General features: G+C 44.2%; 4 protein-coding genes and 1 non-coding gene across 5 annotated transcripts in view; 3 read left to right on the forward strand and 2 right to left on the reverse strand.

Moving 5' to 3' along the window:
• The first annotated feature begins 2,804 nt into the window (after positions 1 to 2,804).
• Ptpra (protein tyrosine phosphatase receptor type A) lies at positions 2,805 to 115,585 on the forward strand. The gene is made up of 21 exons (XM_051144629.1): positions 2,805 to 3,095; positions 62,624 to 62,702; positions 63,170 to 63,511; positions 73,954 to 74,038; positions 75,186 to 75,259; positions 76,019 to 76,155; positions 89,404 to 89,494; positions 92,818 to 92,894; positions 94,625 to 94,661; positions 98,626 to 98,723; positions 100,220 to 100,339; positions 101,156 to 101,322; positions 102,001 to 102,136; positions 103,056 to 103,205; positions 104,929 to 105,022; positions 105,317 to 105,393; positions 105,848 to 105,982; positions 110,214 to 110,339; positions 110,419 to 110,570; positions 113,720 to 113,855; positions 114,939 to 115,585. Exons 2-21 carry the CDS (start codon positions 62,630 to 62,632, stop codon positions 115,011 to 115,013), a joined length of 2,382 nt encoding a protein of 793 aa, XP_051000586.1. The 5' UTR covers positions 2,805 to 3,095; positions 62,624 to 62,629; the 3' UTR covers positions 115,014 to 115,585.
• Positions 115,586 to 126,563: 10,978 nt separating this feature from the next.
• Mrps26 (mitochondrial ribosomal protein S26) lies at positions 126,564 to 127,887 on the forward strand. The gene is made up of 4 exons (XM_051144630.1): positions 126,564 to 126,778; positions 126,869 to 127,015; positions 127,105 to 127,228; positions 127,748 to 127,887. Exons 1-4 carry the CDS (start codon positions 126,567 to 126,569, stop codon positions 127,865 to 127,867), a joined length of 603 nt encoding a protein of 200 aa, XP_051000587.1. The 5' UTR covers positions 126,564 to 126,566; the 3' UTR covers positions 127,868 to 127,887.
• A 2,709-nt stretch (positions 127,888 to 130,596) lies between these two features.
• On the reverse strand, positions 130,597 to 130,726 carry LOC127188703 (small nucleolar RNA SNORA17). Its single transcript, XR_007830562.1, has one exon. It is a non-coding gene; the product is annotated as a small nucleolar RNA SNORA17 (small nucleolar RNA).
• Positions 130,727 to 136,705: 5,979 nt separating this feature from the next.
• Oxt (oxytocin/neurophysin I prepropeptide) lies at positions 136,706 to 137,498 on the forward strand. Its single transcript, XM_051145058.1, has 3 exons — positions 136,706 to 136,853; positions 137,066 to 137,267; positions 137,352 to 137,498. The coding sequence occupies exons 1-3, from the start codon at positions 136,734 to 136,736 to the stop codon at positions 137,405 to 137,407; spliced, it is 378 nt and encodes a 125-aa protein (XP_051001015.1). The 5' UTR covers positions 136,706 to 136,733; the 3' UTR covers positions 137,408 to 137,498.
• A 4,269-nt stretch (positions 137,499 to 141,767) lies between these two features.
• The window catches only part of Avp (arginine vasopressin), a 2,028-nt gene continuing 938 nt past the window's right edge, over positions 141,768 to 142,857 (reverse strand). Inside the window, exons 2-3 of the mRNA XM_051145059.1 lie at positions 142,257 to 142,458; positions 141,768 to 141,994 (exon numbers count right to left, since the gene is read on the reverse strand). Of these exons, the coding sequence (XP_051001016.1) occupies positions 141,822 to 141,994; positions 142,257 to 142,458 (375 nt within the window). The 3' untranslated portion in view covers positions 141,768 to 141,821. The remainder of the gene's footprint in view (positions 141,995 to 142,256; positions 142,459 to 142,857) is intronic.

Here is a 142,857-nt window from a genome sequence, read left to right on the forward strand (position 1 = left end):
ACAGCAATACCCCCACTATCCTGGTGCTTCTGGTATTCCTGTCTTTCTTAGGGTTTCTATTGCTGTGATGAGACACCATGACCAAGGCAACCTGGGGAGGAAAGGGTTTCTTTGGTTTATTCTTCAACAGCACTGTTCATCACTGAAGGAAGTCAGGACAGGAACTCAAACAGGTCAGGAACCTGGAGGCAGAAGTTGATGCAGAGGCCGTAAGGGGTGCTGCTTACTGACTTGCTCCTCATGGCTTGTTCAGCCTGCTTGCTTACAGAACTCAGGACCACTGGCCCAGACATGACACCACCAACAATGGGCTGTGCTCTCTACTCTAACTAATTTTAAAAATGCCCTAAAACTAGATCTTAATGAGGCATTTTTCTCAATGGAGGATTCCCTCCTTTCAGATGACTCTAGGTTATGTCAGTTGACATGAAACTAGCCAGTACAGAAACTGAGAGTTATTTGCAGCTGTTTTTCTTTCAGGCAAAATATATACAGTGAAGTGCACAGATCTTTTTTCTTCTGTTTTTAGGGTTTTTTTTTTCCTTAGAAAAAAAATTTTCATAGTTCTCCCTCCCCCCATTTCTTCCATACTTCTAGATTAAGTTACTGATGGTAACTCTGGAGTCTATGAGGGGGGACAGAGAGCCTGCCTTGTCTGTGTTGGTTACAAAACTTCAGCCAATGACCCTCAGGAGCTGAACAGTGGTCCTGAAGGCACTTGGTTTTCATTTGTTTCAATTTATGTATTTCCTCTTAGCCCTTTAGTAAACATTCTTATTTTGTTTGTTATCCATGTACACCCCAGAATGTAAGCTCCTGAGGGCTGCCATCTCTGACCTGCTCTCTTGCCACGCCCAGTGTCTGACCTGCATTGGGAATACTTGAGAGAACAACTCGTTGTTTCCTTTCCTAGACACAGAAAGGTGGGCTGCAGCGGTGGGGGGGACGGGGAAGTGACTTGACTCATAGGGAGACAGAGCGCCCCCGCTATTGCTATCCTTCAGCCCTGCTATTCCAGTTCTACAGGTAAGCGGGGGTGGGAGCTGAGGGGGGTCCCCACTTATCCTTCTCTTGGTCCCTCCCCCCTTCTCCCAAGACCGCTCTTGATAGTGCTAATTGGGTAGGGAGCTCTGAAAAGGACTAGGAGTCAAGCAGGACAAGAGCTGGGCGGGTTTCACCAGGGAGGCAGTTAAGAAGAAGTCTATTCTGTAGTTGTCTACACCGAGCCTTCTTTCCCAGGGCCTCTAGGGTGGGTCACTTAAGAACTTTCCTCTGGAATTCTGTGTCACACCTGCACAAATACCACACTGCTCAAATATTATATAGAGAAAATAAATTTCCAGGTTTTTGTTTTTGTGTTTTTTTTTGAGAACGGGTTACTTTGCCAAGCTGCATGTACCTGGAAGGTTCCAGGAAGAGTCAGGTAGGCTCAGGTCATCCAGCACATGACAGGCCTGAAAGCCCAGGGCTCTGACTCCACACCTGACTGCAAATTTTCCCTAGTGTGCTCAAACCTGGCAGCGCCCTTCACTTGGTCTCATGGACAACCACTTATTCTATTTAATTACATTACCAAATATTAGTATAGAAAATCATTTTATGGAGCTGGACGCCATGGCTCACACCTGTAATCCCAGCACCTGGGGAGGCAGAGGCAGGGGGATCTCTATGGATTCCGGGCCAGTCTGGTCTACAAAGTGAGTCCAGGATAGCCAAGGTTACACAAAGAAACTGTCTCGAAAAACCAAATTAAGAAAGAGAAAGAAAATCACAGGCTTCTTGAACTTGTAACAGTCGTCACTGGCTGGAGTCTGACATTTAGGAGACTGGATAGTGCTCTTGGGTAGGTTGTCTCTGGGGTGGACCTGCCGAGGAAGGGCGAGAGGGGCAAATCTTACTGAAGGAGGGGTTTTTACTACCCAGTGGGAGGAAGGCCCATTTCAAAGCACACTCCCAGGCCCCGGCTCTGGTCAGTACCCACTTATTCCACAAATATAGAAGGATGGTTTACATAGAATTCTAACCTGTCGTCCCAGGTCTTGCAGCATCCAAAGTGCTCCAACTGGGGACTGCTACCTCCCGAAGCACCGGCATATGGTTTAGGAGCACTAGGCAAGGGACCGCAGCCCAGACGTCTGAGAACAGAGTCCGCCGCGCCCTTGGTCTCACAGGGCTTTCAATCTTCCCCCTTCATCTCCCCGCCCGCTGCAGAGCACCACGTGCCGTGCTTTCCACCCAGCTGAAGAGAGTCAGGCCCAGCATGCACATCTGGAAAGCAAGAGAGATTTCCCTGGGGTTCGGGTGGGGATGACGTGGGCTGGTTTATTTAAGATGACACCCACCCGTTCTAGGAACTAGGCAAACTCTTTGCAATTACATCCTTTGTCCTTTAAGTACCTTGCAGCAGGAGATGTGTGGGGATGGCGCGCGGGGGGCGGGGGGGGGCGCAGTGAGGTCTGGGGAGAGATTACGGATGAGGATCTCATTTGGAGGATGGAGCGATGGCTTTCGAGTGCCTGGGCTCTACTGGTGTGGCTTGCTCCTGGTGTCAGTCTCCTCATCTGTAAACTAGGAAGAAAGCCCATGCCCAGGGGCGTAGGACTGTGGCTAGGTGGAAGATGTTAGGTGCCAAGGGAAGACGGGGAGTGAGCGTCTTGTCGTGTTACCCGGAGACCCCCCTGGTCGCCCGGGGAACTCCGAGGCGCAGCCCCGGCGCAGGGGTGGGGCCCGCGGAGGCGGAGACGCCCGCCTGGCGTCAGCGAACCAGCGCCCGTCTCTCAACGGCCAATGACGAAGCGCCTTACAGCCCAGGCCGCGTAGGGAGCGAGGCTGCGGCGAGTGAGGCGCTGACAGGGATTCGCGGGGCCATCTAGCACAGACCCCCTGGACCACGCCGCCATCGCTTCTTCCCGCCCAGTCCCTCTCTCTGCCGCTTCTCCTCGCCATGGAGGCGAGGCCGCCGCCGCCGCCGCGGGGCTTCGAGCAGCGGACCGGGCGGCGGCCCTGAGGGGAGCGGCGGGCCGAGACGCCGCCGCGGTGCTGAGGCGGAGCTGCCGTGCGCGTCCCCCCCGCGGTCCCGCCCAACGCCGGGCTAGGTAAGCGTTCGCGCCTGCCGCCGTCGGGTGGGCTCGGGAAGGTGGGGTGGCCCTGCCGCGCGTGGGAGCGGTCCCGGGATCCCGTCCTGGAGGAGCGCCTCTGGCTTGTGCATCCTGGCACGGGGGACAGGGGGAGGGGGTCCCGGAAATGTGCGGGGCACGGACTGGCTGGAACTTTGCGGACGTCCTCCTCCAGCCGGGCCATAGTTCATTCTGAAAGGTGGTGGTGGTGGTGGGGGGGGGGAACAAGCCAAAAAACAAAAAACTTTTGAGCAGCGAGAACGGTATTTGTTCAGGTCCATTTAATGGGAGGAGATAGGTGGCTCACGCAGTGATCATTTTTCGCCCCCTCAAAAACCTTTCCTGGTCCTACTCCTAGGCCCCTCTCAGCCTCCCATTCCCAACTGTTGTGTATGCTTAACCAGAAAAATACGGACTCAAAATTCTTACCCAAATTCAAAACGAGCCACTCGGGAAAGCACATCTCTTCTGTTTACTTTCAGTAAATCTTAAAAATTGCCACTTGGAAGGGGGAGGGGGCTAACACCTAATTGTATTTCGTAAAAATAAAAACCACAGAGGCAGCGATGATCCTGGTATATTAAGGCTTTTGTTGTTGTCAGTGGTATTTGTAAGACAAGGGAGAAGAAAAAAAGAAATATTCCAAGACAGAGCAATGCTGGCTGAAGCCCTTGGCCAGCATAGGGGATCCCTGTTGAAAAGCAGTCTGATGCCGCCCCATATGCCATCACTTGTTATCTGCTAACTATTGAGGCATCCAGAAAACCAAAAGATGGTGGATGGGGATAGATTGTGATAGGACGAACAAACATCTTTCTGCCTGGATACTCTCTTCAAAAACGTAGATCTGATGCTGTTATTGTGCACTTAAAACAAACAAACAAACAAACAAACAAACCCTCACTTTCCTTCCCTCATGAGATGAATGAAACCCCCGAATGCCTTATCATTTCCTGCAAGGACAGGCTTGCCTAAACTTAGTCTTTTATGGTTACCTTGATCCCTTCATTCTTCTTCCCCACGGCTTCAGGGTTAGCCATTCCGAGCTGCTAGCCTGACCCTCCATATTAACTCTTCGAGAAGCTTCTTGAGGAGGGGCTATGTCTTAGTTAAGTTCTCCCTATTAGAAGTCGTCTTAGTTATCTTGTAGGTCCTTAACTACTTCCCTGACAGCCTGCTTGGAGTGTAGGGCTAGGGCTTTCTTTTTCTGATTCCCTGTCTCTCCAAGTCTGGCACACCCAGCCCGCATAAGTAGTCACCAGGGAGAAGCTGGCAGACTTTATATCCCACTTGCTTCTAGTCTGCCCAGCTGTCCTTGGAAGGCCAAAAACTCCTCAGTGGTTTTCAGCTCTACCCCAAGTGACCTCACCTGTTCACTCTAAGGCATGGTTGGATCCAGGAGACTTCACTGGGTACCTTTTAGCCACGGATATATTGTGCGGGTGAATACAGAACCACAAAAGCAAACCTCTTCATATGCTTGACAGGTAAAGTGCTCAGGATTCAAACTGAAAGTGAGAAAGTCATATTCTTATGTTTGAGACGATTACAGACCAGTGCAGGACAGACGGATATAAACAGTTACATCATAGGTGTTACTAGAATAATAATAATTGGTGCTTTCTATTTGCCTGTGACAGGCTATATTATAAATGCCTTGCGTGGATTATCTCGTTTAATCTTTTCAGTAATTCTAAGGGCTCATTCCTACACTGCAGGACTAGGAAGTTGAGTGAGTAGACAGATGAGGAAATAGTCAGAATCTGAATTCTGACAGTCTGTTTCCAGAGCCTCTCTGCCTGGGTAGTCTGGGAAGGCTTTCCTGGGAAGGGATCTTCAGATCATGAGGCGACATCAGTGGGGGGGGGGGGGGGGGTTGGGGAGTGTAATGGGTAGGGGTGGAAGGTGGCGGTGGGAGAACAGGCTGCCTTGGAGGAGGAGAACTCTAAGGGAGCTGGGAAGAGGTATAGCTGGACTGGCGGTTCGGTTCGGACCAGAGTGAAGGCTTCTGTTGTTGTGTTAGGGTTTTGACAATGTAGAGGAGGCATTGAAGGAATCAGGGACTTGGAAGGGTCATTTGGGGGCGTTATGGGGCAGTGTGCTTATTGATAGCTGTGTAGTTTAGGAGCCAGTGGGCCAGACTCACAGGAGGAGGATCACATTCTCTTAGACTCAGGATAAATGCTCCTCTTAAGAGAGTCTTACTCAGTTTAGGAAAAGCCAGTTAAAACATTGGAGAGGAAAATTCTAGCAGCCAAAAAGGATATGTAGAGAAAGAAAGTCTTCCTATTATCTCCAAACCACTTCCAGGGATGGCTGAAGTTTCTAGAATCCATAAACCCTCCTCCTTTATAAACATGTATTCACTCCTCCCTCTGTGGCTATACCAGTCACACTTTACTCTTTTTAAATTAGCAAGTGTTTAGGAAATCATTCCATATTAGCATAAAGTATTGTTTACTCTTTGTGTTGACACTTCTTTTTTTTAAATTTCAATTTAAAAATGTATGTGTGTGGTTGTTTTGCCTATGTATGTTTGTGTACAACTTGTGTGCCAAGTGCCCTTGGAGGCCAGAAAAGTTGTTGGATCCTATAGAACTGGAGTTATAGACCACTGTGAGCTGCCATGTGAGTGCAGAGAATTGAACCCAGGTCTTCTGGAAGAACAACCATTTCTTACTTTTTTTTTTTCTCACAGCTGTAAAATAAGCTGTTTTATCTAAACACAGGACTGTTAACATGTATTTGTAACTAGTCTTTATGTTAAACTTTGTTTCTAGGTTTTTCTCTTATAAGAATGCAGTGAGCATCCCTCATTATATGTTCATATGTACAGTTATCTGAACAATGCATTTTAAGAAAAGGAACTACTGGATCAAAAGACCTGTGTGTATTTTTATTTTTAGATACACCAACAAGTTGCCACTCCTTTGAGGCTGTGCCTGTTTATTCTCTCCCCTGAAGTGTGGCTCAATAAATTTAAGTCAGAATATCTAGCAGAATCGTCTGTAAGGGTTTTCCAACACTCCTATGCCTGTTCCTCTGCAACCCTGAACTCCAGCCTAGTTCAGAAGAAGTCATGTGATTTGCGCAGGAAGGTCAGAAGTGGATTATGGTGGTTTACTTTTTGCAGTTCTGGCATTTGTATTTGTCCAGTACCGTTCCTGGAGGACCTCAGTGTCAGTTTGTAAACATTGTTGCATTATTTTTGCTATCTTCATGTGAAGAAATGAGATGCAGGCTTGAGTTTTAAGCAGGAAGCTGGCCAAATATAGAATCTTGTCTTTTTCCTTCTAGTGCAGGAACTAGTAAGTGTTCCAAATTCCAAAACGGAAGAAAAAATTTTTGCTTTGGTCCCGGGTGCAAAAATAGCAGTAGTGTAACACAGACTTATTAAAGCTCAGCAGGAAACTGACTGCCCAGAATTAAGGTTTATTTTAATATATTCTCCATGGAAAAGAGAATCCACTAAGTAAAACTGTATTTACTCAAAATTCACATCAGTTTGCATCTGACATTGTACTGACATTGATGTTATCTGTTAGCACACGTAGAATACGATTTCTGAAATTTTAATATCATAAAATGATATTTACTCATTTCTGTATCTTGTTTAAAATGTAGTGTTCCATGTAATATGTGAAGGCTGTTTTATTCTTTTCCTTTTTTCTTTGTATGGTTACTTTTGGATGATTTTATTGGACACTTACCCCTCAACAGGGCTTACTGAGTCCGGAGATTAATTTAGTGCTGAAGTTGAGCTGATTTGCAGTAGTGTCACTGTTTCTTGGCATTCTATTAGCACTATCAAAGACAAATCCTAGTCCTTACTTTATTTCTTAAAAACATATAGGTGTAGGAGCTAGAGAGATGGCTCACTGGTTAAAAGCACTGAGTGCTCTCGCAGAAGACCAGAGTTTGTTTTTAGCACCCACATCGGTTGGCTCATAACTTCCTATATATATTGCCAGCTCCAGGTGCTCAGACGCCTCTGCCCTGCAAGGGCAGCTGCACTGGTGTCCACACATACAATTTAAGAAATAAAAATGAAACATTAAGAAAAAGGAACCTAGTAGTCATTAAGAGTAAGTACTGCTCTTGCAGAGAACTGGAGTTTGGTTATCAGTGTCTACATCTGGCAGCTCTCAGCTGCCTGGAACTCTAGCTCTAGGGGATCGGATGTCTTCTGGCTTTGTAGGTTAAACAATCACATGCACACAGTATTTTTTTTTATTTATTACTAAATAAGCTCAAGGTGGATGGCTCCTCAGAAATGACACATTAGGGTGTCCTCTAGCCTCCACACACAGGCAAAGAGGTAGTTTTGTACTTCCACACATACTTGTACACAAAGAAGAGGCTCCGTTCCTTGTCCCCCTTGTGGGCAAACAAGTCAGGTTATCATTCACTTGTTATCTTGTGGTAGTTGTTGATGATTTGTGTATTAGTCAGAATTCTCTAGAGGAACAGAACTCACAGAATGAATGTGTGTAAGCACATGCACTTAGGGGACTTGTTAGAATGGCTTACAGGCCGCGGTCCAGCTAGTCCAGCAATGGCTGTCTACCAACAGAAGGTCCAAGAGTCCAGTAATTGTTCAGTCCATGAGGCTGGATGTTTTATCTTGGCTTCAGTATTGCCAGAACTCCAAAGAAGTCAGGCTCCAATGCCAGCGAAGGAATGGACTTGCCAGCGAGAGTGAGGGCAACAGGCAGAGAGTGAGCGCCTCCTTCTTTCATGTCTTTTATACAGGCTGCCAGCAGAAGGTGTGGCTCAGGTTACAGGTGGTTCTGCCCACCTCAAATGATTTAATTAAGAGAAAGTTCCTCACTCATGTACTCAGCCACTTGCATTTTGGTCAATTCCAGATGTAGTGAAGTTAACAACTAAGAATAGCCATCAAAACTTCCGTGTGTGTGTGTGTGTGTGTGTGTGTGTGTGTGTGTGTGTGTGTGTGTTCATGTCCATGTGTGTGCGCACCAATTTTTGCTAGGCTTGGTAATACATACCTATAATCCCCATACACCTCAGAGGCTGAGAAAAGAGGATTAGATGAGGCTAGCCTAGGCTACATGATGAGATCCTTATTTTAAAAACAAACAGCCAGCTTTTTGCTGCCTAAAAAAGTATTAGATAAATAATCTGTGACTGATCTCTTCAAGATTTTAAGATGTTATTTTTTATTATTGTATGTGTATATGTATGCATGGCTGCTCTCTGTACAGTGTGACCACGCAGGTGCCCGAGGAGGCCACAAGAATCCATTAGATCCTCTAGTCCAGTGGTTCTGAACCTTCCTAATACTTCAGCCCTGTAATACAGTCCCTCATGTTGTAGTGACCCCTAGCCATAAAATTATTTCATTGCTACTTCATAACTGTAATTTTGTTACTGTTATGAATTGTAATGTAAATATTTGATATGCAGGATGTTTGATATGTTACCCCAAAGGGGTTGAGACGCACAGGTTGAGAGCTGCTAGTCTAGACTAGAGTTACAAAGAGTAGCGAGCAGCCTGATGTGCTTGGAATTGAACTTGGGTTCCCTGAAAGAGCATAAAATGCTCTTACCTATAGAACCATCTCTCCAGCCGCAAAGGTCTCATTCTTGATAATGAATGAGAAAGTAACTGCTTTTTAAGTTATTTTATTTTTAAATTATGCATCTGTGTGTATAGGTATGTACACATGAATGCCGGTGCCCACATAAGCCAGAAAATCACAGTGGGTCCCCTGGAGCTGGGGTTACAGGCAGTTGTGAACCATCTGATGTAGGTGGGAGAAACCAAACTCAGGTTCTCTGAAAGGACAGAATAGTCTCTAAACCTCTGAGCTATTTCTCCAGCCACGAGAGTAATGGCTTCTTTTTTCTTAGAAAGACAGCCAAGACTACACAGAGAAAACCTTGTCTCAAAAAACCAAAGGGAGGTGGGGGGAGGCTCGATTGTCTTTCTGTGTGTTTATGGCTATTAGTATATGACACTTGAAAAAAGTCTCTTCAGATTTTTTAATTTTTAAAACATGGTTTCTTTTATTATTGAGTTCTTTATGCATTCTTGATCTGTTCTCTTATTAGGTATATGATTTGCAGGTACCCTTTCCTGCTTGTGAAGGGTTTATGCATATAATTTATCAGCTATATAGATCTAGCAGCAGAGGTGCTAAGCAGATGCTTAATTCTGTTCAGTTTGCCGAGGGGCTGCGGAGCTGCTCTCTGGAACCATTACAGCATATGACAGCCCAGCAGCTGTCTGAGAGTGTCTGTTTCTCCGCTCCCTTGTCTACACTCACTGTCTTCACTCTTCGGTCATTTTAGGGGGACTAAAGTAGTTTTGTGGTTTGATTTACAGACTTAGATTGTCATTGTGATTTTGTTCCATCTTTTTAAAAAAATCCTCAATTTTACACGTAAAGGAACTTGCAAACAGGGTTTTATAATCTTAAATCTGTTAAATGTTAAATCTGTTTCTGTAAAATAAAGTTTCTGTGTGATGATCTAATGAGATAAAGGACCTGTGCATTAATCATCAATAATGTTAAAACCATTTAACAAACTTCAGATAAATCACACCAGCTCCAAAACTGGCATAACTAAACCCTTACGTCTCTGTGCAACAGGACAGGAAGAGCATGGCACCATTCATGAATATTCCTGTTTCCTGCTCCACAAATTAAATAAGAACTACGACTCAAGGTGTAACAGTTTTAGGATGTTCTTAATTATGTTGTGAGAAGTGCTGTAGAGCAAAGTGAGCTCATTGACATCAGATGCATGTCAGGAGAAAAGGAGAGAGTGTCTGCATGCGGAAAAGAGTAGACACCAGCTAAGTGTGATGTGCAGACCTTATCTGTACCCACACCATTATAAAACGGCGTTTTTGAGGCCATTGGGAATCACTTGAGTAGCCCTCATATGTTAGATGATTTTTAGTGGATTATAGTCTTTTTACATATGATGATAGTATTGGCATACTTAAAATGACTATTTCTGTCTTAGAGATAAGAGCTGAAGTACTTGAGGATGAAGTAATATGTCTGGAAGTTGCTTTAAAATATTCCGTGTATCTGGAGGGTTATAGATGAGAAAAGATTTGCCATATATTGGTAATTATTAAAGATGAATAATAGGCATGAAAAGATTTGTCTTGTGTGTTTGCTCCTGTAGGTACATATGTATGTACACACATCTGTGTAGGCTGGAGATCAACTTGGGTGTTGTTCCTCAGGTGTTAGACACTTTAAAAATTTTACATTTACTTATTTTGTGTGTGTGCACTCCTGGGCCATGGCATGTGGTTGGAGGTGAGAGCACAGCTTATGGGATTTGGGTTTTTCCTTCCATTATGTGAGTTGTGAGAAGGCAACTCAGATTGTCAGGCTTGGCAGCAAGCACTTTTACCTAATGCTCTATCTCACCATGCCTTGTCTTGTTATTTTTTAAAAAGATTTTTATTTTATTTTGGGGATTGCATGTATGTACAACCGTATGCAGATGTGTGTGGAGAGAGTTCATGTGTGCAGGGGTATATTCATGTTGAGTAGAGGCCAAAAGAGGGCATTGGCTCCCTCTGGAACTAGAGTCATAGGTGGTTGTGAGCCAGCTGACATGGGTACTGAATTTGGATCCTCTGCAAGAGGACTATGTAGTCTTAACCGCTAAGCCATCTCTCCACACCCCCAACACACACACACCTTGGGATTTTTAAAAAAATGGTTTTTGGAGACATAGTCTTTCACTTGGCTTGACCTCACTGTGTAGTCCAGTCTGGCTGGCCAGTGAAGCCCAGGGATTTTCCTGTCTGTATCTCCTATCACTGAGATCATAAGTGCCCCCACCCCCCACAAGCCTACCTTCTAGGTAGTCTCTGGAAACCAAACTGAGGTCCTCATGCTTGCCTGGCAGGTGCTGTCAGATCGTAGTCCAAGTGACATCTTCTAACTAGTTGTTAAGAGTAAATGCATCAGAGAAGATGGACATTTGCTAGACCAATTAATTAGTTTATTTTTGTGGTTCTGGGCTTCTGTTACTTTTTAGGGCAGGGAGGATATGAGATGGAGTTTAGGTGTGTAGCCCAAGCTAGTCTTGATTTCCCCACTTCAGTCTTCTGAGTGCTTGGATTGCATGTATGAAATTCCTTACCTATTTGTGTGTGGGGAGAGGGTATGTGTGTTGCTTGCTGTGTGTGTGTGTGTGTGTTCAGAAGTCAACATTGGGTGTCTTCTGCACTCTATACCATTTTTAATGGTCTCCCACTGAACCTGGTGTTCACAGATTGAACTAGGCTAGCCAGCCAGTGAGCTCCAAGGATCCACCTGTCTCTGCCTCCTCAGTGCTGGAATTGCAGACGTGTGCCACTAAGCCTGGCTTTTGACATGGGCACTGGGGACCCAAAAATCAGGTCTTATACTTATGTGTTCTGTGGCAAGCACTTGACCCACTGTGCCATTTCCTCAGCCCCATATCCAGCTTTTAATTTAAAGCAGAGTGTTTGTGCTACTGAATGGTGGGGATGTCACATCACAGAGCTTCTTCCTTTTAGAGCCGTGTTCACCCGTCAAAACCAAGTGTTGACTTAAAAGTAGACTTTTGCATTGCTTTGTTGTGGAACACTAGAATGAGCTTTACAAGGATGGCAGTGCAGTTTAGCAGTAGAGTACCTGTCTCCATGCACAAGGTCTTGGGTTCAGTGCCAACAAGGAAAGGAGAGAAAAAGGGAAGGTAGTTTTTCACCCATAATGATGAAAAATAGTTAATTTCATGGATCACAGAATTATTTAAACTTTATTTTTATGTGTTGCTATTGTGAGCGTGTTTGTATGATGTATCTGTGAAGAGAAGTACACATGCCACAGCACATGTCAAACAACTTCGTGGAATAGACTTCTTCCTTTACCTGGGTTCTGGGATTGAACTCAGGTCAGGCTTGCATAGCAAACACTTTACAGACTGTAGGCTCACATGAAACATAGGTTTAAATTTTTTTTAATTTTTATGTTGATGGGTGTTTTGCCTGCATATATGCCTCTGCACCCCTTGTATGCCTGGTGCCTGCAGAGGCCAGAAGGGGGTGTCAGATCCCAGTGCATCAGATTCCCCCAGAACTGGTGATTACATTTGGACCTGGTTTAGTGTGAAGCCATGGCGATGCAATTGGGACACATGGGTAAATATGGCTAAGTAGGAAAAGTGGTAATAGTTCCAGTTTTGGGGACCAGGCACAGTGGTACACGCCCGTCATCTCAGCACTCTGGAAACAGAGGCAGGCAGATCTCTGTGATTTTTGAGAACAGCCTGGTCTACAAAGCAAGTTCCAGGACAGCCAGGTCTACACAAAGAAACTCTGTCTTGAAATACCAGAATAAGCCAGGCTGTGGTGGCCCATGCCTTTAATTCTAGCACTTGGGGGGCAGAGGCAGGATAACTGCGAGTTCGACGCCAGCGTGGTCTACAGAGTGAGTCCAGGACAGCCAAGGCTACACAGAAATAAATAAATAATAAAACAGTTCCATGTTTGGGTCTTTGAAAGAGGGTTATTGGCAAGTGGAACTTCTGTGTAAAGGAAGAAGTTGAAATCCAGCTGTTGGGAATTGTGCATGTGGTTTCCAAATATGAACTGATTAACTGATAAATCAGTAAAGAGAATGGCACTTAAGTACTGTTGCTAGAGTGATGGGGATGTGTGAGAGACCGGATCTTCTCACCTTGATGTTTCTGTTTCCCTTGTTCTTATGGTATCTCCAGTGATGCGCATCCTTCTCCACTTGGCAAGGAGGGAGACCTGTCAGTAGCTTGATGCCTGTGCCTGTGCCGGTGCCTGTGCCTGTGCCTATCCTTGTGCCTGTGCCTGTGCCATGGCTGCTCACCAGTGCTCCCTCCTGGCTGGGCCTTCTCATTTTGTAATAGAACATTCAAACAATATAGCACATGGCTTTGGAACTGTTTTTAACTATTTTCTTGCATTTAAAAATGATATACATGCTTAAGTAATTGATAGTTGTATATGTTAAAATATTGAGAAAATCGTAGTAAAAGGTAATTCTCTCACCCCCCCCCCCACCAGCCTCCAATTTCCCCTTTACAAAAGCATCCTTAGGAGTTTGGGGAGAAAGTTCAGTCAGTAAAGTGCTTGTTGGGCAAGCATCAGGACCTCTGTTCAATTCTCCTGAATACAAGTGAAAAAGCCAAGCCTGGTGGCACCAGTAACCCTGGCACCAGGGAAGCAAGGACAGGTGGGACCCTGCTGTCCTACAGCTCTTGTTTATCATCATCCATAGTTTCCAGAGGTTCTGCTTTGAGGGAGCGCCTGTGGAACAAGCAGTGGCTAGAGCAGCCAGTTCTGTGTGTGGATTGGATGCTGGGGAGGGCTTTTGTGAACAGAAGGGCTGTAAATTAACTTAGTAAAGTGGCAATAAAACCCACGTTTTTTAAGGCTTGTTTAATTGTAGTTGTAAACAGTAACTTTGTATAGAAGTGGGAAAACTTATTCCTTTTCTGTATTTTGTCTTTCTTCACTTTTTTTTCCTTCTGCTTTTCAGAGAGCATTTCTCTGTGTATCCTTGGTTGTCCTGGACTTACTTTGTAGACCAGGCTGGCCTTGAACTCACAGAGATCCATCTGTCTCTGCCTCCCCGAGTGCTGGGATTACAGGCGTGTACCACTGTGCCTGACTCTTCACTCTTTAAAAAAAATAAAATGTTAAAATTTCACAGGTGAAATTCTTCCAGCCCCTTAGTGACCAAACTGAACTTCCCAAGCTGTTTAAAATGCCTTCATTTATTTATACATTCAAGTCCAGCAAGCACAGCCAGTCCCGCCTGGTTGGAGTGTAACACCTTCCCACAGTCTGTCTCCTAACAGTTGAGCAATCTGGAGCTCTAAGGGGTTAAACCTGCAAAAGCAGCAGAGCGGGTTCTGTCAGCCCAGTGCTTTTCATTGGCAGATCTGAACCATCAACACTTAGAACCACCTAAAGTTAGAAGGATCATTACTTTTTTATTACTCATAGTCTCCCTGGGTCTGAATGTCACTCAACTTTAGGGGACAGTTTTACCATCTCTATTGGACGGGAAAGGCCAACCATGATTACAGCAGTACAGTAGTAGGGCCTATGGTTGGGAGGAGAGAGAGGCTGGATGCTCTGTTTCTAGGGTACTTTGACTCTCAGGTTGGCTCTGTGTATGTATAGAGTCTCGAATGTAGCGCCTCCAGTGGTTGTTCTGTGTGCTTCATAATCACAGAAACTGCCTTTTTTTTTTTTACCTTCCTGGTTTTAACAAAGGAAAATGTAGAAAAGTCCAGGGAGGGAAGAAAGGGAAAGGAACTGGGTAAGTTAGTAAATTATAGTGTTTAAATCCTGAACAGATTTCCCCTTCATGGCGCACTGTCCTATTTATCTTTACCTCTCTGGTCTCTTCACTTCCCTCAGGCTGTCATCTGCCAGTGTTTGCCTGGTTTTCTTTGTCCGCTCTTGGACTTACCTAAGTTCATCATCAGCCTTGTGTCTTACCATACGCATTCTTGGAAGGACTTGAGTGTGTCTTTGGTTTCATGTTTCTTGTGAATTAGGGAGAAAATGTATCCTTAGATCAGATCTGGTTGATAAGCAGCAACCTGCTTGTTTTCCCATTGAGATGCTTCCCAGACACCTGCATCAGACTCAGGACAGACCTGTTCTCGAATCTTTGTCCTGGTGAGTGGAACAACAACCCAGCAGCTACACCAGTTAAATGCTGTTACTCAGATCACTAGCAATAGGTTATGGTTTTGTCTCTCAAATTTGCCTGCTTTGGACCATTTCTCATGTCCCTATGTCCCTCACAGAAGTCCCCACCTAGATAAGACTTACACCATCTCTAATCATTATTCCTTCCTTCCTTGTTCCAAGTTCTTGGATGCATACTACCTGAAAAGATCTTCCTGGCTTCCTGATCTAATCGTAGTACTTCATGGCTTAAGTCTCTTTAATAGAGCAAGGTTCTTAAATTCAGCTATTATTATTATTTTTTTTATTACTGTTATTATCATTAACAACAGTTTTAGTGAGGTATTCTAGTTAGTTTCTGTTGCTTTGATAAAACATTCTGGCCAAAAGAACCCTGGAGAGGAAAGGCCTTGCTTAGCTTACATGTTCCCAGTATAGTTCATCACCAAGGGAAGCCAGGAACAGAGCTGGAGGCCGGAACTGAAGCAGAGGCCATGGCGGAGTGCTCCTTACTAACTGGCTTTCCATGGCTTGGCCACCTGCCAAGGAGTAGCACTGTCCAGTGGCTGGGCTCTTCCACATGAGTCATCAATCAAGAAAATGTCTCACAGACCTGCCCACAGGCCAGTCTGATGGAGGCAGTTTCTCAGTCGAGGTTTCCATTTTGCCAGGAAAAAAGGGAATAAGCCTTTTTTTATTTGTGACTCCAGTTAAATGTGTACAATTTGATGAAGTTTGGCATAGGAAACTGTGAGGCCATCACCACAGTGATTGTAAAAGACATGTTCATCACCTGCAGAATTTTTCTCGTGTGACTTTTATTTTTGTAATAAGAACACATAACACGGGCTCTGCCTACCTAATTTGTAAGCATATCATACAGTATTGCTGATGCAGGGTTATGCTGTACAGTGGCTCTCTGCAGTCAGTGGAAGATGACAGTCCCCGAGCAGAGAAGCATTTCATTCACTCTCTGTATAGCCAGTTATCTCATACAGCCCTTTTAGCATTCTACAGAATCACGGCAAGACTGAAAAGGTTGACTCTAAACGTCTGAGCTGGGTCTTGAACTCATGTCTGCCCAACCCCAGGGTTATATTTGTTCTACAGGACCAGGCCTTCTACAGATGGGCTGAATGGTAGCCCCTGAAAAGAAATTTATGTGGAAAAGGCATCCTCCCTGCAGATACAGTGTTAAGATGGAATTATTTTGAATTATTTTGGTGAGTCTAATTCAAGTACTCTTATAAGAGACATCCAGTACACATATGTATGTGAAGAAGGAAGCAATATTAGAGTGTATCAACTTTCTTGTTTGTTCGCGTTTTTTGTTGTTGTTGTTGTTGTTGTGTTGTTTTTGTTTTTTGAGACAGGGTTTCTCTGTGTAGCCTTGGCTGTCCTAGGCTTGCTTTGTAGGCCAGACTGGCCTTGAACTCACAGTGATCCGCCTGCCTCTGCCTCCCTGAGTACTGGGATTGAAGGCATGTGCTACCATGCCCGACTCAACATTTATATTTTAAAAATAGATAGTCTTCCTGTGTAGCCCAGACTGTCTTCAGACCCTGTCCTCTTGCCTTTACCTCTCAAGTGCTAGGATTATAGACACAAACCACTAAACTCAGCTTCAAACAGTATTTCTTCAGTGCTGCAAGTCTGGTGACAGTATTGGTTCTGTGTCTCTGTTTCTTTTAAGATTTGTATCTGATGAGTGTTTTGCTTGCCTGGGTCTATGTGTACCACATGGGTGCCTGGTTCCCACAGAGGTGAGCAGAGGGCATTGCATCCCTTAGAACTGGAGTTACAGTGGCTTGTGAGCTACAGTGGTGCTTCAGAGAACTTGGGGAGCAACCAGTGCTCTTAACTGCTGAGCCAGCTCTCTAGTCCTCTATGATTTTTCTGTCAGGTTGCTTAATCAAATCATGTGGTAGTCCGTATGCTTGTATGATAATCCACATAACATATAATGTAAATGTTGGCCTCAGAAGGAACTTTGTGGTCTACAGTTTGGTGATGCTCTTACTGAAGCATGCTTTGCATTACTTGCACATTGAACTCCACGGCAGCAGAACTGAGCTCACATACTATTTGCTGAGCCCGGGTAGCTTCACCTAGCATCTCATTCTGCCTTCTGTTACTCACTTTAGTTACAAAGGACTAAAACTTTCTGTATAAAAAGTATTATTTATGGTTGGGTAATTCAAGGGCTACCTGGCTACGCAGTAAGTTCAAGGCTAACCTGGTCAAGTTATAGTAAGATCTTGCTTAAAAGCAAAGGGTAAAGAGAGCTGGAGCTGTCCCTCAGTTGAGAGCACTTGTCTAGCATGCTCAGGATTGAGTCTCTACCAGAAGAAAGAAAAGTACTTGAAGGAATCTTGTGTCATCAGATTAGATTTAAATCATAACTGCTGTCCAATAGTGCTTGAAAACTTCTACTTTCTGAATTTAATGTTTTTATTTTTGAGGTAGGATCTTGCTGTATTAGTAGGGTGGCCTCAGACTTGAACATTCCTATCTTGGCCTTCTGAGAGCTGGGATGATAGGCAGCTGCCACCTAAGCTCACTTCTCTGTTTTCTTTCTTTTTATATTTGTTTATTTTATCTTGTGTGTTTGATGTGTTTGGCCTACACATATGTGTATGTACCATGTGCATGCCTGGAGCCCACGAAGGTCAGAAAATGTCACCAGATCCTCTGGAACTGTAGTTACAGGTGGTTGTGAGTCACCATATAGGTGCTGGAAACGAAACCCAGGTCCTTCGGAAGAGCTGTAACCACTCTTACTTGCCAAGCTATCTCTCCGGATTCCTAACCTGACTTTTTATGACTCCTATTGACAACATTCTGTTAGTTTCTTTCCTTCATATACTAAATTACTCTCTTGAGGACAAAGGTATGAATCTTAATTGTTTTAAAGGCTTCCCCCCCCCCCCTTTATCTCAACTCTAATATGATACCTAGTAAGTAAGAGTGAGTGGTTAATCAACAGAACCATCTTGACTTCACTCCCACTTTGGGCACTGTAAGATAAGTGAACTAGAACTCATTTCTTTTCTCAGTTAAGATCTCTCTCAGTAGTCCAGGCTGGCCTAGCACTCATGATCTTTGCTGCCTCAGCCTCCCCAGGGCTAGGATTTCATATGTGTGCCACTGCCTAGCTTGAACTCGTACTCCTAAAGGAAACAGCGTGATCTAATAAACATGTGACTTCCTGGCCAGTCCAACAGGACAACTCTTGTGAAAAAGATAACTCTAGAAAAGCTTTAAAATTGTGTTTAAAGAAAGGTAGATACTAGATACTAACTTGCTACTGAAGCAGATTTTTTATTTTAAAGTTGTTCATTGTAATAAAAGATTAATAAGTTACTAAAAGATAGTAACTTAGAAATGCTTTGGGGTTTCAGTCCCTGATCCTCTGGCTCCGTTGCTGGGGACCTTTGGTGAAGTATAATAGTGTGGCAGAGGGGCCTTACCTCACTGCAGCCAGGAGGCACAGAGTGACAGGGACAGATACTCAGGACAGTGAGAGCTTATCTGCACCAGTGTTTGCTCTTCTGTCCTGTGTTGCAGCTGGAGCCCTGGGTATCAGATGGCTCCACACACCTCTGTGGTGAGCTTTTTCCTGCGGGTGCTACCGTGGCAGTGATCTTGGAAACGCTCTCATAGCCACACCTAAAACTGCTTCACTGACTCCGGGCAGCTCTCTGTCCATTCAAATTGATAATCAAGGCAAACTGTATCCCTCTCATACTGCACTGGTCTCTTGATTATATCATATACAGCAAAAACAAAACTAGAAAACCTCTCTACCTCTTTTACCTGTGGCTTAGGGATACTGTTAAACACTTGCTTGTCATGTTTCTTCAGTCTCTTTCAAAGAGGAGTGGTTCATCAGACTTCTTTTTAGTAATTTGACATTTTTTAAAGATTTATTTTTATTTTGTGTGTATGAATGTTCTGCCTGCATGTATACCTGGTACCCTCCAAAGTCAGAAAAGGGTGTCAGATCTCCTGGAATGGGGGCTGTGGACAGCTGTTAGCCGTCATGCAGGTGCTGGGAAGAGCACACAAATGCTCACAACCACTAAGCCATCTTTCCACCCTCTGACCCCCCACCCCCACCCAAACACATACAAACTTAAAGAGATATGCCTGCCTGTGCTTCCCAAGTGCTGCAGTTAACAGCCTCCACCATCACCTGGCTGACTTTTTTTTTTAAGTAGTCTAATTATTTTGCAGAATGTTCCTCCATCTGAGTTAGTTTGATGTCTTCTCACCAGTAGATTTGAGAATTTACTTTATTTTTGGTTGTGTGTATATGCTCTTGCATGTTTGATTGCAGATGCTCATGGAGTCCAGAGAGGTTGGATTTCCTGGAGCTGGAGTTAACAGGCATTTGTGAAAATCGCATTCAGGTCCTCTGCAAGAGCCGTTCTGCGCCATCTCTGTCTTCTCAGAAGTACATTTAGAGTATACATCTCTGGCAGAATACCACAGACATTTTGTGCTTGCCAGTGTGTTTTGTCAGGAGGCATAGCTCATTTGTGCCATTACAGGTTATCTTCAGTTCCATCACACGATCAAGATATTGTCTGACAAACTTTGAAAAGTTAGCTGAAAGGTATTTTTGTGCTTATTAATAAGTAAATGATACTTATTTTGTGGGAGTGACACTTTGAGGTTATGTAAATTGCCTATTTAAAATTCTGACCAACAAACTTTAGTAGCCATTGAAGATTTGTGACTGAATCCATTATTACTACAGTGGTAGCCAGATGGCAAATTAAAAAACAAATTCATCATTCATCTGACATTTTCTACAAGAAAAAGCTTTCACTTTGTCTTTTAAATTTGTAAAATTACCCAACATGGTTTCCTATTTTATTTTATTCCTTTTTAAACTTACTTTGATGATCAAGTTGTCCCAGATTTAGCCAGCTGTAACCGTTTCAGCTTGTTTCCTTTTTTTCATGTGTTCATTAATTTTTCCTTTAGGCATAACATGATTTTTCGTTTTCGTCTTGTCCTTTATCAACCCCCCCCCCCCCCAAGGAACTCTAGTTCTTTTTAAGAGAATGTAGTTAGGCATCAGGTCTGATCACTACATGTGCTTCTTGCAAATAGGATGTGATTCCCCCTTATACCTTGAGCACTGAACTACAATTTGTTGTAGAGACAAGGCTCTTTGATTCTGTAGCCTAGGTTGACTTAGAACTCATAGCAATCTCCTGCCTCAGCCTCCTAACATATAGGGGTGACTGAGTAACAGCGCAGGTCAACACCATTAAAAGCTTATTATTCCATGGTTTTCCAGAAGTAGGATGTACACCATGCTGCTGTGCAAGACCAAATGAAAAACCACTAGGATGGTCATAAGGCATGAAGCCAGAGACAGACATGAGTGGAAATCATTTTCCTACAGTGGTGAGAAGATGTTAGGTCTGTGTATGGGCTGTTATCATTTGACTTGTGCACGCCCTCAAAAACAAGGATGGTAAGAATGGAAATAATTTTGCCTCTAATTTTGGCATCTGCTTGAAGGTACCAAATAATTACAGGATATTAAGATTATTATACATGTCTGAATATACATGTGCATATAAATAAACACAAACACCTGAAAGCCATTTTCCACAAAAATACCTCTAATTCCTTTCTAACCGATAGAATTGGTTTTTTTATTGCTTCTCTTTTTCAACATTAACAAATATGTCTCTCATTCTTTTCATTACACCCCCATACAGATATCAATCTTCTGTCTGTGAAGGCCATCTCATTGGCCCCACCCCACAGAATACCTCTTCAAGTTTGATAAGTTGTTCTAACATCATACAGTCTTTACTTTGCACAGCTCCTAAATGCAACATTTCTATTACCATTATTTAATTAAATAGCATTGGTTCCAGTCTACTGAAATAAATGATCTGTGGAGAATGGAAATGCAGCTTAGTTTATAGAATACTTGCCTCACATGCACAAAGCCCTAGGTTTATTTCCCAGATGCACATAAAATGAGGCTTATGCACATTTTTGTAATCCCAGCCCTGGGACTGTGGGATTGAAGCAGGAGATCAGGAGTTCAAGGTCATCTCAACTTCATAGGGAATTTAAGGCCAACGTGGCCTACAGGAGATCCTGTCTCAAAACTGAGAACAAAATATAACTTGTGATCAGAAACAACTCAAAACTTTTACAACTTGTCTGATGCTATAGAGGCTGGCTAATGTGTCCCTGAACACTATAGTTTGCACCTTTCTCAGCTAAACGTTATATAGCTCTGCAGTCATCCTGTCAGTTCCTCTTGGAATGCTTGGTGGGTAGCAGAAAGCGGGATGTACGGATTTGTACTTTTAGTTCTTTAGAACAGAGGGGCTGCCCCAGCAGTAGTGGTTCAGGGAAGGAGGTGGTGTGAATCCTGCTTTAAGAAAACCTAGGATGAGGCTGTACATCTATCTATCTATCTATCTATCTATCTATCTATATCTATCTATCTATATCTATCTATCTATCTATCTATCTATCTATCTATCTATATATATATATATGTGAAGCACTTGGGGTGTGGTGGCTGCACCTGTAACCCTGTCAGTGTCCTTCTCTGTTGCTGTGATAAAACCATACCAAAGCAGCTTAGAGAGGGGCGTTTAAATTTACGGAGTAGAGTCCACCATCTGGGGAAGTCAGGGCAGGAGCTTAAATAGGAACTTGGAGGCTGGAGCTGAAGCAGAGGCCATGGAGGAGTGCTACTTCCTGACTGGCTCCTGATGAGTTGCTCAGCCTGCCTCTCGTGTTATCTAGGCCCATCTGCAGAAGAGTGGGATAGGCCCTCCACTGTCAAGTCACCTGTCAAGAAACTGCCCCACATACATGTTCACACCCATCTAACAGCAATAATCTCTCAGGTGAGGTCCTCTCTTCTCAGGTGTCTCTATAAAGTTGACAAAACTAATGAGCACAAATCTCTAGGAAAGATTTGGGGTTTGGAATGTATCAAGGCAAAAGCACAGCTCTTGTTTCAAAGGGGAGAAGAGAAAAAAAAATCCCTCTGGAACAGAGATTTAGGTTGCCCCAGATTCAATGTTTTAACATAGAAGCAGATGATCACATTTTTATAGTAACAGAACAAAGGGAAGTCTCAAGTCAAGGTACTTTTCACACACATTGGTAGAAACATAAAGTGAATGCTGATGGCACAGAGGAATCTCTGTTGTAGGCTTAGATGCTATTTGAAAGCATTCTGAGGGCTTTGGCTGGCAGAACTAGGGTTTTATTAAATTAACACATTCTAAAGGTTTGTTTGTTTTATCTGTTAGGATATTAGGTACAACTTTATTTGTGACCCAAGGGGCACAAGGAATAGCTACTTTGTAAACTAACAGTAGCCCAAGATAAATTGCAATTAGGCTCTCTGCCTCCAACCTTTCGTCTTGTCCATCACTGAAGTTCTTATAAGTCAGCCAGTCTTCGCAGACGCAGCTTCTGTCTTAGCTTGCTTTCTGTTGCTTTCCTAGCTTGATCTAGTGATCAGGACTATGACAAAGGCAATTTGGGGAGGAAAGGGTTTCTTTGGCTTACAGGTTACAGTCCATCATGAAGAGAAGGCAAGGCAGAACTCCAGGTAGGAATCTGGAGGCAGGAACTGAAGCAGAGACCATAGAGGATTCTACTTATTAAAAAATATATTAGTGCCATAGATGGACAGACAGACGGCAGCACGTCAGGGGCTCGCCAATGCCATGTGATAGTACATACTTTCAGGCTGTCTGGTTCCTGGCAGGCAGGTGGGAAAGAAGGAGTCTGTTAGACTGGGGCCTGTAAGCAGAATCAATTTAGGGTGGGGAGAGCAAGAAATTAGAGAAATCAAGAAAAGCTTTTCAAAATGGCACGGACCCAGCCACATTCCAAACTTACGTTTCTGTTAGGTAAGTGAAGGGCAGGTGGGGGCAAATGTCACCATTTTATTTGCCTTAGTGTCCCCTGTGAGTGCCAGACCTGAAACCTTTCACCTACACTTGAGATGTAGAAACAGGAGGATCATGAGTTCAAGGTTACCTTGGTTATATAAGGAGCTCAAGGCCAGCCTGAACTACAGGAAACCCTGTCTTAATGAAGAAGAGGAAGAGGAGGAGGAGGAAGAGGAGGAGAGCTTGTGAGATGAATGCAGTATTATGTTAGGAAATATAGGTATTTTGGTGAGCATATTGAATGTCTCATAACTTGGGAAAATCTCCCATTTTGGCGTTTCCAATATTTAACACCTGAGACACTAGGTCCTTCCAGAATATCCAAGGGTATGTGTAATTCAGGTGTTAGTAGCATGCAAGTTGTACAGGAAAGGTACTTAAAAAAAAAAAAAAACTAATAAATGGGACCTCCTGAGGCTGAGAAGCTTCTGTAAGGCAGGAGACACTGTCAACAAAACAAAGCGACAGCCTACAGACTGGGAAAAGATCTTCACCAACCCTACATCTGACAAAGGTCTAATATCCGAAATATATAAAGAACTCAAGAAATTAAGCACCACCAAACCAAGTAATCCAATTGAGAAATGGGGCTCAGAATTAAACAGAGAATTCTCAACAGAGGAATATCGAATGGCTGAGAAACACTTAAAGAAATGTTCAACACCTTTAGTCATCAGAGAAATGCAAATCAAAACAACTCTGAGATTCCATCTTACACCCATCAGAATGGCTAAGATCAAAAATTCAAGCGACACCACATACTGGCGAGGATGTGGAGAAAGAGGAACACTCCTTCATTGCTGGTGGGAATGCAGGCTAGTACAGCTACTTTGGAAATCTGTCTGGCACTATCTCAGAAAACTGGGAATAGGGCTTCCTCAAGACCCAGCTATTCCACTCCTTGGAATATACCCAGAAGATGCTCCAGCATACAACAGGGACATATGTTCAACCATGTTCATAGCGGCCTTATTCATAATAGCCAGAATATGGAAACAGCCTAAGTGTCCCTCAGTAGAAGAATGGATAAAGAAACTGTGGTACATTTACACTCTGGAAATACTACTCAGCTATTAAAAACAAGGAATTCCCAAAATTTATGGACAAATGGATTGAACTAGAACTGATCATAATGAGTGAGCTAACCCAGAAGCAGAGAGACTCAAATGGTATATACTCACTTATAACTGGACACTAGCCCAAGGGACATGTCCCATGAAAGTCTTCACTTACCAGGAAAGTGGGATAGAAGAGAACATCCTATTGGGACTCTAGGTGAGAGAAATATAGGAGATGGGGAAATAGAAGGATCCAGAAGGTCCTAGAAACCTACAAGAACAACACTATCATGGGCAGATCTGGGCCCAGGGGTTCTACTCAAACTATGGCACCAGCCAAGGACAATACATGCAGTAAACATCGAACCCCTACCCAGATCTAGCCAAGGGACAGGACATTCTCCACAGTTGGGTGGAGAGTGGAGACTGACTTTCACACGAACTCTGGTGCCCCATATTTGGCCATGTCCCCTGGATGGGGAGGCCCGATGGTACTCAGAGGAAGGATAGCAGACTATCAAGAAGAGACTTGATAACTTAGCATCATATTCACAGGGAGGAGGGCCCCCTCAATCACAGTCATAGGGAAGGGGGATGGGGTGAAAGCGGGATGGGGGAGGAATGAGAGGATGCACGGGATGGGATAGCAATTGAGATATAATATGAATGATTTTATTTTTCAATAAAAAAGAAAAAACTAGTAAACATTTTCCTCATTTAGATTTAGATATGATTCATAAAGTCTGTATTAGTACATCTTATATCACTGTTCTTTTAAAGATTGAAAACAAAATCATAACCCCCCCCCCAGTGAATCTAATTTGAATTTTTCCACTCAGCTTCACACAGCTTTCTCGAGATAAGACATTGTCTATGATTGTTGTGTGCAATAGGCACATTAGACCAGCTTGAAGTATTCTAAACCAGTCCCTCCCTCTGTAACCGCCGCCCCCCCCCCACCATCTCCTATCCCTTTCTTAATTGAGGGAAGCAAAAAGCTGGTTTCCAAGGATACGCATTCTCTTATGCTGGTTTCAGATTGTTGTAGTCATGGAAACTAGGCTAGTAAACTCGTTTTTGGCAGCTGCTGGCATTGGCCTGATCTTTTCTTTAAAACGCATTACAATCACAGTTTAAAACAATACATTTGGGGAAGGTTACTACCATATGATTCTATGTCATCCTAGAAGTGGGTTAGGGATGTTGCTGAGTTGGTTTAAGTGAGTCAGTTAAATAGTAACAAATGGCTAAATGAAACCTCACAGATTTAACTAAAGGTAATATACACAGAGGGACCTACATAGAAGAAATTAGTATTTAGTCTTTTTATTTGTTGTGTTTTTATTTGTGTGTGCACATGTGTGTGTGCTTTTTTTTTTCCATGTATAGGGTGTGTGTGTGTTATATTTGTGGAGGGGGTATGTGTGTAGGCTGGAGGTTGATACAGACATTTCCTTGATTGCTTTTCCACTTTATCCTTGAAGCAGGGTCTCAATCACACCCAGAGCTTGCACATACAGCCGTTCTCCTCCTCTTACCTGGGTAGAATCGGTTACCATGTCCATCTAGAGCTTATGGCAGCAGGTTGTCTGGTAGGAACTGTTCCAGATAGCCCTGACTGCATTAGGTAGTCCAAGGCTGTTTGACAGTTATTTTGCTCAAGGCAGCCAGTAGCTGCCAGTTAGGGAGTCAAGCTGCTCCATTTTCCTTCATCTTTGCTTATTGAAGAAAAAATGAGTATCAGGAATGGTTATAATAAGAAGTTAATGAACTTATTATTAACATTAATAGTGTTTTTAGCAGTGCTTAACACTGCCCCATGCCCTAGAGACAGATGAGGTCTTGTGTCTGTCTCGCCCTTATGTAACATCTTTTCCATAATAGGTGGTACTTGTGATATGATGGGATTTTATTACATGACTATGTTACATCTTCTCACATTAAAGGAATTTTATAAGCATAATGAAGTTATTAGTCAGTTTGTTCTCAGATTGTCAAAAGGAGGAGTATCCAGTCAGATCTGACCTAATCATATGAACCAAAAGTCAGAATCACAAGAAGTAAAACCATTTAAAGCATGAGAAGGATTTGATGAAAGGAAAATTTATTTATGGCTTTAAAGATGGAGGTTACATGTGACAGATTTCATACTTCTTCAGAACTGAGAATGGCCTCAGGTTGAGAAGTTCAGAAACAGGGACCTGGGTCCCACAGCTTCAAGGAAGTGAGTTTTGGTACAGCCTTGAGAACTTGGAAGAGTATTCAAAGACGGGAAAGCTAAAAATCTAGCAGACATACTGAGTTTATCTTTGTGAGAGCCTAGCCAAGAATCCAGCCAGGCTGCACCTGAACTTCAGACATCTAACTGCGTGATTACTAAGTAATGTATAAAATTAATACACTAGCAAGATGATAAAAGCTTTCTCTTATTAGTTTAATTAGATTTATCTCTTTATTTCTATGAGTGTTTTGCCTGTATACTGCCTGAGGGAGTCAGAAGAAGCCATCAGGTCCTCTGGAACTGAAGTTATTCATTGTTGTGAACAACCACATGGGTGTTGGGAACCTAACCCAGGTCCTCTGCAAGAACAACAAGTGCTCTTAACCATTGAGCCATCTCTCCAGTCCATATTCTCTGCATTGCTTGTCATAGCATACTATCAAGTTTGCTGTCAAGTACCCGTCAGCTTTTCTTTATCAGAGTAGTATTGGAATTCTTGTGTGTATTTTACAAGCACTTGCGTATTTATATACTTACAAACACAGATCTGCTGGAAGTCTAATTAGAGTGTGCTTAATATATAGATCAGTTTGGGGTTACTGCCTTTGTAACAATTTTGAGGGGGGATGAGAATGTGTGTGTTGTTGTTGTTGTTGTTTTGTTTGAGATGGGATCTCTTGAGGCAGCCCAGGCTAGCTTAAAACATACAATCCTCTTGCCTCAGCCTCCTAAGTACTGGGTTTATACCCTCAGCCTCCATGTGTGCCTTGAGTCTTTTGATCCAGGGAGAGACTATATTTTTAAGCTTTTCTTAAGGGGCTTGTATATGGCATATTTCTCTCTCTCTCTCTCTCTCTCTCTCTCTCTCTCTCTCTCTCTCTCTCTCTCTCTCTCTCTCTCTCTCTCTCTCTCTCTCTCTCTCTGTGTGTGTGTGTGTGTGTGTGTGTGTGTGTATGAAAGCTGACCTGTAACTTGCAATGTAGACCAGGCTGGCCGGGAACTCAGCGATCCACTTGCCTTTGCTTCCGGAGTGCTTGGATTAAAGTGATAAGCCACCAAGTCTGCTGGGTTTTGATTTACTTTTTGTTCTGCCAATTGTGGTTTTCTCTAATATCACTTATGCTTTTCACAGTATATTAGTATTTATCCAGCATTTCCAGGACTTAGTAGCCAAAAAAGTTTTAATTCATTTTCTAGACTGCCCTATTACTAGTGGGGGGAGGGCAAAGAAGAGAAAGAAGAAGGGGGAAAAAAAGCTATGTGCTTTAATGGTTTAGTGCTTTTGCCCACAGAACCATCCTCCTGGCCCCTAAACATTGAATTTAATAAACGAAAATACTGAGTATTAGCCAAAGTACAAAACTATTTTTTACATCGTCTTCTATTTAAAATTGTATTTTTAAACAGCTCCTGTTCAACAAGTAGATCCAGAACCATGCTTTCCTGTCTACTTTCCAAGGAACAAAAATTACAAAAAAATTGTTGAAGAACAAAACCAGTGGTTGCTATAGTAAGCCAGGAACTTCCTGTCAGTGGTTCTGTTGACGGTGGGGAAAGGAACCATCGCATCCACTCTAGTTGGCCACAGTTTTGTTTTCCATCTCTGAGAGCTGGAAGCTAAGGGCTCACGATTGGTTCTTCCCATTTGGTTTGTTCAAATAACAATTGGAAAGTCTTGGTGAACTTTGTAATGGTATAACAGTTGTGATATACTGGAAATGAACTTTGACACTTGACAGTCAAGAAAGCCTCTTTTCTCATGATTTAGTGACCTGCTTGGGTTTAGTCTTTCTGCAATCAGTGAGTGACAGCATGATTTAACAGTTGAGTCAGGGTCTCACTCTGTGCCACAGTTTCTTCATCTATACGATCCACAAAATGAAATAAGGCTAAACAATGTGTGCCGTGGTCTGGCAGGATAAGTACTTAATGATAGTTACTACTGATCTGTTTAGCTGTTTAGTTGCTTCCCTTTGATGAGTTCTGCCAAGTGTGGCTTATCTCTGCATGATAATGAGCTTTTTAAAAAAGTTTTTTGAGACGGGTTTCTCTGTGTGGTGTTGGTTGTCCTGCAACTCACTCTGTAGAGCAGACTGACCATGGACTCAGAGATCCACCTGCCTCTGCCTTTCAAGCCCTAGGACTAAAGATGTTCACCCAGCTGGGAATCAGCTACTCTTTTGGTATTCTCAAGATTTAACTAAATACTAACGTTCTAAGCAGAAGAAGCTGTCTCAGAAACAGCTATCAAACAGTTATTAAAGCATTTAGTAAATTCCCTCATATGTTACCTGTGCTTATTAAGGCGTGTATACTTTATTCCTGCCTTCACCTTTATTTTATATGTTCTAAATGTTACTGTCTCTCTTGGTATGGTGATTCATGTCTATAACCTCAACACTTAGGAAGCAGAAACAAGATCATCTAGACCAGCCTAGACTTATGTAGTGAGACCCTGTCTCAAAAAGAATTGCTGGTTTTCTTTTCCCTTTAAACCTTACTAACAAATTCAAGAATAAGCTAAGCTAAAAAAAAAAAAAAAAGTTTAAGATCTTTACATTAAAAAAATACTAAAGTTAGCTGGGCGGTGGTGGTGCATGCCTGTAATCCCAGCACTCGGGAGGCAGAGGCAGGTGGATTCCTGTGAGTTCGACGCCAGCCTGGTCTACAAAGTGAGTCCAGGACAGCCAGGGCTACACAGAGAAACCCTGTTTCGAAAAGCCAAACCAAAACAACAACAACAACAAACTAAAGTTAAAGTACTTGCTCTGTAGTCATGAAGACCTAAGTTTACCTGCTGCTAGTTTTTGCATAGAGGATAAAGAATTGTTTTTACAGTATGTGTTCCTTTGCTGGTGCCATCATGGGGGTGGGGTGGGATATATATGTTGAGAGGGGTGCACATGCATACACATGCCTGCAGAGGTCAGAGGACCACCTCCAGTGTTATTCCTTAGGCACCTTCCACTTTTGTTTGTAACAGGGTCGGTCATTGGCCTGGAACACTGCAAGCTAGCAGGCTCCAGGAATCATCCTCCTGTCTCCACCTCCCATGTCACCATCACCAGGAGTAGAAGTGTATGCCACCAGGCCCCCATCTTTTCATTTCGATCCTGGGGAGTTGACCTGTACACGTGTGGGGTCGTTTAACTAGAAATGGTGGCTAAGAGAAGTGATGGCTGTTGTGACTTGAGAGCAGAGCTAGTAGCCAAACCACAACAGAGCTTTTCCTGGCCCTGGGTTTTGCATTTTTAGTAACTGAAAAAAAAAAAAACAAAATAAGATTAATAGTTTTTGGCATGAAAATTACATGAGATTCAAACTTCAGTGTTCACAAATATATTAGAATACAGCTGTGCTAAAATGTTATTTATAGTCTGTGGCCCCTTTTATACCATGATAGCAAAGCAGAATGACCATGACAGAGACTATTTGGATTACAAAACCAAACCTTTATGTTACTGATAGTTGCTGGCTTCTTGGATAGATAGTGATTCTAAATTATTTTAATTAGCATACAAACCAATGAGTTTCATGATGGCATTTTCATATATATATATATCCCCTTCTTATGCTCTCTCCAGTGTCTTCCTCTAAATTTTTCCAAAACTTTCTTCAGTTTTCATGTCATACATAGTTCATTACCATCTCTTTCTCCTCCTCCCTTAGCTCTTTCTTCCCTCTCCTGATTCTCCTTTCTAATTAAATCAAACACAAGCACACTCATGCACACATACACACTATCTAGGTTCTGTCTGTGAGAGAAAATATTTTGTCCTTTATATCTGCCTTATTTCTCTTAACATAATGATTTCTGATTCATCAATTTTTCTGAAAATTACATGATTTTATTTTTTGTGGCTGAATAAAATTTTATTGTGTATAATGGTCTACATTAGTGCTTCTCAACCTGGGGGTCTCAGTCCCTTTAGTGATCAAATAATCCTTTCACAGGGGCTGCCTAAGACCATTGTAAACACAGGTATTTATGTTATGATTCATAACAGCAAAATTACAGTTATGAAGAAGCAATGGAAATAATGGCTGGGGGTCACCACAGTGTGAGGTACTGTATTAAAAGGGTCGCAACGTGAGGAAGGTTAAGAACCACTGTTCTGTGTTGCATTTGTCTATTCATCTGTGAGCGGACTTATAGTCTGGCTCCATTTCCTGGCCATTGTGAATAGTGCAGAAATAAACACAAGGTGCAAGTACTCTGGTGTCTTAGCTTAAGAGACCTTTTCATATACCAGAGTAGCCAGGCCATAGGATAATTCTACTTCTAGTTTTTGGAAAGCCTCCATACTGATTCCCACAGTTGCTGTATAAAGTTGTGATTCTCACTTGCATTAAGGATTCTCTTTGCCAAAATCCTTGCCAGCATTTATTGCCATTTGTTTCTTGATGATAACTATTTAAACTGAGGTAAAACCAAATCTTAAAGCAGCTTGAGTCTGCATATCCCTGATGACTAAGGATGTTGAACACTTTGTCCAGTATTTTTACTTCTTCTTTTGAAAATGCATTCAGCTTATTAGTCCATTTATTTATGTACTGACTGGCCTGGGACTTGCAATGTAGATCAAGCTGGCCTCAAACTCAGAAATCTGCTTGCTTCTTCCTTCCAAGTGCTGGGATTAAAGGTATGGGACTACCATACCTGTCTTTATTTAGTGTTTATTTAGTGTTGTTTGTTTGTTTAGTGTGCATGGGTGTTTTGCCTGCATGTATGTTTCTATACCATGTGAGTGTCTGGTGCCTGAGGAATTTGAGTGTCATATTTCCTAGAATGGATTTACAGATAGTTGTGCGCTACCATGGGCGGTGCTGGGAATTGTACCTGGGTCTTCTGCAAGAATAGCCAATGCTCTTAACTGCCAAGCCATCTCCCCAGCATCTTTTAGTTTTTTAAGACAGGGCTTCATGTAGCCCATGCTGTCCTCAAACTCTTTGTAGTTGAGGATAATCCTGAATGCCTGCTCCTTCTGCCTTTACCTCTCAAGTGCTGAGGTTACAGGTGTGAACTTCTTTATCAAATATATATGGTGCTGGGATCAGACCCAGGATCCAGCGCATGCTCATACCAACCAGGATAAGTCCACAGCCAAGGCCATTTTTATTGATTAACTTTGTCCTGACAATTTCATACACATACATAATGCAATCTGATTATATTCATCCCTCTCATCCTCTCTTATCCCTGTCTCATCCTTACCAAGCCTTCCTTTCCTCCCTAGTTTTCTTTCCCATCTTCATGTTTCCCATCTTGTTTTATGACCTTCTGTATGAACACAGGTATGGAATAAATAGAATGATCCAGTGGAGCCTGCTGGGCCCACTATTGGTACACATCTGATAATGACAGCCTCTTCCCTAGAACCCATCAGAGTTAATGGTTTCTCTGGAGGGGAGGGACATGAGGTCAAATTTGTGTAGGCCCACTTTAGGCAACCACGGCTGTTGTGAGTTGGTTGGTGATTGGAATGGCCGTGTCTTACCCAGAAGATAGCATTTTACAGCCTTTCTCCCTGTCTTCTGGCTCTTACGTTATTTTCTCTTCTTCTTCCATGATATTCCCTGACCCTAGAGGGGGTGATAGAAATAACCACTTAGGGCTGAGCACTCAGCCTTTTCTCATTCTCAGCACTCTCAACCGCCAAGGGTCTCTGCATTCATTCCTGTTCATTGTAAAAAGAGGTTTCTCTAATTAATGCTGAAAGTAATATTTGTCTGTGGGGTGTAAAGAAAGATGTTTAAAAGGCAGTCTAGTGCCATGTGAGTTTAGCTAAACAGCAGCAGTAAGTTCTGTTGTAGAGCCTATTTCTTCCCTAACCATATTTATTTGAATAGATTTACAGTACCAGTTATGGATTTCCTCCTGTGGAGTAAGCCTGGAATCCAGTCATAGAGCAATTGATTGCCCCCACCCATGACAGTTATGCCACCCTTGTAGCAGTGGACACATCTTACCTAATGAAGTGAGGACAAGGTGTGGTTGAGGAGAAGGTTTTTATTGTAGCTATGTAGAGAGAACAGCGAGAGACATCTGGAAGAAAAAGTGGTAAACTAAATGGTCAGTAGAAGGTTTGGGGTCATGATGCTGGGAGGGGTATGTGTGTCAAAGGAGGAAGAAAAAGAGAGGGGGCAGGAGGGGGGGGGGAAGAGGAAGAGCTCACAAAGAGAAGGGACCAAAAAAGCCAAAAGAGCACATAGCCAAAATGGCAGTGTTATGTTGGAATGAGAAGCTGAGAGAAGGGAGGCCCGTGAGCTGGAGAAGTTTAGGATAGGGGACAGAGTGAGGAGAGCTGAGAGGAGCAACAGGTACTGAGTGAGCCTGCAGGCCAGCCGTCGCTGTGGTATGCTAATAAGTACACAGTTAGCCATTTGTCCCCGGGTTGTTTTGGACCTGATACATGGTAGGTTGGCATTTGTAGGTTCACTGATGCATTTCCCCCCTAATAACCTGCATAGCTCCTTCCAGCATTATGAAAGCTAGCCAGCAGGGAAGAAAATTCCAGCTTAGTTGCACTTGATTTCTTTATATCTTGCAACCAGAGTATCTTCAGCAATAAGGATTTCTCTTCTAGTTTTGGTGAGCCTAGCCATTTATTGTGGGGTTTGGGGAATTTCAGGTATATAATCTTTGCAGTTCTTTATACGTTCTAGCTATTAATCCCCTCTTGTGTGTAGTTGGTTAAAAAATTTTTTTTTCTATTTTGTTGGCTATATTCCTTGCTGTACAGGAGCTTTTAAATTTAATTTGTTACCTTTGGGATTATTTCCTGTGCTATTTGAGTTCTTTTTAGAAAGTCATCACTTGTGCCTGTATCTGGACATGTTCTATCTATGTTTCCTTCTAGCATTTTGAAAGTTTCTCACCTTACATTAAGGCTTTGGTCCATTTTAAGTTTGTTTGTTGGTTTTTTGTTTTTGTGAGAGATGAGAAATATGGATCTAGTTTCATTGCATACTCTCTCTCTGTTTCTCTTCCTCACCCCACCCGGTGTGTGTGTGTGTGTGTGTGTGTGTGTGTGTGTGGTGGTGGTGGTGGTGGTGCTGCTGCTGCTGCTGCTGCTGCTGCTGCTGCTGCTGCTGCTGCTATTTTGATTTGTTTTAAGGTAAGGGCTTGTGTATCCAGGCCTTAAACTCAAGTGACCTTGAACTGCTGCGTCCTCCTGCCTCCATATCCTGAGTGTTGAGATTTTAGGCAAATATCAGCATACTTGGTTTTATGTGGTTCTGGACAATGCACCCAGGCCCTTACGTATGCTATCCAAGCAGCTTATCAGTAGAGCTACGTCCTCAACCCAAGAAGTTTCATTCTACATGTGGAAGCAGAGTATTCCCAGCACCATTTGTTAAACAGGCTGCCTTTTTTCTGAATATATTCTTAAAACATTTGTTTAAAAATGTATTGGTTATAGGGGCTGGAGGGATGGCTCAACAGTTACGACTCTCCTTGGCTCGATGGTTAAGAGTACTGACTTTTCTTCCAGAGGACCAGCATTCAATTCCTAGCAGCTACATGATGGCTCCATCGGTAACTCCAGGTCCAGGTGATTGGGTGCCTTCTGGCACTAGTGGCCACCAGGAGTACATGTGCTACACAGACGTCAGACAAAACACTCACACACATACAAGCTTTTCTTTTTGTTTTTAATTAGATGTCTATAGCTATGTGGGTTTATTTCTAGGTGTTCTATTTTCTTCCATTGGTCGTTGTGTCTGTTTCCATGCCAGTATCATACTATTTTTGTTACTATTGCTTGGTAATATAATCTGAGATCAGTGTTGTGACTAAATGCCTTAGCCTTGTACTTTCTGTTAAGGATAGCCTTGGCAGTCTGGCTCTTCTGTGCTTCTTTCTATTCCTAGCTTGGGGAGGAGTGCTTTTTATCATGAAGGATGTTGATTTGTTGTTGTTATTGTTGTTGTTGTAGGCCTTTCTGTATTGATTGAGATAGTCATGTGATTTCTGCCCTTGAGTCTCTCTGTGCTGTATAACACTCACTGACTGATTTGTATATGCTGATTCAGAATGCAACTAAATTGATCATAGTGTATGATTTCTTTTTTAGCTTTTTTATTATTTTATTTTTAACTATAATTTTTAGTGTTTGAATGTTTTGTCTGCATATATGTCTGTGTTCCACGTGTGTGTCGGGCTGGTGGGGTCCAAAAGAAGGCATCAGATCCCCCTGGAACTGGAGTTAGGGTTGTTGTGATTCACCATAAGGATCCTGGGAACTGAGCCACTGCAAAAACAAATACTTTAAATCTCTGAGACATCTCTCTCTACACACACACACACACACACACACCCATTTTTCTAGGTAATTGTTTTCAAGATATGTCCTAATAATTCCCTATATTCATTGAGATGTGTGGTACTTTCCTCATTTTAATCTCTAATTTTATGAATTTGAGTCTTTTCTTTTGATTAGTTTGTCTGTGAGGCTGTCAATCTGGTTTATTTTTTCAAAGAACCATCTTTTTTTTAGTTATTCTATATATTGTCCTTTTAAAATACTTTTATTTATTATGTGATATGTATGTGATTGCTGGCGTACATGTGCTATAGTGCACATGTGGTAGTCAGATGATAGCTTTTGGGATTTAGTTCTCACCTTCCATCTTGTTGAGGCAAGGTCTGTTTTGTGTCTGCTTGAGCTTTACCTGCTCCCGGCTAGCTTCTCCATGAGCTTCTGGGTGATTCTTTTGTGTATGCATTGTCCTTTTAGTCTCCATCACTAATTTCTGCCCTGATCTTCATTACTTCCCACCATGTAAGAAATTTGGGATTTAGATTGTCCTTGTTTTTCTAAGATTTTGTAGTGTGACATTAGGTTATTTATTTGTGATTTTTCTGGTTTGTTTGTTTGAGACAGTCTCACTTTGTAGCCCTGTATGGCCTAAAACTTTGTAGACCAAACTGGTCTTGAACTCACAGAGATTTGCCTGTTTCTGAATATATATTTTTATTTCTTGTTTTTTGTTTTTAATACAAGCATTCATACATGTAAACTTTCCTCTTAGAACTGCCCTAGCTGTATCTCGAAATTTGTAACAATTTTTGCTTTCATTTTCATTTGACTCTAGGAGCTTTTAAATTTCCTCCCAGATTTCCTTCATGACTTACTGGTCATCCAGGAATAAATTGTTCAGTCTGCAAATTCGTATAGTTTTTATAGTTTTTCTTCCAATGATTTTAGTTTTATTGCTCAATAATCTGATAAGATATAAAAATTACTTCTGTTCTTTTGTATTTGTTACAACTTGATTTACAGTTTAGAATATAGTTGTTTTAGATAAGGCTTCATGAGGAACCTTGAGAAGAACGTGTATTCTTTATTTATTTAATGGAATATTTGTATATCTATTAAGTCTACTTGATCTGTGATGTCGTTGGGTGGTTGTTGAATTTTAGTTTCTATGACGTATCTGAAGATGAGAGTGGGATATTAAAATTACCTATTATTACGCTAACATTTTAAATAGTCTAACATCTATTATTGTGTGTCTAACATTTTATGCTCATTAGCATTGTTTTGTGAAATTGTTAGGCTCAGCATTTGCTCCTTACATATACTTATAGTTATTACAGCTTCTTAAGTAAGTTGCTCTTCTGTCACTGTGAGAGAACACTGTGACAAGAACCAGTTGAAGGAAGGAAGGAAGGAAGGATGGAAGGGCTTATTTTGGCTCACAGTTCCTGGATACACTCCATCTTGCCCAGCAGCTTGAGTTTTAGTCGATTCTATATATATCAAGCTGACAACCAAGATCAGCCACCATACTCTCTAAATTAATACCTTTTTTGTTTGTGTTGTTGTTGTTGTTGTTTTGGGGGTCAGGGTTTCTCTGTGCAGCCCCGGCTGTTCTGAAACTCTCTTTGTAGACCAGGCTGGCCTTGAACTCACAGAGATTTGCCTCCTTCTGCCTCTGCAGTGCAGGGATTAAAGGCATGTGCCACCGTACCCAGCTCTAATTTAATATCTTCTTTGGTGGTGGTGGTAGGTGGTAGGTGGTTGGCTGGGTTTTTGTTTTGGGGAATTTTTTTTGGTTGGTTGGTTTTGTTTTTGTTGTTTGTTTGGGGGTTTTGTGGGGTTTAAAATTTGTTTGTGGTTTTTTTTTTTTTTTTTTTAAGGGTTCCTCTGTGCAGCTCTGGCTGTCCTGGATTCCCTCAGTAGACCAGACTGGCCTTGAACTCAGAGATACTCAGAGAGGCAGCACTGCCTCTGCCTCCCGAGTCCTGGAATTAATGTAGTACACCATCACCACCCGACAATATCTTATTTTAATACATTTTTATTATGTAGAAGTAGCAGATGATCCTTAGGAAATATTTGGGTAGTGCAGAAGCCTAACTAGAATGGCTAGCATTTTGATTTACTTCTCTATCAGTGTACATACATTTCATCTAATCTTCAGTGTGTTCAGTGGGTTCACTGGGAGCAGTGAGAGTAGAGAGAACAGGTTTGTGGGGGTGATCAGACTGCAGTGGACGCCTGGCTAAGTCTCTGCCTACCTAGACTGCCTAACAAGGCAGGTAATGGAGCGGAAATTCCATTCCACTGCCTAATCACTGATTAAGGGCTAATGCTGAAGAAAGGTGTCTTCTGCTTAAAGCTGAGCTGGATTCTAAAGAAGCAAACAGTAGATGCTCTCAAGCTGACCTTTTCCTCACATGACAGTCAGTTCTTGTGTGCAGAAGGGCTGGGTTCATCTGAATACATGTCTGTGCACATGTGTATGGAGCCTATTGGTCAACCTTGGATGTTGTTCCTCAGAAACCATCCCTTTGTTTTTTGTGAAGATGCTTCTCATTGGCCTGAAGCTCACTTAGTAGGCAAGGCTGGCTGGCTAGAGACTCACCTGTCTGTCCCCACCTCTCCTGGACTGGGAGTACAGGGAATCTAAGCCCCGTCCTCGTGCTTATGCTACCAGCTGAGCCATCCCACAGCCCGAGCCTCTTTTCTTCTTCTTCTTCTTCCTTTTAAAGAGGAATATATTTGTTATTATCTTTGTGTCTCCAATTGCCATAAAATTTTGTGTCCTGCGTTTTCTACTAACACATGCAGGTTTTATTGGGGTCTTCATAAACGTGTAAATGTATATATAATATTACAACAAGTGCTTAGCTTGTTTGACCTATCTACTCCCTAGGTTTCTACATTTTCCGTATTAATAGAAACATAGCAATGAACATCATTATTTTAGGTAAGATAGGATTATTTTATTTCAATAGAGTCTCAGAAATAAAATAGATTGAAGAATGGGAAGGTTTTTGAGTCCTTGAGTGAAAAGAGTAATTGTCTGTAGTGTTTATGTGTCAGTGAAAGTAATAAGCAACCTGTGGCATCAGAACCTCAGTAAACATTTTGTTGTTGTTGTTGTTTTAAATGTTGAGACAGGGTCTCTAGCCCAGGCCTGCCATAAACTCCCTGTGGAGCCAAAGATGGCCATCAGCTTCTTATCCTCAGGCCTCTACCTCCCAAGTGTTAGGATTATAGGTGTGAGTCACCACACTATGAGATACTGGAGCCTCATGATGACCTGCACTGGATCCCTTGCCCCCTCAGCAGCCTTGGACTGCTGCTCCCATATGGTACTCAGTACTTTGTAAATTGAATGAATTTGTTGTTGTTGTTTTGTTTTATTTTGTTTTGTTTTTTGTTTTTCAAGACAGGTTTTCTCTGTGTGTAGCCTTGGCCATCCTGGACTCACTATATAGACCAGGCTGGCCTCAAACTCACAGCGATCCACCTGCCTCTGCCTCCCGAGTGCTGGGATTAAAGGCATGCGCCACCACGCCTGGCTAATTGAATGAATATTAATTCAGTTCTTTGTCCAAAGGGATAGGGGAAAATAATTTTAAGAATGAAGGCTTCAGAACCAAACTCACCAGATTCAGACTTTTGTCTTTGCCTGTTTTCTTGTTTTTAACAAGTGTCTGAGCATTAGCCATTTCCCTAAGTAGCAGAAGTAATAGTTTTCCTCTTACAGGGAGAACTGTTTGCAGTGAATTAAATAGCAGAACATAGAAAAACACTTTATGGGTTTGTATCTCATTGGGAGTTCCTAAATGAAGCGGGTGGTTGTTTCTGGGTTTTCTTGTTGCTCTTCTTTTTGTTTGAGACAAGATCGTGCTATGTAGGTAAGACAGGCTCACCTCAAACTTGTGATCTACCTGGCTCCAGCCTTCCAGGTGCTGGCATCACAGGTAATCACCACCACACCTGACTAGGAATTATTTTATTAGATATTTGTTCGGTTATTTTAGTTGTTCATGAGTTGAGAGAACATTTAAAAAAAAAAAAAAAGCTAATAATGTCTATCATTAAAACTTATGGTTATTACCGTGGTACTTTGTAGCATGCTACCATAATCAATAAAAGACATAGACACGCCTGTGGTGTTTTAAAATAAGCTTTATTTTACCTGTGGCTGGGCAGATAATAACCCCCTAAACTACCTTCCATTATCTCCCAGCCCCCATCCCAAGCTTTAATCGTTCCTATCTGGGCTGTTTCTCATCCATAACCCCAAATAGAGTTCCTCCTCCTGGCCCAGGTGGTTCTCTCCTGTGCCATGGCGGATCTGCTCCTTGGCTGCCCCTCTCCTACCCAAGATCCTTTTCTCTCCAAAGCCCCTCACTTCTGCCGGCCCAGTTTTAGGCCTTTTAAAAATTAGCCAGTCAACCTTAAATTAGGTAGAGCAGGGTTTACACAAGGTCAGGTGTGTGTGAGACAGCCAGATCTCAGGGAACAAAATCATAACAGTCAGATACAGAGCACCAGGCTGTGCCGTAACACGCTCCCTCTCCTCCAAATACAGAGCACCAGGCCGTGCCGTTACACACTCCCTCTCCTCCAAATACAGAGCACCAGGCCGTGCCGTTACACGCTCCCTCTCCTCCAAATACAGAGCACCAGGCCGTGCCGTAACACGCTCCCTCTCCTCCAAATACAGAGCACCAGGCCGTGCTGTTACACGCTCCCTCTCCTCCAAATACAGAGCACCAGGCCGTGCTGTTACACGCTCCCTCTCCTCCAAATACAGAGCACCAGGCCGTGCTGTTACACGCTCCCTCTCTCCTCCAAATACAGAGCACCAGGCCGTGCCGTTACACACTCCCTCTCCTCCAAATACAGAGCACCAGGCCGTGCTGTTACACTCTCCCTCTCCTCCAAATACAGAGCACCAGGCCGTGCTGTTACACGCTCCCTCTCCTCCAAATACAGAGCACCAGGCCGTGCTGTTACACGCTCCCTCTCCTCCAAATACAGAGCACCAGGCCGTGCTGTTACACGCTCCCTCTCCTCCCAGTCACTCCCATTAATCCAGACTTTCTAAGAGGGGGGGGAAATGAGGCTTATAGAGAGATGCATAGATTTAGCCTGGATCACTTAACCTGAAAATAGATTTCTGCCTAGTGTATGGCTGAAAAGTCTTGACATTAGGGATATTTTAAGGCTGGAGAATTCTTTGTTTTAGGAGATTGTCCTGTTGATTTATAAGATGTTTAGTAGCATCCTAGGCTTTGATCCCTACACATCAATAACACAGTCCTCCTGCCTTCATTATGGTGATCAAAAACAACTTTAGACTTTGCCCAGTGTCACTGGGAGACAATATACCTAATGGTACAACAAACGACTCTGCAGCAGCCCCGTCCAAACTTTTGCACAAGCAAGCCATGCCAAAGGCCCACTTGGAAAGGCTGGATTTCTTGCTAATTCAGTTCTCCTGAACTCCTTAGTAAGAGCTATCAAGATGGTACTGTGTTCTGTAGTTTCTGAATTGTAAGCACACCTTTATGAGATAATTTGTAAGGGTGCTGCCCAACCCCCAGAACAGTGTATGATATTCAAATAAGGTTATTTTATGTCTCTCATACCCCTCTTTGGTAGCAGTTGGCACAGGGGTTAGAACTAGTACATGAACATGGGTGTACAAGTGTCTGTTCGATTAACTGCATTCAGCCCTTTCACATCTATATCTAGAAGTGGAATTGTAAATCATACAGAAGTCTGAGATCCAGTGATTTTTGAGGGACTATCATAGTGTTTTCCATAGTGGCTAAACTATTTTACATCTTCTCAGCAGCAATGTTGTTGTTTTTTTAATTTAATTTTATTTTTTTAATGTGTAGGGATATTTCTCCTGTATATATGTCTGTGCATGTAGTGTCCACAAAGGCCAGAAGGTGCCATCAGATCTCCCAGAACTGGAGTTACTGATGGTTCTGTGCCGCCAAATAACTGCTGGGAACTAAAGTCTTCTGGAAGAATAGCAAGTGCTTTTAACTACTGAGCCAACTCTCCAACACTGCAGTGTTGTTTTAATGGCCTCCATAATTCTAGATTATATACATTTATGCTGCTGGGATTTTTTAATGAGCCTTTTTCCCCTCTTTTTATCTTTCTTTAATTGAAAATAGATTTTTTTTCATGCATTATACTCTTGATTATGGTTTCTATTCTCTCAACTCCTCCAAGATCCTCCCTACCTCCTCCCAATCTGAATCCACACCCTTTCTTTCTCTTGTTAGAAAACAAACAGGCATCTAAAGAAGAATAATAAAGTCAGAACAAAACAAACAGAACAAGAGCCAAAGAAAAGTGCGTGTGTGCACACACACACACAAACAAAACCATTTGCACACACAGAAATTTCATAAAAAAAAATATAAAACCAGAAACCAAGGATCTGTAAGGTTTGGGGCAGAAGGAAAGCTTTGACAAAACATTACGAGACAAAGAAACTTAAAAGATGATGTTGCATTCATTTCTTGTTAGCCATTTACTGATGGGCATGGAGCCTGTCCTTCAGAGTGGCTTGTGTCCCCAGTGAGATTCCCATGGGAGAAAACTAATTTTTCACTTGCAAGTAGTCTCCAATCTGAGGGGAGGGGTTTGGTGGACACATCCCACTTAGAGCTGAGTGTGCCAAGGTCCCTCACTCTTTGCACATTGGTTATGTAGATCTTTGTATTTATCTAAGAAGGTAATCTATGAGTATTGTAGAATGTCATAAGAAGTCATTTTGTTGCTATGTCCCTTTAGCATAACAGTAGTATTGGTTTTCCCCTAGGTCCCTGGCCTATCTTTTCTGAGGGTTTTGGCCAGAGCAGTGTCCAGGACGGGTTCCATCTTATAGAATGGCCCTTAAATCCACTAGTGTTGTGCCGCCAGTGTACCAGTACACCTTACATTTCCCCTTTGGTGTTTTGCAGAGGATCTTCCAGTACCGTGAACACTAGTCCTTAGGGATACAGGCTCTAGGTGGGCACAGCTCAACATCTCCATGTTCAGTGAGTGGTTAGGTGTGTTGTCTTCAGCAATAGCCCCTTAGAGGCAGTTTTTGGAGCTCAACCAGTACCCTTGGCAATAGCCTGTATTGTTTGGGGGTTCCCATAGGGCCCCTTTGACCAACAACTCAGTAAGATGTATCCTAGTCCCAATATTGGAAACTTCATTTGGTGATGAGATGTCCAGCTGGGCCTATGTTACCCCCATTATTTGGCAATTTCATTTAGATCACTTCATATATATTTATAATGCAGGAAGGGTCTCCTGTATTAGGTTCCAGTACAACCCCTCAAATGGCTGTTACTTTAGTAGTCCCTCCTCATATTCCCTTTATCACCCTCCTCTTCCTTCCCCTCCCCATCTGACCCTCCTCTTCCTCCTCCCACCCCCATTCATCTATAACAGTCTCCTTCCTAAGATCGATTCCCCCTCCCTGTCACTTACTATTCATCTAACCTTTGTGGTTATACAGATTATAACTTGCTCATCAAAGACTTAACAGCTAACATCCACATATAAACAGATGCATACCATATTTGTCTTTCTAGATTTGAGTTACCTCACTCAGAATGATTTTTTTTTTCTAGCTCTATCCATTTATTTTACCTGTGAATTTAATTATTTCATTTTTTAAGAGCTGAGTAATAGTTCATTGTGTAAATGTACCACACTTTCCATATCCATTCATCTGTTGACAGACATCTAGGCTGTTTTCAGTTTCTGGCTATTATGAATAAAGTAGCAATAAACATGAATGAGTTAGTGCCTCTGTAGTAAGATGAAGTATCCTTTAGCTATATACCCAAGAGTTTTATAGCTGGATCTGCAGGTGGATCGATTCCCATCTTTCTGAGGAATGGCCACAACTGATTTCCATAGGGGCTGTACAGTTTGCACTCCCACCAGCAATGGATGAGTGTTCTCTTACTCTACATCCTTACCAGCATGAGCTGTCATTTGTTGTATTGATCTTGGCCATTCTGACAGCTAGAAGATACAATCTCAAAGTAATTTTGATTTGCATTTCCCTAATGGCTAAAGATGTTGAATATTTAAGTACTTCTCAGCCATTTGTGTTTCCTCTTTTGAAAATTCTGTTTAGATCTGTACCCCATGTTTTAATTTTTCTTGATGTATAGTTATTTTTCAGTTCTTTATTTATTTTAGATATTAGCCCTCTGTTGGATATGTAGTTGGTAAAAATATTTTCCCATTCTGTAGCCTGTCACTGTGTCTGAATGATGGAGTCCTTGCCATGCAGAAGCTTCTCAGTCTCTTGAGGTCCTGTTTATGAATTGTTGAACTTTGTGCCTGTGCCATCAGTGTTCTGTTCAGGAAGGCTTCCTTGCCAGCGAGTTCAAGACTATCCCCTGCTTTCTCCTCTATCAGATTCAGGATATCTAACCTTATTTTGCAGTCTTTGATCCATTTGGAGTTGAGTTTTGTGCAGGGTGATAGGTATGAGTCTATTTGTATTCCTCTAATGCAGCCATACCGTTTTCAGTATCGTTCGTTAAAGATGATGTCTATTTTCCAATGTGTACTTCTGACTTCTTTATCAAATTATGTATCCATAGGTGTATGGATTTATTATATCTGAGTCTTCAATTCAGTTCCATATGTCTTTTTGTATCAGTATCATGCTGTTTTTGTTACTGTAGCTCTGTAGTACAGTCTGAGATCAGGGACAGTGATACCTCCAGAAGTTCTTTTATTATTCAGGATTATTTTTAGCTAACCTGTGGTGGTGGCGGTGTGCTTACATACAAAGCTAAAAATTATCCTATCATGTTCTATGAAGAATGTGTTGGAATTTTGATGGGGATTGTGTTGAATCTGTGGGTTGCTTTTGGTAGGATGGTCTTTTTTATGGTATTAATCCTACTGACCCATGATTATGGGAGATCTATCTTTTGATGTCTTCTTCAGTGTCTTAAAGTTTTTATGATGCAAGTCTTTCACTTGCTTAATTAGAGTTACTCCCACGATATTTTTTATTGTTTGAGAATATTGTGAAAGGTGATGTTTCCCTGGTTTTCTTTCTCTGTCTGTTTGTATACAGGAAGGTTAGTTTTTTATGTGTGTTATTTTTGTGTCCTGCTATTTTTTCTGAAAGCTGTAGAATTTCCTAATGGAATTTTTAGGGTCATTCATGTATTCTACCACATTGACACATGAATTAACCATCACAAACCCCACACTCTATCAACTTAGTACCTATCTACATCTTTTAAGATGTGTTTAGTCTCTAAATAAAGACAATGGAGATTTCATATTTCTGACTAATATGATAGAACTATGCTGCATATAGCCCCCAAACACACATTTCTTTCAGAAGAGGATATTAGGCACTTGCATGGTGTTTACTTTGATTGTGTATTACAAGTGAGGTGGTGCTAAGGTCCTTTGGCTCTACCTGGACAGGAATCTTGGATAGGTAGGACTTCTAGCTCTGGCATCTCCTGCCTTTAAGTACCAAGCCTGAACTGGATTAGCAGATCCAGCAGCTAGGGGCTTAGAGATCCAGATTTTAGAAGCAAGAGGCTTGCTGCTCTAACTGTGCACACTGGGGATTATTGCTTGGCAGCTTATAATCCTTATTCTGGTAGTTTTCTACAGCAAGCAGCAGTATGTGGCTCCTAGGGCTAGAGCTCTTGTATAGGCCTTGGGTATTGGAGTCATCAGGCCTTGACAGTCTAGTGTTAAACTCTCAGACCTAGGGTGTCTGAGACTTTGGCTCTGGAGCTCCTCGTGACCAGGGCACAGCTTCTCACCTTCAGCTCTTCATGGCCCTTGTCTCTCTTCCTCTGCTTCCCATCATTTCTGCTTAAGCTGTTCTCCAGATCCCTTTGGTTCTCTCATTGCTGCAGCTGTATTGGCATCATAGCTCCATTTTATTTGTTTTTAAATATACCTATTGAGCTCTTTTTAATCAGTTATTGTTTTTATATCTTCTAGGGAATTTTGGGGGGAGAGATTGATCTCCATATGTAACTTTAGCTGGCCTGGAACTCACTGTAGAGATCAGCCTGCCCCTGCCTTCCCAGGGCTGGCGTTAAAGATGTGCAGCACCAAGTCCAGAGTTTGTCTTCTTAGCTTTACAGTGCTGGAGGCCAGACTCAGCCTTTGCCCATTCTAAGCAAGTCCTCACCTGATGAGCCTTATTCTCAACACTTTAAAATTTCTAGCTCACACTTATTTTAAGTCTATTGTTACATTTCTTGGGTTTTTTGTTTAATTCTTGCATCCCAGCCTGGCCTCAAATTCATGGCCCTCTTGCCTCTGCCTCCCAAGTACTGTCATTATGGCGAACACCTGGCATTATGTTTATATAGTATTGATTGTTGGCTGATATTCAAATCTTCTTTCCACTGGCCTCATGTTGTCTCCTCATGGGCATTTTAAAAATTATTTGCAGTTTTACATGAGGACATATTCCTAGTATCCCAGCACTTGGAGGCCAAGTATGAGGTAGATAGATTGAGTATTCAGTGCCCTCATGGGCTACTCTGTATCTTTGCCCAAAGAGAAAAAAAAAATTGTGGAAAGAATTTGTAAAACAAGATGACAACAAAAAGTATGCGTGAAAAATGGCGAAGGGGATAATGTGAGAAGTGGTTTGAAGTTGAATTGCAGGGATGGAGAGATGGCTCAGAGTTTAAGAACGCTGGCTATTCTTCCAAAGGTCCTGAGTTCAATTCCCAGCAACCACATGGGAGGATGTTGGTCGTCCTGGAACTGGTGTTGAATATGGCACAGCTATCTATAGTGAGATCTGGTGCCCTCTTTTGGTGTACAGGCACACATGCAGGCAAAGAATGTATAAATAATTAATATGTAAGTCTTTAAAAAAAAAAGAAACTGATTTTCAAATATGAGCTCTGGAACACAGACACACCCTCCATTTTTCTCCCATTTCTCTTTAGGGGAAGACAAAGAAGTGCTGCATCTAGGCTCTGGGCTTAGTTTCATTCAAAGAAGAGAAGGAAGAAGAGGGCAAATATGGAAGTTGAATAATAAAAAAGAAAGAAGGTGCATAAGGAGAGACGGTCAGGTTTCTCTTTGTTCCTCCCAAGTGTTCTCACTGTTTGGGATCTGTGGTAAACATTGTCAGAGTACCTATTGAGTTAACAGACTAAAACAAAGCAGATCCTTTTCTGTCATTAAAGAGAAGAAATGGTAGCTGGGTGGGGTGGCACACGCCTTTAATCCCAGCACTCGGGAGGCAGAGGTAGGCGGATCTCTGTGAGTTCGAGGCCAGCCTGGTCTACAAAGAGAGTTTTAGGGTGGCCAGGGCTATTACACAGAGAAACCCTGTCTTGGGGAAAAGGGAGAGAGAGAAGATGCTGTAAGAATTTTCCATATTGTTTGTGTTTGAAAGAAAAAATAGGGGAGCTGGAAAGAGAACTCAGCTGCTAACAATATTTGCTGTGCTTGCAGAGGACCCAGGTGTGGTCCCCAGCACTCACAAAGACGTCACAGCCATATCTAACAGCAGTTCCAGAACAGCCAGCACCCTTTTCTGGGATCTTTGGGCACTGCATACACATGGTGTGTATACAGACTGTAGACAAACACTCATATGCATAAAATAAAAATAAATCTTTAAAAAAAAAAAAAGGCTGAAAACAGTGGCTCATTCCTTTTATAGTAGCATGCAGGAGGCAGGGGCACAGGATTGATCCAAGTCTGAGGCCAGCCTGGGCTACCCTGTCTCAAAAAGTCCTAATTAACTAATTAAAAATTAAACAGTAGAAAGGGGGGAAAAAAGAAAGAAAATTAATCAAAATGAAGAAAAGCCGTGTTCATCTTCATCTCCTGAATGAAAGAATTTTATTGACTGACTGAAATATTTTGGGCAGCATAGAGAGTGAGAAAATGCCTGACAGGTGAGCTCCTCACTTTGCTTCTCATTGGATCCTCGGTTCTCCAAGATAACATTGGAATTCAGTTGGACACATGAGGAAAGGAGTTTCCCTGCTTTGAAATAACTTGGACTGTCATTACTTTACAAGTCAAGTTTAACTGTTCATTTACTTCATATGCATTCCAGGAAAGAGATTAAGAAAGTATTTTCTTTTTTTATATTACCAGCCCAAAACTGGTCTGATTAGCTACAGAATTTAGATTTAAATTTCCCAGGGCTTGCTGCCAAACTTAATGACCTGAGTCTAATCCCTGAACCCAATGGAAGGAGAGAACTGACTCCCACAAGTTGTCCTCTGACCTACACATGGGTACTTGACATGTACACAAAACACACACACACACACAATCAGTGTAAAATTTTTTACTTTTCTCAGAGCCCACTTTATACTGAAATAAATGACCTGTTCAGAACCTTGCTCAGTATTTTCTGACCTCTATGACATGACAGGCAGTGATGGGAACTGGTGAGGTTATACTTCCTGTGTCTTAATTTCTCAGTTATTGTATAAGGTTTTCTTTTTCTAGAAAGAGACTAATCTGGAATGAGAATGGATTCTCATCAATAAAAGCAGAGCTTTAAGTAGGTCATCTGACTTTGCTTTTGTGCTCCACATTCACATGCTTATAAAGGGGCCTTTCATGAGTTTTCTAGGCTTTCATTGCTGTCAGACTCTCCACAGGCATTGTGAAAGAATTAAGCTACCCACCCCTCCCCCATGCTGGTCGCATGGACTCTTTCAGGGCTATTTACAGACTATGTTTAGCTCAGCAGGAACTGCTAACCCTGAATCAACATCAACGTTTTTCCAGATAAGTGTCATAACCAAAGGTGATGTCTGCCTGATGGAGTGACTTGTGACTGAAATTTTATCAAATTATTAAGCCATGATTTAAGAAGTCTTTGTTTTAAATTAACTTATATATAAAATTTGTCTATAGATAATTTCTGTTATCAACTGGATAAGAAATTTATGAAACCTTTCTATAACCTAGATATCTATTCAGAACTCTTTAAAAGAAGCTTGTCTGCTGTAATCTCAGTACTGAGGAGACAGCATGGTCAGGGCACAGGCTGTCCTAGGCGATATAGTGAGCCCTTGTCTCAACAAACCAACCAACCCAAAACAGGAGAGGAAGAGGAATAAGTCACAGCTTCTGATCAGCATTGGAAATGGTTGTTAGTTCAGGTTTCCATTGCAGGAGTAGAGATATCGAGGGAATATAGAATTTTAAAGGGATCTTTGGTAAGGCACTTGTGACATAATTGAGTAGTAAAGTAGTTGTAATAGTTTAACATGGTGGAGGTATGGGTGGAGCTGAGAGGTGGCATGTACTACTCTTCAGAGGACCCAAGTTTGATTCTCAGCACCAGTTAGGCAGCTCACAACTCCAGCTCCATTAGTGCTGCACTCATATGCACAAACCAAACACAGACCATACAACACATGCACACATAGCTTAAAAAATAAAATAGGTAGTTTTTTTTTTAGAGAGGATCTCTCTATGAGGGTCCTGGAACTCACTATATAGATCTTCCTGCTTTTGCCTCTCTGGTGTTGGGATTAAAGGCATGTGCCACCACTACTGGACCCCAAAATAAATCCCTTTTTAAAAATTATTATTTACATGTTATTGGCATCTGTATCCTGCCAATACCTGTGCTGTAACTATACAAAGTTAACCATATTTACTGATTTTTGAAAGGCATCCAAGGATGTATAGTGAAATTAGTTCTTAAGGACCCCCCTGTCTGTGTACTGTACATTGTTTCCACAATTAAATATTCCCTGCCATCTTCTGCATTTTAGCCACTTTTGTATTCTAAAGTACCTCTGTCATCTATCTCTGTCAGTACTAGACTCTGACTCAGTGACTTAACCATTCTTTTGCCATGTACACTCGTTTTTTTTTTTGGTTTTTCGAGACAGGGTCTCTCTGTGTAGCCTTGGCCATCCTGGACTCACTTTGTAGACCAGGTTGGCCTCGAACTCACAGCGATTCGCCTGCCTCTGACTCCCGAGTGCTGGGATTAAAGGCGTGCGCCACCACGCCCGGCTTGTACACTGGTTTTTACTATCCTAATTTCTTATTATGAAGGCAAAGACCTCTCAATGTATTTGCTAGACATGGATAGGAGTCACTTTATTTCTGATTTTATTTTTTTTAATAATTATTTATTTATTTATTATATACAGTGTATTCCTTGTATGTATGCCTGCATGCTAGAAGAGGGCACCAGATCTCATTACAGATGGTTGTGAGCCACCATGTGGTTGCTGGGAATTGAACTCAGGACCTTTGAAAGAACAGCCAGTGCTCTTAACCTCTGAGCCATCTCTCCAGCCCTATTTCTGATTTTCAAAAGAATATTTTCAATGTTTTCCTGTTGAAGATAATATGTGTTGTTGTTTCTGTTTGTTTGGTTAGGTGGGTTTTTTGTTTTGGTTTTTCGAGACAGGGTTTCTCTGTGTAGCCTTGGCTGTCCTAGACTCACTTTGTAGACCAGGCTGGCCTCAAACTCACAGAGATCTGCCTGCCTCTGCTTCTCAAGTGCTGAGATTAAAGGTGTATGCCCCCATGCCCAGCCGTTTTTGTTTGTTTTATTTTGAGGTTGTTGTTATTGTTGTTGTTGTTTTTCCAGACAGGGTTTCTCTGTGTAGAAACAGTTCTGGAACTCAACTTTGTAGACCAGGCTGACTTGAAACTCAAAGAGATCTGCCTACCTTTTCCTTCCCAGTGTTGGGAAGAAAGGCATGCACTGCCATACCCAGCTATTTGTTGTTGGTGGTACTGTTTTTAGGTTTGTTTGTTTGTTTGTTTGTTTATATGTTATGTGCCTGCATGTCTGTCTGTGTACCATGTACTTTCAGCACTTATAGAGAGCAGAAAAAGACATTGAAACTCCTGGAACTGGAATTAAAGACAGTTGTGAGCCACCACGTGGGTGCTGGGATTCAAACATGTTTTCTCCTGAAGAATAGCCAGTGTTCGTAACCATTAAGCCATCTCTTAAGCTCCTATTGTTAAAATAGTTAATTTAGGGGTTAGGCATGGTGATGCACACTTTTAATCCCAGCACCTGGGAGGCAGAGACAGAAGGATCTCTGAGTTGGAGGCCAGCCAGGGCTACATATTGAGACCTTTATCAAAAAAGAGGGAGGACTTGGGGGGGGGGGGTGAGAATGCTCAGTGTGGTGGCAAATGGCTATAATTCAAGTAACCAAAAAGTTGAGATAGAAGGGTCACAAATTAGAAGCCAGCCTGGGCTATTCTGCAAGACTTTACTTATTTAATTAATTAAATGGGGTTGGAGAGATGGCTCAGTGTTTAAGAGCATGTGATTGCTTTTCCAGAGGACCTGGGTTTGAGTCCTAGCATCTACATGGTGGTTCACAGTCATCTGTAACTCCAGCCGCAAGGGAGCCAACACCCTCTTCTAGGTTCCATGGGACTGCACATGTGGTACACAGACATACATGCAGACAAAATGCTTATACATATAAAAATATGTGGGATACTAAAAATTATATTACAAGTCAACTTTAAAAATAGTGGGGTGTGGTGGCACATACCTTTAATCCCAGCACTTGGGAGGCCGATTCAGGTGTATCCTTTTGAGTTCAAGGCTAGCCTGGTCTACAAACCAAGTCTACACAGAGAAACCCTACCTCAGAATAAATAAATAAATAAATAAATAAATAAATAAATAAATAAATAAATGAAAATTTAAATGAATAAATTAAATGAGAAGAAACTTTTTAAAGATAAAGAGCTTTTCTTCTATTCCTAAAAGGACTTCTAAAGATTTTAAATTCATGAACATTTATCTACTATATTTTATACATCTATTAAAATATATAATCTTTAACATGGGTGAATTGCACTGAAAGTTACATTTCTGTTGCTGTGACAAAATACCCTGACAGAAAGCAATTTAAGAAAGAAAGGAGTTTATTTTAGCATACAATTTTATGTTACAGACTATCATTGTGTGAGCAGTCTAGGTAGGAACTTTAGATAGCTGGTCATATCATCAGCAGTCAAAGAACAAGAGAGAAATGAACACGTTGCTTCCCTTTTTGTTCTTTGTTCACTTCTTTACTTGTAAGCAGACCAAGATCCAGAACCTAGGGAATGGTGCTGCCCACACTGGCCTACGTCTTCCTACATTAACTTAGGACAATACCAACAGGCATGCCCACTACCAACCTGTGTAGACAGTTTCTCATTGATACTTCTTAGCTTATTTTAGGTTGTGTTAGATTGATGTCTTACTTCTGATAAAACATCATGACCAAAAGCAACTTGAGGAGGAAAGGGTTTATTTCTCTCACACATCCAGGGAATAGGCTATTATTGAAGTAAGTCAGGGCAGGAACTTGGAGGCAAGTACTGATTAAGAGTCTGTGGAGGAGTGCTGCTCACTGGCTTGCTCCTCCTGGTTACTTAGCCTTCTTTCTTACAGCACACAGGACTACCAGCCCAGGGGCAGTATCAGCCACAGTAAACTGAGACCTCCCACATCGGTCATCAATCAAAAAGATGGACCACAGTCTTGCCCACAGACCAATATGGTAGGGACATTTTCTCAATTGAGATTCCCTCTTTCAAAAAGACCCTCACTTGTATCAAGTTGACATAAAACTAGCCAGCACAGTTGGCAATTAACTATCACATGTATTTATAGACTTTAGATTAAAATATGCTTTTAAGAGCCAGGCTCTGTGGTGCACACCTGTAATCCCAGCACTCAGGGAAGCAGAGGCAGGTGGATCTCTGAGTTCGAGGCCAGCCTGGTCTACAAATGAGTCCAGGACAGCCAAGGTTTCACAGAGAAACCCTGTCTCAAAAAACCAAATAAATAAATGAAAAAATAATCCTTTTAAAACATCCTTAGGTATTTTGAATAAATTTAAATTGATCATGATTAACTTATTTGTATGTTAACATTCAATTTAAGTGTTTAAATCATTTGCCCTAATAATTGTGTGTAATATTTGTTGTTCCATATACTGTGTGTAGATGCTTCCACTTTGCATTCATATTAATTTGTGCCTTCTCTGTTTTTAAGTATGTTTGATAATTTCATTTTAATGGGAATACGCTAGTATTTTCTATTTCCCAGAGGATTATTGAGTCTCACATGTGTTTCATGTGCTTGATTGCCTTCCAAATACCTTCCTTTGTTGTTATTTTATGGTGTTAGGTCTAACCCCAGGATATTTTGGAGTGGGGTGGGGAGTTCAAGATAGGGTTTTCTCTGTGTGGCCTTGGCTGTCCTGGAACTCACTCTATAGACCAGCATAGCCTTAAACTCACAAAGATCCACCTGCCTCTGCCTCCCTGAGTACTGGGATTGCAGGCGTGTGCCACCACTACCTGGCTCTGACTTTCTTTTTTATTTTTGTCTGTTTTTAGGTTTACAGTTCTAGGGCTCTAACCCAGTCCTGCTCTACCACTGAATCACTCAGAGCATATTAACCTATACACAGACAAACAAAATTAAGCAAATACCTGCACAGCAGACACTTTACTGACTGAGCCATTGACCTAGCCCCAAGCTTCCTTTTTTTTAGATCTCACATTTCAGTCCTAAACTCATTTGAGTTAGTTTATATGTTTAACTAAAGGTAAGAGTCCAACTTTACTCTTTTTCGTGTGATTATATTTTTCAAGGCACTGTTCTCTCTTGCTGAGTGCTCGTGTGTGTGTGTGTGTGTGTGTGTGTGTGTGTGTGTGTGTGTGTGTGTGTGTGTTGGGAAAGATAAGGTGTATGTGGCAGGAAAGCAAGATCAGTGTTGGATATATCTTCTTTAATCATTTTGCCATCTCCCCCCCCCCCCTTTTTTTTTGCTTTGTTTGCTTGTTTTTTCAAGACAGGGTTTCTCTGTGTAGCCTTGGCTGTTCTGGACTCACTTTATAGACCAGGCTGGCCTGGAACTCAAGGGAGATCCACCTGCTTCTGCTTCCCCAGCGCTGGGATTCCAGGTGTCCGCCACTTCGAATGGCTGTACTTTTTTTTTTTTTTTTTTTTTGAGACAGTGTTTCTCACTGAACCTGGAGCTCAGGTAGACTAGCTGGAAACAGACCTGGGTTCGATCTCCAGAACTGAAAAATCATAAACATATAAATAGAAATTCAGGCAGATAGCCTGAGTTTTGCTAAGTGAATAAAAGCTAGATATAGAAGTCAAATATCACAGGACTCCCAAACATAGTAAAACTCAGAGTCAGAAAGCATTGTGGTGGCTGCCAAAACCTAAGGCAGGGTGTAGAGTTGGTGTTGGGGCCCTCCCTCCGCAGCTCTTCATCGTTCTCTCGTTCATCCGTTTTCCATTACTCATCTCGAACTGTTCCTCTTCCATCCTCTCTCAGGCAGGCTTCAGCTTTGTACTCAGCATCCGCCTACTGCTTCTTGTGCCTGTCAGATGTCTCCTGCCCAGCTTGCTTATTGCTGCATTTGTCACTTGATCAGCTGTCTTTGTCCCTCCTGGTATTTTGCCTGACTTCCATGGCAGCTGCTCTGTCCCTTTCCCATCACTCCTGGCAGATACAGTGTGTGCTGTAGCACTGCACACTCTGCACATCCAGAACCAAACTCACCCATCACTTCCCTCTGTATGCCCCAAACTTGGCCATCCTTCTGCCAGTGGATTATGGTAGCTAACTCCACCACGTGGGCCTTGCCCACCTCCAGCATCTCACTAGTCTTTAATGCTACACCCATGGACTCTCTGAAGTCTATCTTAAGAGAAGCCTTACCCTCCTCTAGTTGCACTTGCTTTAACAGCTGGGTTCTTTCTGAGGGCACTGGTCAGTGGCTCCCTTTCCTCACACTCAGCCATTTGAGCTCCCATCCTGTTGTACACTGGTCTAAACTCCAGATTGTTCTGTCAGTTTTCTTATGCTGTGACCATTGGTATTCCCCAATTATTCTCACTGATAAATCTTCTATTATGAGGGAAATTTTTAAAACCTTTTTGTTGTGGGCAGCAGCCCTTTGGGGATGTAATGGTTGCCTCGTCTTACCTCATGTGCATTATATCCCCTTTGTTTCATCCTCCCAGACACTAGTCTGTTGTTTCCAGGTTTGTATTGAGGTCCTGCTTGGTGCCTGTGTTGGAACTATGTCCTCTGAGCATGACATGGCCATTGCTGTATTGAAATCTGAGCAGCTATTGTTACCCCAAGAAATGTGCACTAGAAATGGCAGTCACCACTCCCCACTGTCCTGGCTGCACATAGTCTTGGGATTTAAGAGTATATAGGAGATGGAAGTTTGGCTAAGATTGAGATTTCCTGATTCGTCACCAGTGTCAGAGGTAGGGCTTAGTCTCTGGTGCAACTGCCTAATAGTCTCTTGTTCCTGTAAGTAACTCCTCACCCATGTATAATCCCTTTTTGGTCTGTAATCAGCTTGTCATTGATGACGGTACCAGACACACTGTTTTACGCTTTGAGGACTACCTGGTCCTTCTCTACGCTGACTTGTATTCTTCCAAATTCTGTTTAACATCATCCTCACTGGAAATTTCCCCCACCTCATTGTAGTGCTTATTGGCTAACTATTCAGGATTTGAATAGTTTATTTGTACCTCACTACAGGCTACTGAAGCCCTTGATAACATATTTGATCTGTGTTTCCTCCAATGTCTAGTGAAATAAAAGGGAAAAAACATGGGCTGTGAAGTTTGAAAAGTCCGTGTTTGAATACCAGTAAACATGTATTAGCTATGGATCCTTAAACAAATTCCTTGATCTCTAGAAAGACAGTATCTAACTCATAATATTATGAGAATTAATAGGATAGAGTATATAAACGCCTATTACAAAGGCACAAAGAAAGTAATCAAGGATTATAGCTATGTATTGTTTCCAGTAGTATATAGTGCTGAGCAAGTTGTCTGAAGTGGCCAACCCCTCCTTCTAGTCACTTTTTGCTTTAAGTCAGATCACCTGAGCAGCCCCAGGTGATGTCCCAGAGCAATTTGAAATGACTCCCAGCTGTCGTTTTGTCCCGCACTTGGGAGGCATCTTCAGTAAGACAAAGTTCTGGAATCATATCTTTCCCACTACAAACTTTATCTCCACCAAAGAGGTGAGTTTACTTAAAATCAAGACCAGAACCAAATACTGTATGTTTGAACATCAGCGTTTGATTAATCTGACTATGTTTTCAAGGCTTACAACTCCATCATTGAAAAAAAAATCTGTAAAATAGAAATAGAATTACCAATTTGTTTTAGTTGACATTTTTGGAAGACTTAACTGTTTTTAGTTATGTGGAGAAAACCCATGTGATCTTAAATCTGAATTCTACCTATTGAGAAACTATCTTTAAAAAAAATTTTTTTAATCGGGGCTGGAGAGATGGCTTAGTGGTTAAGAGCACTGACTGCTCTTCCAGAGGTCCTGAGTTCAATTCCCAGCAACCACATGGTGGCTCACAACCATCTATAATGTGATCTGATGCCCTCTTCTGGCCTGCGGGTGTACATGCAGCCTGTATACATAATAATAAATAAATCTTATCCAAAAATCTCTAAAAAAATTTTTTTAATCTGTAAAATGGGAGTAAGAAAAGTTATAAGACAGAGGTGGGGCATGATGGTGCACACCTGTGATCCCAATACTCAGGAGGCAGAGGCAGGCAGATCTCTGACTTGGAGGCCAGCCTGGTCTACCAGTGAGTTCCAGGACAGCCAGAGCTACATAGAGAGATCCTATCTCAAAATAAAAATAAAAATAAATAAATAAAAGACTTTTAACAGAAACAAAATGTTTTGAATAGTAGTACGTACCTTTCTCTTGGTCACATTTTATTGGGGACATGTTAAATGTAGAACATGTAACTTAGAGTGTAACTTTTTCTTTTGGTGGCACTAGCAGTCTAACCAAGAGTCTCATGCTGTGTGCTGGGCAAATGCTCTGTGACTGAGATGCATCCCCAGCCCTTTTTATTTTTATTTTGAGACAGTGCCTTGTTGTATAACACAGGCTTGATCTTCCTACCTCAGCCCTCTATGTAGCTGGGACTAGGTGTGTGCTCTTCCACGTGATTAGAAAGGTGTACTGGAAGGGATTAGAAGCACAAGTCTAAGGAATGCACAGATTAGCTCTTTTTCACACTAGTAAGGACTTCATAAATGCTGTTCCTGTTGTTTCCCTGCGATGGGGGCCTCGTGGTTAGCCCCAGGCTGGCCTTCAACTCTAGATCCTCTTTCCTCAGCCTCCTGGTTGCTGGGAATGTAGATGTGTCCCATGACACCTGCATAATGTGAGTGTGTATAACCGTTTCCCTTCATAAATGTATGCAGAGCTCCTTCATCAGTCTCACCCTTAGGTCATCAGTAGTCATAGCATGAGGAGTTGTTCTCGCTCCTTATGAGTTGTATCTGAGGTTGTTGCATCTGTCTGAAAACATTTTATGTATGCGTGTCACATGCGTGCCTGGTGCCCTTGGAGGCCAGAGGGCACTGGATCTCCTGCAACTGGAGTTACAGACAATTATGAGCAAAACAGAGATGCTATGCAAGAGCAGCAAGTGCTCTTCACTTCTAAACCGTCTGTTTAATACCTGGAATAGGTTCTCAGCATCACATTCCTAGAGATCTCACAGCACAGTTTAGCTTATTAGTCCTTTGGCTCTAGTTGGCTGGATTGTCTGCACCTATCTGGATGCCAGGCATGTTCTCTAGCACCTCAGTTTGCTCTCTTCTCTTTGCCCTCCTCTGAGAGGTTATGGCTGTCATCCTTGGCATCTTGGCAGAGCTTATATATCGGAGCAAGAAATATTGTTCTTTGGCCAGGAGCCAGCAAAGTCAGGCTTTCTCTGGCAAATATTCAGTGTGCCTCTGGTGGTTCATTCCTTCATTTTGAATGCAGGACATATTTTTCAAATAAATTGGCCATGAAATGTGTGTAAATGCATATAATTGATTGTCCGTGAATTAAACATTCAGTTTTCTGGGCTGGGGTTATAACTCAGCAGTAGAGTGCTTAGCACGCCTAAAGTCCTGGCTACTGTTTCTTGCACTGCTTGGGGTGGGGGGGTGGTTCCAATTTAACGTTTACAATTTCTATAATGGGGGGTATAATACCAACAGCAAAGAATACTTACTGTAAGTTACAGTAACTCTACTCTGCACTGTCAGCATGGCAGAATTGATGAGGGCTAAGTGAGAGGAAATATAAAAACGATTTAGAGTATCCTGGTCTTTTTAGGTGGAAGGGAAGATGTGAGAAATCTAACAGCCAGTGAGCATCGCCCATCTTCTGTTTCCCTAATAGAGAACTGAGAGCCTCCACTTCCACCCATGGAAATGTCTCATGTTTGCTGTGCTGAATTAGAATTTTATGAACATTTAGAAAATATTCTTATTTAGTATCAGGAAAAGTAAAGTTGTAATGGATATCTCAGTTATTACCGTGATGAGAGTTAGACTCTAGGAAGTGGACCTATGGCCGTGCCTGTCAGGGATTGTCTTGGTTGGGCAATAACTGAGGAGGAAAGACTTGCCTGCTGCGGGTGGCACCATTTCCTGGGCTAGGATCTTGGACTGTGTGAAAAAAGAAGGTGAACTGAACAACAAGCATTCATCACTCTCTGCTTCCTGACTGTGGGTGCAGTGTGATCAGGTTCTTGGGGCTCCTGCCTCTGTGGCTTCCCCATCTTGATGGGCTAGAATCTCAAACTGTGGGCTGGAATAAACCTTGCCTTAAATTGCTTTTCTCAGGGGTGGTAGTGGTTTAATCACAGCAGGAAAAGAAATGACGACAACAGCTGTGATTTTTTTTTTTCCTTCATATTTTTCTTAGTCTTTTATCATATTGCTTTCATGCATGTTAGTGGCATCTGAGTTTTCTTTATTGTTTAAATGTTGAACTTTCATAATTGATCAACTTAATGTATATGTAATGGAAACATTTTTAAATAAGTTAGAAATGTCTTTGTAATAAGTCTACATACAGGCAAGAGTGAGGGAAAGAACACAGAGTGTGTGTGCCATTGTATTTGATATACTAAAGAAACGAGGAGCTTTCATGATGCATCATCTCACAGACAGCCAACAACAAACCTGCTCAGTTTACCAAAGGCTTATGATTTACAAGTTTTTGTGTTTGTCGTTATTTTTAAATAAATAATTACAGATCTGGGGAGATGGCTCAATAGATAAAGCTTTGCAAATGTGAGAACCAGAGTTCTGATACCCAGAACCCACCTAAATGCATATGGCCCACCTGCTATTTCAGCACTCAGCAGAGATTTGGGGAGTCTCAGAGCAAACTGACAAGCTAGATTGGTCACATTAGTGAGCTCTCAGGTCAGTGTGAGACATCCTGCCTCAAAGAATAAGACAGAGTGATTGAGGAAGACTCCGTCAATCTCAGGCCTACACACACATACCACCACCACTACCACTACCACCACAAATAAAGGGGAAAAATAAACTATTATAAACTTGAATTTCTCCCATTATTTTGGCTTTTCTAAAATACACAATTCTGTCTTACTCGGGCCATTGTTGCCTAATGGAACTTACAAAACAGGAAAATAAATTATAATGTGTACAAACATTTCTGTTGTTGTTGTTGTTGTTGTTTTGTTTTTTTAGACAGGGTTTCTCTGTGTAGCCTTGGCTGTCTTGGACTCACTTTGTAGGCCAGTCTGGCCTTGAACTCACAGCAATCTGCCTGCCTCTGCCTCCCGAGTGCTGGGATTAAAGGCGTGCGCCACCACGCCCGACTCAAACAATTCTTTTTTACATATGACATCCTCTATTTAGTATAGATGTTTAAAATTTATCTCTTCAATCTGTTCATACACAGACAAAAATAAGTTTGTGAAATATTTAACATGCTACAGCTTGCCTATGTAATCATTACATGGAGATGGGAAAATTATCCCTAATGTTCTTAACCGGGAGGCCAGTTCATCTGCTGACCTCCAAGGACGTGGGGATGAGTATAGACTGTCCCCTGCCCTGTCCGCCTTCCTCCACCACCATTCAGTAACAGCTGTTCGGGCCCATTTCTTGCTGATGGCAAGACATTTCAGGGTCTGAGAAGACTTTCATTATCTGCTGCTGCAGGAAATTGAGCTCTGTGTTTCTTGGATATCACCAAAAATGTGTTAATGTTTTAGGAAAATGTTGTGGAAAGCAAGACGCAATCATCCTTGAAAATTATTTTGGCCAGAATTTTCTTATCAATGATCTTCCCAAAGATTGTGTCACCACCAGGCTGGGTGACCTGAACCTGGCAGTCCATCCGCATCCAGCTGGGCAGCAGAGAAGGATCTGGAGTAGGGCAGAAGCACACAGAGGCAGGGCAGGTGGCTTAAGCCAACACTCTACAGTAAATGCTTTACTTTTTAAAGATTCATTTTATTTTTAATTTCTTAAATTAATATGTGGGGGTGGGGTAGGTGTGCACAAGTACAGGTGCATGTGGAGGTGATTCAGTTGTGAGTCACCCAACATGGGTGCTGGGAACCAAACTCGTCCTCCACACGAACAACAAACACTTTGAACTGCTGAGCCATTTCTCCAGCTTCCACGATAAACTTTAAATTTTTAAAAATTTTATTTACTTGTACGTATGTACATGCATGTGTGCATACATATGTGGAGATCAGAGGACAACTTACAGGAGTTAGTTTTTGGAATCCTAGGAAGTGAATTATGTCATCAGCTTGGTAGCAAGGTACTTTACCAACTGAGCCATCTGGCCAGCCCTACAATCAACTCTTAACAGAAGCAAACAGAAAAGACTGGTTTAAATATTATTGGCATATTCATATAGTAAAACACTGTAGCAGTTGACAAGAAAGGTACCTATGTGCATGGAAGATGTTTAGGATTAACTTAGGTAAAAAATTGAAGCACTAGACATTGTCATCTCATAATAAGGTTTTTTGGGGGGGGTTATTTGGTTGGTTTGGTTTTTTGAGATGGGGTTTCTCTGTGTAGCCTTGGCTGTCCTCGAACTCACAGTGATCCACCTGCCTCTGCCTCCTGAATGCTGGAATTAAAGGTGTGCGCCACCACACCCGACTATAATAAGTTTTTAAACGTGTAGGTGTGTAGCAGTAGAGTAAAGAAAGAGAAAACTTATGAGTACAGACAGAGGTAGCTGGTGGTCTCCTGGTGAGTGAGACTAACAGTGGTGAGCAGGGCTTGTTTTGCTTTATACCCCTGTTCTGTTTGCATTTATTCTTACAAGTGTGCGTTACTTTTGTAAAAGCAGTTTATAATACATGACAGTAAGAGATTGAGCAAGTTTTCCTGTTTTCAACTTTTTGTTTTGTTTTTTGGTTGGTTAGTTGGTTTGGTTAGTTTTTGTTTGTTTTGTTCAAAATCTCAGTATAGCTCTAGATGTCCAAGAACTGACCCTGTAGACCACCTGCCTCTGCCTCCTCAGTGCTGGGATTAAAAGCGTGTGCCATCACGCCCAACTTTGTCTTCAAGTTTTTTAATGTTTATTTTATGTGCCATGGCACATGTATGGAGGTCAGAGGACAACTTTCAATAGTCTTTCTACAGTTCCAATGATGGATTTCAGTTTGTCAGGATTGCCAGCAGCCTCCTTAACCTCCTGAGCCATCTGCTCCTACTCCACCTCCCAACCCCCAGTCTTTCTTACCTAACAGAAGTAGTAAGAAGCGCTACAAGACTCTATTCACCATGGTACAAAATAGTATTAGATGCTAGGTCCTGAGTTTGTAAGATCTGATTTTGCAGCAAAATCGTTTCTTGATGAGTCACCTATAAACACTTCAAAAATATAGAAAAAAAAATGAAATAAGTTCTTTGTTGTTTTTCTGAGACAGAATCTCAAGTGTACCCCAGCTTAGCCTCAAGTTCACAACAGTCCTCCTGCCTCAGATTCCTAAGTACTGAGGTTATAGGTATTAAGTCACCATCCTAGCTGAGAGAGTTGTGTATGCATAGATGTGTATGTGTGAAGGGTACACACATGTGTGTATAGAAAACAACTTTGGTTGTTCCTAAGGATGTTCCTAATGGCCCTAGGGTCTGCCTGCCTCTGCAACCCCAGCACTGGGATTATAAGCATGTGCCACCACACTGAGCTTTTTCTCATGAGTACTGAGGTGGCATTCATGTTCTCAAGCTTGCAAGGCAATTACCTTACTGAATTTTCTCTTCTCCAGTTAAAAGACTTTTATACCTATATTCTTCTATACATGTTTTATCATATATCTACTTACCAATTCACTTTTAAAATGTGTGTGTGTGTACACATATAACATGTTCATGTGTATATTAAGTGCACATGTGAAGAACAACTTGCAGGAATAAGTTCTCTCCTTCCACCATGAGGGTCCTGGTAGTTGCAAGCATTTTGTGTCAGTCAAGGTTCTCTAAAGGAATGTAACTTATAAAACACACACACACACACACACACTTGTTCTCCCTCTTCCTTTTTGTTGTCTTCTTCCTCCCTGTCCTCCTTCCTCTTCTTCTTTTTCCTGACATTTATTACTGTAGCTGATAAGCGGTGGTCCTGGTAGTCCAACAATAGCTGTCACCTCAAATACCTCAAAACCTAAACCATTCTGGAATTCCAGACACTTGTTGTCCCTAGCTAGACACTATTCAACATCAATTTTCTTTCAGTAAATCTCTTTTCTAGGGAACTCTTACTCTTATTTTTTTCCATATAAGTTAATTTTGCTTATGGTCGAACTTCATGTATATAGAATCATAATTATGCACTTTTGGTCCCAACTTTTATCATTGAGCATATGAAATTAATCTTTTTAGATTCATCCCTAATGATGTATCATTGTGCCAGTAATTCTTTACTACTACTAATCTGAGAAAAACTCTAGACAACATATGGTTCTGTCTTTGGTCTCTTACTCTGTTCCACTCATTTATCATGTATCTGTCTTCACCCCCCCCCAACATTACAGTAAGTCTTGATATCAGGTAGTGTTGATCCTCTAATTTTTCTATTCAATATATTCCTTACTTTCTTGAATTCTTCACTTCCATATAAACTTTAGAAACAGTTTATCAATATCTCACACACAAAAAAAAAGCTTGTGATTTTTATCAAAATTGTGTTACCTATTGACTAATTTGGGAAGAAGCGACATCTTTAGGGGGACTGGGACACAGGGTTTCTCTGTGTAGCAGTAGCCATCTTGGAACTTGCTCTGTAGACCAGACTAGCCTCAAACTCATAGATCTACCTGCCTCTGGAGTATTGGGGCTAAAGGTTTGCCACCGCCAGCTAGGAAGTGACATCCTGATAAAAACTAAGTTCCTACCTGTGTACATTGTTTATGATTTTTTTTTACTTGTTTTTTCTTGTCAGCTTCCATTTTTATTTTCATGGTTCTTGCATTGTCCTTATGCTTAGAAACTTATTTCTTAGCTGCAATTCACAAATATGTGCTTATTCTCTTTTTTAAAAATATTGTAAACATTTAATTCTGTAAACCAACTTATTTTCTGTTGATGTTCCCTGAGTAGCTGAGCACACATACACAGTAGCGTCCCAACCTGCTAAGTAAATGATGGTATGCATTCCCAACTTTGAAATATGATCATGTAGGAATTGAACTGGATTCTGTCAGAGATCAATATAAGTTCACTACGCAGTTCTTCAAGGGTTATAGACGTCTAATATAATGTGACACTGACGTCATTATCACAACCTACAAAGAATCGAAAAGTCTTTGCACTTGGAGAAGGCCACTGCTGAGTATATTCCCTTGCTAGGCAACACCATTGACCCATTGCAACATCTTAGAGTTGTATACAGTATGTGCATATGCCCCAGCTCAGTATTTTCATGTGCCTCTTAGGGAGACAGGTCCTCTTTGTCTGAGATAGTGGCTACCATATTGATTTATTTCTACATATAGTTTACATCTATAAACCATGTGAAAGCATGACTTGTAAATAAAATGGTCCTCAGTTCTTTCTCTAGAACCTAACTAAGATCAGTGTTGTACACCGGTCCTGAGCTGATGAACCTAGGAAACTTGAGAACTGCCTGTCTCTCATACATAGGGATGCAGTCTCACACCAGAGTTTTTAAAACAGTTTTTAAAATGCAACCAAGTTTGAGAATTATACTTTAAAATATGTTATTTAAATTTACTTTTATTTCTATGAAGAGACAGTAGCCGAACTTCTGGGGAAAACAGCCCATCAAGCCGTCAGAAGACCCTGTGTGCATAATTTTAATAACTAAAAAAGATGTTACCCAAAATAACCTTTATGTTTTGAGTCATTTGGACATAATTATAATAATGTAAAACTTCATCTCGTTTCTCCCTATTTTCTAGGTCAGCATGGATTCCTGGTTCATTCTTGTTCTGTTTGGCAGTGGGCTAATACACGTTAGTGCCAACAATGCTTCTACAGGTAAAAATTGTCATCTGAGAAGGCTAGTGTTTGAAATAGATTTTGATTTTACATATAATGACTTAAATTTGAAGGAATCCATATTAATTTAAGTCATTCTAAACCATTATTTAAATGTGACTGTGAAGCTTCAGGCAATCTCTGAATTATATTAATTCTCACCTTTGTTCTGTATGCTAAAATAACTGGAGAGACTATTTTTTCCTAAAAATTGTAAGAATGTTAATATTTATATCCCTACATAGTGATTCTGAAGAAGTAAGTGAAAGGCCTCTACTTCTTCATCCCATAGACGTCAGTCCTTTGGAGGAAGTGGGAAGGGTCTAGCATTAAGAGGGTGGAGGTGCCTGGCCTTTGCATGGTGTCCACATACGTGAGGCATTTATTAATGCTTGCTACTATGTGTCTTCAATTTTGAGCTTCACATTCTTCATAAGATGTTTCTTTATTCTTTTTGGTGTTTATAGTTTCACCTTCTTTAGGAATTACAAGATTAATTAAAACATCAACAACAGAATCAGCTAAGGAAGAGAATAAAACTTCAAATCCAACCTCTTCGGCAGTTTCTCTTTCTGAGGCAACAACATTCAGCCCAAATCTAACTCTGGACCCCACCTATGTAACTACTGTTAATTCTTCACCCTCTGACAATGGGACCAAGAGCGCAGCCAGCACGGACTCTGGGGGCACTGCCGTTTCACTGAACGGAACATGGCTTATTGATAACCAGTTCACAGATGCCAGAACAGAACCCTGGGAGGGGAATTCCAGCACTGCAGCAACCACTCCAGAGACCTTCTCTCCTGCAGGTACCAGAAATGCTTTCTGCTTTTCCATCTTGCTCTGTTTATTTTCTGTGTTAGTATCTCTGTATATATTTTATATCCACAAAATTCTTTAAATATATGTTCATCCAAGAAAAGTCATGAAACCTGGAAAGGGGGAATTTTTTTTAAAGATTTGTTTTTATATGTGTGTCTGTTTGCCTGTATCAATATCTGTGTGTTTGCATGAGTTTGTGTGTAACACATGTGTGCAGGTGCCCTGGAGACTAGAAGAGGGCGCTGGGTCCCCTGGATTTGGAGTTGCAGGTAGTTAGGAGCCACCTGATGTGGGTGCTGGGAACAAAGCCCAGGTCCGCTGAAGGGACAGCGATGTTCTTAACTACAGCCAGCTCTCCAGGCCCATCGTGTAAGCAGCTCTTTGGTTGGTTTTTCAAAATAGGGTCTCTCTGTATAGCCTTGGCTATCCTGGACTTGCTTTGTAGACCAGACTGGCCTCAAACTCACAGGGATCCTCCTGCCTATAACTCCCTGAGTGCTGGGATTAAAGGCATGCGCCACCACGCCCGGCAGTGTATAAGCAATTCTTAAAGCCTGGTAGCATAGCACTTTCTGTGGGATATTTCTAGATCATGATTAGATAGCACGTTTAAAGGTATTGGATAAAAAGAGGGGAGCTAGTTGAGAGTCAAAAGGCTGAAGATGGAAAATACAGACTGGGCAGTGAAATGGCCTTAAGAAGGAAGCAATCCTTGGAGGCCATGGGAAGAAAATGAAATGGATGTCCCATGACATCACAAAGGAGCAGAACAATGTCCACAGCGACAGTGAGGCTCAGGGACCCTCATGCATTTCAGAGCCATCTACTCAGCTCAGGTCTCTGTGCCCTTGAATTTGAGTCACTAGATTGAAGCAGCAGTAGCCCTGAGGATAGGATCTGAGCCCTAGGCTGAGCCTAGCTTGGGTAGGGCACATTTCTGACTCACTCAACAGATTCTTGGTCTATTGAAGACAATTAGAAAGCCCTTAAATAGCTTCTACATGGAGTAAACTAACTGCCACATAAAAGAAGTTTCTTTCTAGTAAAATGGCTATTTGCTGATCTACGATCATATCCTTATGGTTCAAATTTCTTAACTGTTTCAGATTCTCTGGCTCATGGTGGAATTCCAGAATTACTTTTGAAATTTAATCCTATTTGACACTAAAGATGACATCTTTCAATTAGACCTTATAGTGCAAACTCAGTCCCTGCCTGGTTTAATATTGTTTCTGCAGTAAAGGCAAGATAGCACTAGTCACAGTTAAGAGCATAGTTTGCAGACCCACACTACTTGTTTCTGTTTAATCCCTGTTCTGCCATAAGCTCCATTGTGAGCATAGGTAAATTTACTTGATATTATCTGTACCTCAATTTTTTCATATATGAATTTTAAATGACTGATAGTAATAGTTCACATCTATAGAGAAGTTGTCTAATGAATTGATCTAAGCTGGGCATAGTGGTACATGCCTTTAATACTAGCACCTTGCCTAGTAGAGTCAGGCAGATCTTTGTGAATTCAAGGCCAGCCTGGTCTACAGAGCAATTTCCAGTACAGCCAGAGCTATACAGGGAGACCCTGTCTCAAAAATAGATAAATAAGTTGATCTAAGTAAATTACATATTACAGTACTGTACATGGTGATAAGCAATTTTTTAAGAGTCAGCCGTTAAAACTTGTTACAGTCACATGACCAGGCAAGGTAATACATGGCTGTGATCCCAACACATAGGAGGCTAAGGCAGGAGGCTTTATAGTTCCAGAGCAGCCCATCTCACAAAGGGCTGGGGCTAAAATGCTCAATGGAGGCACTTGCCTATTGTGCAAGAAACCATGGATTAGAGATACAGTAAATGTCAGTGGCTGCCACTTTTCTTGATTAGATTGAGAATTGCAAATAATTTTGCCTTGTATTTTAATGTTAAAGTACAGATTATGACCTATTTCATAAAATGTTTAATGGACCAGCGTCATTAGTGTTTATTTTGTCTCAGTGGGTAATCCTATTCCACTTCTATTCTTGTTATTTGTATAATGTTTTGAAACTTTCGTTATGCACAAACACATATGTATCCTAAATAACAACAAAATGTTCGTGTGTGAGCTATAGCCGTTCCTTAGGGGAGAAGGCAGAGTATTTACAGAGCCTGAAGGAGTGATATGGAAGGTAGGACTGTGTGGTAAGCACAGTTGACTTCATAACCTGAGTCTCACTCTGTACTGCATTACACATCACAGTTCTGTGGGGTGACCACGGGTAATTATCTCCTGTTTGTGCCTGCTGACTTTAAGACTAAATAAGATATTAGACTTACAAATAGCAAAATAGACCTAATTTTCACACTAAGATTCCTTCCAACACACACACAATGTAATTTTTAAAAAATAACCTTTTAAAGGTGAAATGAGGGCTGCAGACATAGCTCAATAGGTAAAGTGCTTGCCACAAAAGCAAGGGCCTTAGTTTAAATCCCCTGAATCCATATAAACCTAGGCATGGTGGTTCCCATTCATAATCTCAGTGCTCCTGTGGCAAGTAGAGGGTAGAGACAGAACAATTTCCAGAAACTCACAGGCCAGTGAGCGTGGTGTATACGGTAGCAAACAGTGAGCAGACCCTGGCTCAAATAAGATGGAAGGTAAGGACCTGCGCTGCCTGAAACGCCCCCACCAGGTTGGCCTGTGGGGCCCTTGGTGAGTGACGTAGAGGGCCGTGCTCACTGTGTGTTACCTCCTCTGAGCTGCTGGACTTGGCTTCTATAAGCAAACTGAGCAAGCCATGAAGAGCGGGGCAGTACGCAGTACTCCTTCATGGCTTCTGCATCAGTCCCTGCCTCCAGGTTCCTCCAGGCTTTCCTGGATAATAGACTAAAGCTGTAAGAGGACATAAACTCTTTTCTCCCCACACTGATTTTGACTATGGTGTTTTATCACAGCAATAGAAATGTACACGTCCTGTGTCCAAGGTTGCCCTTTGACCTCCACACGTGTGTCGTGCTGCTCATAAGCCCCAACTCACATATATGAACATGAAAACAAATAAAAGATGAAATGATACCTTTGTTATAAATTTAATTTTCATATATGCAATTAATTACTTTTATCATTTGTATACATGCATATAATGTCCACCCCCACTTACTACCCATCTTGTCCTTCCTACCTAGTCCCACTTCAGCTTTCATGTTTTTTTCTTAAAGGTTGTTATATACATGAATGTTTTGCCTGCATGTATGTGTATGTGTGCTATGTGGTGGCCACAAAGGCCAGATAAGGGCATCAGATTCCCAGAACTGGAGTTGCAGGTGATTGTGAGCCTCCATGTGGGTGCTGGGAACTGAACTTGGCCTCTGTGAGAGCAGCCACCCATCTCTGTAGTGCCCTCCAATTAAAATTGTTTTATTTTTATTTTTTTAATGGCCCAAGAAATTTCATTAATATTGCTTACAGAAACATGTGTGAGGAGTTGTGTTATTATTTAGGATATTTTCCATTGATATTTACAAGTGGTTTTGTTGTTGTTTGGGGGATCTGGGGGTTTGAGACAGGGTTTCTCTTGTAGCCCCTGGCTATCCTGGACTTGAACTCACAGAGAAAGATCCACCTGCTTTTTTGCCTTTGGGCTGGGATTGAAGGTGTATACCACGACTCCCAGCTTTTTGTTGTTTTGTTTGTTTGTTTGTTTGTTTTTTATGTGAATTTGGTCTGTGTTTTTGCTTTGCAAACATATGTTGTTAATGTGTCTGTCAGTAGCTGATGTTTTGTTTTCATTAAAAAAAAGCAAAAAAAAAAAAAAAAAGGACAGAAAAAAAGAATTTGAAAGTTTACATAGAAAACTATATGCATTTTGCTCATATTTTCAAATTCGAGTGAATTTGAAAGTCTTCTTATTCATAATAGTTTAATTTCTTGCATAGCTATGACTATTTCTCGCTTTACATATTTTTGTCTCCTTTTTTTCTTAGGGTGCACTATTTCATAGTTTGTTGCTTCTTCCTCCCAAGTACCCAATGTTTTTATTGGTTCTATCATGTTAGCTTTTTATTTTATCAATTATTTTTATATTTTCTGCTTCTTTTAGATTTTTAAAGTTAGGGCTGACTTTTTATTTTTAAGACTTGTTAATTTAATGGTGTGATGAAGACCAAAGGACCCCCCTCTGCAGGTATGGCCAAGAGGCTTGCTTCTCCTCAGGAACCAGGCCCCTCTTACATAGCCCTGCCCTCCTAGCGACAGCCTTCCTGTCTGCATGGCTATGTGTTCTCAGCGCTGGAATCAAATTTCAGCCCCATCTCCCCCGCCCCAGAGGAAATAAAAGCAGCTCATTCTCCAAATGTTATATATAACCTACACCTAACCATAGTTTTTTCTCATATCCCATTAGCTGGAATTTACTGTATAGCCACACCTAGTCCTAGAAGTACAGTATTTAACTGGACAACTTTGTACTTGGCTAAAAAACACAGAGATATTTTCATTATATGTTTTTATTTTAATTTTCAAATTTTGTTTGTGTTAGTTAATTTCTACTTTTGTTGTACAGTGATGAAAGAATATTATACTGTTTGTCTTAGGGATCTGTTTAGTTATTGGTGGTGGTTGGGAGCAGCCACAGTGCAGGTGTGATGGAGTCAGTTTTCTCCTTCCTTCATGTAGATTTTGAGGATTGAACTCAGGTCTTCAGACTTTGTGGCAAGTGCCTTTGCCTGCTTAGCTGCCTTTCCAGTCCACCATGGGTTTCTGAAAACAAGCTTTTCTGACTTGGGTACATAGCAGTTAGACTGGGGTTTTTGCTTTCTGTAGGGTTTTTTGCATCTTATTGTGTAGATCTTCTATATTTTTAAGTTGTCATCCTGTGTCTCAAAAGTCCAAAAGATAGAATGTCTTGTGTTAGCTTACGCTTGTGTTTCCCCTTGCATTTCTGTATCTTGGGTGATACTGGATGCTGCACTGTGTGCATACTTAGGAAGAAGGAAGGAGACCACTGACTCAAGTTCAGTAAACCTGGATTTACTACAGCATCCTGAACATGGAGAAAATTACCTGTATCGGGTGGGGGTGGGGAGTTTCTTTGTTTTTCCTTAAGTTGAATGGCAATGTTTTCCTTTAACCTGAGTAAATGTTTCTGTTTTTTACTTGTTACACAGGTAATTCTGACTCAAAAGACAGGAGAGGTGAGCCAGTCACCTTTTATCTGTTGTCCTTTAAAAGGTGTACACTGTCCATCCATGTTTCTTCTGTGTGGTCCTTGTGCATCCATGGCTATGTTGTTTGTTTAGTGTCCCTTAAATGTTTCTATGTTTACCTTAGAAAAGAGTAAAAGAAGTGAGCGTTCAATTTTTATGTGTATCATAGATTCAATTTATTTTATATATTTTTAAGTTTTCATATATGTATATGAGTGTTTTGCCTTCGTGTACATCTGCGCACCACACATGTGCCTGTTGCTCACAGAAGCTGTAAAAGTGCATCAGATTGACTGGAGAGATGGCTCAGGGGTTAAGAACACTGTCTGTTCTTCCAGAGGTAGTGCATTCAGTTCCCAGCAACCACAGTGGCTCAGGACCATCTATAATGCGATCTGGTGCCCCCTTCTGGTGTGAAGGCTCATATGCGGGCAGAATACCATATAAATAATAAATAAATCTTTTTTTTTTTTTTTTAAGTGCATCAGATCCTCTGGGAAAGGAGTCACAGGTGGTTGTGAGCCCTCATGTTGGTGCTGGGAATCGATTCAGAGTCCTCATAGCCAGAGGTCTTAGCTACTGAGACCTTTTTCTGCCTCTTGATGTATTTTAATCAACCATAAAATAACTATATTTGTTACGTCCCCATGCTAACATTTTACCATATGGTGATATATTAGAGCACAATTTGTTTGTTTTTAAATTTTATTTATTTTACATATATGAGTGTTTTGCCTGCATTTATGTCTGTGCACCCATATGTGCTCAGTGACCGTGTAGGCCAGAAGAGGACATCTGATCTTCTGGAACTGGAGTTACAGATGGTTGTGAGCCACCATGTAGGTGCTGAGAATTGAATCTGGGTCCTCTGAAAGAGAAATGAGTGCTTTTATCCACAGAGCTATCTCTTCAGTCCTTAGGACATAATTTTTATGAATTAATTTTTGACTCTGAGTCTACTGTTACCTTTGAACTTTTTGTTTCCTATAGTTTTTCCTCTTAATCTATAAAATGATGTCACTTCATGGCTTTTAGGGATTTTCAAGCTTCTAGTAAAGCTCCTATAGCCCCAGATAATGTATTAGTTACTTAAAGAGGTTATTGTTCCAGAGGAATAAATGTCTGTAGTAGCAAGCAAGACATGGTGGCAGGAACAAAAGGCTAAAGAGATCACATCTTAACCACACGCAAGAAGCAGAAAGCAAGAACAGAAGGCCGGGCAAGGCTGGGAACGCATGGAGGCCTCCCCGGTGATGGACTTCACCAACAAAGCTGCACCTCCTAAAGGTCCCGCACTCTCCCCAAACAGCACCAACTGGGGACCCACATTGTAAATAGGTGATTTTATGGGGGATATTTCTTATTCAAACCAACACAGATATTATATGTCTGATCTAGGCTAGACTCTGAATTCCTGGCGCATGAGTGTTTATGTACAGATGGCGGTGATATATATACAGATGGCAATAATAGGACTACTTACAAAGATTGAGTTGGAGGCATGAGGCAGAAGGATAAGTCATCCATTCTAAGATATGGTCATTATATTTGAATTTGGAAAATGAAAGCCTATTAAGAAGTTTTTTATAACTTTGGCATTTGGGGGTATATTTTTGTTTGTATGTTTTTGAGCTAAAGTCTTATGTAGTCTGGGCTGGCCTCAATTTTACAAAAAGCAGAGGATGATACTGAATGCCTGATGTTTCTGCCTCTGTCTCCCAAGTGCTGAGATTACATTTCCTGTACTACCAAGCCAGTGTGTGTGTGTGTACTTAAAGTATTTTCTTCTGTTGCTCTCAACTTTTTTTTTTGGAGATAGGGTTTCTCTGTGTACCCTTGGCTGTCCTGGACTTGTTTTGTAGATCAGGCTAGCCTCGAACTCACAGAGATCCACCTGTCTCTGCCTCCCAGGTGCTGGCATCAAAGGAACACTTTTGGGAGGGGGCAGAGAGGAAGACAGACAGACAGAATAACCAATGGCTAACATGTTCATAAGCTCATCAGGCTACTACTGAGGTAGCAAGGGAAAGAAAGTAGCTGTGAGTGCTCTCAGTGAGTGTTCACCTGGAGCACAGATAGTTCTTTGTTCCTGTTTAGAGCCTGATCTCCAGTGAGGTAGTTTGACCACCTACTTAAAGTTCTCGTGCCTGGGAAAGGTCCTCCTTATATTTACCGAGAGCTCTCCACTTATTTTTGAAACAGGCTCTGTCACTGAACCTGGAGCTAGACTGGCTGGCCATCATTGAGCCCCTGGGGATCCGCCTGACCCTATCCTGCAGCTCTGGGGTTACAGACTTGTACTACCATACCTGACTTTTTCTACCAGTATGCTGGATGTCCAGACTCAGGTCCTCATGCTTGCACAGTTAACACTTTGCCCACTGATTCACTCCCCAGCCTCATAATTTTCTGTTATTAAATCAAACTTCAAATTCTTTGTTATAATTCTATTATTTAACCATATCCAGTTTTCAGTGTCTGATTTGAAGGCTTATGAAGATCCACTAAGTAGAGAGTATTTGCATCAGAAAAGTAGACTCTCTGAGCCTTTATGTAATGCTATCTGACATTTCGCTTGTACTGTGTGCAGAGTTCCCTCCTCACCTTTCCAGCTCTCGCTTTCCTAACTAAACTAAGCAACCAAAAACTGAGTGAATGGGATTACATCATTGCTCAGACTCCTCCATCAATAGTTTTCTAATGTAGGCATCTACTTACATTTGTTTTCTAAAACTGTTCTTTTAACCTCTTATACTAAAGTTATGTCAGAATGATTCACCTCAAGATTAAAGCCAAAGCTTTTTTAGAAATGAGTCAACTACTTAAAAATAATTTGTATTATCATTTATGCAAATGAATTAAGGGTTTTACATTTTTGTACCTAGGTCTTTAGGATGATTTTTTAAACAAAAATGGCTGGCTGTTTAGCATATTTAAATTTGAGACAGTCTCACTACTTGGCCTGCCTGGCTTGAACAGTGTAGACCAAGCTGGCCTTGAACTCCCAGAAATGAGCCTGCTTCTGCCCCCTGAATGCCTTTGCCACCATCCCTGCGCATGGGGGCAGGGGATTCCTAGTATCTCAGCCATCATACTGGGTTTTGAGGAACTTATTATTTTTTTTTTTTTTAGATGGCAGTATGCCCCTAGAAACATACGTACAGACACAACCCTAGACAGATTTCTATGTTGATGTGTGACCCACACAACAACAATTTTCTTCCCAAGTACTGTTTCCTTTTCTTTGCATATACACTCTCATGTAAAAGTCCTCATCAATGAGTGGCTGTGCCCTTCTCGCCCCTTTCTGCCCTTCTTTTCATTACATCTAGCGTTTTTCACCCATACTCGATACAAACTACTCCAGAAACTTAGCAGCGACTATCACCTGGTCAAGTCCAGTTTCTGTTTTCATTTTACTTAACCTGCCAGCAGTATTTGAGTTAATTTCTCATTCCTTGGGAGACTGTTCTTGGCTTTCTGCTGAAATGACTTCCTACCTAATGGCTGCTGCTATTTGCCTTAAACAAAGGCAAGCAAATTTAGTTATTTGTGGCCTTTCATGTCACTCTTCCAATAATATTATGTTTTTATCATATTCAGAATTAAAGCCACACTCTCTGCCATGGACTATGACATAAGTTTTCTGCCTCCTGCCCATCTCTCCAGCTGCAGCTTAAATCCCACTGGCCTTTGTGCTGTTCCTTGCCAAACCCCTAAGCCGCTGGGCTTGTCATTGCCTATGTCTAGAGAGTGTTTCGTCCCGATCTCTTCCTGGCTCACATTGCTGTTACATAGTGCTCTGCTCAGGTGTCACCTTTAAGGGACCGGGACAGATCTCAGGAGCTCCTCAGACACTCCATTGCACCTTCCCTGCTGCTTTGCCTTCTTGTCATTTCCTCCAAATTCCTTGTCCCTGTTAAATGACACATCTGTGAACCACATAAGCTTTCTGTCTCTTGTATGCCTAAGTACTGTTATCAGTGTCCCAAACAGCCCAGCATACAGTTGCTGCTCTGTAAACATATTTTGAATTAATTCTGGTAAGAGTGTGAGTCAGATGAAAATGGGACTGTTTCTGTAGATTTTGTAAATGCCTTTTATTTTCCGTGTCCTTGCTGAGCTGCACTAAGTAGGGGTCGACATATACTGATCAGGAGAGCCTGGGAGTTAGGAAATTTAGAAACGGAAGCAACAGTTGTGAGAAGTTAGCTGAGACAGGATAAGTGGGGTCAAGAATGTAAAGTGTTTGAGGTGACAGCAATGGACATATTCCAGAGACCACATGGCAGGACTGCCTTCACATAAAGGGACATGTCCTCACGAGGCAGAGAAACACACGTGGGTTGTGAGGGTTGTAATGTGGGGTAGAAGTGGAGTCCTGATCTGTTCTGCTGCATGAGAAATGTGGCGAGGTACTGAGCTAGGGGCTGTGGGATGGAGGGAAAGCTTGACTCAAACCAGACTTTGTCCCTGTTGGGATCCTTGCAAAATGGAAGCCAAGGGAACAGGACATAGAAGGTGGTAGAAGGGAATAGGCAGCACCTAGCAGCAGTGCTGCATGGTGCATGAGGGTCTAGCAGTATCCCCTTGTATACACAAAACTCCCTGTGCCAGGAAATCACCTGGCTTTATGGGAGTCCTTCCCTCTCCTGTTTTTCTCCAGGCAGAACTCACTGAGTCCAGGAAAGAGTGTAATACTGGTCCTACGTTTCTGGCTTGCCGGTATTCGTACCTCCAAATCCTAGAGTACTTTTTGTGTTCTAAGTTTTTTGTTTGGCTGGTTTTGTTTTGTCAGCTTGTTTTCTTAAATGATAAAGCAATGAAAGACTCTCTGACTTAAAAGACAAATTGTATCCCAATGCAGGAAATCTACAGTAAACAAATGTATGATACATCAGAGGTGGGTAGGACTCCACCTCATCTCCCTGCCTCCCCAGTGGCCTAAGGTGGTAGATGATACTGTAGCACATGTACTTGCTCCTTGCTGTGCTGTGTGCATTTCTGTACACACAGACACACAGACACACACACACACACACACACACACACACACACACACACACACTTTCTGTCTCACATTTTGTTCTCTTGAGGTGTGTGTGTTCCACATCCTACCATCTGCAGAAATAGTTAATGGATGGTGCCCCAACCCCCGCATCAGTGTGTCTTCTTGAGCTTCCAACTTGAGCCTTTCATTTCGAAAAATAGTTATGACCTATTCTTTTCTTTGTTTCAGATGAGACACCAATTATTGCGGTAATGGTTGCCCTGTCCTCTCTGCTGGTGATCGTGTTTATTATCATAGTTCTGTACATGTTAAGGTGAGTATGTTAATGTTACTGCACTTGCTTAGAATATCCTGATACCCCAGTGTCTCAGTAAGTCCACACAATCCAGAAGACAGTAGGCTGAGGACAGAGGTACACTAAGTAGGGTAGAGGGTAGAATGCTTAGATTAAAATACTGCTTAGAAATGGTATCTAAACTACACTCTTGCTTAAGGCCTAGCCTCTCTAACTGTCCAAACAAAGTCTCCCAATTCTAGTTCAGCCTAAAGCCTAGAGTAGAGTAGTGGTTTGGAGATGAGAGACTTCCATACTCTCTATCAATGATGGGTGTCTAAAGATCTTCAGCTCTTGTCCTTTGAAACACCCCCCCCCCCAAAGGCCCCTGGTAAGATTTTATGTACCACAAAAGCTTACTTCGTTTCTGGTTGAGGCTTTGTTGCCAAACTCTCTAGGGCCCCTGGCCTTTTTCTGCTAGGCTGATCTTAGGGGTTAAAGTGTTCCTCTGGCTGACCTTTCAGAAGCTTCTAGACAATGAACAGAAGCAAGGAGAGGAACCCAAGAGAAAGAAAAACCTGGTTCATTTGCTCTCTCCCTGCTGAAGCTACTGCCCTGACTACCTGGGTTTAACCCTACCTTCTCTTGGACCCAACTTACTCTGTGCTCCCTTTGTTCTTCTGTAGGAATTAAGAGAGGGGGAACTTGTGTGCACCTTAGAATGTGGCATGTGTATGTGTGTCCATTAAACCTGTGGTCACTCATTCTGGAGCTCAGGGGTTCTCTCCATGACTGTAGTGAGGAAACACCAGGATTTTGTTTTCTAAAGATCTTACTATCCCATCCTGTCCAGCCCATTCTACCCGCCTTACCTCTGTATATCACGCTTGCCCGTGTTTCACCTGTTATGGCTGTGCATGCAAGTGTGTTACGGAGCTAAAGCTACGCAGATGAACCATGCAGGCCAGAATACAGTGATGTCGAAGCTGCCCCTGAGGGCACCAAGTGTCAGGAAGACCATCTTCAGACACTCAGTCACCACACAACAGATGTGCCGACTTCCGTCTCTTTTTCTAAAAGTTTGATTTGACAGAAGAGATTTAGAAAGGTGGAGTCAGTAACAGGGGTACAAAGACAATGGTTTACCTCGCTGTCTAGTTTTTCATTACAGATACTTTCTCACTAGGTTTAAAAAATACAAGCAAGCTGGGAGCCACTCCAATTCTTTCCGTCTGTCAAATGGCCGCACAGAGGATGTGGGTAAGGCGTGAGGAACCTCTGGAGAAGGTTCCCCGTTCTTTTTAATTTATTTTCCCTTTTTTTTTTTTTTTTTTAATTTTGTTGTTGTTGTTCTGTTGTTTTTCAAGACAGGGTTTCTCTGTGTAGCCTTGGCTGTCCTGGACTCCCTCTGTAGACCAGGCTGGCCTCGAACTCACAGCGATCTACCTGTCTCTGCCTCCCAAGTGCTGGGATTAGAGGCATGCACCACCATGCCTGGCTTATTTTCCCAGTTTTATGTATTTTATTTGTGTCCATTTACCTTGACATGCTTGTGGATATCAGAGGTCAACTTGCAAATTGGTTCTCTCCTTCCATCATGTGGATTCTGGTCATCCAAGTGAGGCCATCACACTTAGTGACAAACACCTTTTACTGACAGAGCAATATCCTTGCTTCTTTCTCCCATTTTTTCCTTTTTCAGGGGAAGGGTTGTTTTGGGCAGGGGGGTTGGGTTTTTTTTCCCTTGGTTTTGGTTTTGGGTTTGTTTTTTGTTTTTGTTTTTTGAGTCAAGGTTTCTCTGTGTGGCCTTGGCTGTCCTGGATTTGCTTTGTAGACCAGCCTGGCCTTGAAACTTAAAGAGATCCGCCTGCCTCTGCCTCCCAAGTGCTAGGATTACAAGCATGCGCCACCACACCCAGCTTCCCCATCTTTTCAAAAGAATGATACCACTAGTTTTCACAAAAGGGACTGCATTCATCTCCAGGGTACCTAACTGACCTTCCCTTTTGTACACTACAGAGCCCCAAAGTGTACCACTGCTAGCCAGGTCCCCAAGCACCAACAGGAAGTACCCACCACTGCCTGTGGACAAGCTGGAAGAGGAGATTAACCGAAGGATGGCTGATGACAATAAGCTCTTCAGAGAGGAATTCAACGTGAGTTCTTTGTTCTTAGCAAAGAGGGAAGCCTCAGGTCTGGCCTTTGAGTCATGGGATATAAAATAGGTGTCTAGTGGGTAATGGTGAGAAGGGTTTACCAAGCTCATCCTGCTCTTTTCCTGTATAGTCATGGAAAGAACATTTTCTTAAAAAAGGAAATTGTTTCTCTTTCCTCATCCACCTATTCGTTCATCATCATGTCTAGTTAACTCATTTGTTTGATACCTACAAGCATCTTACAGGTACCAAGTAATAGTCTAGGTGCCAAGGATATGATACAGAGAAATACAAATTCCACTCCCAACTTCAAATAACTCTCTGCCCACTTGGAAAACTCTACTTACAAGAACAAAACTACCCAATCCCAGCACTCAGGAGACAGAGGCAGGTAGATCGCTCTGAGTTCGAGGCCAGCCTGGTCTACAAAAGCAAGTCCAGGACAGCCAGGATTGTTACACAGTAAAACCCTTTCTTGAAAAACCTTAAAACAAAACTACCTATAAAGCCAAACAGCAATTCAAGATATAGTTTATAGCAGGTACTAGGAGTAGGCTGATGTCAAAGGAGAGGCTGCAAGACAATGCAGAATAGTGAGATTTGTTTTCCATTTCTCTCAAGGACGCAGAATGAGTATAAGCCAGCAGCTGCTGATCTGCGTCAGAAGCTTCCTGCTGAGATGTAGCTCAGCGATAGCTTGCTCACCTAGTGTGTACAGGCCCCTAGGGTTATTCCCCCATGCTACAGAAAAGGGTGGGAGAGGCTTTAGACAACTCTAGTTTGCAGCCATGTTATCCCAACTACTTAGGAGGTTAAGGCAGGAGGATCACAGGTTCAAGGCCAGCCTGGACAACTTAGTTAGCTGCTGTTAATGGAATATGTAGCCAGTATTTGAGCACAGTTTCCTTGAAGAAGCAAGGAGAGTAAAGAAAGAGAACTAAGGAACTAGAAATAGAAGGAACAAGTGTCAGGGGTAAGAGAAAGGCATATTAAGAAGTTTTTTAAGGGGCCACATGGCCAACAGGTAGTGCTGTGTAGCAGTTTCCTTCTAACTGAACTGTTCCTTCATGAGGAGAGAAAAGATCATTAAGACTCAGGAAGCCCAGCTGCCAGCTCCTATAGGGAGCTCCAGAGAGGCACCTGAGTGGTCATGTATGCTGGGGTGGACACTTCAGTGTGTCCGCTGCCCTCAAGTCATCGTATTCCTACCCAGTAAACTTTTTAGTTTATTCTGCTCGACTTGGGCCAGACCACTCAGCTCGAGATAGTTGCAAGTGAAGTGGAAACCTGTAAACTGAGCAGATTTGTATTTTGAAAAAAGTGATTCTGTTTGCTATATGGAGAATAGTCCATGGGAACCAGATTAGGATCGGGAAACAGAGTCTGTAGCAGTTGTTAAGACTAGTACTGACTTTAATAATTAGACAGGAAGTAGATTTAAGGACAGAGGAGAGCAGTTCCAAGACTGTTGGCTTCCCTTGCCTTTGGGATTGTGTCATGTGTCAGCCTTGTCTTATAGGTAGGCTCTTCTCCTAATGCCAAAATGGCTACCCCAGTTCTAAAATTAATATAGCATGATTCAAATTCGAATTTGATTCTGCATTCCAATCTTCAGAAAAATCACAGTCAGGTCCACTGGAAAAAGGATGACTGTTTTAAGTTTCTGGAGACTTCTTTTGCCACATGTTCCTTCTTAAAGTCATCCTGGGTAGGGGAGAAAGCTCCTGCAGCTTACCAAGGTCAATGAGATTATTTCTGCTCTAGACAGATAACCTGACAGGGGAACTCAGCCAACAGAATGTCATTCAGACCGAGGTCCTGAGTTTAGATCCCCTGCACCCGTAGAGGAAGTTGGGCACTTTGGCATGCTCCTTTAATCCCTGAGCTAGAGATCGAAGACTCGCTGGAGCTCCCTGGCTGGCCAGCCTAGCCAAATTGACGAGCTTCTGGTTCAGTAAGAAATGCTATTTCAAAAACAATAAAAAGGTAGAGAGTGATTAAGAAAAATACCCACTGTCCACCTCTGGGTTACACACGTACACACACGCACATCCATCCATCACACACAGGACAACACAGAAAAATGGTTATCATGTGGTCATAGCAACCTCACAACTGCTCTGTCACTGAAGGGCTTAGGTTCAGATGAGAATCTTCAGAAAAATCACTGGCTTCAATGTGAAGAGTTAGTAGAAGGGAGGAAACACTTGAAGCCTACAATCATTTACCAGGTAAGAGTGACAGCCTAGTTTAGACCTTTTATTTTGTTTTAAACTGTTGGGAAAAAGCACAATTTGATATTCATTATTGATTGAAAATGTTGGCACATCCCACCAGCAAGCCTCACAGATGGGAGGCTTTGTAGACATTCTACTGTTCTGTAATCTGTAGCACCAGCTGCTTCTGGATGGTGGTGTATATGACCCTATTGACATACATTTTGTAGAAATTAATTGTCTTTTGGAAATAAAGCATTCTGGTAAATCCTTGGAGAGAAGTCCTAGCGGTAGGACTCCCTGGGAGGCAGGGAGGCAGACAGACAGACAGAATAGCCAATGGATGGCTAACATGTTCATGAGCTCATCAGGCTACTACTGAGGTAGCAAGGGAAAGAAAGTAGCTGTGAGTGCTCTCAGTGAGTGCTCACCTGGAGCACAGATAGCTCTTTGTTCCTGTTTAGAGCCTGATCTGCAGTGAGGCAGTGTGACAACCTACTTAAAGTTCTCTTCACTGAGACGGTCTCTCCTTATACTCACTGAGAGCTGTCAATTAAGTGTATACTCTATTGCAGTCTGCTTCTCTACAGCTTGGGCCAGCATAACACACAAAGTCACATATCTACCGGAGAGGATTTTTCCCTTCTTAGTCAGCCGTTGACATCAACAAGAAGTCATAAATGTCTTGAAGGAGAAGGACCATAGCATGTGGCAGGTCTTCTGCACACATCGCTTCCTTCTGTGGGGCATATCCAGATTTGTAACTTACAGATCACCTGACTAACTTATGACGGGAAGCTGCTATGCATCAGGTAGTTTCCACTCTAGGGCTCAAGTGGTCTTGCAGACAAGATCATGTGCTTTATAACTGTCTTACTCAGCCTTGCTGTGGATGTTTTAGAATCCCGCAGAACCTGCTAGAACCTGTGTGCCTCAGCCTAGATTAGTTTGCTCCCATCACTCAGTAAATAGATTAGAGGATACCCAGCGTATGCCATGCCCTTTCTCCAAGATTCAAAATGCCCAAGCAAGTAGCACTCCTTTTACTGGGGGAGAGCTGGTGGAGGACGGAGCAGCAGCCTGCTATGCCCACAACTTTGGCCTTGAGAAAACTTGGCTCAAGTCACAAGCCAACTGTGGGTTTTGCTTTGTTGTGTTTGCTTTTATGTCCACTGTGCATATCTTAGATACATAACTTCCTGCTCTTGAAGTTCTGTCAGCTTGCCATCATTTGCGTGGTGATCAGGTTAATGTCCTGAGACAAAATACTCATAAACTTGGCCACAGCATAGGAAGATCAGGGTTATTTATCAGTGAGGCAGCTCTTTCCATGAAAACGGGAAACAGATTCAAATAATGTGTGCAACTTAAAAAGACAGAGATTCAGGTAGTAGGTTCTACATTAGGAGGAAAAGTTGCTGGGAAAGCCACATGCTAAGTGTACAGCTCCAGCTGATAACTGACTCAGTTTATCATAAGCCAGTATTGATTTGACTTACTTTCTTACTGTATAGCCCAGGCTGTCCTGAAATTCACCATGTAGCCCAGACTAGCCCGGAACTCAAGAGCTTCCTGCCTCAGCTTCCTGAGTTCTAGAAGAGCTGAAGTGCTAGAATTACAGACACACCAGCTTTGTTAAAGACCATGAGACCTCTGTGTTAGTGTTTTTGGGATTCTCTCTGTGTCTCCTTTCCTTTTCCCTTTCCCCTTTCCCCCAAGGTATTACTATGTCTCCCACACTGGCCTCCAACTGAGTTTCAGAAGGCTCTTCTGCCGTGGTAGCTAGGACTGGAGCATGTATTACTATAGCTGGATGGTACGGGCTTTTAGATGCTCTATAGCACCTAAGATCTGCTTATGTAGGGGCTTAGCCTCCTGGAGCTTACATCTGCTTTTTCTAAAACAGTCTTTATCTAGTAGATAGGTAGGGAATCATATACCTATGGATATTCTGCGGTAATGAGTATACCCAATATAACCCAGTTCAGGCCAGAGCCCCTTCCTTTACCTGCCCTATAGATGTTCCATTATAAGGAACGTGTCATAGTGATACTCTGGCTTCCCCAGAGATTAGTTAGTTCAAGGCCAGAGACCAGTAAATCCTGAAAGTTTTGTTTCCCTTTGCAGTGTGAATTACCACAGGAAATGTGATTCAGTTTCTTAAGATGGAGAAACCGGATCATGGAATATGAGTGCAGATATGCGTGGCCAGGGTTTGTCAAAAACAGGTGCCTGGCCTCACTCTAATTAAAGGAATGACCCAAGTTTAGATGTCAGCTGAGAAGTGGCACTTTTTCTGACAGGGTAGTCTCGTTGGTCTTCTGGAGTGACTTGAGCTAGCTGCCTCCCATTTCCTGTAGAGATTCCAGTGTTTTCCTCACCAGTGCGTATCATACAGCAAAGACTATGCTAGGGACATAACAGCAAAACCCCACTGGGGACAGAGTGAAGATGTTATTTCCCTGGGCTGAAAAGTGGGAGGCCAGGCTAAGGATAAGGCTCAGTCAGCAAAATGCTATGTGGATCTAAGTTCTATACCCAAAACCACACTGAAAAGCCCAGGACCTTAAGTCACCCTGCTAGGACCTCTGGTACTTTCTGACCAGATAGTCTTAAAGAAGAAGGTGAACAGCTCCTGAAGAATGACACAACACATGAAAGTATCCCCTGACACTGCCCCCCACACATACACACACAATCAAGAATTCAAGTAAATTGAGGGGTGGGGGACAGGAAAAATTATAGCGGTTTTCTTTTGGGAAGACACTGCATAGTTGGCAAAATTAAAAAAAGCAGTTGGGGCTGGAGAGATGGCCCAGAGGTTAAGAGCACTGTGTGCTCTTCCAGAGGTTCTGAGTTCAATTCCCAGCAACCACGTGGTGGCTCACAACCATCTATACTGTGATCTGATGCCCTCTTCTGGCATGCAGGTGTACATGTAGAGCGCTCATTTACATAAAATAAATAAATAAATATTTAAAAAAAAAAAAAAAAAAAAGCAGTTGATGAAACAAGCCCCAGGCAGACTAGACCCTACCTTGATGGTTCTGGACCCTCCTCGGGAAGCCTCCGCTTCTTCCCAGTTTTCAAAATCCAGGAAAACAGAATCTAGCCCAGCATTGTTCAGGGTCACTGCTTCCATCAGTCATTCTAGGCAGGGACAGTGAGCAACAGGGAGCCCCTACTATCCTAGAAGATTATTTTACAGTCATCAGCGTAGAAGGTCCTTTTAAGAAAAAGTGAAAGATTCAGAAACCAGAATGAATTGGGCATGGCACACATCTTTAATCTCAGCACTCAGAAGGCAAAAGCAGATGGATCTCTGAGTTTGAGACCAGCCTGGGGGTATATAGGGAGACCCTGTCTCAAACAAACAAACCACCAACAACAGAAAACAGAATGGAAAAAAGATTGAAGCTAATACATTATAATGTTCTTATTTTAACTAAAACAGAAACCCTCTATGAAATGACAGATTATGCCACTAAGAAAGTTGTCAGCTGAAAGTGCTTTTGTTTTATTGCCTCCAAATTGGCCCTCTGACCTCCATATGTGCACCATGGCACATCAGTGCCCCCCCACACACAGTCTTTCTCTCTCTCTCTCTCTCTCTCTCTCTCTCTCTCTCTCTCTCTCTCTCTCTCTCTGTCTCTCATACACACTGACGCTAGTTTACAGCAGTAGTGTCCATTAAATAACTGACTGACTTGATTATTTCGTATATCCTTCACATGTGTGCCATGGCACATAAGTGCTCCCACACACAAAGTCACACACAAGTCACACACAATCACACAAGCTTACAACAGTATGCAGTACAGTAGTAGCCACCAAATAGCTGACTGACTTGATAATTTCTTACAGCCTTCATGAAATTCCTCACTGTCAGATAAACATATTGACATAGCAAAGCATATTATGTGATAAAGAATATTACAAATAATAAATGTAGATGTGAAGATTCCAAGTTTGAGCCGGGCGTGGTAGCACATACCTGTACTCCCAGCACTCGGGAGGCAGAGGCAGGCGGATCTCTGTGAGTTTGAGGCCAGCCTGGTCTACAAAGTGAATCCAGGACAGCCAACGCTACACAGAGAAACCTTGTCTTGAAAAAAACAGAAAGAGGAAGGAAGGAAGGAAAGAAAGAAGGATTAATTCCAAGATTGTTTTTTAAAATAACTATTAATACCTGTGTACATGTTTAGGTATGCTAATTCAAGTCTGGGAGAAACTGAATGCTAACAATTGGTTTCTACAAAGGATTGTGGAAGATAGGAACTGCTTTCTGCTGTGTTTGGTTTTTTTGAGACAAGGTTTCTCTGTGTAGCCCTGGCTGTCCTGGAACTCACTCTGTTGACCAGGCTGGCCTCGAACTCAAGAGATCCACCTGCCTCTGCCTCCTGAGTGCTGGGACTAAAGGAGTGCACCACCACCTTCCGGCTTTAACCTGAGAACGTGTGCTTTGGCGGGTGTCTTGCATGTGGGATGAAGCAGTTGCGTTTGAACTTGGCCAGCACATGTGAGGTCAGGTCCCTGTGAAAAGGTATATCACCAAGTATGCTGTTCTGGAAAAACAGGGGCATTCCTCCTAGCTCAAAGAGCAATGGGTATAGGAACTGACCGCTGTTCTCAGATGTTTGCCAGCCTTAAGAAAGTCTGTACAGTAGTGTTTCAGTGACTCCCTTCTGATTGGAAGTTCAAAGCTGTATCTTTCATCTTAATTACAAACTGGAACTCTTTTATTCACTAACATTTGTCTTAGGAAAAAACATTGAATTTGTTCACACATTAAAAATCCACTTCCTAGGTTTCCTAAAATGTTCAAGGTTTAAAGAGGAAAAGAAAAAGAAAAGATGATTTAGTTCCCAAGAGAAAAGACAGAGAAGAGAGGAAAGAGGTAAAGCCAGTGAGATCATCAAAACCTGTGTGCATGGCCCTTCCCTGGGATACGTACTTTTAGTAACAACTTAATTTTTAGAATAGCAGGTAAAGAAGACATGTAAGTCATGTAACGGAACTGAACAGACATTTGCGTTACCTTGAGCTAAAATGCCATGAAACTTAACAAGAATTGTGACAAGGGCTTTGGGTATTTACCATAGCTGCACTCTGGAAGGCTACAGTAAAGGCATCAGCTGTCATTGGGTTTACTTAGTGTGTCTGAGTGTTGTGTTCTTTTAAATAGAACTGTTGTAGAGGTCCGTGGAGGTGCTGGTGACTGTGAGCTAAGGGCACTTGAAGGGAGATTTGGCAGTAACAGGGAATCGAGATTCTGCAAGTTCTGGAGATCCCTGACAAGACAAGAAAGGATTGAAAAGTCAAAGATAAAATAGGTTTTTACTACAAGTATTGTCTTCAGAAAAATTCAGTCTTAGGAGATAAATTATCAGATATAAAAGCAGCATAAAAATATTTTTCTATGTAGACCATAAAATCTAATAATTTTAAAATGTATCTCTTATATTAGTATCCCAGTTGTAAAGTACTTAAGAATAAATTTAACAAAATATTTGCAAAGTCTTCGGAGAAATTTATAAAAATGTTTGCACACACTAAAGGAAAACATCTTAAGCTAGTGAAGAAATAAAATCTGTGAGTTAGGAAGCTCAGTGTGTGAAGATACCAGCTCTCCTCAGACTGATACACAGATTCAATGCAATTCCAATAAAAATCCCAACAGGTTTTTTTGTGGAACTTGACAAGATGATTCTAAAATTTTTATGAAGGAGAAAAAGAGCCAAGACAATCCCGAAGAAGAAGAACAAGGTGAGGAGAACCGCCTCAGCAGACACTACGAGTCCTTATGTGACATTTGATGTTGCCCCTGGGGTAGACGGACTGACAGTGCAGCAGAACTCCAAGAGCAGGACCCTGTGTATAAATGGAAACAGATCATCACAGAAATGTTGTTGCTTTTTTGCTTGGGGAAAGAATGGCCTTTACAATATACAGTACTGGGATACTTGGGCAGATCTATGAGAGCAAATGAAGTGGGTCATTTGTCTCATATACAATACAAATCCCAATTCCATTTGGCATAGAGCTTGAAGTCTAAAGGACAAGATTATAAAATAAGAAAATACACGTATAAGATTTCTTTCTTTTATTTCCAAGATAGGATTTTTCTGTGTAGCCCTGGCTATCCTGGAACTCATCCTGTAGGCCAGGCTGGTCTTGAACTCAGAGATCTGACTGCCTCTGCCTCCCATAGACTAGGATTGAAGGCGTGCGTTACCACTGCTCAGCAGAAAAGGATATCTTCAACCTGAAAATGTTGGTAAAGTGAAAGACTGATGAATTTGACTACATGCAATATAAAAATTTTGTTGATAAGTACAAACAAGAAGGAAAGGAAGAACACACGCACGCACACCTGTAATGGGAAAAGTAAGACAATGGAGAAAACAGTAGCTGAGGCACTGCATTGACCCTTTTAACCAGTAAACCAAAAGTACGGCGACCCTGTTGGTAACATAGCAGTGTGAGTTATGACTATATTTAGTATATTTAAAGTGTGACAATAGCTGGTGTGGATGAAGGTACCACATGGGACCTCCTATCACAGCTGGTAGTGTAAATAGGCAGTTACATTGAAAAACAGTTTCTGGCCTAGAGAGATGACTCAGCAGACCAAAACAGAAACTGTATCTCTCATTGGTTAAAGAGAACAAATGCCAGTTACAAACAGAAGTCTGAGCAACTTCAGACCATGTCTTAGGGGTCCTAGTGCTGTGGTAAAATGCTGTGATCAAAGCAACTTGGGGAGGAAAGGGTTTATTTTTGTTTACACCTCCAGGTGATAGTCCATCACTGAGGGAAGTCAAGGCAGGAGCTTGGAGGCAGGAACTGATGCAAAGGCCACAGAGGAGTGCTGCGCCATGGCTTACTCGCCTCCTTTCTTAGAGAACACAGGGATGGTAACCATGCACAGTGGGCTGGCCCTCCCCCATCAGTCACGCTTGCCTATAACCCAGTCTTTCTCACTTGAGGTTCCGTCCTCTCAGGTGATTTGTATCAAGTTGATACAAAACTATCCAGCTCAAGAACATAGTGTTGACCTAAAAGAAAAGCACATTAGCACTTCATGTTTCCATTTTTACCGCAAAATACACTGAACAATAATAATGGGATGCAATATAGGAGACAGACGATAACAAGGTAACGATGAACTCTGGAAGGAGATAGAGGAGTTCAGAAGGGATAAAACAATCCAGAATGAACGTGTAAGTTACAGTGAGTAGCAGATGCACCTTTTATTTTTATTTATTTATTTATTGGTTTTTCAAGACAGGGTTTCTCTGTGTAACAGTCCTGGCTATGCTGGACTCACTTTTGTAGACCAGGCTGGCCTCAAACTCACAGCAATCCACCTGCCCCTGTCACCTGAGTGCTGGGATTAAAGGCATGTGCCACCATGCCCAACTTTAGATGCACCTTTTAAAAGACTGTTTAACCTATACTTGCTTCCCCTTAAGGTTTAACTAGAATGAGATGATTCTTGATGCTTCCTAGCATTTCTAGAGATTTTAACATCTTCTAGTCATTCAGTTCTGTTGCTCCCTCCAGGAGTTGCACAAGCTGTTTCTCAGAGTAAAAGCTAAAGCGTTGTAAGGGCCCCTTTGTTTTGTCTCTGACATCAGCAGAACAAGCCTTCTTTTCTCTTGTTTCTTCCCAGTTTTCCCTGGTGACCCTGATAGGACTAGGAGGCAGTGATCACTCATTCCTTTTGCTTGCGTTTTAAGGATTGTGTTCTGTGGGGCTAGGCCTATAGCCCAACTGGGAGACCATTTGCTTTGTATACAGAGCCCTGGGTTCAATCCCCAACACCACATAAAGCGGGGCATGGTGGCACATTCCTTTAATTTCAACGCTCTGGAAGTGAAGGCAGAAGGATCATAAATTCAAGCTTACATAGCAAGTTCAAGGCCAGCCTTGGCTAGTACTGTAATCTTGCTCTCTCGCTCTCTCTGCTCTATGTGATTTCTTAAAGAAAAGAAATTTGCAGGACTCTTAAAAAAGGGTTAGTCTAAGAACTTTAAAAGCTGGCACTTCACCTGTCCTGTGCTGGCATGGAAACAGCCTAAATGAAAGAAGATGCAGTGTAAGTGAATTGGGAAATTCCACGATTAGCTGTGTTCTTAGTTTTATATGCAAGAGTTGGCACAAAGAAAAGAAAAACAGGAAACTTTTCTATCATCATGTGCTGACAACACAGACGTCAAAGAGAGTCGCCTGTCTTGGTGAAATAACATGCGGAATCTCCAGGATTTAAACTCTGAAATCTCTTGAGTTGGGTAGGAGTAGACTGAGACTGATTGCCCTTACCTTAGATTTACAGTGTAATTTATACCCCTACCATGCAAGTCCCAGGAAATAGCCTTATTCTCTCCTTAAACACCTCTCATCTGACAAAATTAATTGCCCCAAAGCTGAGAGTTCTTTCATTTAATCATTCTTATTTTATTTCCAAAGTCAGAAATCTGAGAGCTCTCCTTCATTTCTTTTTCTCTCTCTAATCTGTTTCACTTCCTTCCATCTCCGAATGCCATCTCCAGCATCTGTCTCAGGTGCATCCACTTCCTTATATTGTCATCTGTCATAGGCACTGTTGTGTTGCTGTGAAGAGACACCATGACCAAGACAACTCTTAAGAAAGAAAGCATTGAGGCTTGTTTGCAATTGTTCAGGTTTAGTCTATTATCATGATGGTAGGAAACATGGTGGCACACAGGCAGCCACTAGAGCAATAGTGAAGACCTACAGAGAGCGGGGGCCTGGCGTGGGCTTTTGAAACCTCAGAAGCCACCCCCAGTGACACACTTCATCCAATAAGGCCACACCTCCTAATCCTGTCAAATAGTGCCACTTCTTGATGACTAAGCATTCAAATAGAAGTCTATGGAGGCCATTCTTATTCAACATGCTACATCATTTTATCTGTATCTATTCCATGCTTTGATCCTTGCCTCCTTCAGTCTTATCTCACAAATAGCAACCAGAGGTATTCCTCCTTATCAGTAAACTAGTTTCACTTTCAAACCCTCAGTGAGGTTACTCACATACTTAGGATCCAAACTCCCTGTCTTCATGATCTACTTGAAAATGAATAGTCTCACCCTCCCAAGGCCTTCCCACTTCCTGTATCCCTTTTCCTTCTGCTGTGTCCTCCAACCTATTTTGTATTACACTCATTGACTTTCAGGTCTTCCTGCAGGAGAACCGTCTACTACCTCTGAGTCTTCAAGGTAGTATGCTTTGTTACTGAAATAGTATCTCCTACCTCATCCTTCCACATAGACATCTGCCTTTAATCTAAATTTTGTCCTCTCTGATACCTTTTTACATTTATTTATTTCTATTTTATATACATTGGCGTGTGTGTGTGTGTGTGTGTGTGTGTGTGTGTGTGTGTCAGATTACCTGAAATTGGAGTCACAGACAATTGTGGATGCTGGGAATTGAACCAGGTCCTTTGGAAGAGCAGCCAGTGCTGTTAACCACTGAGCCATCTCTTCAACCTAAAATTTTACTTTTTAAATATATATATATATATATATATAATTGACACTTTGCTTGCGTGTATGTTTGTATGAGGGTGTTAGATTCCCTGGAACTGGAGTTACGGACATCTGTGAGCTACCATGTGGGTACTGGGAGTTGAACCCCGGTCCTCTGGAAGAGTTGCCATGATCCTAACCACTGAGCCATCTCTCCAGTCCTTCTGATACTTTATAGAATAACATTTTCCTTTTAGTACATATTTTTTTCACTTGTATTACTAGTTGAATGTTGTCTACAGTTTATATTGTACACAAGGGCAAAAACTATGTGTAGTTCTCACCGCTGTTTACTGTATGTGCAGCCTAGTAGGCACTGAATATATATTACATGAACTGCGATATGCTTCACTGGTTCCCAGATTGTCTCAGTGTTGGGTCACTCTGAAGATGACGAAGGAAATGAATTCACATAAAAATGTTCTGATCACTCAACTGAGCAGTTATCCAAGTTAAATAAGTTCCTTTTTTTACTTTCTTTGTTTTGAGTATTTATAACATACAAGAGGGTAACAGTTAAATTCAACTTCACACTTTCATAAAAAAAAATTTTTTTTTAATTTGTTTCTTGAAGCCAGGCAGTGGTGGCGTGTGCCTTTATTCCCAGCACTTGAGAGGCAGAGACAGGTAGATCTCTGAGTTCAAGACCAGCCTGGTCTACAGAATGAGTTCAAGGACAGCCAAGGCTACTCAAAGAAACCCTGTCTTGAAAAAAAGAAAATGAACAAAATAAAATGTTAATTTATTTAATACTGCTTTCATACCACACATGGAATTATATAATTTACTCCTTGTGTGGAAAGTATTCTCTCAGTGTTGAAGAAGAGGTAATACAGATTTCATACAACCAGGCTGTCTTGTGTCAAAACACTTTAGGCTTACCTACGTCACCCCTGTGCCAGTTAAGTGTCACCTCATCCAGCTCCACTGCTTCCCACCTGCACATTCCATGTGAGATGCTGCCCCCAGTCCTTGCTTCCTTGCCCTGTACACAGAAGGCCGGGTGCCTTGTCTCTGACAAACCCCCATAGAGGCCCTGAAGCACCTAACTGTCCAGAGCAGTTCACTCCTGAGTTTCAGCTTGTCTTTGCCTGACGGTTAAAATAAATATGTACGTAAGTAAATGACCCACTTCCCACATTATAATCCCCACTCCCAGGTTACAGGACTAGCCCATCTTGGTCACACATTGTAAAAGTCCCCCCTAACTAAACAATAACCATAGAAAAAGCATGCATCCCCCCTCTGTGGATTCTTCATATTGAATTCTTAAGACATGAAGCTATTTAAGAGAAAGATGGATTTTGTAACTTAGGCTGTTGATGTTCACCTGGGTCTGTGTTCCCCTCCTCCTCTCCCTACTCCCTTCCCCTTCAGAACTCTAACTTACTGCCAGATCCGGGTTTGGTAAAGCAGAACGCTTGCCTGGTGTTCAACCCTCTTAGTAACCACCTTAATGTCTCTTAACCTTTCAGGCTCTACCTGCTTGTCCTATCCAGGCCACCTGTGAGGCTGCCTCCAAGGAGGAAAACAAGGAAAAAAATCGATACGTAAACATCCTGCCCTGTGAGTGTTTGTAGGGTTCCTTGGAGTGTGATCTGAAACTATGCCTCTAGATAGATTCCTTGTAGATGGAAAGACTCTTGGAGTTGGTAACAAGAGGACAGTAAGAATACAGTTCATCCTTAGGGCTGAAAGAGCATGTGTGTCCCTCCCGCAAGGCACCCTCACAGTCAGGTGGGACAGTAGATCACACTTTGAATTGCAGGCCTGTTTCCAGAGACCAGGCAGGGCAAGCTTCATGGAACCAGGCAGAAAGTAGGTTATGTGGTTTGTTTGCTTGATACACACACGCGCGCGCGCGCACACACACACATGCACGCACGCACGCACGCATACACGCACTGCTTACTCAAACAATCATAAAATGTTCTGCTTTTTAGCTGTCAAGAATGCAGTGAGAAAAAAAAAAAAGAATGCAGTGAAACCACCAAACTGAACCACTCTATGGGTAGAAAGGTCTGTTGGGAAATCAAACTGCAAAGACTTTCTCAGGGACAGTGAACAGTAAAAGTAGAGAAAAGACGTGCTGGTTTTAAGAGGAGGAGGTAGTGGTGGGAGGGGTCTTGTGAATTAGTGAACACCCTAGGAATTAGTGGAGCAGGAAGTGGGGTATGGCCAGAACAGCGTGGGGACCAGAGTGGGGACTTTGATCTACAGACTTGGAGGTAGCCAAGAACTAGTTGCCCATTGCCAAAGGTGGTTGGCTGTGGAGGTTGTGTAAAGGCACTAATGGCTGTTCCTGACGAGCAGAAACAAGATTTCTGAGGATGCTGAGTTTAGGTAGCATTCCTTCTGTTTACTCAGTCAGAGTCCAACCTAAGATGAGCCTAGACTATCATTTAGGACATAGTCAACAGCACTGCCATTTTGGGGGCCCTCTTGGAACCTAACAATAACAGTATCAGTTACCACTGATAATCAGTTGACCTTATCTAACATATATTTTTCTAAATCTATGTGGTGGGGTATGTATAACCCAGTAGAGTATGAGACAAAGATATTTGAACTTCTTTGTATTTATATATTGGCTTTTTAAAATTTTACTGTTTGGGGGCTGTGGAGAGATGGCTCAGCAGTTAATAGCAATTTTTGCTCTGGCAGAAGACCCAGGTTCAGTTCAGCACCCACATAGAAGCTTACAACCATCTGTGACTCCAGCTCTAGGAGATCTGACACACACAATAATAAATCTCGTCTAAAAATTCTATCCTATTAACTTCTTTTTTTTTTAAGATTTATTTATTTATTATGTATACAGTGCTCTGCCTACATGCATGCCTGCAAGCCAGAAGAGGACATTAGATCACATTATAGATGGTTGTGAGCCACCATGTGGTTGCTGGGAATTGAACTCAGGACCTTTGGAAGAACAGCAGAACAGTTAGTGCTCTTAACCTTTGAGCCATCTCTCCAGCCCCCTATTAACTTCTTTTTACATTTTAATTACATTTATTTGTGTATGTGTATGGCCACACATATGCCTTAGTGCATATGTGGAGGTAGGAGAAGACGGCTTGCCTCTCCTTCCACCTTGTAGCTCCTTGGATTGACAAGCTTAACAGTAAGCACCTTTACCCTTTCAGCAATTTCCAGGCCCTCATCCCTTTAAAATGTTTACTTTCTAGTGTATAGTAAGTATATTAGTGTTTGTGCATAGTTTATCAGTAAATGAACAACTGAAAATACCTACTCAGGTGTGATTGGTAGAACCTACAATCTTATTTGTATGCATATATATGGGTGTGAATATATATATATATATATATATATATATATATATACACATAATATTTTTACATATAGTAGGTATATTGTACAATGTCCATTCCTCTGACTTTAATATATATATTGTCAGCTCATCTGTCAAGAAACACTTTCCTTTTTATCAGCTGTTTTATATTCTACATTATAGATACAGTATAATACCCTAATAATAGTGGAGATGTTTACATATTTAGGGCATTAGAGCTAGCTTAATAAGTAAGCCTAAGAACCTGAGTTCAATGCTTAGAATCCACATGAGTGTAGAGGGAGAGAACCAGCTCCACAGAGTTGTCCTCTGATGTCCACGTGTATGTCATGGCGCATGTGCCCACACATACATCACCATCATAAGTATAATAATGTTGAGGGTTGGTGACATGGCTCAGCCAATAAAAACATCCTGAGTTTAATCCATAGTGGAAGGAAAAGACCAACTCATGAAAGTTATTCTCTGACCTACACAGAGAGAGAAAGAGAGAGAGAAGGGGGCACAGGCCTATCTGTACTCACACATATTCAAGTACACACACATACACGTACATGTATACAGTAATGTTAAATTTGTTAAATTGAGACAGGGTTTCCTCTGTGTAGCTCTGGCTATCCTGAAACTCAGTGCATAGACCAGGCTGGCCTCAAACTCACAGAGATATGCCTGCCCCTGCCTCCTGGATGCTAAGACTAAATAACAGTTTTAAAGGGCAAGTATGGATGGCAGCAAGGAGGCTCAGGGTAAAGGCCTGTGCTGCCAAGCCTAGTGACCTGAGTCATTGATGGAAGGAAAGAACTGACTCTCTTCACTCGTCTGCTGAGCTCCACAGCACATACACAGACGCACACAAAATAAGTGTAAAAACTTGTTTTCTACACTCTAAAAGCTAGGTACAGTGGTTTACTTCTATGAACCTAGCATGTGGGAAGCTGAAACAGGACTGCTGTGAGTTCCAGGCAGCCTGGGCTACAACAGGAGTTGTGGGTTAGCCTGAGCTACAAAGTAAGACTATATAAAAACAAACAAAGAAAACTAGAATGTCATGTCTCAGTCATATAACCACAGGTGTCTGAGCTAATCTGCTTCAGGAACAGTAAGAAACAAAATTAGATCAAGTGAAATGTGAACTTCTGATAGCAGGCTACCAAGAAGAGACTTGATACCCTATGAGCATATACAGGGGGAGGAAGTCCCCCTCAGGCACAGTCATAGGGGAGGGGAGTAAGGGGAAAATGGGAGGGAGGGAAGAATGGGAGGATACAAGGGATGGGATAACCATTGAGATGTAACAAGAATAAATTAATTTTAAAATCATAAAAAAAAAAGAAAGAAAGAAATGTGAACTTCTTGGAGCTGGAGAGATGGCCTAGCAGCTAAGAGCACGGACTCCTCTTCCAGAGGTCCTGAGTTCAATTCCCGGCACCCACATGGCAGCTCACAACTCTCTGTAACTATAAGGTCTGACACCCATAGACATACACGCAGGCAAAACACCAATGCATATAAAATCAAAGTAAATAAATTATTTAAAAAAATAATGTGAACTTCTTGCTTGGTTTTTTTTTTCCAGATGACCACTCTAGAGTACACCTGACACCTGTTGAAGGGGTTCCAGATTCCGATTACATCAATGCTTCATTCATTAATGTAAGGAGCTGTGCTCTTTTTATTTATATATATATACATATACATACCATGAAAAGCTATTGGCTGCCATCTAGTCATTCCTTCCCAGCTATGTTTTGAGAGATTGCTACTGCAAGCATTTCCTAACAAATCTGATTTTTTTACATGACTACTTTTTTAAATTTGGGTAATTTAAAATATATATTTTGTTTATTCTTTCATCATTCCTTACAGTTTCAAGTGTAGAAATTTGAATCTAGATGTATATTTTTGGGAATCATTTTTTGAGCATTTTCAAATTGCTACTAATAAAATAAGGGAGGACAAGACAAGAAAAGCTGTTCCTCTGGTTAATGTGTCCCTGTGAGTCAAGGCCTGAGGGAAGGGAAATTGCCTCAGGTACCCTGGAGTGGTACAGACAACAGGAAATGAGATCTAAATTCTGGGCTACACAAACTCACCTGCTAATAGTCACAGGACTTCATGAAACAAAGCCTTTGCAGGGAGATTCCAGTCTAGACTGGGAGAAACTAACTTCTCACTCTCCTTAGATGCCTGAGGGCACATAGCAAGTCTTTCAAAGAGTTTCTGTTGGTAGGAGTGTACGTTCCACTTACATAACCAGCTGGGACTCAGGTTCCAGAACTCGAGACAAGGAAGAAGCTAAGGAGCCACATCCTTCCCTCCTTAGTTTTTCCTTCTACTCTGCTGACTGATTAGACGCTGCTGCTGTGTCACTGTGAACGTCTTTCATGGAGGGAACTGGCCCACTCCCAGTAAAAATACCACAGGAAACACTCAGGGGCTGGCTCTCACATCCATGTGTATACTTGTGTTTCTCTTTTAAGCTCTTTGTGGTCCATTGAGAATCTAACAGTGGCCTTTCATGAAACCGTGTTTCTTAAGAGCCTCTCAGTTCAATTTCAAGTTGAGAACCGAAGAGAATTGAACATCCTGAATTAAGGCTATCTTGATTTTCTTGCTGTAATGGCACTTAAAAACATTTCTGAAAACTAAATTCCTGCTCTTAAAAGAAAGTTTTAAGAAGCTTGCTATTTATTGATGACTTTAAATGTCTTCTTCTCTGCTAGGAAACAGCTCTCTTCTGCCCTTGTTTGACCTAGAATAGGAAATGGCTTTTCAGACTTAGGTCCTTTCTATGGCTTCACCACTTCCTTGTGGCCTGGCGTCCCAGCAAGACTGCTTCCCGTTGCCCATCTTAACTGCTGTCAGCGCAGGGAGAAAAGAAAGTCCCCTTCTGCTCCGAGTCTCCCAGAGGCTGGGAATCCCCAGTCTTCTTTGTTCCTTGTCTCCCACTGACTAATGGAGAAGCTCATTGTCAAACCTGGCTGTTTCTAAAGCATTTTCACACCCTAGAAGCATCCTCAAGATCAAATGCTTTATCCTTCCCAGTGTCAGCCCAGCTGTACCCTTGGAACCACCTCACATGGTCTGCCTTGGAAGGCCTTCCCCACAACACTAAAACCCACATCATGGGATACTCTCCCACCAGTATTCACTAATAATTCACTAATAACTCAAGTCACCTTGAGAAACTACCTGACCATTTGGGCTTCATCGTCTTTGATTGTCCTCTCCAAAGCTAACCGTTCGGGCTTTCTGTAGTGGAAATTCTTGTCAATTGCTGCACCGTTTAACAGGGAAGCTCTGTTAACTGAGAGCCAGACTGGAGGGTATCAATCCCGCCAGCTTCTGGTTTTCACTTTTCTTTTTCATCTCTTTCCACCCAGGGCTACCAAGACAAGAACAAATTCATTGCTGCACAAGGTAATGACAACTTTACCCTTGGGCTAAACCATGATCCCATAGTGGGTTAGTTGAAGGTGGGGGATTTTTTCCACATACTAAATGAAATAATGAAAATACAATAGCTTTTCTCTAATTATTACCACCTAGTAGAAGTATATGGGGCTGGGGAAATGGCTCAGTTGGTAAAGTCATTGCTACACAAACATGGAAACTTGAGTTTAGATTCTTAGCACCCTCCTTTTTAAAAGGCATGACAGCACATACCCAATTGCAGTGCTGGAGAGGCAGAGACTGAGAGATCCTAGGGACTCACTGACTAGCTGTCTATCTAGTTAACAAGTTCTAGGTTAGTGAGAGTGTCTGCAGAAAAATAGGTGGAGAGCTGTTGAGAAAACCCCGGTTTGACTTCTTACCCCATAGCAAACGCATGCACCTCTACAGAAATATGAATGTGCATACAAACACACATGAGCATGTGCATATATACTCTCATACACAAGGAAGGAAATATAATACATCTCACAGGTTTGTAACTAATAACCTTTATCTCGATGACTTTTTTAAAAAGTCCCTTGGAACTGGAGAGATGGCTCTGTAGTTAAGAAAGAGCACTAGCGGGGTGGTGGTGGCGCACGCCTTTAATCCCAGCACTCGGGAGGCAGAGGCAGGTAGATGGCTGTGAGTCAAGGCCAACCTGGTCTACAACGTGAGTCCAGGACAGTCAAGGCTACACAGAGAAACCTTGTTTTGAAAAACCAAAAAAAAAAAAAAAAAAAAGAAAGAAAGAAAGAAGAAGAAAAAGAGGGAGAAAAGAAAGAGCACTAGCTGCTTATAAAGGCTGACAACATAACCACTTCGTGGTATGGTTAAGGGGAAGGTTTTGGGGGTTTGTTTTGTTTTGTTTTTTATTTATTTATTTATTATTCGTACACTGTTCTGCCTGCATGTGTGCCTGCATCTCAGAAAAGGACACCAGACCTCATTATAGGTGGTTATGAACTACCACATGGTTGCTGGAAATTGAACTCAGTACCTTTGGAAGAGCAGCCAGTGCTCTTAACCTCCGAGCCATCTCTCCAGCCCCAAGGGGAAGGTTTTTATTGTAGATTTGAGAGAGAAAGCATCCAGAGGCATCTAGAAGAGTCCAGAGCAGAGAGAGAGAAGTAGACTGAACATGGCTGTGAGATAAATAGGAGCAGAGAGACAAAGAAGGGAGGCTGGCGGGGGGGGGGGGGGTAGGGAAGAAGGGAGAGAGAGAAGAGAGAATAGTCAAAATGGCAGGGTTAGAAGGAGAATGAGCAGCTAGGGGAGGCAAGGCTGGCACTGGAGGGAGTTTAGGGTAGGAGAGGAGGTGAGAAGGACATGGACTTGAAACCTGTAACAGGCATTTGTGAATCTGAAGGAGCCTTGAGGCAGCGTGTACTTTGTTATGCTCATAGGTACCACAGGTTGCCATTTGTTCCTTCTACCAAGGATAAAGAAAAATGACCCCCTCAGAAATTCTGGTTTTTGTCTAACAACCAAAACTTCCCTTGTAGTCCAGGTTGAGCCCATTTTTGCATATTTGGACGCTGAGGAATTAGAATCTGCTTTGGATCTAACAGTGCTCTTCCAGAGGACCTGGGTTCAATTCCCAGTACCTACAGGTTACAAACCTATAAGACTGTGGCTCACAATCATCTGTAACTCTTCACAGAGGAACCAAGGCTATATCCAGGAGTGCTGCTCCATGATTAGGGGCAGGTCTTTATTGTGGTAAGAGAGAGAGTGTCCAGAGCAGAGAGGAGAAGCAGCAGACAGGCATGGCCAGCAGAGAGATGCTTCCCCAGAGTTCTTTATACCTTTCTGGCATGTCTGCTTATTACTTCCTTTCTTTTCCTATGCTAATCTTTTCCCTTTGTGGTGTTGTTGTTGTTGTTGTTATTGTTGTTGTTGTTTTGTGACAGGGTCTCACTGTGTATCTCTGGCTGGTCTGGATCTTGCTGTGTAGGTCAGGCTGGTCTCAAACTCACAGAGATCTGCCTGTCTCTGCCTCCCAAGTGCTAGGATTAATGGCGTATTAAACTTTTTTGCTTTTTTGACATAGGGTTTCTCTCTGGCTGACCTAGAACTTGCTCTGTAGACCTGCCTCTGCCTCCCACCTGCTAGGATTAAAGTTGTACCACTACCAACACCACCCAGCCCTAGCATGTTAATTTTAAGAATATTCTACTTTGTTCCAGATGTGTAGCTCAGTGGTTGAATATTTGCCTAGCACATATGCTACAGTTCTAGGTTCTCCGTGGTTGAGTAGTTACCTAGCCTGTATGACACAGTCCTAGGTTCTCTGGTGGAATATTTCTCCAGCACATATGACATAGTCCTATAATACATTTATTATTCTTTTGTTTAATATACATAAACTCTTTTACATATATCGTGTTATATATTTTGTATGGGATGAAACAAAATGTTATTTTGTTATATAGCTATCTTATCATTTATATAAAATGTTTTTGTTAACACAAGTGAGATGTATAGTATAATATGTCATATTTTAGCTGGGCATGGTGGCGCATGCCTTCAATCCCAGCACTCAGGAGGCAGAGGCAGGTTGATCCTGTGAGTTTGAGGCCAGCCTAGTCTACAAAGAGAGTCTAGGACAGTCCAGGCTAACACAGAAAGTCCCTGTCTAGGAAAAACAAAAACAAACAAAATGTCATTATTTTGCAGTTTTTTCCTTCTTTTTCAAGATTAATCGTCTTGATTTTCTAGTCATCTAATTTTTTTTTTTATAGAAAGTGCTGCTGGTTTTCCCCTTAACCACTCTCCTAGTAGTGTGTCTCCTTTCATCACCTTCATAAATGAGATTTGTTGTTGTTGTTGTTGTTGTTGTTGTTGTTGTTGTTGTTGTTGTTGTTGTTAGGTCCACTGTGTGGACCTGGCTGGCCTAGAACTCACAGGCATCCCCCTGCCTCTCAATTGCTGAGATTAAAAGCATATGTTACCACATCCAACTGAGCTGGACATTTGGTTTTGTCTGTCTGTTTGTTTGTTTGTGACAAAGTCTTGCTATATAAGCCAAGATGGCCTCAAGCTTACAGAGGTCTTTCAGATTCTGCCTCCCAAGTAACGGTATCAAAAGCATGTACCACCATTTTAACAAGCTGAAAGTTTTATTGGGGTGGGGACTAGCATTGGCACACACATGCTGTGGAATACATGTGAAGGTCAAATAACTTTAAACAGTTGTTTCTTACCCTCTACCACCTGGGTCCAAGAGATGCAGCTCAGTTTATCAGGTATGGCTTCAGGCACCTTTACCCACAGCTATCTTGCTGCCTTCTGAGGTTTAATTGGGTGTTTGTTTGCTTGTTTATTTTTGCTTTTTGAGGTTTAAATATTTTAAGGACATTTGAGGGCTTTCCTAAAACCTTTAGCTCCATAGCAGATCCAGTGTCCCTAGCCCCTGGCAGAGTTCAATTGCAAACACTTCAGTTTACCATACCTGGAATTCCACGAGCCTCTCCACTGTTAAATCCCATCTTCCTCTTATTGAACACAGCCTCACCTTTGTTTAGGAACATCTTATGGCTTTCTGAGAAAGGCTGTATAGAAAGTAAATTTGGATTCCAGCCTGAGCAGCTCACTCAGCCTTTCTGAGGTTGATGACATTCATTCCAGAGTGTGACAGGAGTCCAGAGTTAGCCCTTATTGTCTGGACTATATGCAGTAAGCAGTCATGACTTCTAATCCTTACCCTGAAGAAACCATTGTGTTCTTTCCTACTTGCAAGCCTGCTGCCCACAGTCCTAATGAGGTGTCTGGTACATGCATGGTAGATACATGGGAAACCTTCAGTTAGCAGGTGGATGGATGGATAGTAGGGTGGATCTTCCCCTGAAGAGATGTGTAGGCACAGAATTCAAACAGTCAAGGATGAGTATTATCAGTTTCCTAGCACTGTGTTCCCTCTTCTAATCTTCACTTTTGGCTACTTTAGGACCAAAAGAAGAAACAGTAAATGATTTCTGGAGAATGATCTGGGAACAAAACACAGCTACCATCGTCATGGTGACCAACCTGAAGGAGAGAAAGGAGGTAAGTTGAAAATTAAGAAGGAAGACCCTGGTGTAGGCATATCTGGTAGAAGAATCTGCTCCACTGGAGCTCTAGCCTTGAGCCCAGCTGCCTTCTTTTTGTGGTTACTGTGCTAATAGATCATCCAGACAGGCAGACAGGCTAATGTGCCTCTTCCGGTAGCCAGGAAACCTCAGATGAATCTGGGAGCAGAGGGTAGAGGTGTCCATGGCACACTGCCATGTCTGGTATTAAAACAGCTCATTCTGGTTCCAAAGTAACCAGGAAGAAAGACATGGGCCGTTAGCTAGAAGAGACAAGGGGGTTTTCGTTCTTTGGTCCCTTGTTCCCTTAGTCTCCTACAGCACTTCCTAAAGCCTTTGATATATCCTCAAACAGGTAGAGGGAGCCATATGAACTGGCAGAGCCCCTAACATAGGTGTGGCCAGCAAGGGTACAGTGACACTGAAGCCTACACCAAATCCTGTAGCAGCTTCTAACAGCTCCTTTTTCCTTTGTGGCCTGACCAGCTCTGTAGCTGGGCCATAGCCAGTGTCAAACCTGGGTGTCTTAGCCACTGTTCAATTGCTGTGAAGAGACACATGACCAGGGTGACTCTTAGAAAAGGAAGTATTTTTAGTTGGAACTTGCTTACAGTTTCAGAGGGTTAGTCCACTGTCATCATGGTGGGGGGCATAGCAGCACACAGACAGGCTTACTGCTAAACAAATAGCTGAAAGTTCTACATCTGGATCTGCAGGCTGCAGGAAGAGAGAGCCACTGGGCCACACTTGGGCTTTTGAAACCTCAAAGTCCACCCCTAGTGACACTTCTCCAACAAGACCACATATACTCCCAAAATGCCACACTTCCTAATCCTTCTCAAAATAGTGCCACTCCCTGATGCCTAAGCATTCAAATAAAAGAGTCTGTGGGGGCCATTCTTACTCAGACCACTACACTGGGTCGTAGATCAACCCGCAGAGATGTATCTGCATTCGTGATAGTCTTTCTCAAGGATGGCCCTCTGGCCCCTTGTGTGTGTTTTGGGTGTATCATTCAACAGCCCCCCAGTGCTTAGAAGGGCTGTTTGGGGCTGGGCTTTGCCTTAGTAAGCTCTACGCAGACCTCTAGCTCTTGGAAGCTGTTCAGGACTCAGTCAACAGGAAGACCTTGGGTTGACAACAAGCTGATAGCCTGTATGGGTGTGCTGCAGTAGCTCTGTCACAGCAGCTGCCAGCCCCTCCCTCACACAGGCTCACCCCCGAAAGCCTGACTTGGGAGACTGGGAAATGCAGTAAAACAGTTCCATTTGCCTTGAGTTGAGTAGGAGTGGAAACTGTGGAGAGCTCTTTTACTCAGGCCTGGTACAGCTAAAGAAAAAGTAAGGTACAGTAACTAAACTTTACAGTAATGTAGGTGACAGGAGATTTAAGCATTGTGGGCTTTTTCTCTCAGTCCCTTTACATCTACCATGGCAGTCGTGAATGAGAGACATGTGTCTGTTTTCTTTATAGTGTAAATGTGCCCAGTACTGGCCAGACCAAGGCTGCTGGACCTATGGGAATGTCCGTGTGTCTGTCGAGGATGTGACTGTTCTGGTGGACTACACAGTACGGAAATTCTGCATTCAGCAGGTACAGTCTTCTGCCTTCTTTCTAGGCATTTGTGATGGATCTGCTGACCACTAAAAGGGTGGAAAGAAAGGTCTGGGTTGCCCTCTTCTTATTCAGGATGTCAGAATGCATAGTATTCAGTCTGTGTGGACTGAAACCAGAAATCTGACCTCCAGAAACATGTCTGTCAAAGCTAAATGAGCAGAGTTTCTATGTCTGGAAGGAAAAGGGCCTGTAGAGGTGAAGTTTGATCACCTTGAATGTGACCAGACCACATGAAGAGAGGGTTCAGGAAGGGAGACAGTCTTCTGGGCATTGTGTTCACCTCTCTAAGGATTCCAACACCGAGGACGTAATGGGCTGTGACCTGGAGGGCTGAGCTGGAGGTGGGGGTTGGGCTGCTGTGCAAAGAGGACTTAGAAGAGTCAGGAGGCCTGCTAGGATGGTGCTGCACACCCTTCATTCCAGCACTGGGAGGCAGAGGCAGGAGGCTATCTGACCAGGAGGCCAGCCTGGTCTACAGATGAAATTCTGTTTAAGAAGAAGAAGCATCAGGAGCCCTGCATTGTGTCTTTAACTCTACTGTTTACTTAATAATTCTTGGGCTTAGACCAGGTCATTTAAGTTCTCTGAGTTTCACCTTCATTAATTAGTAGGCCAACAATAATAATCAGAGAGCAGCCTAATGTGTGGGGAAGAGTCTCTGTCTGTGATGAAAGCCCCTCTGGGTGTCTCCTCATTTTGCCCTCATCCTGACCACCTCTGTTCCTCCTTCCCTGACCCTGTGCTGTCCTCCTCTGATTATCAGAACAAACACAGAGTATCCTCTCTTTACAGGTGGGTGACGTGACCAACAGAAAACCACAGCGTCTCATCACTCAGTTCCATTTTACCAGCTGGCCAGACTTTGGGGTGCCTTTTACCCCAATTGGCATGCTCAAGTTCCTCAAGAAGGTGAAAGCCTGTAACCCTCAGTATGCAGGGGCTATCGTGGTTCACTGCAGGTCAGTGTGGCCTGACCCTTGCCCACTTTCTGCCCCCTTGTCCAGAGCAAGGAATCAGCACAGGGACTCTGACCAAGGAGGCTGACACAGAAGAAATGCATAGGTGGGACCCCAGGCAGCAGCCAGAGAGAATCTTCACGTTCTAGTCTGGGGTGGAGAATATGTCTTGTACAAAAAGAGGAGTTAGGCGACTCTGGTTCTGAGGTAACTGTGAAGGAAGACTTGAGCCAGAGGCGCTATCCACCTCTAGAAGCAGTTCTTGCAGTTAGGGGAGAATCTGTTCACTGGTTCTCATTATTTTCAGTATATACCCTGACAATGCATGAGGTAAAATCTACTTTTGCTATTATATTGACTAGAGTTAATGTACCTTTCTTCTTAGGAGGCAGTCTTCCAAGGTTAGGAATAGAGAGACTCCACTGTGAAGCCAAGCAACGGGGTCAACTGCTGGCTCAGTTTTCTTGCTACCCTGAGACCCTTAAGTGTCCGGGTACCCAGGCCCTGATAACTAGAGACCAGGAGTTCCTAGCACAGTAGGATTGTTGATGCTGGGGCAGTGTTATACTCCACTGGAAATTAGAATTTAGCTGCCTGGAGAAAACCTGAGGTGTGCCACCCTCCATTGTCTGCTCCCACTAGCTGTACCTGGCCCCACTAACCCTCGCTCTCTGGCTACAGTGCAGGTGTAGGGCGCACTGGTACATTTGTTGTCATCGATGCCATGCTGGACATGATGCATTCAGAACGGAAAGTGGATGTCTATGGTTTTGTGAGCCGGATCAGGGCCCAGCGCTGCCAGATGGTACAGACAGACGTGAGTGATCTGTGGGCGAGGCAAGGGAAGGGCTTTCTTAATGCCAGGACGCCTGCCTACTCTGAGGACTTCAGTTCATTGCACATGAACATCATGTAGTATGTATACATGTTCATGCATGTACCCATGCATGTAATATGGAATGCATGTGTTGGTCAGAGGACAAGTTACAAGTTAGTTCTTTCCTTCTGCCCTATATGTAAAGAAACCAAGCATGGGATCTGGAGATGTGGCTCAGTGGTTAAGAGCACTAGCTGTTCTTCCAGAATAGCCCAGGTTTAGTTCCCAGCATCCACACAGGAGCTAACGACTATCTGGGACTCCAGTTGTAGGAGATACAGCATCCTCTTTTGGCCTCTGGGGGCACTAGGCATGCACATGGTACTTGTACATACATGAGGCAAAGCACTCACACATAAATAAAGGTCTTTTTAAAAGAAATAACACAGAGGAGGGTGTAGCTTTATGGCTGGGGAGACGGGAAGGCAGCCGTCATTTCCATTGGACCTCATGGACAAGGGAAGTGTTTTTAATGAGTGCAAACATGCCAACTCCCACAGTCCTGATGCAGCCAAGTCCAAGAGCAACTGTGAGATGGACTCTGTGGTCATGTCACAGACCTGGGGTGGACGCAGGCTAGAGTCTGAGATCTTCCAGACTAGCAGCCTTTGTGTATGTCCTGTTCCTGACAGACTCTTCAGACTGGATTCTGGCAGGTCAGGACCCTATCTTCCACCCTAAGCACCCCAGGGGAGCTCATGCGTTTCAAGTCCTGCTTCACTGTATTGGGGCAGTGATTCACTTTGTCCCTGCCCAAATAAAGGCAAAATAGACTAAGTAAAGATGGCACTAGGAGTGACCAGGTCCCACCTGGGCCATGCTGTTCGTAACTGAGACCTCTGTGCGATCCACATTCCAGATGCAGTACGTCTTCATATACCAGGCCCTTCTGGAGCATTATCTGTATGGGGATACAGAACTGGAAGTGACTTCTCTGGAAACACACCTGCAAAAAATTTATAACAAAATCCCAGGGACTAGCAACAATGGATTAGAGGAGGAATTCAAGGTGAGTTGAACCTGGACAACCTCCAGGCTGAATGAACCACACAGAATGGGAAAAATAGATCTAGTTGAGTATGTCCTGCATGTTAAAGTCATTTGAATTGTCTTTAAGGAAAATAAATAGAAACAGTATTTCTTTAAGCCCCTCAGGATTCTTAGATAATTTTAATGTACAACAAATATAAAGCCCAGATAAAAAAATCTTTTGGGCTTTGCAGGTCATACAATATTGTAACTACTTAATACTGCCATTGTAACACAAAAGCAACCAGTGACAAGCCAACGATTGAGATAGGCTGCTATTTCCAGGTAATAGGCAATATTTGGCCTATGAACCTTAGATTGCTCACCACTACTGCAAGCTTTAGACAGTGACTCAACATTGGGCCTGTGACATGGGTTTAACTCAATGTAGAAAGTATGCACAACATGTGGCTGTGGATCCAATCCCCAGCAACCCCCTCCCCAAAAAAGTAAACAAATAAAACCCCATGTCACACTCTCATCAAGAAGAGCTTCTAAAAAAAAAGAAGAAGAACAAGAAGAACAAGAAGAACAAGAAGAAGAACAACTTCTAGAATCCAGGCATGGTCGTTCACTCCTTTAATCCTAGCAGAGACAAGAGGATATCTGTGGATTTGAAGCCAGCTTGATCTACATAACAATCTCCAGGACAGCCAGAACTACATAGAGAGGCCCTATCTCAAAAAATAAATAAATAAATAAATAAAATAAAGATGTATTCAAGTCTAAGCTGGGCCTATAATTACAGCTGTTTGGGAGGCTGAGCAGGAAGATTGCAAGATTCTATCTCAAAATTTTAAAAATGGAACATATCTTTATCCCCAGAGGCAGAGGCAGGCACATCACTGTGAATTTGAGGCCAACCTGGTCTACATAGTGGGACAGGCAGGACTATGTAGAGAGACCTTGTCTAAAAAGAAAAATTAGTATGGCAAGTGTGCATTCAGAAGCAAGACTGAAAGTGGATGAGAGTGGTACAGAGAACCATTGGTCTTAAAGCATCCCTACTGCACTTTAGTATATACTTGATTTGCTGGGACACTGCACAAGCATGACTAATGGATATTCAACATCCATGTGAAAAACGAGGCAGGATGGGATGAGCCTGTAACCCTACTACTGAGGAAACAGATGGGGAAGGAGACAGTCGCTGGCCAACTGTCCAGCTAGCTGCAGCAGCACGCTTCAGGTTCCATGAGTCCCAAGGTGAAAAGGGATAAAGTAGGTCACCCAGTGTCAACCTCTGGGCTCCACATGCACACATATAAGGAATACACCCAGACCCACAAGGAAACAACCTCAGAACCAGGAAGGAAGAATGCAACTTGAATATTTTTCTAAATGGCAGAAGACTGGCCCAGAGGAATCTCAGAAAGTTCTACAGGAGTCTAGAAGGCATTGCCTCTCAAACATCCTTTTGACTTCCTACTAAACTTAAAGACAGAAAAATTACATCTGGAAATGGAAATGAACATTTCACATGAAAATACATCTGAAGCCGAGCGCGGTGGCACACATCTTTAATCCCAACACTCAGGGAGGCAGAGGCAGGCAGGTAGATCTCTGTGAGTTTGAGGCCAGCCAAGGCTACATACTAATAAAAATGCAGTGGGGGTGCCTGGAGGTATGGACCTCGTGCTGGCAAGAGTTGGCTCAGGTTCACTTACTGGGAACAATAGTGTCTTTCTTCTTTCTTCATTCAGAAGTTAACGTCAATCAAAATCCAGAATGACAAGATGCGTACTGGAAACCTTCCCGCCAACATGAAGAAGAACCGAGTTTTACAAATCATTCCATGTAAGTGTGTACACACACACTCTCTCTCTCTCTCTCTCTCTCTCTCTCTCTCTCTCTCTCCAGAGTCTTACTGCTTCAGCTCCATGTCTTCCACTACTCCGGCTTCCTGAGTATGGTGACTGGGCTGAAGTCAAGGGTCACAGCATTGCCTGCTCCTCTCACTTCTTCAGTGGTTTCAGGAAATGAAAAGGCATAAAAGCCAAAGAAACATTGATATCTTTGCCCCATTGCCTTGAAATCGATAAGGGAAATGAATGTTGGTGAGGTGCAAGCCATTCATTGTCCTCCTTGCAGATGAATTTAACAGAGTGATCATTCCAGTCAAACGAGGTGAAGAGAACACAGACTATGTGAATGCATCCTTCATTGATGTAAGTGATGGGTTCTGTCCCTGAGTCTGTCCCATGGGGCTTCCAGCGCCTCCCTCACATCCCTGCTTGGAGAAGAACATCTTTGAGCCAATCAGCAACTATTAAATTCATTGCCACCTACGCACCCTGAGCACTAGGCCTGTCTAGCAATAAGGAACAGAATGTAAAGAAGACATGCTACCTAGTTCTAGAAGAGACGCTTACAGTGTAACACATCCAAGAATCTAAAACTGATCTAATCTTTCCTATTTCTACTCTCTTCCTCCTATCTCCATACCCTTCTTCCCCTCCCTGAGTGTGACCCTTGCTCAGAAAAGCTCTTTCTGGAATGGGTATGCCTCCGAGCAGTCCTTGTCTTTTCCTAAGGGCTCGGCTTACTACCTTCCAGATAAGCCTGTCTTTACACTCTCTGCTCCTTGACACACCACCTTTGTGATTAACCTGACCCATACAGGGCTACCGGCAGAAAGACTCCTACATTGCCAGCCAGGGCCCTCTTCTGCACACAGCTGAGGACTTCTGGAGAATGATCTGGGAATGGAAGTCCTGCTCCATCGTTATGCTAACAGAACTGGAAGAGAGAGGCCAGGTGAGCTCAACAAGATGCTGGGCTATGAGAAACAGAAAGGGTGGACAACTATAAGATATATTTGGATCTCTCTTTAATACTGCCCTGGGGAGCTGGGGATAGAGGCACACACTTTTAATTCCAGTATTGTGGAAGCAGAGGCAGAATGATCTATATGAGATTGAGGCAGCCTGGTCTACAAACGGAGTTGTAGGTGAGCCAGGGCTGCATAGTGAGACCCTGTCTCCAAAAAAAAAAAAAAAAAAAAATCATTTGCAAGGGGGTTCCTCAGTTAGAGAAAAGAAGAGAGATCGCCCCAATGTTTGGCCAGCAGCTGCATAGCACATACTTAAGGTCCTTTTGTTTGTTTGTTTGTTTGTTTTTAAGGAAAAAAGACTTAAAACCAACTTGAAAGTAGTGTTGTCTGGGACTCCTGAGTACACAGAGACCTCAGAGATGTCCTAGATAGCTCCTCAGCATAGGAAATCGTTCCCCACTCTCTGTCCCTGGTCATGCAGCCTCAGCAGGGCACTCTCAATTTTAGGGTGTCATCTTTCATCCCTTATTTCAGGCTGTGTTTCCATAGTGTTTATTTTTTGAAGCCTCTTTGCATCAAGGTTGTACACCGTAGTAAGCACATGGTTCACGGGCCACGGAACATCATTTAGCAGAGATCAGCATCAATAGAATGAGCTGGAGAAGCTAGTGTGGCCTGGTAACAGTTGCTTCTAAGCTACAGGGAAGACTTAGGACTTGAGAGGCTGGGGAGGTGCTCAGCAGTTACTGCTTGTTGCATAGTCAAGACCAGCTTCGAGTCCCAACACCCATCCAATAAGCCAGGTATCCCTCACAGTCCTGTAACCCTGCCTCCAGTGAGCACAGATAGGACTGCTAGGCCTTCCTAGTTTCCATCCTCACTGAAAATATGAGAGCCTGGGTTCAAGGAGAGACTTTGCCTCAAATACGTGAGGCATAAAGGACACATGATGCCTTTCTTTGAGCCTCCTATGTACACTGGCACATGCACACACATGCTCAGAAGCAGCAGTTAGTTTTTTTTTTTTTTAGAAAGAGTCTTTGACAAATCTAATTTATACATCTCTTAAAAGCTCTCTGGGGTTACTAAGATGACCCAGTGGGTGAGGATGCTATTCTCTGACTTCCATATGCAGTCCATGGCACATTCATACACACAGACACACATGCACGCGCACACAAAATAAGTGTTCTTTTATAAACAGGCCTCTTTACTCTGCAAGGCAGCACATACCTGTAATCCCAGCACCTAGGAGGCTGATAAGAAAGGTTCATCACTCCTTCACTTAACTCTGCGCCCACCTAAGTCTAGAGTTACCTTCCTCCCCAGCCTTTCCATAGCCTCTACGTGCAGTCTGTCTGTCTTTCTGTCTGTTATTAGTGACTCCTGATAGCTGCTGAGCACGCCCACTTGCCTACAGCAGGCCCACTGCCTGTCACCATTATCTCTGACGTGATGGAGTATAGATGTGTGGGGCAGTGGTGATGGCTCCCATGCATCCCACCAGCACAGGCACCACTTCCCACATCCTGCCCAAACTTTAGTTCTTCTTGTAGCAGCCATGTGGTGCCTTTTTGAAAAATATAGATGTAACCATTCCTTGTCTTAAAATCTTGTTTGGGTTTGTGAAAATCTCACTTTAAAAAAAAATAAATAAATAACCATTCGTGTAAATTTTAGGAATATTTGGTGCTGACAAATAGTTCCTAAACTTGGGTTCAGCCCTTCTTCCTCATTTCACTTACTTACTTATTTACAGTGAGGTTCTCATGTATCTCAGGATGGCCTCAAGTCCACTGTGTAAACAAAGGCTAATCTTGAACTTTTGACCCTCTTGTTCCCGCCCCCCTCTTGAATGCTGGATTACAAGTGCACACTTCCATGCCTAGTTTTTTCTATGCTGGGGAACAAACCCAGGACTTTGAACATGCTCAATAACTTAGCTACATCTCCAACCCTGTTTGTTTCTGAAATTCTTACATTATTTCCCAGGCTGGCTTTTTTTTGCGGGGGGGGGAGAGTTGCTTTTTCGAGACAGGGTTTCTCTGTGTGTAGCCCTAGCTTTCCTGGACTCACTGTGTAGACCAGGTTGACCTCAAACTCACAGCGATCTGCCTGCCTCTGCCTCCCAAGTGCTAGGATTAAAGGCGTGCACCAGTACGCCTGGCTCCAGGCTGGCTTTTAAATCAGCATCCTTTTTTTTTTTTTTTTTTTTTTTTTAAGATTTATTTATTTATTATTATGTATACAGTGTTCTGCCTGCATGTACACCTGCAGGCCAGAAGAGGGCATCAGATCACATTACAGATGGTTGTGAGCCACCATGTGGTTGCTGGGAATTGAACTCAGGACCTTTTGAAGAGCAGGCAGCGCTGTTAACCACTAAGCCATCTCTCCAGCCCTAAATCAGCATCCTTTTAACAGAGGCAATGGTGTATGCCTTTGATCCCTGTGCTCCAGAGGCAGAGGCAAGAGGATCTATGCTAAATTCAAGGCCAGTCTGATATACATAGTAAGTTCAAGGCCAGCCAGAACTACATAGTGACATTATGAGACCTTGTCTCCAAGGAGGGCAGGAGGCAGGGAGGGAAAGAGAGAGAAAGGGAGGGAACAGAAAGAGAGAAAAGAAAAATCAGAATCCTTTTGCCTAACATCCCCAAAACAAAAATTATGGGTATATGTGCCATCCTAACCATGTGTAGCACATCCTTATTTCATCCTACTCTACAAACTAAATAGAACATAGTTACAGCTTCTAGGCTCAGTCACAGCCTCTGTCTTTGAGATAGGAGTCCCATTTTTCTTCATGGCCTTGTGTTCTCCATGGGCCTAATCACAAGCCCTGCCCTCATACCTCCATTCCCAGCGGGATCCCTAGGCATTTTTAGCCTGGGCCTTCCTACTATCTAGATTCCTTAGACTCACATTTTGCCCCCTAAGAAAGGTCTTTGCCCCTTAAATCAGAACAGAGTCAGCCCAGTAGATCCCATGATCTGAAGCTGTGCTTTGCCCTCCTAAGCCTTTGCCTTCAGTCAACCCCGAGAAACCACTAAAACGCTGGTGTTGCTGTAACAGCTGTCACCACCAACCTCTCACAGCCAAGAGGCCGCCTCTGGATGCACTGTCCCTCTAATATACTCTTCTCTCAGAGAGCTTGCCTTTGCTTTTTTCACTCCAAACTACTTTGATTTTCATTGTTGAGCCCACATAGAGAACTAAATTAAATGAAGACTTCACCAAGTGAGGAGTGCCTGCGTGAGGATAACCCCTGACATCAGCCTCATGACTCTTAATGATCTATGTGGTGTCTCTTCATATCATCCATTAAACCCTAGTCCCATCAAGTGGCCAGATGCATTTCACTCTGTACACCTTACACGCCTCCCTGTAATAGCTTTTTCACCTTGAAACTCCTCGTATAGCATGAGTCTGCCCCCAGGTTCAGTCAGGATCAAATGAAACTACCTTAATCCATTATTCCCATGAGCCATCAGAAGAAGCTTCATTTTTGCTGTTCTCATCCCCTTCCCCAACCCAGCTTGAAGGGGCATCTTCATCTCCTGCCCCCTCTGCCTATAAGTAAATGATTTATGACCTAAAAGCTGCTAGGTGTGGTCTTCAGTACCTATTTATTGGTTTGGTTTGATGGTTGGTTGGTTGGTTGTTTTTTGAGACAGACCTTACTCTGTAGCCCAGGCTAGCCTTGAACTCATAGTCTTCTTTGCCTTTGCCTCACAAATGCTGGGGTTGAAGTCATGAGCCTTCACACCTGGCCTTTGTTACCAAATTCTCTTTTAATGTCTGATGGTACTGGCTTGTTCTGCCCACTAGCAAAGATAGAAATGCTCACACTAGGAACTTTCAGACATCCCTTTAACTGTTACAGTTTAAAGGGCTAAGAGGACACTGTGGGGCCAACATGGTGGTACATACCTTTAATCTCAACACTTGGGAGGCAGAAGGGTAGATCAAGGCCAACATGATATGCTTAGTTAGTTCCAGGCCAGCCAGGGCTACATAGTAAGACCTAGGCACACAGGTGGTACACAAACATACATGTGAGCAAAACAATCATACATAAATAAATCTAAATATAAATGTCAGAAGAAAAGGTCTCTGTGCTGTGAGAAGACAGGCTATTTATGAGCACTGCTGCTGCTCTACCATCCAGGACTCTAGCCCCGACCTCATATACCCCTCCATTTGCTTCTCCAGGAGAAATGTGCCCAGTACTGGCCATCTGATGGCCTGGTGTCCTATGGGGACATCACAGTTGAGCTGAAGAAGGAAGAGGAATGCGAGAGCTACACTGTCCGAGACCTCCTGGTCACCAACACCAGGGTAAGATGGGTGCGGGCGGGGCTGCTCCTACAGGAAGAGCAGGGCTTCCACTGCTTCCCTGATCCCCCTTCTTCCACAGGAGAACAAGAGCCGGCAGATCCGACAGTTCCACTTCCATGGCTGGCCTGAGGTGGGCATCCCCAGTGATGGGAAGGGTATGATCAACATCATTGCAGCAGTGCAGAAGCAGCAGCAGCAGTCGGGGAACCATCCCATCACTGTGCACTGCAGGTACACATGGGGCTACAGGGACCAGGTGGGTTGCAGGTGGAGGATGATGTGACTATCGATCAGACCCCAAGGAAAGGCACACAGCAGGTACTGCTGAGCACCGAGGTGTTGGGCGGCCCAACAACTGGGTAATCAGAGGGGTCTTGGAGTTTGAATTCTGCACAGTGTTTGCTGAAGGAGTGGTGATGCTCAGATCTTGAGAAGAGCATGGAACAGTGAGGGGATTCAGGGGAGTAGCAAGGGAGGTCTACACTGAGGAGACCAGTGAGATAATGTGGGGTATAGGCTGGTCTCCTGAAGCATGGGGAAAGAGAAAAGAGTATTTTGAGGATGGTTTGAGGGGAAGAATAATTAGTGAGAGTGAGAATAGAGGAAAGAAGAAAAGTCAAGATGCCTCCCAGGTTTCAGCCCTAATCAATAGTAGCATTGACATAACCAACAATGGAAAGAAGACCTGTTGGGGAGCCGGTGAGGCTTATTTGAGATGGCATTTTAGAGGGAAAATAATATTAGCCTGGAGATGTGCTACAGCACTTGGCTAGCATGCTAAAGGTCCCGAGTGAAATCCCTAGCACCCCCAAGGGGGAAAAAATGTTTATCCAAAGGCATGTCCTTAATAGTGAAGTCTCAGCAGGCGTGGTGGTACACACAGTTAATCCCAGTACTCAGGAAGAAGTAGGCAGATCTGTAAGGTCAAGGATAGCCTGGTCTACATAGCGAGTTCCAAGCCAGGGCTTCATAGTGAGGCCCTGTTTAAAAAGATAGATAGGTAGGTAGGTAGGTAGGTAGGTAGGTAGGTATTGCCCCTTCTGTAGGGCTGAAGATGTAGCTTTGTGCACACATCACATAAAACCAAGCATGTTGGCGCATGGTCTGTAATCCCAGCACTCAGGAAATGGAATCTGGAGGATCATAAATTCAAGGTTATCCTCAACTATATAGCAAAGCAATTTTAAAAAAAGAAAGTGTATGTACTAATTTCCAAGTTTTCTTCCCATTCCAGTTATACTGTGAACGTGTGTGTGTGTGTGTGTGTGTGTGTGTGTGTGTGTGTGTGTGTGTGTGTGTGTGTTTTCTGATACTCCATTGCAGCTCCCCCCGATCAGGACTACCTGTGGCCTCAAGATGGATGCAGACAATGGTTTTTCTTTCACACTGGACACAAGTCACTCGTCTCTTTGTGACAAGCTTTAATGGCTGCTCTCGTGGTTTTCATCATGAGCTATTTTGTCTCTGTGCCTATGCTGATTCTGCTCCATCTGTAGCCAGGCCTTTGACTCCCAGTCCAATAGGCAGTGCCTTAGGTAGCCCATCTAAGCCCCTTTGCTTATAATATCCACTGCCAAATCTTGGTGTCTGGCTCAAACTCCCCCTTAATTTTCATACTGTTGTATCTGGCATTTATGTATCTAGTACACAAATACCTGATGCGCAAGACTCAAGTCACAACTCCTGGTCTTCTTCCAAGTCAGCATCCTGTCGACTCTGGCTCAGCTCCTTGTTGTTGTCTTAACTTTATTTTTGTGTGGGGTGTTTTGTCTACATGTGTGTCTTTACCCCATGTGCATGCCTGGGGTTTGAGGAGGCTAGAAAAAGGCATTGCGTCCACTGAGCTGCAGTTACAAATGGTTGTGAGCTGCCATGGAGGTGCTAGGAATGAAACCCAGGTCCACTGCTCTTAACCTTTGAGCCACCTCTCCAGACCTCTCTTTTTGTTTTTGTTTTTAGTTTTGTTTCTAGAGACAGGGTCTCTAGCTGCTTCTGTCTCCCATGTGCCAGATTAAAGGTGTGTGACACCACTTCTGGGGACCTGCTTACCTCTATGAGAAGCCTTAGGATGATCCTGTTCCCTCCCATTCTCCACATCGTATCTGGGCCATCAGTGAATCCTATTCTACCTGCCCTGTCTTCTCAGAACCCAAATATTACTTCTCCCTCCCCCACAGCTCCTTAGTGATTCTGCTGGTAAAATCACTTGCCATGCAATCCTGACAGCCCAAGTTTTATCCCCAGAACCCACATAAAAAGCCAGATTGGTATTCCTGCATCAATAATCCTAGCACTCCCAATAGTGAGGCAGGAGGCTGAGACAGGCGCATCGCCCAAAAGCTCTCAGACCAGCTAGCTTGGTGTTGACTGTGTAGTGGCAGAAACAAGAAAGAATCTGCCTCAACAAGGTAAAAGGCAAGACCCAACTTCCAAAAGTTGTCTTCTAACCTCCATGTGTACACTATGGCACACCCTGCAGCCTGCTCACACACACTCATACACCGTCCCCCCATCCCTCACACACACATAAATACAGATTTTTACAAAAACAATCAGTAAGACTGGACCACTCCTACCTAGCGTCCCAACAAGGGCCCAGGAGATGTTAGGTCTCTTTGCCTAGCCAGTCAGGTAAGTGTACCCAGCATTCTCCTGGGCTTTCATCTCATACCTACCATTCTCCCTTCCCTTCTAAACCAGGACCAGTACATCATTTCATCACCCTCGGCCCCTAAGAGGCCTGTTCTCAGATAGCCACCGTAGTGCATCGCTGTCACTTTGGTGTCTGCTCATGCACCATTCTTTGAGAGCCTTCCCTGAGCATCTGCCTGGAGTGCTGTTACTCTTCTTTGCTTGTTTGTTTTGCTTGTTGTATATCTTACTGTCCCGGAGGACTGCTGAGTTCACAGTCCCTGCCCTGCAGCAGGTACTCTGTGTCTGCTAAGGGAATCAACTGGTAATACTGGACCGAGTAGATTGTGTCAGGATGGACATTTAGATTCCTTAGAAAGAGTGGAAGGGAATTGGCAAACACCAATGTTTGAGTCAGCAGCTGGTGAAGACAACTTGGTCATTGTAGGTAGACAGCAAGGAGCCAAGCCAGCAGGTGTGTCAGAGTTGCCGCTGTAGTCCTAGAGACACACCACGGTGCCCACAGGAGGGGCAGCAGGGATCCGTCAGCTCTGCAGAGCTTTTCTCTTGCAGAGCTCCAGGTTAGTGGGGCAGAGGTGAGCGTGGCTCTCCTGCTCCACTGACCCCTTCCCTTGGTAGCTCCATGGATTCACTCATGTTCCCAGAACCAGCCTCAGCCTGCATCTGCTCCTCACACTTGCCCCTCAAGACAGACAGCAGGTGTGGTAAGTGTATCTGCTCTGTTTCAGCGCCGGGGCAGGACGAACAGGGACCTTTTGTGCCTTGAGCACAGTCTTGGAGCGTGTGAAAGCAGAAGGAATTTTGGATGTCTTCCAAACAGTCAAGAGCCTGCGGCTACAGAGGCCACACATGGTCCAGACACTGGTATGCTACCCATGTCTTTGTGTCAGTACACTATCTACAGCTGCTCCCTGTTAGGAGCAAGCCTTCAGAGAGCTCTCCCACTCAGAAGACAGGAAGTACCTTGGGAAGCAGGGTCAGAGTGGGAGCACAGCCTGTTACCAGAAGAAATAGAAGCAGTTAAAAGGAAGTGCCTTGCGGCTGGGGAGATAATTCAGCGGGTAATCGCACTTGTTCTACACACACATGCAAACCTGAGTTGAAATCCGTATCTAAATAAAAAAGTAGGTGGGCTGTATGTCCCTGTAACCCCAGCATTGAGGGCAGATACAGGCAGATCCAAGAGCTCACTGGCCAACTAGCCTAGCTCTCAAGGGAAGAGAAAGAGAGCAATTGAAGATGCCAGGCCTGCGGGTGCATAGTCACGCCCAAATACTCACATACATTCACCACACATGCATGCACACGTGTGCAAAGGGAATGCCTGAATGGCCCACAAGGTTTGTCTGTACTCTGCTTGGATTCTGTGTGGAAGGAGTGGGCAGGAGTGCCTGCCTTGGCTTGGCTTGGCTTTCCTGTTCAGAGGTCTGACTCTTGACGGTCTGTATATCCAGAAAGGTTTTCCCGAATCTTGTGGACCTAGAAAGGTTTAAGGGGAGACAAAGCTTTGGGTGTCAGGATTCATCTAAGCCTAGCAACCTGGGCAAGCTGAGGGCCACCCTAGATACCCCATGCTCAGCCTGGCACATTTACAGCTGACCTGCAGGACCTAGGACTGTCCTCACACATCTGATCAGCTCTGCCTATAAAAGATCTACTGTACTCACAAACATTCTTTTTTCTTTTCTTTTCCTTTTTTTTTTCAAACCTCTCTCAGTTTTCCACTTGAAAAACTGGGTCTGCTAAGCCAGAGTGATGGTGCATACCTTTATTCTTAGCACTATAAGACAGCCTGATCTACAGAGCGAGTTCCAGGCCAGCCAAGGATACATTGTGATAATTCTAAAATGAAATGGGGGTGGGGGTGTCTCTTAGGAACATCCCTTTGGTATCCCTTAGCGTCCCTTTGGTGACTCTGGTTTTCTTCCCTGTTCTGTTTGTTCCCAGGAACAGTATGAATTCTGCTACAAGGTGGTGCAGGAGTACATCGATGCCTTCTCAGACTATGCCAACTTCAAGTAACAGGTGACAAGGTCCACAGACAGGAGAATTGCCTTTAATATTTTGTAATATTCTGTTTTGTTAATATACCCAAAATTGTATATATCTTATAACTGTTTTAGAAATGGCACATAGGCTTCTATTACCTATTAGGTGGAGATTTTGTATGTAAATGTGTTAGCACTGACAGTCCTCTTCCCAGTGTTTTATTGAGGAATTAAATAGTGTGATATTTGGACTGATATCATGAAATTCTCAGCCTGGAAGTTGGGCTAGATTATTCTTTGCTTCAAACGTCTTTTCCTAAAGAAGATAAACGCAAGACTCATTCTCGGTAGCGTGGTGCCGACTAAAACAAAGCACAAAGTTCTCAGAGCTCTTGAGGAAGTGGTTGTCTCACCGTCCCCATGCAGCCTCTTTCCCTCCCTGGACTGTAAATATCCCTCCCCTTTCCAGTCCACCCTCCTCTCCCACTGCCTACAGCCCAGTGTCAGCCCTCCCACCCCGGCATGGGGAATACTGAGCCCAGAGTGGCATCTCTGGCACCACACTAGGGATCATCAGGTAATAAAACTTTTGGTTCCCTGAGGAAATGCTGGTCCCTTTGTCTTGGGCAGGGCAGCCTTGTTAAGCTGCGGCTCTCCTGGGTTGTTCTTAGCCCTGCTGTTGGCTGCTGTCTTTCACTTCCCTAGTCCTCTTTTCTATCAAGTGTAGTCATCCCAGCCACCCAACCAGCTTTGCTCCCTAGGACAGACACAGGTAGGGTCTCACCAAGCTTCTGTAAGGGAAAGGACACCAGGAGGGGAAGAGGAGCTGCTGGATGGCTTGAGTTGAAACCACTTTGGCCTCTCTAGTTTCTGTCCAGAATAAGTTTCTAATTTTCTTCAGAAGGTGTATTTAGTTCTATGTGTAAGTGTAGGCACACACATGCCACAGCACACTACTGCTCAGGAGTTGGGGCTCTCTTTTCAGCTTGTTTTTTGAGGCTGTCAGGCACCATCACCAAGGCAAGTCACAGAAGAAAGCATTTAATTTGGGACTCACAGTTCCAGAGGGTGAGTCTCTGACCGTCGTGGTAGAGCGTAGCTGCAGGCAGGCGCGGTGCTTAAAACAGTACCTGAAAGCTCACATCTGGGTCTATAAGCATAGGGCAGAGAAAGAAAGACACTGGGCCTAGTGTGAGCTCTAGAAAACTTCCTCCAACTAGGCCACACTTCCTAATCTTTCCCAAACAGTTCCACCAACTGGGGACTAAATACTCAAATATGAGGGCCAGTCTCTCTCTTTTTTTTTTTTTTTTTTTTTTTTTCTTCAAGACCAGGTTTAAGGTGTCTTGTTATTTCTGCTGTTGTAGTACTGTTTTTTCAAGATTCTGTATTCTCTATTTCCCACCTTTTGATAGAAAATACTAAGGCTGAGATTACAGACACTGGCTAGAACCCAGGCCTGTGGCTACCCAGGGGCTATTTTAGAAGTATGACCATGCTGTGTCTAGCTTTTTCTCTTTCTCTCTTTGTTTATTTTGTTTTTGTTTTTTTGGTTTTTTTTGTTTTTTGTTTTTGTTTTTTGTTTTTGTTGTTGTTGTTGTTTTTGAGATAGGGTCTTACTGTGTAGCATGGACTGACCTGGAACTCGCTTTCTAGACCAGACTGGCCTTAAACTCACAAAAGATCTGCCTACCTCTGCCTCCCGAGTGCTGTAACTAAAGGCGTGCCCCAATATGCCTTGCCAGTTCCTTCCAGTTTCTGTTGCTAATATCCTGAGGGTGTATTTCTTGTCCCTAGGACGGGAGCTAGGCACTGCTACCCACCTGAAATAGAAAGAATCTCAGAAAGCAAGCAACTTCATTTTTACACTTTTCTATTCTCACTAATCCCCACTGGCTAGAACCCAGGCCTGTGGCTGCCTCGGGCCATTTTGGAAGTCTGACCTTCCCGTGAGGTGACATGGAGGGTGGATTTTCCCACCTCCTCCAGCTCACAAGCCACTTCTCAGCACAGCAGTTACTCTGGTTGCCATGGAGGGTTGGGCACGCCCTCCACCCTTCAGAGGTTTTAGCAAGTACCTAGTGTGCTTCCCAGAGGCACGATCAGAGGCGAGTGCTATTTGGACTGCTTGGGATTAACCCAGACCCAGACAGAATTCAGGTGAGTAGAAAGCAAAGGTTAGTTGGAGCCATAAGGGGCCTTTAAATCTAGACAAAATGGTGTGAAAAGGAAGCTTAGTAGTAAGTATACCACATTCAAAATGTGTGCGGAAAAAAAAAAATGTGGGCTATAGAGACAGCACAGTGGTTAAGAACACTTGCTGTTCCTGCAGAAAACCTGGGATCTGTTCCCAGCACTCATGTGATGGCTCACAATCACTCAATTCCAGGGCACCAAAAGCCTTCTCACTTCCATGGGCACTAGTCAAGCAAACAATGCAAAGACATACATGCAGGCAAAACATCAAACAAAATACACCTGAAACAGTTCTAAGATTGGGCATAGGGGCACACACCTTTAATCCCAGTACTTGGAGGCAGAGGCTCAAGGACAGCCTGGTCTACAAACTGATTTCTAGGACAGCCAGAACTACATAGTGAGACACTATCTTGAAAAAAATAATAAAAGCCAGGTGTGATGGCACATGCCTTTAATCCCAGCACTCGGGAGGCAGAGGCAGGCAGATCACTGTGAGTTCGAGGCCAGCCTGCTCTACAAAGTCCAAGATAGTCAAGATAACAGAGAAACCCTGTCTTGGGGGGCGGGGGAGAAAGAAAAGAAAAAGAGAATAAATTTTTTTTTAATTTTTTTAATTACTTACTATGTATACAGTACTCTGCCTCCATGTACACCTGCAGGCCAGAAGAGGGCATCAGATCTCATTATAGATAGTTGTGAGCCACCATGTGGGTGCTGGGAATTGAACTCATGACCTCTGGAAGAGCAGTCAGTGCTCTTAACCACTGAGCCATCTCTCAAGCCCATAAATTAAAATTTTGAGAGAGACTGGGCAGTGGTGGCACACGCCTTTAATCCCAGCAGAGACAGGCAAATCTCTGAATTCACAGCCAATCTGATCTACAGAGCAAGTTCCAGGACAGCCAAGGCTACACAGAGAAACCCTGTCCCAAAAAAAAAAAAAAAAAAAAAAAGGTTGAATCTATTCAGCCGCAGCCACCCAGGCGGAGCCTGTCTTGCAGCAGGCTCAGTGTGCAGCCCATCTGTACCAGGCAGCTCACTGACCTGGAACGCTTCTCAGTGAGACCCCTGCACGGCTGCGGCGTAGAAGGGGGCGGGGGGCTAGCTGTCAGCACTGCGCTGCAGCACCTCGAACCCAGGGACTCAGGAGCCAACCCCAGGAGGGGGTCTCATGTGGTAACGCAGAGCCCTAGCCCCTGAGCCTGTCCCTGGGCGGCCATGTGGAGTTCGACAGCCTCCCTGACCAGCTGATTAGCAAGTAGGTCACTCAGGGCTTCAGCTTCAACATTCTCTGTGTGGAGCTAGAGAGATGGCTCAGTGGTTAAGAGCAAGGACTGATCCACTAGAGGACCCAGGTTCAATTCCCCACACCCACATGGGAGCTCACACCTCTCTATAACTCAGTTCCAAGGGATCCCTTACACCCAGCATGTATGCAGGCAAAATACCCATACACTAAATAAAATAAATATTACTAAAAAAAAACTTTTTAAGTTAAAAAAAGATGAGGATGTACAGAAGGAAGCCCAGAAACCTGTGAGAGCAAAGCAGGGACAGCAGACCAGCTTTACACTGAGTGTAAGTCACTGGAGTCACTCTGTCCTCTTAGAGTCAGGAATGTTCTGTGAAGAATGGCCTGTTCCTTGCACACTGTACCTTAAGTCCAGCAATGGAAGGGTATTGCTATTGGGTCAGCAAGCCCTCAGTAAATACACCACTATGAAGATCCTCTGTGTTTGTGCTGCTGTCCCACCTGCCAACAGGCTGGGCTGCCAAGGCTAACCAGGAGGTACTAGAGTGGCCTGGCCAGCATTCCACCGCCATCTGTGCTGACTTGCTCAGCAGCTGCTGCTGTTAAACACCACCTGCTTGCTAATAGACGTCTTCCAACAGGAATGACCTCGCTCTTTGCTCCCCTCCATAGAAGTAGCCCTCGTCCTTTCCTTCTCCTTTCTTTTTAATCAGGGCTTAAACCCCAGAAGGGACTTCCTGTGTGTCCAGAGACAGTGTGACTCAGCACAGTTGTGTGGAAAGAGCAAAAGTGACTAATTCACCCATGGCACTCCAGCATGTCAGCTGCCACCTGGGTCAGGGGAGGGGACAGAATGGAGATAAGCATTTCCTCAAAGGTGCAGCCAGCCTCAAGCACACACCGAGAGCCCTGCCGCTTAGACCTTATTCATTGACTCCACTTTGTCACCAGTGTTCCTCAGGCATGTTTCCCAAAGCCTAACTTCTCATTTGTGACAGGCTTATGCACAGTCTGTGTTCTTCCTTCACCCCCATTTCCTCCCCTCTTCTCATCCATGCTGAGTAGGACAGCTCAGGGACTGGAACCCCAAGGATATGGGGTCTGGTTCACTAGTTACCCCCTTTTCACAGTGTCATCCCAGAGATGGAGGATCTGGGACTGTGCAGACTTTTGGCTTTCCTCCACCCCCAGCTCCCAGACCCCAGCATTTCCTACTGGATGACTCAGCAGTACTCCAAAAGCAACCGTCTCTGCTCTTCTAACCCCTAGCTTCTGAGTGCTTCACCCACCATGCTGCAGCTTGGAACATCCTTAGCCGCCTTCTCTGTTTTGCTGCTCCCGGAGCGTCTCATTTTGCCTTTCTGCTTCCAAGCTCTAACTCACTCCCTTTCAGCCTCTGCATAGGGCTTGTGCACTCGCCTCCAACAGCTCAGCTTTGGCCATGTTTTCCCAGATGGTCGCAAACACCTTCAGCTGCAGTGATTTTTGTATCCTGACATTAGCAGAGGCTCCATGGTGAACAAATGGCTTTCCTGTCCTGCTAAATGGACACGAGGGTGAATCTGAGTTGGTGGTCTGGAAGGAACGGCAGACAGTCCTTAGAAACATGCTAGCACAGGCTTTCAACTCCAGCACTTGAGAGGCAGGGAGATCTCTGTGAGCTTGAGGCCAGCCTGGTTTTCTTAGCAACTTCTAAGCCAGCGAGGGCTACACACAAAGATTCTGTCTTTAAAAAAGATTTAAGTTACCAGGTGGCAAGCTTTTCCTGGGAAGCATGGTTCTTCTTTGGATTTTTTTGTTGTTGTTTTGTTTTGTTTTGTTTTTCCAGACAGAGTCTTGGCTGTCCTGGACTCACTCTGTAGACCAGGCTGGCCTCAAACTCACAGCAATCTGTCTGCCTCCCAAGTGCTGGGATTAAAAGTGTGCACCACCACGCCGGCTTCTTCTTTGGATTTTTAAAAGGATAAATAAATAAAGTGAGTAAGTAACTCATCTTTTAAAATAAACACTATGGGCTGGTAGGATGGTTCAGCAGGTAAGATTGCATTGTTGTACAAGCATTAAGGCCTATCCTAGTTAGGGTTTCTGTAGTTGTGAAGAAACACCATAACCAAAACAACTTGGGGAGGAAAGGGTTTATTTGGCTTACCCTTCCACATCACTGTTTGCTTATCATCGAAGGCAGTCAGGACAGGAACTCCAACAGGACAGGAACTTGGAGGCAGGAGCTGATGCAGAGGCCATAGAGGGTCCTGCTTACTGGCTTGCTCCTCTTGGCTTGCTCAGCCTGCTTTCTTATAGAATCCCGGCCCACCAGCCCAGGGATGGCACCACCTACAATGGGCGGGCCCCTCCCCATCAATCACTAACTAGCTGGATCTTACAAAGGCACTTCCTTAACTGATGTTCCCTCCTTTCAATAACTTTAGCTTGTGTCAAGTTCATATAAAACTAGCCAGCACAAGACCTGTGTTAGATCTTCAGAACCCACATTAAAGTTGGCCATGATTGAACCTGTAACCCCAATAGAGTTGGTGAGCACGATACAGGAAGGGCCTATAAGGGTTTTCTGACCACCAGCCTCCCCTCAGGCTTAGTGAGAGACCCTCTATCAAGAGAATAAATTGGAGACTGATAACAGCAAGTTCTCCTCTGGCCTGCAGACATGCTTGTACATGACCAGTGCACATACACAGGAAAAGGAAACACTAGGAACTTTGAATGAAACATGCTGACAGCTAGAATACAGTGGTGCCACTCGCCTTTAATCCGAGCAGAAGCAGGTGGATCGCTGCATTCCAGGCCACCCAGCAGATCTAGTTCTGTGACAGTCAGAGCTACACATTGAGACCCTGTCTCAAAAAGCCAAAATAAAGAGTCATCCACTTAGCACAGTCTGTGTTTCTGGGGATAATTTAACATAGCATACATGTCCCTGTTTTGTTGCCTGTTCCTGCTAATAAGACAACTCTAGGAAGTTGAAGTTATAGCCATCCTGAACCTCATGCCCAGCACCCACAGTGATACCTCTTACGCTGCCCATCGTTATCCTAAAGCTGGGTACATGTGATCACCCAGTGGCTCCAGTCACCATTATGCCGTGCTTGACCCTACCTTCATATGTGGTTTTCAGTCCAAATATAGATTGGCTGTTAACCCTATAAATGTTTCTTCTTACCCTGCCCCAACTCCCAGAGTTTATGGCTTGCAGTGAAAGCACAGCTACTGCTCAGACAGTCCCATACAAGGAGTGTCCAGATCTACAAATGACTGGGTGAGCACAAGATGAGGAGGAATTAGATTATCCCCTGATAGCCCCTGTCACTTCTGCTGGACTGCCCTCATCTGTCTGCTTGGAAGAAAGAGAAGTCAACCCTGGGTTGGTACTACTCCACTAAGCCCACCTCTGTCAGGAGTGTCCAAGTCTTCGTGCTAAATATGTATTGAGATGCAGCCTGTCACACTTTTTGAAGGTGAGCAGTTATGAACTCTCAGACCTCTGTACAGGCTGCTGAGCTCCTTGTTCTTAGGCCAGAGACCCGAGCTAGGTGAGGCAGGGACTCCTCAAGCATTAACCGTCTCCATGTCACAGTTTCCATTCAAGGTTAGGAAGGGCAGGAACTAGCACGCAGCCAAGAAGTAGGGAGATGAAAACAGAACGTAGACCACTGTTGGGCATCAAGATGGCTTACTGGGCAAAGGTGCTTACTTACCACCAAGCCTGACAACCTGAGTCCAGTCCCTAAGGAAGCAAATGCACTCCAGCAAGTTGTCCCTGGACTTCTTGTGGCACATGTGTACATACACAACATAGTAACCTCCACGACAGATACCTAGCTGAGTTGATTTGCACGTTTGAAGCAAATCTGGTTATATTACACCAGTATTCTACCAAGCTTGGTGTGCTTGGACATTGAGGAGGAAACTACGCATATTTTTAAAAGACAAAGAGGATTGAGGCAAGTTCTGCACAACTCAGGAAGATCATAAGTTCTGTTAATTCACTGCATGTCCAGGTCAAAACTGGCACTTGGGTGTTTCTCAGCCCTTAAAAAGTATTGTTAGAATCCAAAACATAGGCTTGGAGATGTGCCTTGGCTGATAGAATTCCTGCTTAGTGTGTGGAAAGTCCTGTGTTCAGTCCACAACGCTGCATGAACTGATCCTGGTGGTAACACCTGCTGTCCTAGCATTCATGGGATGAATGGAACAAAGAGGCTCAGAAGTTTGAGACCAGCCCTAGTAAAGAAAGTTCCCTGTGGATTTGTCCCCAACATGTCTATATGGCAACTTATCTGTTGGTGAAGTTGAAAAGCTCAGGAAAAGGTCTGTGCCCCATTTTGACCATTTTGTAGCCATTTTCAGTCTTTATATTTGTGTGTGGATGTGTACGCACGTGTACATGTGTGCACACATGCACACATGCCATAAAATACAGGTATGGAGGTCAGAGAACAAACTGCAGGAGTTGGTTCTCCTGTCTACCATGTGACTTCCAAGACAGAGTTCACATCTTCGGGCTAACAGCAAGTGTCTTTACCCTGTGAGCAGGCCTACCATCTTCATTATTTTTAAAGATTTGCTGTTTCGGGTTGGAGAGATGGCTCTGTGGTTAAGAGCACTGACTGCTCTTCCAGAGAACCTGGGTTCAATTCCTAGCACCAACAGGCATGCTGTAACTTCAATTCCAAGGGAATCTTATACTCTCACGGGAATCTTATACTCTCACACAGACATACATGAAGGCAAAATGCCAGTGAACATAAAAACAAATTAATGAAAATTTATTTTTTTTAAGCTGGTTTTTAAAAAAATTATTTTTTGCTTATGCATCATATGCACACATGTATGTGAGTCTCCCATAGAAGCTAGAACAAAGTGTTGGACCCCTAGGAATTGAAATTACAGGTGACTCTGAGCTGCCTGATGTGGATGCTGGGAACCGAATTCAAGATCTCAGTGCTGAGCCGTTGTCTGGCTCCATTTTGATTTTTGTTTCAACCTCAGATCTCTGGGAAGACCTAAGATAGGGGAACATTTGTCTGGTGACAATGAAAAGCCAGTGGCAACTTCTTATTTGTTCATGAAACTGGATGCTGTGGGAAGAGGTTTGAGTAGCAACTTGGACCCCCTGTTTCAAGATGTCACTGTACGTTGATATGGTCACACACACAATCTTAGCACTCAGGAGGCAGATACAAGTGTATTGCTACAAGTTCAAGGCCAGCCTCGGCTATGTTGGAAATATAAGGCTGTTGTTTTTTAAATTATCAGTATTGCCTAATAATTGCCCCATGTTGGGCGCCACTTGTTAATTTACCAGTATGGCCTAATAATGTTTATTATTAGGCCTATAATTATTATTATGGCAGTATAACCTACTAGTAATCAAGACACAGACACCTGTTATCTTTTAAAATAGCCCTAGTTAGCCTGGGGCAGGGCAGATATTAATCCCATGGTGAGGCAGGTATGGGATATCTGCCCCAATCCCATGCCATCTGCTTCTAATAAGTTCTGTCAAGCTACCTCCCATCCATAATACCAAATACTTGCCAGCCATGTGCTTCTCTTCCATCCAACTAATGGTGGCCTTCTCTGATCTCTCTTCTTCCCAAGATTGTGTCTCCCCATGCCCGGGAACCTTAGCCATGCCTATCTCATTTGCCCTGCCCAGGTGTGATGGCATTTTATTTATTAGCATCAAAATACATCAGACAAACATAAGGCCAGCAAGTAACCCTGTGTGGGTTTTTGGTTTGGTTTGGTTTGGATTTTGTTTTAAAGAGATCACTGGATTTGATACCAGAGGAAATGGAACTGCCTGGTTATTAAATCCTGGGACCGTCTGAAAAGGGTCCTGCAGCAGCTTGGAGTCAGCTCACCCATAGTTTACTCCTTGGTAAATGAGACTTCCATTTCTCCAGCTCTATCCCAAGTACGTAGTGCCTTTATCCATGAACTACCCAGAAAAGCCTTTTTCCAACTTCTGCTCTCAACAACTCTATCTTGCCTCCTTAGCAGGATCAGCAAATGGAAACACTTGGTTCCATCACCACTGCATACCAATCCACATCCCCAACAGGCCACAGAGAAAGGGGCAGAGAGCCTGCCTTCTAGTTCTGTAGCAGTAGATATTCCAAATGACTCCACACTATTCATGTCTTACACTTATGAAACCCCCCCAGAAGGATGATGAGTGGGCCTGACCAGCTGAGAGAACTAAAGACCTGGCAAGGTTAGGGAGTCTCTAGGAAATGGCCCATACCCTAGAACATTCTCCTGGTCCAGACACTGAAATTATCTGAGATCCTGGTTGTCTGGGGTGACCTTGAAGAAGAAAAGGTTAGGCCAGATGTAATGGCACATACCTTTACTCCCAGCATTTAGGAAGCAATAGCAGGTGGACATCCATAAGCCTGATCAACACTGAAAGTTCCAGGTCAGCCACAGCTGAGTATATGTGGGAGTGCCAGGTTCCCTCACCTTAAGGGCAGCCCTGCAGCACTCCAGGCTAGGGTGGCAGTAGTGCCCTTGCTTCCACTGTCTGTCCATCCTGGATTCTCAAGGGCTCAGCAATGGTCTCATGGCTGGCACCCTAGAGGAAAGCAGGCTTCAGCTCACCCCAGGACTCCAGAGAACCTTCTGGCATCACATCATCCATGCCTGACTGAGAAGAATAAGGAGCTCACTGGGGCGCCTCCGCTCACCCTGGGCCTGGAAGGTGAGAGCAGGATGTAAGCAGCCTCTGTTCTGGGGGGTAAAAAGTCAGGTATTGCAGCCAGCCCAGGCATCTCAGAACCTCCTAGGTGCTCTGTAAGCACATTCCCACATATAGTCCGTCCCGCCCCGTTTTTTTTTTTGTTTGTTTGTTTGGTTGGTTGGTTGGTTTGGTTTGGTTTTTGTTGTTGTTGTTTTGGGTTTTTTGTTTTGTTTTGTTTTTGTTTGGTTGGTTTGGTTTTTCAAGACAGGTTTTCTCTGTGTAGCCTTAGCTGTCCTGGACTCACTTTGTAGACCAGGATGGCCTCGAACTCACAGTGATCCGCCTGCCTCTGCCTCCTGAGTGCTGGGATTAAACGCGTGCACCACCACTGCCCGGTTAAGTGGACAATTTTCTTTTTTATTTTTTGGATTTTCAAGATAGGCTTTCTCTGTGTTAGCCTTAGCTGTCCTAGATTTTCTTTGTAGACCAGACTGGCCTTGAACGCAGAGAGATCCGCCTGCCTCTGCCTCCTGAGTGCTGGGATTAAAGACGTGTGCCACGATGCGCGGTCATCCTGCTCCGTTTTTGAGACTATATAGCTCTGCCAGGCCTGGAACTCACGATGTGGATCAGATCCACCTGCCACTGACTCTGGTGTTCTCTGTAGAATCTGTTGTTGACAATACTGATGAGTGGGATGAAAGTTCCCCAGCACTCAACAGCCGGCTTCTGATTACCAGCAGCTCTCCTTGCTGGGGTAAGGAGGGGAATGAGCTACCTCTGGGATGGATGCCCGCTGCCCCTGCAACTGCCTGCTGTTTCTCTATCCAGCTGTAAAGGAAACAATACTTTAAAAGTGTCATGAATAAGGGTTGCAGCTGTGAGTCCCCTAGGTTTCCTGACAAGCCAGTATTTTTCAAGGTGGGAAGACCCCGGGTCAGGTTAAAGAGAATAAGGGTCACCTCACACAGGCCACTCAGTTCAGAACAGTAGGTCACTAATAACTGAGTGCTCCGGCAGCTGCAGAGCTGCCCAAGACCACATCAGGGCAGGGCAGGGCAGTGCACCAGGAGAGCGCTTACTTAAAAGGAAGTGCAAGCCTAACTTAAGTGGCAATGAACTCAGAACTTCGCGCACCAAACCCGAAAGGGTAGGCAGCTGGCCAGCCAGAGCGCCGCAGAGGCCCACGCTTGGGGGCGGTGTGGGAACCAACAGGCGGGGCGTCGGATGGTTATGTATGGCTGTCACTCGCGGGCGACGCAGTCCATCAAGCTGCGGTCTCCAAGCTTCCCCTCCGCCCCTCCTACTCTACCCGAGACTCCGTGGAGGCAATGGGCTAGACAACAAGCGCTCCGCCTAACGAGGGCGGGAACGTGAGGCTCCCGTGGTGCTCCGCGGCCACTTCCGGGCCAGGCGTGCCGCAAGCGGCTGTCATGTTGCGCGCCCTGAGCCGCCTGGCCGTGCGGCCCCGGGGCCAGCCCCCAACCGTGCTGCTCCTGCCCGTGCGCGGCCGCAAGACCCGCCACGACCCGCCTGCCAAGTCCAAGGTCGGGCGCGTGAAAATGCCGACGGCAGTAGACCCTGCGGAACTCTTCGTGTTGACCGAGCGCTACCGGCAGTACCGGGAGACCGTGCGCGCTCTCAGGTGTGTGTAAAGGGCTGGCGGCCTTCGGCGCCCTCTGGGAAGTGTTGGGGCGGGAGGGTGGGTGCCGACTTGAAGCCCGTCCTCACCCAGGCTGGAGTTCACGTTGGAGGTGCGAAAGAAGATCCACGAGGCCCGAGCCGGGGTCCTGGCTGAGCGCAAGATTCAGGAGGCCGCCGCGGAGCACCGGGAGCTGATGGCCTGGAACCAGGAGGAGAACCGGCGGCTGCAGGAGCTTCGGTGCGGGAGGCGCGGAGGCGCGGGGCTCGGTGGGCCGGGCCGGGCTCAGCCGCGGCCCCGCTCACCCTCGGCTTCTTTACCCCTCGCAGGATAGCTAGGTTGCAGCTAGCAGCACAGGCCCAGGAGCTGCGGCAGGCTGAGGAGCAGGCCCAGAGAGCCCAGGAGGAGCAGGCTTGGGTGCAACTGAAAGAACAAGAAGTGCTCCAACTGCAGGTGGGCCGAGGTTGTGGGGAGCTGTGGGCGGTGCAGACTCCAGCTAGAGAGGTCTTGGGGAGAGCAGCCCTGGAGGCTTCTCGCTCTGCACACAGAGGGTTGGTTTGTTTACCCTCCCAGGTGATAGTCAGTGAAAGAGGTTACAAGCTAGTATTGCCTTGTCAAGCTTGAAATCAGGGAAACCTGTAACTTAGAATGAAGCCTTTTTTAAAAGTGCAAGAGAGAGAGGGACGAGCTTGAGAGACTCTGCCCCATCTAATCGGGTTGTCACGGTTGGTGCTTGGGTTGTGGCTGTGAGATCTGATGAATGATTGTCCAAGGATGAGGACTCGGATGGTTGAGGTCACCGAGCACTGTTGTGCTGGAAGATAGGTGGGACACTCAAAGAGGCTCTGGGCCCTCTGACCACTTGGATGCCTAGAACCTCAGCCTCTGTGTGCTAGAGGCAGTAAGCTGTGTAGCCCGCCCGCTCCCCGCTCGGGAGGAGTTCCCAGGTCGCTAACCTCTCCTCTCCTGCAGGAGGAGGCGAAGAACTTCATCACTCCTGAGAACCTGGAGGCGCGGATAGAAGAAGCACTGGACTCTCCGAAGAGTTATAACTGGGCTGTCACCAAAGAAGGGCAGGTGATCAGGAACTGAGCACAGAGGCTCTGGGGGCCCCAGCATGGATAGCCTAGGAGGATGGCTCGGCCTTTCCAGAACAACCCCCATTCATGCCAGGGTCTGCACTCACCAGAAACTCCCAAACATAGTGCCCTGCTCTGACACCACATACAAACTCAGGGAAGTTCCTGTCCCAAGGAGGATCAGACTCGACTGTGTCTCCTCTAGAAGCCAAGCTGTCTCCTGAGTCTGGTGGAGTACCATGAGCCAAATGTTTCCTGCTTTTATAAATAAAGTGTTGGAGCCCAGTCTTGCCTATTGGCTGACTACAGGTATAGTGCTAATAGCAGAGGCAAGTAGTTAAGCAGATGGTAACTGGCTTGTAAAATCAAAGGCATTTGTTATAGGTCCTGTTTGTTTGTTTGTTTTGGGTTTTGTCTTTTGGATTCTAGTCAGAAGCAAGTTTCATCTCACTAAGCCATGAGTTAGTTACCTGCTTTGCTCAATCCTGAGCTTTGCTGCCTGGCATCCAGTTGTCCAAATCCAGAAAACAAAAAGGGTACCCTCTTTCTCTTGGTAGCTCTTCAGGAGTGGTCTCTGTGGCAGGACCCTGTCACAGCGTTATTCAACCACCCAGCAGGTAGTAGACCCTCGGGCTGTGTATGCTTGCCTGGCACTGGGATCAGATGCATATGCCATTATATTGGCATTTTATGTGGTGCCAGGAATCAAAACCAGATCTTCGTGACTACATTGCATGCACTTCAGTGAATGAGCTAGGTTGGGTCAAGCAACACTGAAGGAGGTGGGCCGCCAGGGCACACACAGGCCCTGGGTTCAATCCCCAACACTGCATAAAGCAGGCATGGTGGTTTGTGCTTGCTTTCTGGAGGTAAAAAGAAGAGCATTAGTTGACTGTCAATGTCATCCTCGGCTACATGGGGAGTCTGAGAGTGCAGAAGTCTGCCCCAGTCCTGTCAGGTAGGCTGGATGTGAGGGTGCTCTACCTCTGCTACCCAGCTGGGCGAGGCAAACTGCTTTAGGGGGGTCAAAGGCTGGAGAAAGAGTATACTTGCCAGCTCAATGGGTGTTGGGTATTTTAATTTGTTTCTTCTAGGTCTGACTAAGCCTAAGATCATTGCTCAGTTTCTCCAGTGCACAGGTACTCAATGTGCCCTGAAATCTTAAAGCTTCTCAGTCAGTGAACAAGCCTACTTGAATGCTAAAAAGTATGTCTGGCAAGAAAAATCAAATTTGGAATTACATTTTTCTTGCCAAATATGAAGTCAAAAGCAATATTTCAACCCCAAACTTGGCCAGTCTAATGATGATGGCGACCATTTCCTCTTTAGATGCTTTGACCAATGTGTCAAGCACAGAGGATCTGAGTTTAGTCCCCGGCACCTGTGCCAGTCAGCTCACAATGCCTCCAGGATATGATGCCTCCAGCCTCCATGCCACATGCACTTACCCACACAAACAAAAATAATAAAAACGAAGCTTTTAAGTCTTGTCTTTTATTGGTTCTTTGTGAATTTCATGTCATGCACCTCAATTCCACTCATCTCTCCCTCCCCTCATACCCATCCTCCACTCTTGAAACCTTCCCCCAAAAGAGAAAAAAATAATCTAGTTGTGGAAGCCGTAGTGTGTCACAGTGTCCCACAGTATATATACCCTTTTGTTCACGTGTCTTCACTTGCTAATGTTCATTGGTCTGGTATGAGGCCCCTGGCTTCTGCTACACTATCCATACTGGATTCTCACTGGGACTCGTGTCATGGAAAGCCTGCCATTTTGGATCTGTAAGACCAGTTTCTCAATGGGGTAGATGTTAAGGTGAGCCAGTTTAGAGCACTGGATCTGGACCTGAGAGATGTCTGAGTTGTTCAACCCATCAGTCCTCACACCCTCGGGGTGGCTCACCCACAACCTTCACATCCAGGGGCCAGCTCCACTTCTACCATGCTGCCCAAGTGAGGTACAGGTCCTCTCCTGAGTGCTGCAGCTGGTGAGGGGCAGGGACCAAGCTCCTGCTTTCATGACCCCAGGGCCAGGTCTCCCACCTGCAGCAGATGGTGAAGCGTGAGGAGAGGAGGGAGAAGGATCTCTCCCTCACCCATGCCAATGCACAGGAGATGAATGGCAGGGCCTCCCATGCAGGACCACTCTCCCAAGGACTGAAGCTAGCCAGGGACAGTCAGCTCTCCTGCTCTCACGCCTCCCAAGGTCAGCTCTCCCATGATGCCCAGGTGGGACCAGTTCTGCACAGCCCTTGGACATCAACATGTCTCCAGGCAGTAGCTCAAACCAAGATTATCCACCTGGCTTTTGGTGTCAACAGACCCTTGCTGCTGCAGGGCCACGGACCCAGAGGTGGCCCCTGGTGGCAGCACAGGCAGGGGCCCCATCATGGTCCCAGGTGGCTACTCACATCAGGCTGTTCCTCACCACCCTCGAGTCTCCAGTTCCGTCTCTCTTCACTGTGCCCACATCCTTCTGTTTCTCTTTCTTTTCCATTTCTCCACCACTTACTTGCTTCTCTTAGTGGTGCAGGGGGCCTCTGAGTGTCTGGGGTCGTCTCAGGAGTGGTCTCAGGAATGCTACGCCCTGCTTGTGCATTACGGCAGCGGGCAGGTGTCATCTCCCTCATGGTCTGCCCTTCCCTCGTCCCCAGGCCCGCGCAGCGCTGGACTGGTGGTCATCTTAGGCTGCCTCCCAGTCTGGGCTCCGTGGCACCAGACTGATGGTAGCTTTTTTCAGGGACTGTTAGGCTACTAACCATTCAGGTGTTCACAGGTCAGAACACTGAGTGAAGACAAGCCCCTCTCCTCTCTGCCACCTAGTGACGGACATGTGACATAGCAGGCACACCTGCAAAGCCTTAGGGGCAGGGATTGTTTGAATTCCCCTGTCTCCCTCCCCAAACAGGGTTTCTCTGTATAGCCTTGGCTGTCCTGAACTCACTTTGTAGACCAGGCTGGCCTCGAACTCACAGCGATCCGCCTGCCTCTGCCTCCCGAGTGCTGGGATTAAAGACGTGCGCCACCATGCCTGGCTACCATAACTTTCTAACCAAAAGAAAAATACAGCAAAAGTGGCGCAGTGGCGCCCCCACAAGTGCACTGCGGCTGTAACAGAGGTGGAGCGGTTTTTGGCGAGTATGATGTCATGAAGCTTTCACTCAGTTTCAGTTCAAAGTGTAGGTGAGCCCAGCATGATGGTGCACACCTTTAATCCCAGCACTTGGGAGGCAGGGGCAGGCGGAGCTCTGTGAGTTCTAGAACAGCCTGGTCTACAAAGTGAGTCCAGGACAGCCAAGGCCACACAGAGAAAAACTCTGTCTCGAAAAACCAATAAATAAATAAATAAATAGGTAGATAAATAAATAAATAAAAATAAAAATGTAGCGACCCTGCTGGACCTCATCTAACCTAGTGAGCTGCTTATTTATTTGCTTAAAGCTCTTGTCAAGATAGGGTTCTATTATGTAGCTTGCCTGTAGCTCACTTTATTATACACAGAACAGGCTGGCTTCAACTCAAAGATCTGCCTGCCTCTGCCTCCCAAGTGCTGGGATTAAGATATGCACCACCACACTCAACCAAATGAGCCCTTTAAAAGTGAGCCTAAGAGCTAGGCATCTGGTACTTGCCTTTAGTCCCACCATTCGGGAGGCAGAAGCAGACGGATCGCTGTGAGTTCGAGGCCAGTCTGGTCTACAAAGAGAATCCAGGACAGCCAGGGCTACACAGAGAAACCCTGTCTTAAAAAACAAACAAACGAACGAACAAAAAAGTGGACCTAAATTGGGCGTATTGGCAGAAAGAGGAGGAACTCTGCAAAGTTAAGGTCTGCGTAGAGTTTCAGGACAGCCAGGGCTACATTGTGAGACCCTCAATAAATAAGTAGATGATAGATTCTAGATAGATAGATAATAGACAGCCAGATGATAAATAAATCATAGATACATAAATCACAGATGTATCATAGACAGACAGTGATAAACACAAGATAGTAGATAGTGAGAGATAGATAAAAGGCAGATGATATTTAGATAGATAGCAGAGAGAGAGAGAGAGAGAGAATGTGAGCCTAGGCCTTCCCCATGCTCAGAGACTTGATGGAACAGTATCAAGCTCTCATCTTCGCTTTGTCTCCTAGTCCTCAGAGAAGCAGGGCCTGGGAAGACGGCTCGGCAGCTGACAGCACTGGCTGCTCCTCTGGAGGGCCCCCATTCACTTCCCAGCACCTGTTTGCCTGAGCACAACCACCTGGAGCTCCAGGTCCAGGGGGATCCGACACCTTCTTCTGGCCTCTGGGGACACTGCACATGTGCGATGCACAGACAGACATGCAGGCCAACCAACCACCCATATACATGAATTTAAAAAAATATATATATATATATATATATATATATATATAAAAGAAGTGAGCTGTCGTGTGATATGCAGCTGCAGGGAAATACATTGCACCCACAGCTCTGGTGAGGAACGCACACTGTACCGGCTGATGGCTTGCCGCTGTGCTGGGGACCCTGAGTGGAGAAGCCCCGCCTGGGCTCTGACGTAATAAATGGATGTTATTTTTGGAGGCTACATTTGTGTTCATTGTTCGCAGCAGCACCCAAGCCTTCTGCACGCACATGGTTTCTGCCCTCCGGCTGGGTACTCACAGGGCCCCCCAAGGAGAAGGACACCAGACATTGCTTTTCTTTCCATAGCATTTCCTAAGCCACCACCTGCGTAACTTGGATCTGGAAACCTAAGAAGGGCGGTGAGAGAACGAGGAAAGAACAGACTCCAGCACAGAGAGGCTGGGGCCACATGGTCTGTGTGCTCTCCTGGTGCAGCAACCCTCCACTTTGCCTCACGTGTCCACTTTGCACAGCACAGGGAGGGGCCGGCTAGACTCTGCAGGCAGCAATCCCCGGTTGTAAACACCCACCAGGAGGCTACAGTTTCTGCTGGCTAAAGCGCTCACTGCTCAATCCTTTGTAAACACTCACCCCAGCACACACTCTTCAGCGTTTGCACTGGGGCCAGCCAAAGGCTTTGCCAAAGCCCTGTTCACCTCATCCCCAGGGTACAGAGGGAAGCTTTGCTGACTTCTCATGGGTCTGAGGTGCATTTTAAATAGTACACAATTCACTTGGGGCTTCGTCACTTCTCCTCAGGGGATCAAGACATAGATCTTGTGTAGGCACCCAGTACAGTGGTACCTCCCACCAGTCCTCCTAGCACGTGTTGCTTTTGGAGTTATGCTTACCTTCGTTTCCTGTGGTGGCTTTTAGTTACTATAGCAAAACCTCTGGCAATTTTTAACTTATACAAACAAAAGGTTTAATTTGGTGGGTTTTAAGATAGTATCTCCCCGGGCGTGGTGGTGCACGCCTTTAATCCCAGCACTTGCTGGTAGAGGCAGGCATATCGCTGTGAGTTCGAGGCCAGCCTGGTCTACAAAGCTAGTCCAGGATAGCCAAGGCTACACACAGAGAGAGGTTGTCTCGAAAAACCAAAAAGAAAAAAAAAAAAAAAAAGACAGTATCTCATAAACCCCTGAATGGCTTTGAACTCCCCTTTACCTGTGACTGGTCTTGAACTCAGATGCTCTTGCACATTTCCAGCATGCTGAGATCACAGGTGTGTGCCATCAAGCTGAGAGGAAAAGGGTTAGTTTGGCTCACCGTTTCAGAGGCCCCAGTCCACAGTTTGTTGTCCCTGTTGCTTACAAGTTTATGTCAATGCACACGTAATGGTAGAGCGCATGGAGAAACGAGCTCGTTCATTCTGCGATGTTGGAAAACCAAAGATGAGGTCTAGGGAACCCCAAGGTTTCTCACTACCTCAAGGACCCAAACACCTTCCTCCCACGGGGTCTCCACCTTAAAGATCTCAACACCGCCCAATACGCCTTCCTAAGGACTGGCAATATAGCTGGTGGGGTACACTCAGATCCAAACCAAAGCGTCGCCCGATGATGTCATATGCAGCTTATTTCACATTTTACCTCCTCAAGTAAGGGGATAGTGGTCCCCCGCCGCCCCCCCCCCCCCCGGTGCTAACATTGTACCCAAGGCTTCGTGTACACTTGCCTGCATATAAGCCAAGCAAGGGTTCTGCTAAGCTGCAGCCCCCGCCTGAGGCCAAGGATTCTGTCTGCTGTTCCCAAACACGGATGAGGAGTTGGTTAGCACATGAAGGCACATTGGCCTTATGGGAGCATTATCTGCATATTATTATGATATGCTAATTTATGCACATGGATTACCTTAGATGAGATCACTGGGCCCACAGAGTATGTGGGAGGCCTCTCTGGGGCCATTCTGGGGGTCAAGCTCTTAGCCTTCTATGCCAAGAATGCCAATAAGCTAATCTGGGTAAGAAATGAACTGATTTGTAGTACAGGTCAACCTGACCACCAGCTCAGCATTTGATTGCTTGCACCAGTGACTCAGGAGCTGTGATGAGCCTTGTCTCATTGGCCCCAGGCCCCGGATCTTGAGGACAAAGAGCCTAGGGGTTTTTCCATTCTCTCTGGGGGCAGAGACTGCAAGTGATCTGGTCTCTGGGACACTGGCTGTCATGGTGACTTCCTAAGGAAGTGACCTGAGATGAAGTTTAGAACACAGGGCCGGGGGGACCATCTCTGTGGAAGCGAAGGAGTGGGTCAGCACAACCAATATGCAGACCAAAGCCCACAGCTGAAATGCAGTCAGAGATGCTCAGCTTGGGCCGAAATGGACCAATCGTAATATGTAGCCACCAGGGAAGGGCCAGGGCCAGGCGGCTTCCTGCAGTTGAGACCATTGTCCACACTCCAGCAGCAGATGGCAAGTGTTTTCTTAGACAGGATCCTAGTCCTAAGCTGGTGGTACACACCTTTAAGCCCAGCACTTGGGAGGCAGGTGGACCAGTGTAAGTTCCAGGCCAGCCTGGTCTCCACAGAGAGTTCTAAGACAGCCAGGGCTACATAGTGAGACGCTGTCTCAAAACAAACAAACAAACAAAAACAAGAGTCTGGGCAATGTTTCTCCTTTCTTTTAAAAATGTTTTTAGGTTTATTTATTTTATTTTATGTATATGAATGTTCTGCCTGCATGTATGTAATGTATCATGTGTGTGCCTGGTGCCCTTGGAGGTCAGAAGAAGGCGCCATCTCCACTAGAATTGACTAGTATTAGGTGGTTATGAGCCACCACGTGGGCGCTGGGAATCAAACCTGGGTTCTCTGCAAGAGAAACTCTTAACCAACTTTCCAGCCCCAAGATGGTAAGATATTTAAAACATGGACCCAGTTGAAGGTCTTCAGGTGACTGAGGGCGGGGCCTGTGATGGACCCAGTGGAAGGTCTTCAGGTGATTGAGGGCGGGGCCTGTGAAGCAGCTGAGTGTTCCATGTCTTCTTTCCTTCCTTCCTTCCTTCCTTCCTTCCGTTCTTTGTTTTTGTTTGTTTTTTAAAATATTTTTATTTAATTTTAATTTATGTGAATTGGTGTGAGGGTGTCAGATCTTAGAGTTACAGACAGTTGTGAGCCACCATGTGGTTGCTGGGAATTGAACCCAGGACCTTTGGAAGAACAGACAGTGCTCTTAACCACTGAGCCATCTCTCCAGCCCCTTGTTTTGTTTTTTGAGACAGAGTTTCTCTGTGACGCCTTGGCTGTCTTGGAACTAACTCTGTAGACCAGACTGGCCTTGAAGTAACGGAGATCTTCCTACCTTTGCCTCCCAAGTTCTGGGATTAAAGGTGTGTGCTGCCACCACAGGTTTTGATATGTGTTCCATTTTAAACTGTATTAAACAAACAAACAAACAAACAGGGGTGTGAGAGATGGCTCAGTGGTTAGGAGTGCATGCCACTCTTGCAGAGGACTGAATTTTGTTCCCAGCATGCACACAGGCCAACTCACAACCCCCTTTAATTATCCTCCTAGGGATCCAGCGCCCTCTTCTGGCCTCCAAGGAAACTTGCACGTACAAACATGCACACAAATAAGAGTAAAAATTAAAATTTTAATGAAAAAGCCTGTTCCCGGAATGTGTTGCAGTCATCCTGCCAAGGTCTCACACACGAGGCCAGCCGTCTGCCACTAAACTGCAAGCAGCACCTCTCCCTTCCATGTAGACCTCGGCAGCCCTGCAGCCCAAAGGTTTTGTTTTGTTGTGATTTTTCTTTTTCTTTCTTTCCTCTCTCTCTCTCTCTCTCTCTCTCTCTCTCTCTCTCTCTCTCTCTTTTTTTTTTTTTTTTTTTTTTTTGAGACAGGGTTTCTCTGTGTAGCCTTGGCTATCCTAGACTCGCTTTGTAGACCAGGCTGGCCTTGAACTCACAGAGATCCAACTGCCTCTGCCTCCGGAGTGCTGGGATTACAAGCATGCGCCACTAAGCCTGGCTCTTTCTTTTGTTTTATTTTGGTTTGTTTGGTGTGTTTTGGCTTTGACCTCCACTGATATTTTGTCTTACCATCTAGTTGGAAGAAGCGCTGAGCTACACTCAGAAGTTGAAGGAAGACGCGATCTTTTTCCCCATCCGAGTTTCGGGGACATATAAGGACTCCTATAAATCCTGTGAAAATAGCTCCTGTCTAGGCTGCACCTCCACCCCCACCCAATTCTCGCTATTCTTTTGTGGCTCAGGCCACCCCCTCCAGGCTGCTTCCCTTCGGAGCTCCAGGCCATTAGCTGAGACGCTGACCTTGACCCTAGTCTAGACCCTGCAAATGAAGGCCCTGCCTCTAAACAGTGTGAACCGCTTTGACCCAAGAGACCTGCTGTGACCAGTCATGCAGTCACCCTCTTAAGACAGTGCTCCACCAAGGCGATGCTCAGACATAAAAAGGTCGGGCCTGGGCTGGAGAAACCATCACCTGAGGTGGGTGGCGGACTCAGAGCATCAACGCCATGGCCTGTCCCAGTCTCGCTTGCTGCCTGCTTGGCCTACTGGCTCTGACCTCTGCCTGCTACATCCAGAACTGTCCCCTGGGCGGCAAGAGGGCTGCGCTGGACCTGGACATGCGCAAGGTGAGTCTTCTCCGGACCCTTAGCAGCGCCAAGGACCGGGGAAGCTCTCTCACCCGCAGAGAGCATCCCCGCATTCTTGGCTGCCCTATCGGGGTCTCGCATGGGAACCCTTGGCATTGGGGAGGGTTAGGCTCCCGCTTGACGCCGAGAAGATAGAGAGTATGTGATGGTCCTCGCCCCGCCACTGCGCCCACTCGTGTCCTTCCCCTCAGTGTCTCCCCTGCGGCCCGGGCGGCAAAGGGCGCTGCTTCGGGCCGAACATCTGCTGCGCGGACGAGCTGGGCTGCTTCGTGGGCACCGCCGAGGCGCTGCGCTGCCAAGAGGAGAGCTACCTGCCGTCGCCCTGCCAGTCCGGCCAGAAGCCGTGCGGGAGCGGGGGCCGCTGCGCCGCTGCAGGCGTTTGCTGCAGCCCGGGTGAGCAGGAGGGGTCCCGTCAGGACTGCCCGGTAGGGAGCCGTCGGGTTTGATGCTCAGGCCTTTGACCCATGTCTCTTGCAGATGGCTGCCGCACGGACCCCGCCTGCGACCCTGAGTCGGCCTTCTCTGAGCGCTGAGCCCACTGTGATGATACCTTTAAGGCGCATCCTTCACTCCCCATGGCCATCGCTAGAAAGAATGAAAAATAAAGCACATTTCCTCTTCAAACTTGACTGGCGTCTAATTGTTGGAAACGGGGGGGGGGGGAAGAAAAGGGTTGGGAACGCTATGGGTCCTGGGAATTCAGAGCAAGACCAGCCCAATAAGCTACTCAGGGCACAAAGGGGTGTGCTACAGGGCTGTCACCACCCTATAGGTTAGCCCTATTTCCCACTAGGGCGGGCCTGCTGCAGACAGACTTAAAAGCAGCATTTGATACTGGTCTAAAAGACAGTTCCAGGACAGCCAGGGCTATTACACAGAGAAACCCTGTCTCGAAAAATCAAAAATAAATAAAAGAAGCATTTGAAAGTCCAAGCAACAATGGTGGACACCTGTGGGAAAAGACAAGGCCTAACAAGGGGCCGAGTGAGAGGGAGGCAGGCAGGAGGCAGGGGAATTCATTCAGTCACTTCTGGTGTGGGAGGAGACTTCAGCCACAACCTCAGAAGTTGAGGGGACAAGCCTCGCCTAGAAGGAAGCGTCTTGGCCCAGGGAGGGTAGTTGCTGAATTCTCACACAGGCCCCAAGGAGGCTACAGCGGGAAATAACAAGAACCAGCTGGCCTCTCCTCTGCCTGTCCTCAGGGCCAGGCCTGAGCTCAGGGCCCTGCTGAGCTCAGGACAGTATTCTCTGGGAACACATGGCATCTAAGAGCCAGTGGCCATAAATGATAAAAACACAAAGCCCACAGGCAAACAGAGAAAGCCACACCCTGTACTATGTGTCTATGGCTGGATTATATACCCCTCCTCCGCACAAAGCCTGCCCCACCCAGCTGCCAGCGTTCTCGGCTGGGATGGCAAAAGGCGCATGCCCCTCGCGCCTACACAGGGTCACGTGATTCGTTGTCTGTTCCAATAAAAAGTGATGGCTTGGGTGGAGCTCACGAGGCCCCGGGCTCCATCCCATCACAGCAGTAAAGAAACATACAAACACTTTCTATAGTTCTCACAACCAGCAAAAAAACACAGATGCCTCAACACCACCACATGTGGGACCCGCAGACATCGTGGACGCCAAAAAGATATACGAAAAAGACTTCAAGATTGGGTTGGGTTGGGAGGGTTGTGTTTTGTTGTTGTTGTTGTTGTTGTTGTTTTGAGGGTTTTTTGTTTTTGTTTTGTTTGCTTTGTTTTGTTTTTCTTTTCATTTTTCTGGGGCTGGGTTTTGAAGATTTTGTCTTGATTTGGTTTGTTTTGATTTCAGGTTTTTTGTTTTTGTTTGTTTGTTTGTTTGTTTGTTTTGAGACAGGTTTCTCTGTGTAGCCTTGGGAGTCCTGGATTCACTTTGTAGACCAGGCTGGCCTGGAACTCACACCTCCTGTCTCTGCCTCCCTGAGTGCTGGGATCACAGGTGTGTGTCATTGAGCTAGGCTTGAAGATTTTTCTTTAATCTTAAAACTTTCAGGGGCTGCAGAGATGGCTCAGCAGTCAAGAGCACAGCTGCTCATCCAAGAGGATCCCGGTTCAATTCCCAGCACCCACACGGCAGCTCATAGTTGTCTGTAACTCCTGTTCCAGGGGATCTGACACTCTCATACAGACATATGTACAGTCTAAACACCAATGCACATAAAATAAAAATTAAAGAAATTATTTTTTTAAGAAATTATTTTTTAAAAAAGACGTATTCTGTTAAATGTTTATTTTTGTATATGTCTATGTGTACATGAGTGCAGTGCTCATAGAGACCAGCAGAGGGCATCCTATCCCCAGAATCTAGAGCTAGAGTTGTGAGCCATGTAGGTGCTGGGACCCTCTGCAGGAGCAGTATGCTCTCTTAACTTGTGAGCCATTTCTCTAGCCTAAAATTTTTCTTAATTACCTTTCATTATTGCTTTATTGTGTGTTTGAGGGCTGTATGTATGCCACAGTGCACATGTGGAAGTCAGAGGTCTCTTAGCATCTGCTTGCATGCACCCCCTTTGCTTCTAGTGGCTGAAGGGAGGAGGCAAGGGAACCCCAGAAGTGCCTTTAAATGGCTCTGTAGCTGGGTTTGGGACTGACTCCCCAAAAGGAAAAGAGAATAGAAGGCCCAGTGGGCAGAAGATGGGGTACACACATGTACTTCCTTTCCTTGAGAAAGAGGAGCCTGATTCTTCTAGAAACAAGTGGAGGAAAGCAGGGATCACAGTTCTCCACCTGGGCAGAACAGGGGCTCTGAACTTCATTCTGAAGCTGCCCACACAACCCTAGGAATTAAATCAAGAGTGGCCAAGCCATCTGCCACTCCCTGGCCCCGCCCTGCTGGAGGTCAGACCCTGGGAGGGTCACCTAAGGAGGAGGCTGCCTGGCGCCTGTAACACCTGGTTAAACCCAGACATGCAGAGAGGCCTAACGGTGCTGAGGAGATGGGGAGAGAGACCTGGGGACTGTGTAGGGCCCCTTGACTCTGTCCACCCAGTCAGATCAGTGCAGCTACTCTCTCTTCCGCAGTTTCTCTTTTGACCCGAGAACCTGCAGAGCTTCCCAAAGGAGATGCAGCACCGTGTGGGCCCCAACCCTGGAGCAAGACGTCTGGAGAGGATGCACAGGAGAGATGAGGCAAAGAGAGAAAACAGTGGGAGGTTAGCAGGAGAGTGAGGACCAGAAGAGACTAGGGGATGCAAGGATAGAACCCTGGGAGAGCAGCTGGAAAGGCCAAGGCGCTGGAGGGCCAGAGTGCTGGCTTGGGAGCCAAGGGCAGTTAAGAGGACTGGGATTTGGTCCCTAGAGACCATGTGGTCATTCATAACCACCTGTCACTCTAGTTCCAGGGAATCTGATGCTCTCTTCTGGCCTCTGCAGGTACCAGGCACACACACGGCGCACAGACATACATGACAGAAAAGCACCCATACATGTAAATAAATATCTATCTAAAATTTTAGAAAAAAAAAAGAGAGAGAGAGAGAGAGAAGCTAAGCCAGGTACGGTGGCACACACCTTTACTCCCAGCACTCGGGAGGCAGAGGCAGGTGGATCGCTGTCAGTTCGAGGTCAGCCTGTTCTACAAAGTGAGTCCAGGACAGACAAGCCTACGCAGAGAGACCCTGTCTCAAAAAAACCAGAGAGAGAGAGAGAGAGAGAAAAGGGGGGGGAGGATAGAGGGACAAAGGCCAAGTAAGTGCTGGTGACAGCTTTGTTCCAAAACCAGATGTGCCAAAGGGAATGAAGTACTTGTGTCTGGGTGTTACGTTTATGTGTTTATTTATTTATTTGTTTATTTATTTGGTTGGTTGGTTGGTTGGGTTTGCTTTTTGGAGACAGGGTTTTCTCTGTGTAAACCAGTCAGGGCTTGAACCCAGATCCGCTTGCCTCTGCTCCCGGAGTGCTGGGATTACAGGAGTGCGTCACCGCGCCCCATGGCTTGTCTGGGAGCTACTGTATGTGTGCCTTGTTGCTGGACTTGTGGGTTTTTTGTGGGTCCCTAGCTGTGGTTGAGATCAAGAGTCATAGAAAACCTCTAGCCGCAGAGTCTGTCGTCTTCTTTTTCCTCCTTTCTCCTTCTTGAGAACTCCTTCTCTGTGGTTCTGAGGACCAAATCCAGGCTAGGAAAGCCTTCTGCTCCTGAGGCACAACCCCAGCCTATCTTGTCTATTTCCCTGCCTGAGGGTGGGTGTGGTGGTTTGAGCACACATCTGTAGGGGACTTGTAGCAGCGTTCTCGATGGGGTCTGCCTCTTAGTGGTTGGGTGCTGATGGTAGGGCATCTAGAGAGAAAACATCTCATTTAGATCTGGGGTAATGTCTCTTCTCCTTCTCCCATCTGGGCACAATCTTGGGCAAGTGTGACATTTGCACTGGGTACCAGGGTAGGTCCCTCAAGCTGTTTTGCCTTAGTCTTGGATGAAATTAGGGCTGAGATGGTCATCATGGCTTGACCCCTCTTTCTCTGTCACTCTCGCTTATTCTGTCTCTCTCCTCGTCGTGCTTTGATTGTCTTGTCCGCCAAGCGTCTTGCCTCCTTTTATTTCGATCTCAGTCAGAGAATCGCTAAGTCACCCTGACTCTTCCGGTCACGGGCCCTCAGACCTTGTCCTTCTTCTGAGCTTGGGGTTGTCTTTGTCTTGAGTATAATGGGGGTATCTGGGAGCCCCAGAATGCTTCCCTTATACTATAAGGCTTATAGATTCTGCCTCTTCTGGGGGTGGGAGCGTGGACCATGCCACGACTTTGAGGTGCGGGTGCGGGGGGGGGGGGGATTAGCCAAGGCAGAGTAGAAATTTCGCACTCCAATGCCTCTCCCTCCCCTCTCCTCCCACTCCAGAGACAGAAGACAGACATCAGGGTGCGTTTTTTAAAAGTTTATTTTCCATGCTGTAGGGGGGAGGCATGAGGGCGATGATGGCTCAGTAAACCCGGAACTTGGCAGAATCCGCAGGCTCCCGCGTCCCAGCCAGCTGGACCAGCCGTAGCAGTAGCGCCCGGGCGGGCCCGTCCAGCAGCGTGGCGTTGCTCGGCTCCCGAGCGCGGGTGAGGCGGAAAAAGCCCTCGCGGCACTCGGTCTCGGTCTCGCAGCTCTCTGAGGGGTGGGCTCTGTGAGCGCAAGCGCCCTGAGGTGGACGCAGCTCCAGGGGCGGCGTCCCAACGCTCCCCATCACCCACCCCCACCCCACCCCACCCCCTTCATTCTCACCCTCCAACCTGGCGTCCCTATCCCCACCTTTCGCCCCCACCCCCAACCTCTCATCTGGCGTCCCCCTTAGGCCCTCCGAACCTACCCCCATCACGCGCCCCCATCCCCAGCCGGTACCCCATGCCCACCCGCCCGGCCTTGTGCGCACCGTCGCTGCAGCAGATGCCGGTGGCGGCGCAGCGGCCCCCGCTCCCGCACGGCTTCTGGCCGGACTGGCAGGGCGAGGGCAGGTAGTTCTCCTCCTGGCAGCGCAGCGCCTCAGCGGTGCCCACGAAGCAGCCCAGCTCGTCCGCGCAGCAGATGTTCGGCCCGAAGCAGCGCCCTTTGCCCCCCGGGCCGCAGGGGAGACACTGCGAGGAAAAGACATGAGTCTGCAGGAGCGAGGCCGAGAGGGGTTGTTGGGAACCCAAGGCCACCCTGCTGCTGTCCCAGCTTCGAACCCTTGCAGGCGCCCTGTCGCTTGCTGTCCAGGCCAAGGCAGCCGTCAAGGGCAGGAAGTTGAAATTTAAATGGCTAGATTATGAGAAGAATCAGTTCTCTCACTAGGGGGGGTGTCTCAAACCCCCCTATCTGTATTGGCAAAGTCTCCCTGGGGGGCAGCACGGGGCAAGGAGGGTTTTCCTCAGCTCTGAAATGTCACCAGCGTGCAGCAGTCTCTCAGAGCCATCCTCCTACACATCCCTAGCCCCTCTTTTCCCCTACCTTAACCACCCCCCACACAGAGCACCCCTGCTTTCTCTAGAACACTC

This window comes from Acomys russatus, chromosome 4 (assembly GCF_903995435.1).
Source record: "Acomys russatus chromosome 4, mAcoRus1.1, whole genome shotgun sequence".
NCBI classification, from domain to species: Eukaryota; Metazoa; Chordata; class Mammalia; order Rodentia; family Muridae; genus Acomys; species Acomys russatus.

Excerpts from the sequence above, each read along its gene's own strand:
- Ptpra (XM_051144629.1), top strand. The coding sequence starts at position 62,630 with ATGGATTCCTGGTTCATTCTTGTTCTGTTTGGCAGTGGGCTAATACAC. Across the intron at positions 105,394-105,847 it reads TGAATGCATCCTTCATTGAT|GGCTACCGGCAGAAAGACTC; the intron begins GTAAGTGATGGG and ends TGACCCATACAG. Across the intron at positions 110,340-110,418 it reads TCCTGGTCACCAACACCAGG|GAGAACAAGAGCCGGCAGAT; the intron begins GTAAGATGGGTG and ends CTTCTTCCACAG.
- Mrps26 (XM_051144630.1), top strand. The coding sequence starts at position 126,567 with ATGTTGCGCGCCCTGAGCCGCCTGGCCGTGCGGCCCCGGGGCCAGCCC. Across the intron at positions 126,779-126,868 it reads GAGACCGTGCGCGCTCTCAG|GCTGGAGTTCACGTTGGAGG; the intron begins GTGTGTGTAAAG and ends GTCCTCACCCAG. Across the intron at positions 127,016-127,104 it reads CGGCGGCTGCAGGAGCTTCG|GATAGCTAGGTTGCAGCTAG; the intron begins GTGCGGGAGGCG and ends TACCCCTCGCAG.
- Oxt (XM_051145058.1), top strand. The coding sequence starts at position 136,734 with ATGGCCTGTCCCAGTCTCGCTTGCTGCCTGCTTGGCCTACTGGCTCTG. Across the intron at positions 136,854-137,065 it reads TGGACCTGGACATGCGCAAG|TGTCTCCCCTGCGGCCCGGG; the intron begins GTGAGTCTTCTC and ends CCTTCCCCTCAG. Across the intron at positions 137,268-137,351 it reads AGGCGTTTGCTGCAGCCCGG|ATGGCTGCCGCACGGACCCC; the intron begins GTGAGCAGGAGG and ends TGTCTCTTGCAG.